Consider the following 144179-nt stretch of genomic DNA (forward strand, 5'->3'; position numbering starts at 1 on the left):
ATATTCGGCGCAAAAATTCATATTATGGCAAAAATCTATATTCGGGGCAAAAATCCAATTCGAGATCCATATTCTGGCCAAAAATCCAATTTCAAATGCATATTTAGGTCAAAAAATCATGATTTTAGATATAATTTCGTAATTGAATCCATATCCGAGCAAAAAACCATAATGAACTTCTTAAAACGTGTAAAATGATGGACGGATCGGGTTATACGATCCAAAATGAAGTAATTTGATTCATTATCCATGACTGTCCAAATTGTTTGTACATAGTCATCAAACAACGGACATTTAGAACATAGTATCTGAGTACGGTCCAAACAAATGTTGGACTTGGGACAGTTGTTACGGAACGATGTTCTGTTCCATCTTTTTTGTTCATTTTATCCAACCCTGAACAAACCATCAAACATATACTCACATGAATATAATTTATTTTTTATTCCTCAAAAAAAAAAAGGGGGGGGCTTGAATCGGCTTGTATTATACATAGATTGTATTTATATTTTTTTATTAGTCTAAATGACAACACCGTATTTATACTTTAGGCTAAATGACAACACCTTTTTTTCTTTTGTTTTTGTTGTCTTAGGAGACAGACAGTGTATCCTTAACTGCCATATTAATGTAGTTGGTCATTATATTAATTTTATCACCCCTTTGCAATTAGGGATGCAAATGGGTCAGATCCAGGATGGAGGTTTTTCAATTTTTGACTGTTTTGGATCTAATCCTGATCTAACCCATGTCCGACTCATCATGTATTTAGTTGTACCGGATCTGATCCGTTTGCATCCCTACTTGGAAGTTGGGGGGGGGTCCAAAGGCTGGTGAAGGTCATATTCCAGTAGCAAGGTCAGAACCTGCTCCCGACACTTCCAAGGCAATGCCTCCTGATAAGAGGTTGGGATTAGGTGATATTGAAAATCATATCCACCACACAACCAAAATGCCCTCAATACAGTACAGCCCAAAGGGGCTCTTTCATGGTGGTACTCGTGTGGTGGATATTGAAAAAATCACCAGTGATGCTGATTTTCAATATCACCAGATTCCCAACCCTATTGATACCAATGCTACTCTTACCTCTCACTACCTTCTCCTTTCTTAGGAAGGGAAGAAATGTCATATCGTGCTGTGTCCCTAGACAACCGTGTCTCTGTCAATATAGTAAAATAAATGAAGGAAATAACTTGAATCAACAATAATTTTGGATAGTGCCGAGAATTGCCCTTTTCATGAGGAGAATTGCCCTTTCATGAGGAAAAAATCGTTCAATTCTGATACTACATAGGTAGCTTTTTTTGTTTAAAAACCAATGGTCTAAATTTTTTTAATAGTATGTAAAGTTTAAAAAATCAAATTTTTTTTTTTTTATCAAAAAACATGTATCAACAAATACCGTTTCCTAGCAAATCGACCAAGCCCAACACGATTAGCAAAAAGCAACCTAAAAACACCCGCTCATTACCACACACACATATTATTGAGGGCGTGTTTACTGCCCAGAATCTGGCGGGGGGGACCTTGCTACTTTTTTCCCCTCATTTTTGGGGGAAACTGCCCCCCCTAAAGTGTAGAAAGAGTGGGGGAAAGTTTACTCATGTTTGATGGGTGTGTGGGCCCCTATTGAAGACAGCGAGTAAGTTTTCCCGGTGGAACGAACTTCACCCCATTTTCAAACACGCCCTGAAGGTACGTGGTTTTTTGAAACTTTTTTTTTATAAATCAAACCCAACAGATATTATCTATATGGTATGTCTAGTGAAAAACTGTTTTGGATCATGTGTTTGTAATGCATAAGTAGTTTATGACTCAAAAGGTCTAGTTTTAACATTAAAATAAAAATAAAAATTTGAAAAGTGTGATTGCTAGCAAATCAAATCAAATCATGATAGACACATCTGCATGGTTAGATTGAGCAGGTGCAGCTTATAAATGATTTTCAATTCAATGGTACAGTATCTTCAACAGCAGCAAGTATTTGTCATATATGTGTGTTGTGTGAATGCTTATGTGTTAATCCAAATTTATACGACTAATATTAACAGAAGCAACATTATCCGCTTGACTAAAACACTCATAAAAGCCATGGCAATTTGAAAATATAAAAAATTATTTATTTAAGTAAAAAAAAATCAACTTAAATTTTCAAATAAAATTATAAAATTACTCTTTATTAATTTTTTGTTTGGAAAAATGTGTATTTTTTTTGTTTTTGCTTATCTTACTTAAATTTTCAAATAAAATTACTCTAGAGGGAAGAGGGACATGCACCTGCGAGTTTCGAGCTTGTGAATTTATTTCAGCTTGGTAACTTTTACGAGTCATCCCTATACCAGATGAGTGGTGCTCTCGTCCTTATTTTTATGCAGTTTAGGGTAGGACAGAGTAAGTTTCAAAATATTCTCTCGTGTCCTTTCTTGCTTTAATCAATTTTAGAAATGCATCTAATTTTCGTGAAATATGCACACGCGGGCTTCATTTCTAAAGTGTGAGTACCTAGATGATCCCCCCTAGTTTTTGGACTGCAAAGAAATAGACGGCGAACCATTAAAAGGTGGAAGCGAATCAGGTCATGCTGAACATGAACATGAGCAAAACCAGCATGACCTGATCTGATCTGCTTCCTTGAAAGGTTAGTCATCATGGCAATTAATGACACAATTTTCCAACCAAAATTTATTGCAATGCCCATGTGGGCTCAACTAAGAGTTCTATCATTTGAGTCATAATGAAAATGTCCAACAGGCAAAAAGCAAATTAATGCATGACCATTTATTGTTTGAACTTAGACTGGAAATTTCATCTTATCTATCCAAGTTCCGCATTGATAAAAGTGGGCTGTTGATCAAGAAAATCAAGATATCTGCTATAGTGCCATTAATGAAGTTAATCCAATATGCCACTTGACCCTCATGAAAAGAATAGGAAGCCAAGAGTTTGTCGGATTACATGTGCCTTTTCACCATAAAAGTATGCTCAGCTCGCTACCATAAAACTGCACCATCAAATTCACCAAGGGTAGAGGTACGATGCCCATGGGAGATGATAACGTGGCCACCATAAACATCATGGTCCCTTATTCTACTCGCATGGAAGAGAGAGAGGAATTGGTTCTTTCTAACCATTTTATAAAAATTAGAGCCCACCATGTATTCAACATGATCCATTTGATAAAGAGTACGTTTTCATGAGCTTTAATATTTATAAAAAAAAGTTGAGCCAATATTGATTTTTGAATCCTTATAAAAACCTGCTGGCATGTCATAATTGGATTATGCAAGCAATGATTCTACTAAACAAACTATGTAAATCACATTTGTAATGACATATTCTAAAAAAAACACAGAAAAAATGAAAAAAAAATTGCGACCATCCTAACAGTTTGTATATATATATATATATATATATATATATATATATATATATATATATATATATATATATATATATTACGAATCAAAATCCTATGGACTACAATATAGAGTAGATTTTTTTGAGTTTTTTTTCCTTCATTAATCAAAATCCTATGGACCCAGAAACTTTTATTGCGAGGGGGGGAGAGCAAACATAAACAAAAAAAAAATCTTAGGGAGGCTAGAATTATTTTTTTTATTTTTATAATTTTTTTTTTTTGGGGGGGGGGGGGGGCGGGGGGGCAGAATTTTTTTTTACCTATGTTGGGAGTAAAGGCTCCAATATAAGTTTTTAATTCTTGGGGGGGCCAGGCCCCAGAGTCCTAATGTAGGTCCGTCTCTGCATACACACACACACACTCTCAAAGTCGACGCCTCTCTCTCTCTCGTGAACCCTAACCCAATTTTAGGGTTAGGGTTTGCTATTTTTGGTAGATTTTAGGGGCTTTTGCATTTTACTCTTTATTTTTGCAATTGATTGAGTGAACACATGTGAAATCCAATGTTTTTTTGTTCGGGTTCGTGTTTGCATATGATTTTTAAGGTTTTTGTGTTTGTTAAAATGTGTGTGTTAGTTCTTGATGAAGTTTGTATTTATCTCATATTTGATGCATTGTCTAGGCACGAGCTGATATTAGCTTAAATCTAACAAATTTTTTTTTATCATGGAGTTGAAGGGTTGAACCTATTTGCTTGGACTGCATTCTCGTGGTTTTAGTTGCTTCAATCATAATGTTATGTCTGTTATCATATTCAAATTTTTTCTTTCAGGTTCCTATAGAACAGAAGCTACCTTCATTGTGTCTTCTAGATAGCATTTGTAAAAGACATTGGTGGCGACTACAGGTTTTCGTTTTTTTCTTACATTATGAAGGCATCTAACATGAGCATTGACTTGAATTGCATTGGCTTGTCATGACTCATGTAGAGTTTATACATTTGACATGTCTTATACATGCAGATAGATAAAAGCAGTCCTCAGAATAGTGTGCAAAGCAGTTCTTTTGAAGAGGAAAGGTTGGAGAGGAAGACTACAGGAAGCCCAAAAGGATGGTTTGGAGCTTCTTCAAAATTCCATGTGTGAAGTTTTCTTGGCCTGGTCTTCTCAAAAATTTTAATGAACTCTGTGGCATAGGAACCTGATGCCTATTTCTGTAACTTATGTCAGGACTAGTCATGTAGCTTTAATAAGCTTTTATTGTGTGTGTTTGATTGTTTTTCTTACTGTTCAGGGCAAACAACATCATGGAGACGTTGCTTCAAATGTACAAGCCTATGGGAGAATGCCTTTATTTTTCACACAAACAAGATACCCATAATATTTATCTTCAGGTATTCTTCACAAATTTTAGTACAGACTACTGCTTAATCCTTTATTTTTTTAGTGATAGTGAAATAACTTCCCATTGTTGTTGTCTGACAGTTGCTTCAAGACATCACCAAACGTCTGCTGCCAACCAAGGTGCTAAGTGGACTTACCTTGAACTTGGCTCCTTATATTGTTAACCAAGTTTTCAATCACATAGGTTTTCAAAAGTTCAATTGTGTGGATTTCAAGTTGGCATATTTAGAGCCTTGTGTTTGCCTGGATTCATGAGTGCCCTAGAGAATTGTCAATTCTCATAAGAAGCAGCTCACACTTTTATACTCATAGGTGAGTTTGTCTAGGTGTACTGAAACGCACACCCTAACCTTAAGACCTACAAACTCATTAAGACCTATTAGCTCAACCATCACATTAGTTACAGCTCATAAGCACACATCAGTAATGGGTTCACATAAATATGCTCAATACTTGTCATTCATAAGTTTATTTTTCATTGAACCTAGGCATGTGGGATCTCCAGCGCTCTAGGTTGGGTATCTTTAGACGATGACTTAATTGGCTTAATTCTCATTCTCCTCGATGTTTTACTGATGACATCTCTCGAAAGGCCTTTCTTAAATGAGTTTGCTAAGTTTTGACATAATTTCATATATTTCAATAATATAATATTATCATCAATCGTTTGTCTTATAAAATTGTGTTTTAGACTAATATGTCTAGACTTTCTATTGTATTTCATATTACCCGTTTTATATATAGCTGATTGGCTATCACAAAATATTGAAATAGCTAGTATGGGTTTCTCACCTAGTGGAATATCCACTAGCATATTTTTAAGTCATTCAGCTTCTCTACAAGCAGATGCCAAAACCATAAACTCATATTCCATTATAAAATGAGTTATACAGGTTTGTTTTTTAGACACCCATGCAACTGCTCTTCCACCAATGGTAAAAAGCCCACTCGTAGATTTGGAATTTTTAAATTCAGTGTTATAACTTGCATCGCTATACCCTTCAATAATAGCAGAAAAGTCGATATAGTGGATTTAGTAGTCTAAAGTATGCTTAAGATATCTAATAATCATGTTCATAGCATTCCAATGTTGATGTCCAAGATTATTAGTATATCTACATACATTGCTCATTGCATAGGCTATATAAGGTCTTGTGCAATTCATTACATACATAAGACTACCTACAACACTAGCATATTTTAATTGTTGAACACTTATACCATCATTAGGAGTCAATTTCATATTTTGATCATATGGAGTGCATGCAGGTGAACAATCAATATATCCATACTTTGTAAGAATTTTTTCAATATAATGTGATTGACATAATGCAATGACATTATTATTTTTCATAATTTTGATTCCTAAAATAACATTTGCAACACCCAAATCTTTCATACAAAATATGAAAGATAAAAATCTTTTTGTTTGGTTTACGTATTCACAATTAGAACCCAAAATAAGTATATCATCAACATATGAACAAATAATAATAATAGAATTATAATATATTTTACTGTAAACACACTTATCAGCATCATGTATTTTGAAACCATTATTTACCAGAAAACTATCAAATTTTGTATGCCATTACTTAGGGGCTTATTTTAATTCATATAAGGATTCAAGTTTGCAAACTTTGTGTTTTTGTCCTAGCACTACAAAACCTTCAAGTTGCTCCATATATATCTCTTCATCTAATTTTTCATTCAAAAAGGTTGTTTTCGCGTTCATTTGATGGATTTCAAGCTTATATATGGCAACCATGATAATCAAAATTCTAATAGTAGATATTCTAGTTACAGAAACAAAAATATCAAAATAATCAATACCTCAATAGTTTTGCAACCAACAAGTAAATCCACTAATTTTCAAACATTATTAGACATAATTAAGTCAATTTCATTATTTATAGTTTCTATCCAAAAGGCAGCATCTTGAGAAGACATTGCCTCTTGAAAAGACACAGTATCATTCTCAATTAGAAATGTATAAAAGTCAGAACCAAAATTAGTTGGTTTTCTAATGTGTTTATTGTGCCTAACTTCATTTTCAACATTATAATCATTAGAATATTCAATCATGTTATTAACCGAATGTTCATCAACTACAATACGACTACCATCAAGAAGTGAATCAAAAACATTTTTATGTTCTATGAAAGATGCATCTCTAGATTCAACAATAACATCATTAGCAATATCCAGAAATCTATATGCTTTACTATGTTCAGCATATCCAACAAATGCACATTTGAATGCTTTAGGTCTAACCTTCTTTCTTTTATTTTATGGAATTTTAACATATGTTAAACAACCCCAAACACGAAAATAACTAAGATTAGGTTTCTTACCAAAACACAATTCATAAGGTGATTTATCAGGTTTGGAATAAGGAACTCGGTTTAGGATATAGCAAGTAATAAGTAGAGCCTCTCCCCACAAGTTGGAATGTAAACCCGTATTAATAGATATTACATAAATCATTTTTACAACTGTTTTATTTTTTCTTTCTGCTACACCATTTTGTTGAGGAGTTTTAGGGGTAGAGGTTTGATGGATAATGCCATTATCTCTACAGAATTTATCAAATTCTTCACCTAAGTATTCACCTCCTCTATCTGTTCTTAAATTTACAATTTTGGTTTTAAACCTATTTTGTACTTCAGCAAGATAAAAAATGATTTTGGAAAAAACTTCAGATTTATGTTTCATCAAATAAACATAACAGAATTTTGAGTAGTCATCTATAAAGGTAATGAAATACCTATTGCCACCACGACTCATAACATTATCCATCGTGCACACATCTGAATACACTAATTCAAGTCATTTATAATTCTTTTTTACACTAAAAAATGGGAGTCTAGTTAGCTTATTTTGAATGCATGTGATGTAAAGCATCCGGATCATCAATTCATTGCAGATGAGTTGGATCCAAATATAATTCACTAGACCCGATCCGAGATGCAATACCTTATAGATCTAATGACATGCAGGACTATCTGAGTCCAATTGGATCTCCGAGAACCAAAATCCATTTTGATTATCATATTTTATTTTCTGAGAATTTTGCTTTTATCTTTCTCAAAAATTGTATTTTTATTTTCGATTCTATTTTATCAAATTAAGAATCATATTGGATATTTCTTTTTTTATTTTTTATTTTTTTAGGTGCTAGATTTTACGGATCTGGATAGTTCTAGTGTCCTGTAGGATCTTTTTGTGGCACTAGAGGGTGTACGAGGTTACAGGGTAGTTTTTTTTTAGTCAAAATAATTTTCAAACTCTCTTTTGTGTGAGTCCATTTAATAGTGTTGTTTGGATCTTGCCCAAGAACCAAACCAAAGTAGAACCCTATGTGGCGCCACCTTTAGTGGATATTTTTAGTTTTCGTTTGAATTCCAACTTTGACTCTTAATCAAAACTGTCAGACTGGTCACCGGTTTGTTTCAGGTGTCCTGTCCATTTGTCTCAGATATCCTGTCGTAACTCAACTATCACAGATCCAAATTCTGTGTTTTCATATCTGTTGGAAAGGTGTGCCTGTTGCGCAACTTTCTCATATGTATTTCTTTTGTTGAAACAGACTGCTTAGTCCTCAAATCATAGAGTGTTTGAGTCCTATTCGGACTCACCTGTTATAACTTTAACTTCCACGCATGGAGATCCAATTGGATCTCGGATTGTGGATTGACTTCTACGTCGAGTATGTCATCAGCATGTCTCACACTTACGATTATGTCTATTTTAACATGACAAGGAAGCAGACCAAAATTATTTATCTTATGAATGCAACGAGAATTAATGTCTTAATCGTGAATGTCAAAGAAAATATGAGTCGACCATATAAATAGAAGTAACAGATTCATTTATGCTCATTTTGAACATACCACTAGTGGCAAACTCTTTTCCTACAAAGATTTTTTCTTTGGTCACAGTTACAATCTCAGACTCAATAACAATTTTGAAACTATTTCGTGATAGTAAATTTGCAGAGATTAAATTTTTTTGAACTTCTGGAGCATAGTGGACATTCTCAAGTGTTAGGACTTTCCCGGAGGTGAACTTAATTTTCATACTCTCTTTTTCCAACACTTTAGTTGAGGAAGAGTTTCTCATAAAGATATTACATCCCTCGCCACTACTTCATACAACTTAAACAAGTTCCTGTCGTTTGCCAGATAAACAATGCTTCCAGTATCGAGGTACCAGTCTTTATTCGCAACCACCATGAAGGTTTCAAAGATTACAACAATAAGCCTCTCCTCTGACTCATTTGGCTTGGGACCAGTCATCTTCCATTCTCTGCATTCTCTAGGAAAACAGTCAAACTTGCCACAAACATAGCAACTAATTTTCTTTTTATCAGTTAGTTTTTTTCCTTTCATGAAATTCTTTTTGTTTTCATGATTTTTCCACCCTTGTTACTAATAATATTCATTTTAGGATAACCCTCTTTAGGACTCGAATTCTTTTTGTCATGAAGACGAGTCTCCTCCTCAATTTGGATGTCCTTAAGAAAACCATATAAAGTGATTTTCTCATTTTTATGTTTTAGGTGATTCTTATATTCTTTTCAGGAATCAGCTAGTTTCCCCATGATGACAATAACTTGAAAGTCATCATCAAGATACATACCTTCTCCCTTGATACTATAGGCCAATATTTGCATCTCATGAATTTGAGAAAGTATATATCACCAACAATAGAAAAATTAACATATTGGTCTACGATAAACCTTTTATTACCAGTGTCTTTTGCATTGTACTTGATCTTCAGAGCATTCCATAATTCTCTAGCCGACTTCAAAGGAGAATTCAAGTCAAAGAGAGAATCGGCTAAAGTGTTTAGGATATGCCTTTTGCTTCAGTAGTTGTCTGTGTGCCACTTCTCTCGCTCTTTCTTTTATTCTTCTGCCTCAACTTCTCCAGCAGCAACAGTAGGACAAGGCTTTTTGAGGACATAGCCGATGTGCAGATCGGACAACAAAAAAGAGACCTTCGATTGCCGCTGCTTGAAGTTTGACTCATCAAATTGATCAAGTTTCTCAAGCTCACGGCTAAGTAGATTGATGGAATTGGATGTCGAACCAGAGGCTATGTTGAAGTACTAAAATTGTTGAAACAATAAGTGACCAAAAACAAGATTTAAGAAAATCAAGATCCCAAGCCTAAAGGAACGTTCTTAAGATCGCTATCTTTAGAACTTTAATCGCCCCACTTCGAGAATTCTGAAGATGAGAAAAGGGAATTCTTACGACTGAGTTTCCTGGATACAACTAGGCTTGAACCTCAAGAGTGTCACTGCTTCGCAAGATAAGGTGACATTTCCCATACTTGAACTTGGCAAGCCAAATTGAGAACAAAAGAATAAAAAGAAAAAGCTTGAGAATAAAAAATTTTGATAATCCAAAAGACAAAAATATGAAGAAATTTATAGACTTTAGGAAGGCCAAAATATTTTGTGATAAATGAGATTAAAGGTCATAAATCTGACGGTTTGAAAATAGGATGAAAATGACCCTGAACGGCCACCCGCCTTTGATTAATGATCAAGGACCTCCAAAACCGTCCAATAGTCACAATGTCACATAAACGCTATATAAATGCATTTTAAAGTCTTTCAAATGACTAGACCTTTTGAAAACAAAAAGTCAAAAAATGGCTTGGTCAAAGCGGACCTCAGCACCTCATATGTGCCTCACACCGCTATGAGCGTGCGAAGTGCAAAGTATGCCATCAAAATGCCACATTGTGCCTCATGCACCCTTGCACACACAGGCATTGCGTGTGTGTGCGCAAACAGCGCGTCCGTTCCTATGCAAAGTGCAACAATGTCTGCAAGTCACCCTAACATACAAGGTTTACCAAAGTAAAGAATAGAGAACCAACTCTCTATTTAAACCACCAGAAAAATTTCTCCCTCTTAGATATGGGACTAAACATTTTCAAAGCACTTTTGGTGGGAAAATTAAATCACCAAAACTTTACAAATATGCTATATTTTGAAACTTTTTTCTAACAGAACTTTGGATGTGAAAGTGCTTTGGTGACACCATCAACTACTTGATCATTTGTAGAACAGTGTTTCAAGATAATTATATCTTCGGCAACAACATTTTGAATGAAATGATAGCGGAGCTCGATGTACTTGATTCTGTCATAAAAAACATGATTTTTTATCATTACTATTGTAGCCAAGTTGTTGAAATAAATTTTTATTGCAAACACTTTAGATTGTTTCACATCTTCTAGAATCCTTCTCATCCATATAGCTTGACAAGCTGATGCAGAAGTTGTAATATACTCAGCTTCATATGACGATAATGTTGTGGAAGACTATTTCTTTGAGCTTCATGATATAGCACCTGAACCAAGATGGAAAACATACCCGCTTGTGTTTTTTTTGTCGTCTACAAAATCAACCCAGTCACTATCAGTAAAACCAACCAATTAAAAGTAAGAACTAATTTATACCAAATTCTATAGTTGTTGGTTAGACGAATGTAGTGAAGAATATGCTTGGTTGCTCCAAGATGATGCTTTGAAGTATCATGCATGAATCTTGAAACCAAGCTAACAGATAACATGATATCGGGACGAGATAGAGTTAAATACATTAACCCACCAACAATGCCTCTGAACAATCTTGGATCTATGCGTTGTGCCATTATTTGATGACAATTTATCATTCGTGTTCATTAGAGTAGAACTCTCCGTGCAATTTGACATAATGTGTCTTTTAAGAAGATCAAGTGCATATTTCTCTTGAGAGATAAAAATATCATCAATTGTTTGATGTATTTGAAGTCCAAGTAATGCAAAAGCCCCAGATCAATCATGTCAAAGTTTTACATCATATAGTTCTTGATTTTTTCAATGAGAAGATTTGAAGAACTAGTGTATATAATATCATTCATATAAACACAAATAAAGAGAACATCTTTACCTTCCACTTTGACATATAACATAGACTCATTTTCACTTCAATGAAAATCATTTTATTGAAAATATGAATCAAGCCTCTCATACCACATTCTTGGTGCATGCTTAAGACTATAGAGTACTTTCTTCAACTTGTAAACTTTCTCTTCTTTTCTATCAACAACAAATTCTTGTGGTTGCTCAACATATACATCTTCTTCTAAAAAACTATTTAAGAAGGCCAACTTGATATCAAATTGAAAAACTTGTCATTTCATTTGAGCTGCTAATGCCAATACAAGTCTACTAGACTCAATTCGAGCAACAGGAGAGAAAGTTTCAAAGAAATTTATATCAAGTTTTTGTTCATACCCCTTCACAACTAACCTCGCTTTGAATTTGTTCACACTTCCATCGGAGTTGCACTTCACCTTGTAGACTCATTTCGCATATATTGCATCTTTTCAGGTGGCAAGTCTACAAGCTCCCATGTATTATTCTTCTTAATAGCTACAATCTCTTCTCTCATAGATTCTTCTCACTTTTATCTTCCACTAGCCTCTTCATAACATGTAGGCTCTATAACCATAAGAGCAAAATTGCTTGATTAATAAATTTCACATAAGGATCGTACTTTCTGGGGAAGAGTGTTGTTGTTAGGTTTATTCAAATCATTGGATGATGTCCTTCGAGTTGAAGAGGAAGGAGATGAAAACTTAGGGGATGGCATATTCTCATTTGATATAATAGACTTAAGTTCATCCCCCAAAAATATTAAATGTTGACCTGATTCTCCTTTTCAATCCCAATAACTATTTTCATCAAAAACATTTCTTTAAATTATCAGCTTTTTATTAGTAGGATTAAATAATCGATAACTCTTTGTTTCATTAATGTACCCAACAAATATATATTTTTCACTTTTCTTATCCATTTTGGCACGATAATCAGAATGAATCAAGGCATAAGCAACAGAATCAAAGATTCTCATAAAGCTTACATCAGGTTTCTGTTTCCACCAAGCTTCATACAAAGTCTTGTTGTACACTACCTTAATTGGTGATATATTTAGAAAATGAACTGGCGTCGCTACTACTTGAGCTCAAAAATTATTTGGGAGTCTCTTCTCACTTAGCATACTTCGAGCTATTTTTATAATTGTTTGATTTTTTCGCTTGGCAACATCATTTTTTCGATGTTTTTCTTATAATCAATTGCCTGCAAATATCACTTTTCTTGTAAAAAGAACCAAAACTCATTAGATAAAAATTCACCTCCTCTATCAGTGCAAAGAGTTTTTATAACATGCCCACTTTCTTTTTCAACAAGGGCTTTAAATTCCTGAAATTTTTCAAATGCCTCTGACTTTTGAACAAGAAAGAACACCCAGCTCATTTGAGAAAAATCATCAATAAATAATAGAAAATATTTACTATTGTTCAAAGATAGAGTTTGTATCAATCTATATATGTCAGCATTAACCAGTTCAAGAGGATTTTTGGCTCTCCAAGCTTTTTCAATAGAAAATGATCATTTATGCTACTTGCCATAAATACAACCTTTACATAATTATTAACAAAAACAATAGACGGCAAACCACATACCATCCATTTTTTACTCAACAACTTCAAACCAGTGAAGTGCAAATGACCATAACATAGATGCTATAACCAAGAGTCATTCTTTACATTAGTAGCAAAAAGACACTCATCAAGATGTAAGATATCAGGATAGAATATCTTGTTGTCAGTCATGTGAATCTTATTGAGGATGCATTTCAGTCTAAGGTGGAGATTTTTTATCAAGAGAAAATTAGCAAAAAATTCTCTAATAAAAAGTATGCAAGCAGAGGCAAAGGAAGAACTAGCTATCATGGTTGTGGTCATAGTTAAGGACAAGGGAGATCCTACACCATGCAATAAAAATCAGATAGTGGTGAAAAATGAGATAAACAACAAAGTCACAAAAGGAAACAATGCATGTTTTGTAAAAAGATGGGTCATACTGAGCTGTTGAGATAAAAGCAATGCAAAAGGCAAACTTTGTCAAAGAAAAACAAGATAAAGGTAAGTTATTTCTCATTTGCTTAAATCCAAATAAAAGTACTGGTGATGTGTGGTTTCTAGATAGTAGATGTAATAACCACATGACAGGCAAACAGGGTTCGTTCTGCCACATGGGTGAATTAGTGAAGTTGCAAGTTAGGCTTAGAAATGACAAGCATGTAAAAATTGAAGGCAAAGGTACAATAGCAGTTAAGACTAAATCAAGTGGTGAAAAAAATTGGTAACATTTATTATATTCATGGATTAGCTTATAACTTGCTTAGTGTGGGTCAATTGATTCAAAAAGGTTATTCGATCATATTTTATAATAATATATGTAAATTTAGTAGAAGATCTAATATTCCTTATAAATTGATATGCTCATTCTTACTTTATGAGCCATCAATGAACCCATTAGTTCATTAAGAGAGTAAATTAATAAGTCTTTAGATTTCTTGATAGTAGTGACAATATGATCAATTTTTAAAGGTAAACTCCTCAAAACTTTTTCGATAATCTTTTGATCAGTAATATTCTCTCCAAAAGATCACATTTGAATAATAATAATAGAAATTTTAGAGAAAAAATCTTGTAAAAACTCACTACCTTTTATAAGCAGTCTCGAATTCTCTACGTAAAGTTTGAAGTTTCATCGTGGTTACCTTCTTGCCATCATGAAATTCTTACATTAATATGTCTCATGCTTCTTTGGTTTTTGTGGCATTGGCAATTCAAGAAAAAATAAAATTTATAGTTGCTTGTTACAACACAAGCACAACCTTGGAGTTTCTTTTCCAAATCTCCTTTGCATCTGCCAGTTTCTCTCTTGCTTTAGAACTCTTTATTCCTACATAACCAGTCTCTACTAGATCCCAAAGATCTTGTGAGATAAAGAATGTTCACATTTTTATACTCCAAAAATCAGAATTTTCACCACTAAAAATAAAAATCAGAGATTGTGAGAGGTTGAGTGTGTTCATACCATTCGACATCATAAACCACAAAATGATTACCTCTCTGCACCACTTGAAGATCTTTCACTTCAACTACGGCCTTTACTGCCATAATGCTACACCCAACTTCACCTTAACTAGGCTCTGATACCAAAATTGTTGAAAAAAGGAAAGGAACACAAGCTCTAACACACGCGCATATATACAAGAAAACTTATTGAAAATTTCTTTAATGCATCAACAAAAGAGCAAAGGAAAATAATAAAAAAACAAAGGACACAACTCTCACAATCAAAGACATGTTGACACACACATCTAATGCACTTTTATAGGCACTCGCACACACCACTAACCCATGGAACTAGTTTTTTAAAATACTCTCATTTACTTATTTATATTTTATGTCATTGTTGTGCAACCGGTAAATGAGATACATTTCTCTCAGGGCATATTCAACTTCAACTACAAGATAAGCCTTTATCAAGTATTTTCTTGGTATATCTTAAATTCTTATTAATGTATAGCAAGTGAATAATATTTTGTTGTGTTTTCACATTTACTTGAGTGTTTGTGATTTTGAACATTTTGTCCGTAATAGTTGTCATAGGTACTAACATGTTGTTTTATTTTTTTTATGGCAGGAAAGTTGACTGGTTGATTAATTCACTATTAAGTGATTCCATTGGGCTAGTGATGAGAAAGATTTCAACCAATCATATAAATGATTGGGCAACTTAAACTTTTGTTTCTCTTAATAAATATTAAAAGCTACTATATACTTTCATTTGACTATGTAATTAGAATTGTTTGAATTGTTATTGTTTGAGTTGTAACACCCCAAAATTTTTATCTTGAAAATCATGTAAATTATTTTTTTTTGAAATAGTTTTATAAATTACAGCAAAAATCCGAACAGGACAAAAGCTTTGGCATATTATATATTGATCACATCATTTTCAAATACACTTTGAATTTAAAATTGAATATCCATAAATAATTAAATGTTCATTACACTTTAAATTAAATAATAACATAGTCCTTTCAATTTAAATGAATATCAGAGTCTTGAGCACTTGTAAATGCTCACAATTCAAAACAAGCCTAAAAATGAGAAAGGCCCAACTCAGTCCCCGTCGCAACCTCCTGCCATCACATAGTTGTCTATTCACTACCTAAAAACATTAAATAATAATAAGGTCAAACAATTAAGTCCTCAGTAGGGTAGAGCTATTCAATACACATAAATTAAAACACGCATGTAAAAGATTAATCTGATACTAACACGTTCAAATAATAATTAACCACACTAAGGATACATACGTGCATTACTATACAGGACTTTCAATTACTCTTTTACATAATTTTTTCGATCAAAGACAAACACTTAACCATAAGCATGTAAATATGCATGAGCAGTTAAAAATGCATGCACTTACCATTGCAGAATTTGAATTATATGCATGAGTGGCTTTAACATCTTTAATTAAGTTTTCTTTTTAAATGATGCATGATATGTCCAACTAAATGCGCATTCACTTTATGTTTCAGTTTTTATCCCTGTGGGTATAAACACAGGCAGTAACCTAGATCAGGGTCATGGCGCAGACAGTGTTTTTAAATAATTATGGCTTTGGCCTGGCCGAGCACCATTTACCATTGTTGGGTGAGAGACAACAAAAGCAAGAGAATCTTTCAACACCACCATCCAGATGCATCAGACTTTACTCATGAGATTTTATTCCTTCATGCTACAATCTAATGTAGAGGGTTCTCCAATCTTCGTGATTAGGGAAGAGCAACCTTTCATGCTCAAATGTGGTATCCATGAAGCCAGACTAGTACCACTTACCCTCTTCTTGTAAGTATCAATATTTAGTATTACATGTTTAATTCTTTAGTCTATTGATTCTATGCAACATTTCATTCAGTCATATTTATACAATTTGACCCCTTTAGGGCCCATGAATGCACATGCCTCAAATACGAGACAACACTTATGTGTCAATGCATTTCTTTAACTTTACATTCATTTATCAACATGTAGCAGTCATACCAAATTAAGCATCCACATTCATTTACAATACATGTTCATTTCATACAGTTCAAAAGTAAGTGGCGATAAAGCCAAATTCATGCATAACCATTTCATTCAATCGTTGCATAATCATTTCATTCAATAGTGCATAATTATTTTATTCAATTCATGCCCCATGTTAAGCACTCAATCCCTACATAACAATTGTTTTAATAGTAGATATGCAGCATTGTATGATTTGAAAAAATATATTTGATAGCCACATAGGGATCACATGTATTCACTAACCGAGTCTTTAGCCGATTCAGAACCTGTCAGACTTCAATTCTATCCGACTGTTACAACTGTCATAGATAAGAGCATAGTCGTCGGATATAGCTAAAATATTACAAATTGTATATAATTTTGTCAGCTTTCTAATGCCATAAACCATTCATAAACATTTATTCAGATGAGGGAGATACAACTGGTTTAGAGCATGCCTATACTTTTTTGTTCTGACTGTCATGGTTTAGTGCTCAATCCGAGAATAAAGCTCAAAATTTTACAGATTGTGTAAAATTTTGTTAGCTTTCCAACACAATAAACCTTCCATAAAAACTCCTCTGGACGAGAGAGATACGAACGATTTATCAGTCGGGTGTCAGGCCAAAAATATGTAATAACGGATAATATGCATTCGGGTGAGCAAAAATAGGCCACCCGAATTCATATTTCTATTTTTTTTCACATGAACTCATTAAATAAAATCTTTAAAATATTAGCATATAGTTTTTACATAATCTATCATGGACAAATCTCATTTACGCAATAGAAAATTGATTTGTTTTCCCAAACCCTATTTCCTCAAAAATATTTTTGATATTTTCATAATTTTAAGCATAGAGATACATATTTTTCATGACAAAATAACAAAAAACATACTGCATGCATATGAACACGATATCATAAATTCTAACTAAGATTTATGCAAGAAAATAATAGATTTTTACCCTACTTTAATTAAAACATGATTTTTGTTTTTGAAATCTCACAATATATAACATGCATCAATTTATTCATTTCTTTTTCAAGTAGAATGTTTTCTCGAGGAGATGAACTAATTTTATGTTGGGAAAGTTAGATTAAACCCTTCTTCACTAATCCGAATCAGATTTTACGAAAGTTTTTCTTTTTGATAACTCAATAATTTGAATCCAAGAAAAAACAATTTTTAACAAAAATGATTTTTTGAGAGGGGTTTTCTTCTGAAAACCCTCTCTATTTTAATTTCGACAAATCCAACACCAATTTTATGCATGGGGTTTTATTAAAAATTAGAATAAACTCATGCCTACGAGTTCTGATTTATGTGTAGAGAATAGAACCCCCTACCTTTTGCGCGAAAACACTCCTTTCGATAAAAAAAGTGATCCTCCCAAGTGAACCGACCGACCGTCTACTTCGTGTGGTGGCTACACTTAAATGCTAAACCTGTTCCACCAACGTACGTAGGTTCACCTCTTGGTTGCATAAGAGAAAAACCAAAAAGGAGACAGAAGAAAAGAAGAAGAGGAAAGAAGAAGCAAGAGGGAGAAGAATGAGAGAATAGGGAGCAAACAATGAGAAAGGAGGTGTGAGCCCTTCCTTTTTTATAACCCATGACGATTAGGTCAAGGGATGGGCTAATCTCAGCCCTTGATCTAATCTCAAATCTTTTTTCCTTTCTTTTCATTCTATAGTTTCCTTTTCTCTTTTACTAATTTTCTTTTTTTTCTCTATATACTAGACTTAGGTTCGTTTTATTTCATGTATAATATATAGTATATATTGTTTACTACATAAAATATGCTAATATGGGCTGGTGGACACCCCCATAGGGGGTTTCAACCTTCCCATATTGCTTAGGGTCAAGCTTGATTGCTTGGCAAGCAAGTTTAACCTTGTCAAGCTTTTTTTTTCTTTTCCTTTCCCCTATTCTACCTTCCTTCCTTCTAAATGTCCAGCCCTCCCATTCTAGAAAGGTTTAGGATGGGATGCCTCCCCAACCCCGTCTTGAGAGGCCTTCCTTAATAATTAAGCAAGTTTTGACTTTGGGTTAAAAATTTGGTTTTTGGTAACTTTTAAAAACCTTTGAATTTAAAGCTTTAACTTCATTTTTTTTTAAGTCAACAAAGATGCTACATAGGATGGGATGGCGGGCCCACCTATGGTCATCTACCATTTTATTCAGTTTAGTTGAATTAAATTTTTTATTATATTTTAATTGTTTTCCTAATTAACTTTATTTATTATTTTGGATTTCAATTGTTTTAAAATTATAATTTAAGTTTTAAATGGAATAACTCTAAATGCAACCTAAATTATTTTCAAATGTATGTGAACTTCTTCTAAACCACAATTCATCTTGCTCATTTAAATTTGTTTCCTAAGAAGGCTATTTTCTCATAAATAAATTTCAAATTTTGATTTTCACTAGGATTGATAGGACCCATTGGCATTTTGAATGTATTTTATTTTATTTATAAGTATTAATCTAAGACCTAGTCTATTGTATAACACAAATAACCATTATCAAATTATCATATATATAGACATTCACGAAAATTTATGAAAATTTATGAAAATTTATCAAAAAATCACGGGCATTACATGAGTGATTCCATTTGCATTGTTATTGTTTGAATTTTGTTGAATGCAATGTTTGAATTGTTATTGTTCGAGTGATTTCATTTGCATTGTTATTATTTGAATTTTGTTGAATGTAACATTTGAATTGTTATTGTTTGAGTGACTCTATTTGCATTGTTAGTGTTGAATTTTGTTGCGGTGTTATTGTTTTATATGCAAATACTATAAAAAATAAATTAAAACTAATATAAAAAATTATTTTTTTAGGTTTAAGGCCTATAACAATGGCATTCTTATGGCATCTTTATAGGTCTTAAACCCATCGTAGCCTATAATGGCAACTATGAGGTCACTAATATAGGCTAGGCTATCATGGTGGCATTCCTGTGTCATTGTTATAAGTCTTAAATCTATTATAGCCTATATAACGGTGACTATGAGGTCGTCATTATAGGATATAATAGCAACTCCATGCTTTCCGTTATAGGCTATAACAAAATTTAATTCTCATTGTTATCTCATATAAGTGTGACTATGAAGTCACCGTTAAAGGCTAGTCGTCGTTATAGGGTTATCACCGTTGTAGGCTAAGTCGCCGCTATTGGGATGTATTCTTTAACGGCAGCTTATAATTATTACCATTATTACTCATCAAAGGCCAAAAGTGGATGGCCACTTTTGTCGCGATTATAATTCTATAACGGCGACAAAGAGAGCAATAGTGGTGTCTTTCGTCGCCGCTATTGACCCTCATCCTTGCAGTATCTTGAAAAATCATTTACTATCAAAAGATAGTTTTCTCATATACAAAAGGATTCAAAATATCCTTTGACCTACGAACATCATTTATTATTAAGTAAATGATCTAATTATTTTGATTACACATAAATAAGTTGTAAGAAATTTATTGAAGAGTGTATATTAGATAATTAGTGAAATACTTGAGCAAGCGTGAGTATTCAATAAGAGAATCAAAAACATTTTTAAAGAATATCCAACATTGAGAAAAAGTATAATTAAGATTAAAAGAAAATTACAAACTTGGTAATTTGACCAACAAATTTTAAAAATATTTTAAAAAAGTTTTTATCAATTTTCTTTAAAAAAAAATCATAAGATCGGATTAGTGTTTTGAATTCTCAATGAGCAATTATACATAGGCTATGGGTTTGACGGTAATATTATTATTTTTAATAGGCCTAAATGGGATATTGAATTTCGGAAGGATTATTCTAAAAATGTTTTGTATGAAAAGACTTATAAAATTATCTTTTATTTAGGGGTTAAACTATAATATGAATATCTCATATCTACCGTTCAAGTAAATGGTAAATACCAAAGTACAATGAACCTAATCTAGATAAGCTTAAAAGAGAGATAACATAAGGCAACTTGTAGTTATTCCCTCTCTAAATCTAGGTGGGTTAGAAAGCCATATTAATAATAGTGGTTGAGGGAAGAAAGGTACTTCCCAAGATTACCATAATTCCTTGGAACTATTAAAAAGGCTCGCGAGGAACATTAGAAGAAGACAAAGTGCTCCATTTCAGGTACATTTTCATTACTTATTTAGGATATATGATTTATAATATGCAAAAATAATAATTTTTGGGGCTTGTGAGATACCCACCATTATTCTTTTTGTTTTTCTGCTTTTGGGGTTTATTTTTAAACCCTAATGCTTACACAAACATTGTCAAGATATTCAAAATATCACGATAGAAGAAATTCTGATGCATGATAAAATCTCTTAGAAGATTGCATTGAATTAAAAATGTTATTATTAACCAATCTAAAAATATCAAGATATTTGAAAATAGGGACTAATGTCACTTATGTAAAGGAATGACAAACTATCCCTCATAATCACTTTCTGTGGTGTAACTATAACGTGCTCTTAGTGCTTGAATTAAGGTAATCAAGGTTTCCAATTTGTACATTATGTTGTTGATTTGCAACAAAGGGATCGGTGGAATCATGAAAATAGGAAAAGGAGTCTACATCAACCAAATCTTTCTAAATTTTTATTTGGCATTCTTTACAGAGAGGATATAATTGTGGAATCCTTCTCCTTCTCTCACGGTGCTATCGAACAAGTGGATTCCTCCACATCCATTTTCTCTTGGATTCCCTCCAAGTCTTCCTCACTTTGTACCTACTTTTTGTTTTTGTTTTTTTATGACCGGAACCCTCACTGAGAATCGGGTCACTTAATGGGTCTGCCCCTTTGCGAGGTAACCCGATTCACCGGCACCCAAGCTCTTACGGAGCCCTATGATGTGTTTTTTTAGTGCTTTGTGCTTTAATAACACCTACGTTAATGGGTCTTCAATAACAGAGAATCTTGATAAATAAAACACTTATCGTCCAATTTTTTATTTTTTTTTTTATCAAATTCCACCAACCTTATGTATACAATAATAAATAACCCTGTGAGGTTTGAACCCAAGACCCTTGGGTTATGTTACTATGACACAACCATGCCAGTAGTTGATATGCTAATGTCCTTGGTTTCTTCAAGTTGTAAAAAGAAAGAAAAGACTGCATTGCCCTTGTTTTCAATGTATGTTACTATACAATTATAGTTTCATGGCTTCATGTATGTATGAATGGCAGTAGGGAGATCCATAAATCCTAAATGAAAATGATTGATGATAATAGAATATACCTTGTCTTAGGAAACTGCTGTTGTGTCTGGAGAGAGTCTACAACATAAAGGGTTCAAAAGCTACTCACTCATAAATGAATCGATACTCCGTATTGAATAGGGTTTTTAGCAAGTCGGTCCCTGCCTTATATAGCCAATTTGCAAAATACTCTCTACCTTATGCCATTTTGCAAAGGCCCCTGTCTTACAGCTAATTTGCAAAATAATCCCTGCCTTTAGCCATTTTGAAAATCGGTCCCTGCCTCCTTTTCATTAACCCTTGAAGATCAGTCATTAGCTTTCCTGACCCTAACTGTTAAAAGGACAGGCAAATTGATGGTTTTGTGCTTATAAGAGGGCGAATTTGTAAAATGTAAATAATGTAGGCACTAATTTGTAAAAAGTTAATACACCAACACCTATATGCATTTTGGTAAAAAAAGTTAACCACCGGGCGTCAAACTAACAGCTATTGACCGAAGAACCAGTTGGTTAATCTTTTTCTTTTTTTGAAAAGCAAACTGGGGCCAGAATAACAGCCGCCCCACGTGACAGAGGGATTCGATCCTGAGCTTTCAGTTTGACACATGACAACCCCCCGCTTACCACCTCTCTCTGTGGTGCCAGTTCGTAATAACTGTGGACTGATTTGCAAAATGGCATAAGAAGAAGGCAGGGACTATTATTTTGCCAATAAACTAAAAAGGCAGGGACAAAAAAATAAACCTATAGAATATCGTATGACCATTGAGCCTATAACGACCACATCACGACAAGGGAAGCAGATCAGGTCATGCTGAAAATTAGCTTTTTTGCTAATGCTGACATCGTGGCCATCCGATTTGCATTTTAAAAAGCTCAAAAGTCAACAAAACCACGTGGCATTCATCCAAAATGCAAACAGACGGTCACGATGTCCGCATGAGCAAAAACGCTCATTTTCAGCATGACCTAATCTGCTTCAGTCTTTTTGTGTACAATATGAATTAGGCCCCAGTACAGTGACAAAAGTTTAAAACAGCAAAATATAGTTTTTCAAAAACTCGCAAGAAATTGAAAAAAAAAATCATAAATCTCGCTTCTTTTTTTTGGCAAAATATCGGCAATAAAAAATAATAATTTTTTGAAGAAAATATTAATAAAAATTATTTTAAAATAAAAAACACACAGTTTTTTCATGATAAATAGCCGTTTAAAACATAAATATCATGTTTAAATTGCAGTATTTATGTTTTTTAATAAATCTCACGATATTTTCAAAATCTCACGAGAAATTGCCGTTTTAAACTTTCAGGCAATTTCTCGCCATATTTATCACTATGGGCCCCAGTACCAACTATGGATTATTACACAGCCATCTGAATGCAATTCAAATACTCGCTGGAGACATAAAATAACATTTTAATCAGCTTATGTCATCTCATGATGCTTTTTTTTTTTTTTCTAAACAAAACAACGAGCGCATTTTAGTTACTTCAAGTCAATGATTCTAAGAGCAAGGGTGTCTTTAAAGCATCAATTATAAAAGAAGGCAGCAGAATGTAATAACCAAAACGTGAGGCAGCTTTCTAATTTTTATAAATAGCTGATAACTTTGAAGGGTTTTTTTTTTTGTGGGGGTGTGTGGAAATTACGCTATTTTTTTAAGTTTATAAGAGAGAGACGTTGGAGGGCGTTCCCCACTTGGATGGAGTTGCGCGCATATCGGAGGTCCGGCCGTTGCAGCAATCTCTCTCTCTCTCTCTCTCTCTCTCTCTCTCTCTCTCTCTCTCTCTCTCTCTCTCTCTCTCTCTCTCTCTCAATGGGCAAAAGACTGTTTCAAAGGTGTGGAGTGTGCGGAGTGTCCCTCGCTGCCCTTCGACGCAATTGCAGGGGGGCGTTAGTCCGCCACCGCGTCACCAATCAGCATATACATATACTCCCTTTCTCTCTCTACCCATATTGCCTCTCAAAGGTACACACCCACCTTCTCTCTCTCTCTCTCTCTCTCTCTCTCTCTCTCTCTCTCTCGGTTGCTTTTGTTTTGGCTTTGTCTCTGCTTTTTTCATTTGAATCTCGTCTGTGCTGATTAGTTATGCCAATTTATTTTGTTTTTAATTGTTTATCTTTTCTTGAACTTTTGATTAAATAGTTTCAAGTTTAGCTGAGGACTCATAGGTAATTCGCTAGTTGCTGTAGGTTTATTTATTTTTTAGTTTAATTATACATTGATATGTTAGATAATTTTTTAATTTATGCAGATTTTTTGTGTTCATTTTAGATTTTATGTATATATGTAACGAATTCTTATGTTTCTTAAGAAGTACAATTAATTCTTATGATGTGTTTCCTTTGTTGAGTGAAATGCAGGAGGGTTTCCTTTGTTCATTGCATGAGCTTTTCAGTATCCTGTTCTTCTCCTTCTTATAAGAGTGAACTTACCTGGAGCAACCATGAGTGAAATCCAAATGTCAGGACCTCTTGACAGATTCGCTAGGCCTGGTACCTATCCTTTGCTGTTGTCTTACATTCTTTTGGCTTTGAAATCTTTGAAAGAATTGAAGTATTAGTTGCTGTTGCTGTTGCTGTTATATCATTGTTTAACACCATTGATATGTTTTTCTATCTATTGCTGAGTTCTTGTAACTGTATGTTGATGGGCAGTAACATTAATTCCTTCAGTAGAATCATGGGTCTGGCAGAATCTTAGTGCTTTTCTGCCACAAACTACAGCGATGCCTTTACGCATTTGGATTTCCAGGTCCTCCAAGTCGCAATTTGGAGGGAAAGCAAGTCTAGAGAAAAAGTGAAATTCACGTGCCTTAACTGCTCGTGGTTAGAAAATCCCATTGTAGGCCTGAAGAATTGTTTTGATTTGACGATAGCTCTAAAATGAAATGTTTGCACCTGTTTTTGGTTGATAATAAATTACTGTTAGTTGTGTATTTGCTACGATTTTTAGGATTGTATCTCAGGTATGAGAATATGCTTTTTTTCTTATGACGAGTAACCCACCAGGATTGAGCCCTAATTGGCCTCACCCTATAGCGGTAAAACCCAGTAGCGTGGACCAGCACCATGATGTTGCTCCATACCTGTCGTGAGTTTGATCCCAGGGGGGAATCGTGATGTCCAGGGGCCTCTGGACATCCCAATGGTTGCCCTAACCAACTAGGTGACCCTGCAGGGGCTGAGGACATGCTTTTTTTTATCAAGCATATGGTTGTTAGAGGATCAACCAGTAAAGAGTTGTTATGGATGAAATTTCAAGTTAACTTTTTTTAGCATAAAAGCCTCGTGATACATAAAACTGTTATTGAGTTCCAAGCAAATGGGAATCACCTATTTTTCCTTTTATCCAATAAATACATGGTTTTGGGAAGTATCAATTTGTTTACAAACATGCCTGGTTGTCTGAGCTTGTAAGTTGAAGGACTATGTTTTCCTGCTTTAATTTTGACATCAATGGCATATGCATCTCCATGATGCTCATGGAAATTTTTACTTGATTGGTGTTATATTTGTCATATCTCCAAATATTCAGATGTTGAGAACTCAGAAGATGAAAGGAAGACTAGGATTGGATCTCTGAAAAAGAAAGCAATCAATGCCTCTACCAAGTTCAAACATTCTTTGACGAAAAGGGGTAGGAGAAGCAGTAGAGTTGCCTCTGTTTCCATTGAAGATGTACGTGATTTGGAAGAGTTGCAGGCTGTTGATGCATTGCGCCAAGCACTTATACTGGAAGAGCTATTACCCTCAAGGCACGATGATTATCATATGCTGCTAAGGTGAAATCTCTTTCTTCTTTTGTCAACTTATGAGCTGGGAAGGTGTTTAAACTTTGTGATATACATAATTATCACTTTGTTGATATAATACACACGCAAATAAATAAATAAATATATATATATATATATGGCAAAACATTTGGTATTGTTTCCATTATGTCATATTTCCTCTGGAAGTCATAGGTGCAGGTTGTTTTGATTTAATTGGACCTCATAGATGTGTTCAGCATGTTCCAAATAGTAGGAATCGGGTTTTGAATCATGTTTTTAGGATGAAAAAACACAATTTTATTTGTAGGCAACTGACTTTTGAAGCCTTATGAGAACATGAGTTTGTGTTGTAATCAGGCAATTCAAAAGCCAATTCCCTCGAAGAAAAGCATGTAGATCACATCTGTAAGGTTAATTTCATGAAAAAGCAACCAAAAAATGAAAAAAAAAGGAGGTGTTTGTACCTCACACCGCCATGACCAAATGTTATATGTATAGGGAAGGGGGGACTGTCCAACCAAATGAAGGTCCAAAATCTACAACCAACGACAATTGGACGGCTCCCCTTCTCCAATGCTTGAGCGCATCTCATCAATCGGACCTCATATATTTATTCTTTATAATTTATTTAGTAATAAATATGCCTTATACGAAGACTTTATGACATATAAACATGTTTTTCGAAACGTGAAAAATCGATGGCTCACAATGCATTTAAAATTTACAATACAAAGTATTGTTGGCAGTTGATTTTTAGCACTTTCAAAAACACATCTAAACATAGAAAATTCATAATCCAAAACATGTCACTCACATAATGAATGATAAAAATCCAATATGTTAATTGATATATGAAAAACTTGATTGTTAGAGAAGGATGCCATTGATTATCATCGGTTGTAGATTTTGGACCAATGGTATCAGTATTTGGTGCGTATCGGCCGATACGCATTGTATCGGCAGAAAATTGATATGCATCACCCCTAAATTGGCTATTTTAATAAATATAAAAAAACTTAAAAATAATATTTTATTATTTTAATGGTTTTAACCAATGTTGTACATATCATACTGTATCGTACGTACGTATCATTACTATTTAGAATATCGATAAGATACACACTCATATCACGATACGAGTGCATATCATAGTTTTATCTTATGTATCGTACGATATGAAGTGCATCATACGATACAGGGTCAACACTCTTAAAAATGACCAAATCGTAATTTTTCAGTTTGGGTTTTAAAGACCTCTTGAGATCCGACTTCCTCATTTGTGTAAAAGCCATTAGACAGGTATTTATGCACTCTAGACTCATGAGAGCGATTTGAGAGCCGATTCGTGCATAAGGGAAAGGGATTTTGCGGCTTGCTAAAGTAAAAATCCATTTTCACCATTTTTCACACAAAGGAAGTGGGTTAAGGTAAAAAAACTTTATTATCAGTAAAATTAAAAAGTATCCTCTGAAAAAAATTGTCTCGCTGGACGCTGCCAACTTACCGCAAATTTGAATACGCATAAATTAGATATTTATATCAAGGTTGAAATCAGGCTCCACACTCCTCCAACAAAGATGGCATCAAATGATCCGACATAGCAATGAGATACTCAAGTAATCAGTGAAAATTGATTGAAAATAGAATGCAATTATTGCCATAATATTTTTGTTTATATAATATGAAAGTATGAGTCTTGTGGCACGTTTTTAATTGCAAGATATTTAATATTTTGCATTGTTCTTGTGAGATATGCATGCAATATTATCTATGATTTTATATTAGTTGATGTTTGATGATATCTTATACAGCTCATAGAGACATAAATGCTTCATATGTGATTTTATGGTAGTATTTTGTGTAATTCGTTATTGTTTCATGCTATGTCACATGGGTGAGGGTGCGGGTGCGGGTGCAGGTGTGACATGGGTGCGGCGCAATTTCAAAAATTTTGGACACGGGGAATCGAAGTATACGCTTTGATGGATGTGTGGAAATACAATAAAAGATAAGATTCGAAACGAGGAGATACGTAAGAAGGTAGGCGTTGCATCCATTGAAAATAAGATGAGAGAAAATCATTTACGGTGGTTTGGACATATTCGGTGAAGGCTTAATGATGCTCCAATTAGAAGGATGGACAAATGAAAAAATATATTAGTTAAAAGAGGTCGAGGTAGGCCTAAGAAGACTTGGATGGAGATGATAGGAAAGGATATGAATGCTTTGAACCTCACCGAGGACATGGCATTGGATAGAAATGATTGGAGGAGAAGGATTCATGTGGACCCAGAATGATTTTCTTTTTTTGGTTCATATTGCCGACCCCAATTGTTTTGGGATGAAGGCGTAGTTGTTGTTGTTGTTGTATGTGTGTGTATTTAAAGTGTCGTAGATCCATAGAGCTGGACAAATCTGCCATGTACCAAACATGCGCATCTGGTCCAGATCTAGTGCACTAATACCTTGAAAAAAAAAAGAGTACGATCTACACACACACACACACACACACATATATATATATATATATATATATATATATATATATATATATATTCATATTTATATTCCAGAATAAAATTTGAAAAGGAAAATACATTAATTCCATGTGTATCTTAGAGTAAATATTCAGATTTACTCTTTTCTCTTGGGTTTTTTTCTAAAACCTTGCATAGAAAACCGATCAATGCTCTTTTTCCCATTCAAATCAAAAGAACGAACCCGTACCTTATCTTTGAAGATTGCAAAAGCCGGAGGATCAACCAATATTTGGAGAAGAAGGCCTCTTCTTCTTCCTTCTTCCTTCTTCCTTCTTCTTTCTTCTCCTTCTCTTTTCCTCTCTTTTTCTTTCTTTTCCTTCTTCCTCTTTTTTTTTGAAGTATTTATAGAGAATAGTGGGGTGACGCCTCCAGCCCCTTCTAGAGTGGATGGAGAGAGTACTCTCCTATTTGGGAGTCTCTTTCCCACTTACTTTCCAATTTTGTTAGAACTCTTTCTTTTTTACTTTTTTCCAATTTTATTTCCTTAAGAAGTCTTTTTTCTTTTTTTAATACTCTTCTCACTCTTATCTGTTAACAATTTAGGGACTCTTTTAGGGAGTCTAATTTTAGCTAACCAAAACTGAAATTCGGAATTAATTTTAATTTAAAAATAAATTAATTAATTATTAATAATTAAATATCCAAAAACTTTCAGAGGGTACCTTATCCCTCTAGGAGTCTTTTTAACTCTAGTTAACTTCAATTTAAATATAAAAAATGAATTTAAAACTGAATTCTTATTGGGTATGGATCTGAATCCGAATCCAAGATCCAAATCCATACCCAAACTTCAATTGAATCCTGGGTTGGATCAATTCCTAATTAATATGAGTCTTGAACAGAGTCCAGATCCATATTAATTTGGATCAAATGCATTGGATTCAGTCCGATCCAAATCCGGACCCGGCCCATCGAGGCGGTCCTTTTTTGAAAAATTGCGATTTTCGGGCCAACCGTACCCCGAATTTAAAAAAGTAAAATATCATTATACGCAAATTTTCAAAATGCATCCAACGATATATAACTCGAATTTCGTCTCTGAAATTCGTCTGAATATAACCCAAATTTCGCTTGAATTTAAAAGTTGAAAATAAAACTCTTTATCACCTTTCGATTGGCTCATCTAGACCTTGTCAATGAGACCTAGGCCAAGCCCAGACTCAAGGAACATCGGCCTAATATCGAGGTTCTACCGATTTTTCTTCTATACTTAACCAAATTTTCGAAAATCTCAATTTTAACTAAATGTGAAAATGCACGATATTACATTTCCTTCATGGCATTTTCAGTGACTAGGTTCCTCCTTAACCTAGAAATTTGTTGTTTTCATGAACTTTTGTTAGTTGTACCCTTTTGCTTTTTAGTTAGTTAATACTACTTTGTAATGAATCAGTAGTCTTTCTTTTTTCACTTAGAAAGCTAGATTAAACTAACAGCATTTCCTCCTTGAGGTACTTGAATTTTGAAATTTTCTGAGGCTATTTGGCTATAACCTTTCATCAAATGAAGAACTTATGTTGTCTTGAGATGAAGAGGTAGAATTCTGAAATATGAGGCCTAGATAATGATTAATGAAGTTCTACAGTAGAGCAAGAATGTGACAAGCCACATACTAATCTAAGTTGTGCATCTCTTTCATCTTACCATATTGGCAAGGAAAAATCTCATTCTCTGGAAAATATTGGCAAGGAAAAATCTCGTGCTATTTCCAAATATCTTGTTTTCTTGGGAAAATCTTTGGCAAATATTGGTATAAAAATATGAATAATATAAAAACAGTGAGAAAAATGTGTCATATTAAATATCCTAAACAAAACATGATATGTACATGACATTTTGAAAATAACAATTTTTTTGGCATAATATCAGTTTTTGAAAATATCATGATAAAATTGTAATATTTCAAATTATCAATGATAATGTGAGCATGGCATTAATAATATCTAAATACCACATTCATGCTGTTGCAATTGGTGCTGAAAATGTGTAAGCTTTTTTCTGACCCTCTATTTAATGAGGCATTTGATAAGGATATTGGCAAACTCTGAATCCATCATAATAGCTTCTTAAATGTTGAACTTGAATATGCATTTCACTAGCACCCGCACCAAACATGGGTGTGATGCTTGCACACGGGCTTCTATAGTGTCTGGTGCGGTCAACCTCACCGGAATCCATTTGTCTGAAACTGGACTCAGTTAACCCAAACCAAGTCCAGTTTTATCTATATTATATACATAAATATGTACACACACAATATATATATGCTAATCTAAGCTGTGCATCTCTTTCATCTTACCATAGTCGCAAATCTCATTCTCTAGAAAATATTGGCAAGGAAAAATCTCGTGATATTTCCAAATATCTTGTTTTCCTGGGAAAATCTTTGGCAAATAAATATCAATAAAAATATGAATAATATAAAAGAGTGCAAAAAATGTGTGTCATATTAAATATCCTAAACAAAACACGATATGTATATGACATTTTGAAAATAACAAATTTTTTGGCATAATATCAGTTTTTTAAAATATCATGATAAAATTGTAATATTTCCAATTGTCAATGATAATGTGAGTATGGCATTAATCTAAATACCACATTCATGTTGTTGCAATTGGTGCTGAAAATGTCTAAGCTTTTTTCTGGCCCTCTATTTAATGAGGCATTTGATAAGGATATTGGCAAACTCTGAGTCCATCATAATAGCTTCAGCAATGTTGAACTTGAATATGCATTTCACTAGCACCCGCACCAAACATGGGTGCGACGCTTGCACATGGGCTTCTATAGTGTCAGGTGCGGTCCATTTGGCAAACTCTGAGTCCATCATAATTGCTTCATCAATGTTGAACTTGAATATGCATTTCACTAGTACCCGCACCAAACATGGGTGCGACGCTTGCACACGGGCTTCTATAGTGTCAGGTGCGGTCCATTTGTCTGAAACTGGACTCAGTTAACCCAAACCAAGTTCAGTTTTATCTATATTATATACATAAATATGTACACACACACACACAATATATATATATATATATATATATATATATATATATATATATATATATATATATATATATATATATATATATATATATATATATATATATATATATATATATATATATATCTGCATCCCTGCACCCAAGTTTTTTGAAACTGCTGTGGCACCCTTTACACCCGCACTTATGTGACATAGCTCAATACACAGTATTTGGAGTGAAATGGTTGTTGAAAAATCATGTACGTTAACATTGTATTGCATGTGTCCATGCATTTCTCTTATTTATGCATCTATATGTTTTATGTAACGAGTATACATAAAACTTGCAAAACTCTAGATGGTATATTGTTGGATTTGTTCTTTTCACCTATTCTAATTACATTGTGTAATTATCTCTTCTATACAACAGAACTATGAGTAGCTTTATATATTCATAATAATGCCTCAACTTTTGTATCTAAATGCTCAAGCTGGGTTTTATGATAATAGTTGGTCTCATTTTATGTTAGTATATTGATGTGATGCTGCAGGTTTTTGAAAGCAAGAAAATTTGATATTGAGAAAACCAAACAAATGTGGGCTGATATGATTCAGTGGAGGAAGGAATTTGGTGCTGACACAATTTTGGAGGTAATCCTGGTCATCTGCTGATCAAGATTGTTACATTCTTTTTGGATATTTCTCTATATGATATGTTTTTTGATGTTCAGATGGATGTTTTTGCTTAGATTAATGTCATCTTCTGGAAATCAGTTTCGATATACTGCATCACTGAACTAAGGGATGTCATAGCAGTATATCAGTATTTCTGTTGGTCATACATGCTTGTTGTTTCTTCAAGTGTTGATAGTGTTTACTTACATTCTGTACGATATGGATTTCTTTATCTACCAGTGCAATACTTAGTTCTTATTATCTACTATGTGCCAATATTCAGGTTAAGCAACTTATACGTATTATCATGCACCTATATTAAGGTTTATTTTAGAATTAAAAAGTTCACCATCAAATGTTGAAACCACATGAAGACGGTGTGTAATGTTGCACTTAGGGGTATGTATGTGGTGAAAGAATTGAAATTTTGCGAATATGAATTCAGCACCCATCCATGTGATGGTACGTTCATGGTGCTTTCAGCAATCTTTACCCATGAACGTGACTCATTAGAATGTTTCTTTTTTTATGGAAAACAACATATATTTGGACAAGGATGGATTTCTTGCATATTTTGGAACTCAGAATCTTCCTTCCCTAGCAAAGTTGTTTTGGAGCCTCTCCTTTATTAGAATCTAAGGAAATAGGCTGTTTAGGTTTGGGAGCACAAATTTGTGGCTTCTTTTGCATATGCATGTAGCATTATGCATCTTTATCAGGCTATTGCAAATTGTCCTTTTTTAATCGTCAATATTTTCATTTAATTAGTTGATTGTTTACATATCTGATAGGATTTTGATTTCAAAGAAGTTGATGAGGTCCAGAAATACTATCCACAAGGTCATCATGGGGTTGATAAGGAAGGCAGGCCTGTTTATATAGAGCAACTGGGGAAGGTTGATCCTAACAAGTTGATGCAAGCAACAAATATAGAGCGTTATGTAAAGTATCATGTGCAGGAGTTTGAGAAAATCTTTGCCTTGAAATTCCCTGCTTGCTCCATAGCAGCAAAAAGGCACATTGACTCAAGCACAACAATCCTGGATGTACAGGGCGTGGTACTCTCTCTCTCTCTCTCTCTCTCTCTCTCTCTCTCTCTCTCTCTCTCTCTCTCTCTCTCTCTCTCTCTCTCTCTCTCTCTCTCTCTCTCTCTCTCTCTCTCTCTATCTATCTATCTATCTATATATATATATATACATATATATATATATATATATATACATATATATATATATATATATGTATGTGTAATTTATAGTATGCTTGCCTCGTACGTAAGCCACATGCTTGTCCTTCAGGGTCTTAAAAATTTCAGTAAGGCTGCAAGAGACCTTGTAATGCGTATCCAGAAAATCGATGGTGATAACTACCCTGAGGTATTATTCTTTTCTTGCTCAGGTTCTTGGTTCTTATGGGAGGGAATATGGTTTCTTGTTATTAGTTATGATACCTGTTATTTCACTGAACACCTTGGTGCTACATTGCAGACATTGTGCCGCATGTTCATCATAAATGCAGGTTCTGGATTCAGACTTCTTTGGAATACTGTGAAGACTTTCCTTGATCCCAAAACCACCTCAAAAATCCATGTATGCACAAAACTACATTCTTAAGCATTGCAGACATGATGCTTTTATTGTTTGTAGACTTATAGTTTATCTATCTTTGTTTCTTTTCAGGTCCTCGGAAACAAGTACCAGGACAAGTTGCTTGAAGTAATCGATTCCAGGTAACATTAAAATTGCTGACTTTTGTCTTTTGGAGTGAATCAGTAATCACAAGCACCTCTATGATTCATGCATGGTTGTTTTGATATTTTTATATAATAAATTTAAGAACAAACCACACATCTGAATTCTCCTTATGTGTTATTTACCTTCATTAAACTATTTGAAGAACATGATATTTAAATCCTATCTTCAAAAGGGAGGTTTATCATTTATTTACTTGCCATTCATTTAAAGCTACAGGTCGGCCTCTTAATCAATTCCTGAATTTCAAAGTTTTGTATTGAAAATCATGTCATTCTTGTCTTTGTACTCTTTGCTTACATGTCTATTTCCTTCGGTTTATACTAGTCAATTGCCAGAATTTCTGGGAGGCACCTGCACATGTGCAGATGATGGTGGCTGCCTTAATTCAGATAAAGGCCCATGGAAAGATCCTGAAATAATGAAGGTTATGTTTTGTTTTCATTTACCCAAATTTCAAAAATTGAGCAGTACCCCATTTTAACTCTATCTTATACTCATTAAATTCTTATTTTCTGAATTTTATTGCAGATGGTTCATAATGGAGAAGCTAAATGTGCCAGAAAACTTGTGACTGTTTCAGGCAGTGATGAGAAGACTATTTCTCAAACAGATATAGTGTACCCAAAGGTTTTCAATCTTCAGCAATTGCTTACCTTTCTTTACTCTGTGTTTTTCTGTTGTATTGGGTGTCTTTATCATGTATTATATTTTGTATTTTGTTATCTTTACTGATATTTATTCATTTTCTTCTTATCACTACAAGGGTTTCGATTCTTTTTCTGGAGAGCCATTGTTTGAAGCTGAGGACATGAAATCTCCAAGGGTTGGAAGGGAGTTTATAGAACATCCTCTTTTGTCTCCTGTCCAGGAAGAAGTAAGCTGTTCATACTTCCTGATACGTAAACTGGACATTTATGTATCTGTTATTCTTCTGGTGTAAAAGTGACGGAATCCAAATTACTTTTTTCCACCTTGCTTGTTTGCAACTGGTAGTAGTATTCTTGGAGTTAAAAATCTTAGTATTCAATAGCCCATCAGAGGAATCAGTAAAGAGGTTCCTATGGCTGAAATTTACAGTTTACATTACCCGCAATTCCCAATTACTAAAGGCATGATTTATTTCAAAGCATTATCTTCCATATATAATAATCATGCAGGTTTAACATGGTTGTCATTATTGTCATATTTTGTCACATCTACTTGGATTCTCTTTAAGTTTGATTTCTCCTTATCTCTGGGATTTGTGTTCAATATCAGTTTCCCCTTATCTCTGGCGTTTGTGTTCATTATCAGCAAGAAGTATCAAACTTTGGGCGTTTGTTGGTGGAATTTGAGCCATGGGAATAATTGTCCTTTATTATGCATGGACTGCTTATTTTAGAAATCTGAAGTTTTATTTTTTTACACCTTGGATCATTGTGCATGGGAGATGGAAAAAGGAACTGCCATAGTTGGTGAGTGAATGATATATCAATCTGTGGAGCTGCCACTCTGGGAACTTGATCTCCTGTCCAATGAGCAACCACAACGCTACTCCCTGCCAACGCGGGCGCGATGGATGACACATGCATCAAAGTCTGTAAAAAGACTTTTTAAGGGTGGTTTCCACCTGCCACTAAAAGCATTTTAACCTAAATCACACGGACTCGGCTAAAAGGTCGACGCACCCGCGTCACCCGTACCCGACACGGGTGCGGCTTCGGACACGGGGTGGACACGGTTAACTAAGTGTCGGTCTCGATCAACGCACTAGGGCAGAGTCCGTCCACATTTTGGACTCGGTCAACTTTGACCGAGTCTATTTTTGTCCATTTATTTTAGTAAGTTTGTGTTGTTACTTCAATAAAATTACTTTTTTATTTTTGCTTTAAAATTTACAATCTTATTATTGTTATATGTATATATTTTTTAAAAAAAATATATATATATATAGCCGTGTCCCCGTGTCCAAAATTTTTGAAATTGCTCTGCACCCGTGTCACACCCGCACCCATGTGACATAGATTTTAACATGCACACCATGATCCAGGGCCGCCCATCATGCGCGATGCGTGGCCCTGGTGTGTTGGAAGCTACCTCTTTCTCTCTCTTGATATATATATATATATATATATATATATATATATATATATATATATATTTAGTGCCATTTTTTTCTCATCTAGAATGCAATCTCCACATTGGGTGCATCATTGCTGAATTGTACCATTCAGCTGTTTTTGTAGATGTTTAATATCAGATAGTTGCTACAATTTTCACTTAGTGGATGAGATCCACACCATTAAGAAGTTGAAGCTTGACAGTAACAAATTGATATGTGCGGCTTAGAATGCACAAGGAGCTGACAAAGAGAACTGAATACCTTCAAGTTCCAACCTGACAGAAGGACCTTGCTCTCACTATCATAACAACGCACATTCTAACCTTATGAAATCTTTGACAAACGTATCTGAGATTAGTATCAAGATTTAAATAGCAGACCTCTCTCTCTCTCTCTCTCTCTCTCTCTCTCTCTCTCTCTCTCTCTCTTTGTGTGTTGCAGCATGAAAATGTAAGTGCAAGCAACTATGTTTACCAAATGAGATCCTTTCAAGACATTTTCCATCCTTTTGAAACATGCAACGCCCTTCTCTTTAATCTACACTGGTTCCTTGTTGAGTTTAATACCAGCAATTTTCTCTGTGTAAAGCTGTAGTGTTTACCCACTTCCAGGCCCTTATTTCTTCTCCCATTTTTTCCGTAAATATCGGAAGCCAATTTTAGCATATCCGTCTTCTTTCCACAGCCAAAATCTTATTAATTTTATCTTTTATAGGTGGAGGTTTTTGAATCTATGAAAAATCGAAGTATTTTCCATCATTTCAAAACATGCAGTTTTTTTTCAATTTATGTATTTGGTGCTCTTTCTGCTCTGAGTTTCTATTAAAAATTCTTCAGGCACACATCGGGAATGGAAATTTCCAGAAAACTTATGAAGAGTCTAATTGCACCCCAATGGTTGATAAGGCTGTTGATTGTAGTTGGGAAAAAGAAGTTCCAGACGTGAAGCCTTCATCTCAAAGTCCTGCAATTTCTAGAGGTACACAAGCCTATGCTGGATGGATTTTATACTTATTGCAGGATAATACAGTGATTCAATTAATCTAAACTGGACAAAAAATGGCATGTATATATGTATCTATCTATTTAAATACATACATGCCCATATACATGTAATGCACGCAAAAGCATTGTACACACAAATATATACATACATACATATGCACTGGTTATGGTGTGCACTAATGTAGAGTCAGGTCAACAGCATTTCTATTAATCTGACATCATAGATGTGTTCAGCATAGTCTGTTTGCCAGGGTTCACATCTTGGATTGTGTTTTTTTCGAAGTAAAATCATGATTTTTGAATCATCAATTTTGGTACATTGTGAGCTGCTGATTTTTGAAGCCCTTGAAAAATCCTTCTTGCTTCAATCACATGATCCCAAACCTGTTTTTCACTAAACAAAACATGTAGATTGTTAAAGAAGAAGCAGGCTCCACAAGGAAGAAGATGAGAAGAGGCTTCAAGAGTCATTAAGTGAGAAAAGAAGAAGGTTGCACCATATAAGGGGTACGCCCCTTCTACTACACTACAAGACAAAAATCATTGGCTTAAAGCTACTTTTATATGGACAAAAATACCCCTGAAAAGAATGCAATGTACAAGTAATACATAAAGAAGGGTAGCGCAATAATAGTGATGCACATATTATACACAACACAACCCTTAACATAGATAACATCTGTAAAACTTTTTTGACCATCTGATCAATTAGTTGGATAATCAATGTGGCACAAGTGTACACCTACTTATATATGGGAAAATATGTGGTGATTCTGTACCATGATGATACCTTACTGTGGTACACTACACATTCTTGTTTGCGTAGATCTAGCCACCAAATGGTAAATCTAACCATACAAATGTGTTTAGCATGATTTATTTAGTATCTTAGAAGGTTTTATCTTGTTTACTACACCATAGGATTCAATTTTTGAGATGGTGAAAATTGTTCACAATTCATGAAAGTATGGGTGGTTTTAAATTGGTAATTGGTATAAAACATCATATTTGAGTCAACTTTAATACATGAAAATAATAAATAGTATATGCTAAGCATAATCCAATGACTAGATTTGGTTTTGGAGCTTAGATCTATGTAAGTCAAGCATGTACCACTGTAAGCTATGGTCACCCTATATATATATGAGAGAGAGAGAAGTTGGTGTTCCCAAAGTTTTGGTGCACCTCGGCACCCCCGTATGACCCAGGGTAACGAACATCTCCCTCTCTATCTAAACTCATGGTGTGTTAGGGATAGTTTGTTTGCTAGGAATCATACATTGGATCATGCCTTTAGAAACAAAATATGATTTTTCAAGTTGTAAAATTTAGGTGCATTGAGAGATTGATTTTGATGCCCTTGAAAATCTTTCTTACACATCACAATGATATGATCCAAAACACATTCTTCATTAGAAAACTATGTAGAACATATATATTGGTACTTTTGACAATATACTCATTTTATTGGATAGTCTATGGCAGGGGTACATGAGCAATCCAACTTCTTTATATATATGTGTGCGTACAAACTCAAGCCCAGGCTATTTTATGTTACTTTCTGGACCATCTGTGGTGGTTTAAACTTTCTGGACTATCTGGATCACATAACTTACTATTCAGGCTTGGCTGTGAATATTCGTCTACTATTGTCTGGTTGTTCGGTCTTAATTTTGCACTGTCATAAAGGTTATTGAAAAATAGTATACTGTTTCATCATGTTCTTAGTATATCGGATGTTTTGTGCCAACCTGCGATGGAATTTTTATAGGTCTGTTTTACAGTACAATCTGTATTGTGCACATTTCTGGAAAAATAAAATAATCAATATTATGGCGGCAATATTGAGTGCCTGTTTAATTTAGTCGTACCTAAAGTATTAATACCAAAAGTTACAGAAGTTGGATTGCCCCCATATGTTCACTTGAATTTTGACTTGCTAAATTTGCTTTATCATGGGCCATTGACCTAATCTTAGTGAAACTAACTAAAGCTGACATTGGTACTACCTAAACTCTCTCTCATGCTTGTTTTCTCCAGAAGGAATCAGCACACAGATACTTTCTGGGGTTATGTCCCTTGTTGTGGGTGCTATTACTGTTGTTCGTTTTACACGTGCAAAGCCAAAGAAGCTCACTGAAGCAGCACTGGATTATGGTACTCCTGCTCTCCGTGCTGATTCATCAATGAGAGATGGAGCTTGTCGTTCTTTGCCAACACCTGCTATTTCTTCTGCTGAATATGCATCCATTGTGAAACATCTAAGTGGCTTGGAAGAAAAGGTTAGCAGTGCTTGTATGAAGCACACAGAGATGCCACCTGATAAGGAGGAACTTCTGAATGCTTCACTAAACCGTGTCAGTGCTCTGGAAGATGAACTCATGGAAACTAAGAAGGTAATCATATGATACCTTGAGGAGAGTTTATGAGAGAGGTTCCTGTTCCACTGGTAGCATTCTTTTCTTTGTGCATACTCGTCTTTAGAGCTTAAAATAGGTGAGGTCAGGTTCAGACTTCAGATCAACCATCCTAGTGCGACCAGAGGGTGAGATCTGGATTTGGGTTGGACTAGATAAGATCTTGTGTTCTCTTATCCTAATTCAAACTCTAGGATCACGGACCTGCCTTGTCAACCAGGATGATGGTGTAGTTAGGGACTGCTCCCCTTTCTCATGCAATTTCTGCCTTGCCAAGGGTGTGGCACACATGCTCGGTCGAAGGCCTAAGCCAAAACTTGAACACATCCATCCTATTTATGTCTTAGCCAGCAGGATACAGGATCCATATATGTGTGTGTGTGTGATAAATCTACTACGGTGCTACACACCCTTATTTGTATGGATCTGACTGTGTATATGGGTCTAGCCCCAATTTATTCGTTATGTCAATAGGTTCTCCAATATACCATAAGATATCATTTTCAAGATGGTGAAAATTCAATTGCTCACAATTCATGAAGATGATGATGATTTAAAACTGGCCAGAAACATCATGCTGGAGTCAACTTTTAACACATGAAAATAATAACTACAAAAATATGATCAAGATTACTATATATAAATCAAGAGTATACCACCATAGGTTATGGTGGTTTAGTACCACAAAAAAGCACCCTATGCACACATGCTCACACACTTCATATTTGTGTCATGGTTTTGAAAGGCTACAAGTGAGGCTTTAGAGGCTTATGCCTTCTATGCCTCATGGTTTTACCTGCCTCAAATGCTTAAGGCTCTTTGGTTGGTATAGAGGCTTATGCCTCCTACTTAAGGAAACTTAAGGCCCATGTTGAGGCTGAGATTCTCTACCAAAAGGCTTAAACCTCTCAAAATCTAGCTTCTAATTGAGAGTCTTGTGTAATCTAGTTTCTTTTAAGGTTATTTTACGTGAAAACAAAGTCCTTTATGAAATAAAAGATCCTGGTATAAACTTAAATTCAAGAGGATAGAAGGAAAACTTTATACAGAGCTTAAAATAAGAAAATAGATTTACATTTTATTTGAATGGGGTTTCCCCTCAAAAAATATCTAAAAAAAAACTGTTGCAATCGTTGATAACTCTCATTGTATAAGAACATCGGCTACATAAGTACAATGCACCAACTAAAGTAGAAAAGCAAATAAGCAAAGGATAATCATAATATTATCTATTTCATATCAAGTGGGAAAGCTTAGAATTTCTTACCCAAATCATCATGATTAAACACAATTACAAAACTATGTATCTATTTAGCTTTATGACCTTATATGGTTTAAAAAATTAAAAAATGAATTTTGAAAAAAGAATAAAAAGGTGTAGATTCATGCAAAAGGTTCCCTTTCCCCAACATCAGAAAAAAATAAATGCAAAAGGGTGAATGAATGGTAAATAACAAAAAAAATTCTCCAAGCTCTTACAGTGTTAATCTCATTCTCATTCTTGACCACTTCAAATATTTAGGTAAAAGTTCTTAAATTTGAATAATAATGTATACTACTATTGAATCATTATGTACATGATGAATTCAAACAATGCAGTTTTCTACTAGCATTTGCTTTTAAAAATATTAATGAATGGGAGTCTAATAATGTTTATGTGAACATTTGTAGTTATTTTACTTATTTATGTTTTATAAGTAAAAAATGTTTTCTAATATTTTCTAAAACTTTTTATATTTGTAGACTTTATGCCTTAAGAGAGATTGAGGCTTACGCTTCGGTATGCCTACAGGCTTTGCACCTTATTAAATGCTTCACTACACCTCACACCTTTAAAAACCTCACTTTGCATACATTTTCAGTTTCTAGCACATTTCTTGTTGTAGTAATTGCATCAGATTCTTTCCAACACCTGTATCCTAGAATAACTTTATACACTTTACTGTCCATCTTAGAACACTCATAAATATATATCTTTTCATGTTTGTGTTTATGCATGCTGTAGGCTTTACAAGAAGCTCTTGTGCGACAAGGAGAGCTACTTGCATATTTTGAGAAGAAAAAGAAAAAGAGCTCAAGGGTATGCTTCTACTGTGCTTTCCATATCGATTGCCAGAACTTGTCTTTCCAATTGATGAACATTCTCTATTCTTGTAATGTGGTCCTTTGGTTTTATCTTGTCTATAGAGAACTGTGTTCTAAAAGCAGTTAACCAATGATGAGTCACTGAATCATTAGTATGTTGCCAGTGAGTATTTCCTTTAAAACTGCTGACAGTCTTCTGCGATGAGAGTAAGCATCTAGTAGTAGAAAAGCATAAAAGAGAAAAAGCTTGAACATCATATTAAGTGAATATTTAGGGTTTGTTCTGAACAACCTGTGCCATTTTGTACGTGGAAGTAGCATGCCAAGGTTTTTTTCTAATCCAATTTACATGAGAAAAGTACTACTAGTTCTTTTCCTTTTCTTTTCTTTCTGCTACTTGACTGTCCATGTAGGTGCAATCAAAACATGTACTCTTAACTATTGAATTTGCCCCAAAGGGGGTTGGCATAGTGGGATTGGGCCTTGGCTATCATACAGGTGGTCAACGTTCGAAACCTGTGGGTGTTACCTCCTTGCATAAGCTGAAGGCCAGAATAGGCCCTGGGGGCAACGGTCCTAGCCATGGAGTTTTCTACCCCTGGGGTCGATCTATGATCCACCTGTTACTAGGCTGTGGGTTACTCCATGTAACTAATAAAAAAAATATTGAATTTTGAAAATTTTCTGTTTCAAAGACTTTATTTTGTCTCGTACTCTATAATAACATCAGACTTTTTGAAATGTTTTCCTTTCACAGAAACCATTCTGCTGGTAAGTTACAGTTCAGAAGAAATTCAATTGTTTTCAGCTGACATACATGGAAGGGCGGTTGTGGGAGAGGAATGCAAGCATCGTGCTGCCAGGAAAAGTGGTGTAGTGCACCCTAGATGGCGATAGTTCAGTAGCTGAAAGCATCACTTTGGGTTCTTGTAGCGCTCTTAATTCCCTTGTAAAAACAACCAACTCACCCACCCGTTGTACATTCAAAACCCTGAACAAGGTTCATGCTTGTACATTTGATTGTTTATATATCTCAATGTAAGTCACACTGCTCAGCTTTTTCTCCTTCCATACTGTCATCCTCTTTGCCGGCAGCAGAACTTTACAATCAAATGCGCATTCCTTTTGTATATAATTGCTAACAAGATTTAGAACTTCGCATTTGCAGTTAAAATTGCAATCATTTGAACCTTGTTTCTAATTGCTTATCAGCAGATTAATAGCCAATTACATTACAGCTACGATCCAAACTTTGAATCAGTATTATGACTGCCTTCACTTTTCGGTTAATGCCAGAGTAAACCCTATAATTTTGCACAACCTGCAGCTGGGAATTGCAATGATTTGACATTTAGGTTCTGTACGGTTGTAGCCAAATACATTGCAGCTACGACCCAAACTTGAATCAGTATTATGAGTGCCTTCACTTTTCGGTTAATGCCAAAGTACACCCTATAATTTTGCACAACCTGCAGCGGGAATTGCAATGCTTTGACATTTGGGTTCTGTACGGTTGTAGATCACCAAGGGGGTGTTTGTGTGTCACAGAGAAAGCCCCCTTTACCTTTCCGTTGTAAAGGGGGCTTTTTCTGTGAGGCCCACACCAGAAAGGTGTGGCACACACAAACACGAGAAAGAGCTTGTGCGCAGAAAGCTCCCCACCTGACCCAAAGTTTCCATGTTGTAACCCCATTTACAGCCGAACGCCCCCCAAGCCTTGCTTTACTAACATACTTTCTCCATCCTCTTTCACTCGTAATCATGTTTATCTTCTGTGAAAAGTATTTAGTCTTCTGTAACCCCTCAAGCTCGATCAATCAATGACTAGTTGATCTCGTTCTTTTTGCACTTGAAAGCTGCGAATCTAAACATGTTCTATAGGGAATGAATGAACGAGCTTTGCACCAAAAGGTCATAATAATGAATTGTGATTGAAAGACTGCGACTCTCCACGAAGACTGAAAGGATTATGCCAACTCTTGTAGTTGGTGGTGGTTTCGTCATAATGTTTGAGGCGTACGAATTGATTTGATATACCACTTTCCAGCCTAAGGAAAGGCTCCTCATAAACCAAACCTGAGTCCCCAAGTTGGCCACAAGCCAATGCCATAACTTTCCAATTTCCCTCCTTATTCAAGAGCCCTTGTGATGCAAGGGATCAAATAGAAGAATCTGTTTTCAGACTGCAAGATCAAAAACATAAACTGCAGGAGAGCAGGCACCAGGAACTGATCTGATCCACATCAAAGTCCGGTCAGCATCCACCGAAGCTTCAGTTTTCTTGAACGGCAGCTATCGCTACAAATGATTACATGGAGAATGTATTTTCTACTCCATGCGATGTACAATTCAAACGTGCCTTCAAATACCTAAGGACATGTTTTCAGATGTGTCCAATTAGATGAAAAACAAATCCAAGTTCGGCAGCAACGTGATTGGATCTGCTTTCACTCATCTGGAAAGAAGCGAGTACCACAAGGGATAGGCCTGTGACGTGCACATACGCAAGATGGATGCTCGACATAAGTGAACATTTACATGCATCCACGCGAGTTCGTTCTGCACGAGCATGAAGCACCAGGGTCGAAGGCAAAGCAGAAGAAATCAACATGTTCAGCATAGAACAGCACCAATGGAATACGACCAGTGAAATTGTGGGATATAATCCTTTTGTGTACCCAATAACGTGCATTATACGGGCAACAGTTAGACGGGAAAAGATCGAGAAGCATGGTGCACAAGCTTGAAGGGGGCATTGAATAAGAAACTTTACATGAGACTACAAAGCTCTCAGTGCTTCCGTGTATCTTCCGGTATAAGCAGACAATATTTACAATCAATACATACAGATGTCATGCGGCATCACAAAAATGATCAATCCTGATCAAATATTGCTCATATTACATGAAACAACAATTTTCCCTATCAAAATCATATCCGGTATTAATGTTAAAAGGCGCTCTGGACAGGCTAGCATCATACCATGAACAAGTACCTCAAGTCTTCCACTGTAAGCCGAGTTGCAAAGCTGCCTGTTTGGTCCTCTGCAAATGCAGAGGCCACCATTTTCCTTTTTTCCTCCTGCAAATCAATTCAGACAAATTTCAATATACAAGCAGAAAAAAATTGAGACACTACTGAAGAAAGGTTAACATTATACATTTTCTGGGTGCACTATATGCGTTAACTACTTCAATGCTTAGGCACATAAATGTCATGTTATAAATACATAGGGCTTAGGCTCTAGCGAGATTAAGGTACCTATTTTTCTACATTGGAATTTCATAAATGCCATCTATGAAACCTGGCAGAGGACCAAGAATACCCTACAACTACAAGAATTTAGAACCCATAGATGGGCAACAATTTGGAGCTGCAACTACCTTGTGAAAGTTCTGGTGTACCTAGAGACCCTAGTTTCCACTTAGATTTGTACTTGTGATCAACTACACACGGTAAATAGCAAATGGGATTATGTGGGAATGGATAAAGATGATTCTATTGCATTTTTTAAGAAAATTCTCAGCGCAAAAAAACCTTTATTGAGAAAAGTAAGCTTAAAACAACAAAAGAATCATTTCAGCAGGACAAAAAGAAACGGAAGAATATTTTAGATACATAAGACAACAGTTTTATCGAGTGAACATTCCACCATATTGGCATGATCCAAATAAAAAAACTTATGGTAGAATCTACAATTCTTTATTCATAACATGCCACAATACCTTATCCCAACAGTTTCGTCATCATCATCAAGTAGTTCCATCTATACAAAGATGGCAATTTTTCCTGTTTCTCCATTCATTGAGGTGTAGCGCTGTCTGGTCATTGTATCTGTTTTGTACCAGCAATTGGGATGCAGGACATGTCCCGCTTCACTGTGCCACTCTCGTTAGGCTACTATTTGCTTGGCTCATTTGCCATGCATCCTATTAGGGTGGTTAGGACCTAATATCAAAACCATCTGTGGTAAGACTATTTTATTCTCTTCTAGTTGCTAATCTTAGTGAAGGGATTTTAGACCATAACACAGTCTCGTGCTCTTGTGCTCCTTCCTTGGCAAAATTGGGATCTTATGTGTGATACCCTTGCAATCGTAAGTGCTTCCTGCATGTCAGGGTTTGCTTACATTGACATAAGCGGAGTTCGTTCATTCCCTAGATGCATCAGATATCCTAGATAGCAGCTATGTGTTAGTCACTTTGGATCATGTGATTATAACATACATACTATGTCACATGGGTGCGGGTGTGGGTGCGGCGCGATTTTAAAATTTTTGGACACGGAGACTCGGCTATATATATATATATATATATATATATATATATATATATATTTAAAAAAAAAAAGTGCAAAGACACAACACAGTCACAGCCTGTGACTGTGTGCACAACACAGTCCACTGTGCACAGCGCCCCACCCCCCCACCCCACCCCCCAAGAAATTATTTTTTTTTTATTCTGTAGCCCAGAAAATTTTAAAAAAAAAATCCAAAAAATGGACCAAAATGACCCTGGGTGCGTTGACCGCACCCAGGGTCAGGTTGACCGAGTCCGAGCCGCACCCGTGTCGGTGCGTGTCGACGCGGGTGCGTCGACCTTGGAGCAGAGTCCGTGTGACATAGCATACATGTATGTTTTTTAAGACCTTGAAAAATCAATGGCTCACAATGTGTCAAAATTTCATGCCTTAAAAAATCCTATTTTCTGTCCAAAAAACATGATCCAAAGCAGGATTCCTATCAAATAAACTATGTTGAGTACATCCATAAGGTTTAATTGAGAAGATACAACCCACAACCATGATTTCTAGTATGTGAGTAGGTACTCCCGGTGCACCCTAGCATTACTCTTTATATATATTTTTTATTTCTTTATTATAGAAAGAGGGGAATTAGCATATATGAATTGTGTACAAACTGGCAGTTTTTTAGATTTTTGGAAAATTATTTACATACTTGGTTATGTAGGAATTGGCCCATTGGATTGTCTGATTACAACTTGTAAGCAGGTTTTTTTAGGGAAAGCAAATCAACATCCCAAAATTTTTGTAAATTTAAGGCTGAGAGTATCATGATTTTTCATCAAAAAGACATAGTCCAAGTGTTGATTCCTAGAAAGTGGACCATGCCGAACACATCTGCAGAGTCAGATTAAAAAAGTGTCAGAAATGCCCAGTTCAGACCTATGGTGGTTTGTACCACAGTTACCGGAAACTTCTTAGGCTATGTCACATGGGTGCGACACGGGTGCGGTGCAATTTTAAAAATTTTGGACACGGGGACTCGGCTATATATATATATATATATAAGAATAAATTAATAATAAGATTATAAATTTTAAAGCAAAAATAAAAAAGTAATTCTTAACAACACAAACTTATTAAAATATAACACATAAAGAAGCTTGTGAGTGTGATAAACAACAAAACTTATCATATATACTTTTTGGGATTTCTTATCATCATAAAGCTTGGCCAGACCAAAATCAGAAATTTTTGGATTAAGCTCAGCATCAAGCAAAATATTACTTGCTTTGACATCTCTGTGCACAACTTTTATCCTTGATTCTTCATGAAGATAAGCAAGTACTCGAGCTGTTCCCAAACAGATGCTGAATCGAGTAGACCAATCAAGGTTTAGCATTATTTTTCCTGCAAGAGTGCACAGCATTCCTTTAGGCAGATAAGGGACACAAAACTTGATTTGTTCAATTGAGATGATGAAATGAGATGGTTATATTTGACTAAGCAGTCATCCTAGCTTGCAAGATACGGTCCATCGATAGCTGGCGTAGAACATAATATTAATGATAGTAAATGTGTCATCTACCATTCCTGACCATGTTCAGCACTTGACATATGAGGGTGGTTATGCCTTTAAGCTAGTTCACACACATAATAGTTGATGAGTGTAAAACCAAAAAAAAAAAAAATGATCGGACCCGGGTCGGGTCCCGGACCGGGTTACGGGTTACCCCCCCCCCCCCCCCCCCCTCGTGCTTTTATAAAGCAACAGAAGGCGGTTAGGGTTTTCTCATTCGAGAAAACCCTCCCCACCTCTGCCGCCTGCCCTCTCTCCTCTCCTGTCCGACCACCACCGCCCCCGCTCTGGCAGCTTCACTGGAGCCCTCGCCTTTCTCTTCCCTTGCTCGTACCCCCTCTGTCACCCTCCTCCTCCCTGTGTCCGGCAGACACACCCGACGACCCCCAGGCAGCCCCGACCAGTATCTCCTCCTTCCTCTTCCACGGATTCTCCTCGCCAGCAACATTCGTTGGAGCCACGTCGCCGCAACCTTCTCAGGTGACCTCTCCCCCTCTCCATGTCTTCTTCTTCCTCTGTCATCTTCTTCTTCTCCTTCCCTCATCCTCTTCTGTTTGCCGGCGGCCTCACTCCCCTTTGGTAAATCCTGACACCCACCTCGTCTCCCGGCTCGCCGGAGACGCCGACAGGTCACCAACCTCCTGCCTCCCCTCTCCCAGGTGCGTTGACTGAGTCTATAAAGTGGACGGACTCGGCCCAAGTGCGTTGACCGAGTCTGCCCCGTGTCCGAAGCCGCACCCTTGTCGGGGCGTGTCGACACGGGTGAGTCGACCCCCTAGCCGAGTCCGTGTGACAGTTCTTAGGTAAGTGAGAAGCGTGTTTTTCTGAAAAATTGCTTCAGAAACGTGATACTCCACGCTTCTGAAACTTCATGACAATCCCTATTCCCCCACCTTCTTCTATGCTTCTCACATGCATGGTCTATGCTTCCTATATATTTTTCTCACGTTTCTTTTCATATTTTTCATGTATTTCCTCTCTCTCTTCCACTAACTTCCCATGTACTTTCTCTAAATTAGTAACCATCATTGTTAGATTTTAGCAAACATTTGACTCTTTACTGAAAATCATGAAATATAAAAATAATCAATTTTGTTTTAGTTTTTATTTGCTTCTTGTTTGATTCATATTCAGTTACCATATTGCTTCATTTTTTATTCTTATTTCGTTTTCAAATTGATATTCGCTTCCCGCTTCTTATAAATTTTAAAATGCCTCGCTTCTCGCTTCTCGCTTCTCGCTTCTGCTTCCCGTATTGTTTCCTGCTTTCATTTCCTAGTTTGGCAACCTTGGTTTGTACCAATTTACATATTAGTAGCATTCAATTTAATGAAATGATCAAAACACACTTAGACGCAATGCATTTTTCGAAATACATAGTTACTTTTAAAAATAAAGTCTTTTGCTTTAAAAACATACCAAAAGTCAAGCACAAATTTTAGGTAAACTTTATTACCTTAAAAAATAAAAAATGTAATGAGTAGCTCCTAAACAGTCTTATCTCCTAAATCATTTTAAACAGCTTCAAAGAACAAAGTTTCTGGTGTTTGCTTAATCCAAACTCTTAAACATATTGTCTATAGCTTACTTAGTAGAAAGCATGTATTAGATTAGGCATTTTTTTGTGTTTAGATGCATATTTAGAGAGCCCAAAAATCGATGGCTCATATTGCACCAAAACATGGAAAAATAAAAATTAAGGTTTCTCATCGAATTGATTTGATCCAAAGCATGGCTTCTAGTGAATAAGCAATGATGAATGCATCTATAGATAAGATTAAGCGAAAAACTCATGAAAATATGTCTTTAAGAAGAGTTTAGGTTGGTTGAGGACCAGTGTTGAATTTAAAATTTAGGAAGGGTCAAGCTTTTGTTAAAATGTAAACTGCAATATATATATATATATATATATATATATATATATATATATATATATATATATATATATATATATATATATATATATATTATTATATTATTATATTTTCTTTTATTATTTTCTTTTTCTATTTTTTTATTTTCTTTTTTAGCATCTAGTTCAATAGAAACTAGATATTTTGATCCATTCAAGTTCCTGTTGGAACTTGACTGTGCAAGTAGCTGTTGGACTGTAGTCCAACAGCTACAATAAATGCTGTTGGACTATAGTCCAACAGCTATAATAATAAATGTTGTTGGACTGTAGTCCAACAGCTATATTAAGAGACGTTGGAATCCAACGTCTCTTTTTGGAGAGCTCAAAATGAGCTCTCCTCTATCTCCCATTTTTTTGTATATATAGGGGTGAACCCCTTCAATGTAAAGAACGATGCTTCTTAAGCATTTTGTTCATGAATAAAGTATTATTTATTTTTCAAGTGTTCTTCCCTTTATACCCTTTCAAGGGTCATGCTTGTAGTGTCTCCAATAGACACTTGTTTGTGAGTTATTTGTGCATTTGTTGAAGACCACCATTTTATTACATGGTATCAGAGCTACGAAATCCTTAGATCTTGAAGTGCTTCCGCCTCGATTTCCGTGCCACATTTACAAAAAGTGTTTCATCACCTTGTTCTTGGCTCAAGAAGATTTGTTTGAAGAAAGGCGAACTTGTGCTACAAAAAAAATTGGTTTTGTATCCTCTCTTATTCCTTTGTCTACTCTTTTTCTTTTCTTTTTATTTTTCTCTCTTTCCTCCTATTTATTCCTCTCTTACCCTTGTAAAAGATGGATGACAATGATAAGATCACCATCATTCCTATGAAGCTAAATGATACTAACTATGTAATGTGGGCTTCGATTATGAAGCACCACATTTGGGGAAAAGGTTTATGGGGTATAGTGGATGGTTCTGATTTGGAACCTAAACTATCTCTTACCAAGAAAGAGGGTGACAAAGAGGTTCCTCTAACGGAAGAAGAGAAGAGTAAGGCGTTAGCCACTTATGAAAAGAAATGGAAAGAATGGAGGATAGGGCATGCAAAAATTATGTTATGGCTCATCAATAGCATTGACATTAAAAAATGCTCTAGTCTAGCTAAGTTTGAGCATGCCGATAAGGCTTGGGAATACCTCAAAAACATGTATTCCCTTAAAGATATTGCACATGTATGCAATTTACAAGATAAAGTTCGGACAATGACTCAAAAAGATAAAACTATTCAAGAATATTATAATGAGTTGTCCGAACTTTGGGAAGAGTTGGCTCTTCTTGAGCCCAAATGGCATTGTGCCGAAGACATCGAGCTTCGCCAAAAGCAACTCGATATGGAACATTTCTATCAATTTGTGAATGGTCTAAGGCCGGAGTTTGAATCCACCAAATCGGCCCTTTTACATCATGGAAAAATTCTTTCTATTGTTGATACTATAGAAGAGCTCACTATGGAGGAAAATAGACTTAGAAAAAGTACTCCAAAAGTTGATGATGACTCCGTTTTAGCTGTATCTAGACCGGGGAATCATACTCGTACTTACAAGCCGCCTCATTTTGGAAGGCAAAACGACGACTTTGATAAAAGAAAAGTTATTTGTCATCATTGTCATGAACCGGGGCACTATAGGCGTCAATGTTCAAAGTTAAAAAGAAGAGAAGAAAAAAGAGTTGCATCTGTTGAATCTGAGTCAAAAGATCAATATGCACCTGTGTCTATGGCTCAACTGATGGAAATCCTTCAACCTTTTCTCAAAGGGGTATCCTCCTCAACCGAAGCCTCAACTGGAGCGGCAGTTGCATCTTTCTCCGGTCCAGATAACTTTCCTTAGCTTTTAGATTCTGGTGCTTCTTTTCATATGACCCCAAATGTTAATAGTCTATCCGAATGTCTTAAAAATGACTCAAGTGTGTCAAAGGTTTTTACAGCCGATGGCACATCTCTCGAAGTAAAAGGAATAGGATGTTTTGAAAATCTTCAAAAATCCAAAAGATTTTTTATCCCAGAAGTTAGATATATTCCTAAACTTAATTTGAATCTCTTATCTGTCTCGCAAATATCTGATTATGGATGTAATATCTCTTTCTCTTCTCATGGTTGTTGGGTACAGGATCGCCAGTCAGGGAAGCTGATTGGGGAAGGCCATAGAGAAGGAGGACTTTATTACATGGACTTTTTGGAATTACCCAAGAATGCATTTTGTTATAATATTCAGAAATTAGAATTGGATTTATGGCACAAAAGGCTTGGCCATCCTCATATGTCTAAAATTCAATATTTTCCAAGTTTGGAAAAAATTTGTAATTCTGAAATTTTTTCTTGTAAAGACTGCATTCTTGGCAAAATGAAAAGGTTACCATTTCTTAGTAGAACTTTTGTTTCCTCACGACCACTTGAGTTAATACATTCGGATGTTTGGGGCCCCGCACCAGTTATTTCCAAAGGTGGTTATAGATATTATGTCATTTTTGTTGATGACTTTTCTAGACATACTTGGATTTATTTTCTTAAACATAAATCTGATGTCTTTGCTAACTTCCAAATATTTCATAAAATGGTTAAAAATAAGTTTCAAAATGATATTTTTGTTTTTCGCACTGATTCAGGGAGAGAATTTATGTCCAACGAATTCAAAGACTATCTCAATTTACATGGTATTACACATCAAAGATCATGTCCACACACTCCACAACAGAATGGTCTAGCCGAACGCAAACATCGGCACATTATGGAAACTACTAGGACATTGCTAATTGCAAATCAAGTTCCAAAAAATTTTTGGGCTGAAGCGGTCCTAACTGTCACCTACCTCATTAATAGGATGCCATCTTCATCATTAAATAATACAACTCCAATAGAAAAGCTTGTTAATTTAACTCCAGATTATTCTAGATTAAGAGTCTTTGGATGCAAATGTTTTGTTTTCACCAACAGAAATGATAAACTCTCTCCTCGTGCAATCCCATGTGCCTTTTTAGGATATGCTGATAATCAAAAAGGCTACAGGTGTTTCGATTTTCAAAATGACAAATTATATGTGTCAAGAAATGTATCTTTTTTGGAAAAAGAAAGCTTCTTTGAATTTTAAAAATCTAAGGATGTCACTGAATAATCGTTTTTAATTGATCCAACTTCAAAATCCAATGAATGTGATGTTGGATGTGACCTTGACAATGATCAAAGTCCTATTGTTGTTGAAAATGATGATAATGAAGAGCAAATCCATAGGGATGTTAGTCTACAATATTCAAGACGTAGAGAGCAAAATCTTCCATGTGCATTACAAAAATACTCTGAAGTCCCACCTAGAAGAACGTCTAGAATCTCTAAACCTCCAGAAAAATTTGTGTCTTATGAATCTTTTTCACCCACGTATAGGGTCGCCATTACATTAATACAATCATATGTTGAACCATCATCCTATTCTCAAGCAAAAAATCATATAGAATGGATAGAAGCCATGAAAATAGAATTGGATGCACTAGAAAAGGCCAATACTTGGATAATACAAGATATTCCTCCGGGTAAGAAACCTATAGGTTGTAGGTGGGTATACAAAGTCAAAACCAAAAGTGATGGGACCCTGGAAAGATATAAGGCCCGTTTAGTAGCAAAAGGATATGCCCAAGAGTATGGCATCGATTATGAAGAAACATTTGCTCCTGTGGCCCGTATGATCACTGTTAGAACTTTAATAGCCTTGGCCTCCATTAGAACATGGTCTATCTTTCAATCAGATGTCAAAAATGCTTTCCTGAATGGGAATCTCGTTGAAGAAGTATACATGGAAGCCCCACCTGGTATTAGTATCCCTAAGGGTAAAGCTCTTCGTCTAGAAAAAGCTCTTTATGGTCTTAAACAGGCTCCAAAAGCCTGGTATGACCGATTTAGTCATGTTATGCTTGATATTGGTTTTCAACCTTGTTTAACTGACACTGCTTTGTTTGTTAAGAAATCTGATGCAGGCATCATTATTCTTCTTCTCTATGTGGACGATATGATCATCACCGGAGGCGACAAACAGGGAGTTGCAAATATCAAATCTCTTCTTAAAACTCACTTTGAAATGACTGACTTAGGTTTATTAAGATATTTTTTAGGCATTGAAGTTGCTTATTCCCCTCGGGGGTATTTGATATCTCAATCTAAATTTGCTCTTGATATCGTTTCCAGGTCTGGAATTACAGATGATAAGAAAGTAGACACTCCAGAAGTTGTCAATGTTAAAATGAAAATTGATGATGGAGAACTTCTTGATGATCCTACTCCTTATAGACAACTTGTTGGAGCTCTTTCTTATCTTTCCATTACTAGGCCAGATATAACTCATGCGGTTCATACAGTCAGTCAGTTTCAGCATGCTCCCACCTCCGTGCACATGGGAGCAATTTTGCGTATTATTAGATACTTAAAATCCTCTCTTTCACGAGGACTTTTCTTGTCTGCTTCATCTTCATTAAATTTAATTGCATATACTGATGCTGACTGGGGAGGTGATCCCAATAATAGACACTCAACTACTGGTTTTTGTGTGTTCCTAGGTGAAACCTTAATTTCGTGGAGGTGCAAGAAGCAGCAGAAAGTCTCTCTTTCCTCCACCGAAGCTGAATACAGAGCCATGGAAACCACCACTATGGAGGTTGTTTGGCTCAGACGATTGCTAGCGGATATGAGAGCTAAAGCAACGCAAGCTTCAAAGATGTGTTGTGACAACAAAAGTGCGATCTACATTGCAAGCAACCGGACATTCCATGAGCGCACTAAACACATTGAGATGGACTGTCACTATGTCAGAGAGGAATACTTACATGGAACCATTGATCTGCCATATGTTACATAAGAATATCAATTAGCAGACTTCTTCACCAAGCCTCTCGCTGCTCCCAGATTTCACTTCCTCTTAGACAAACTTTCGCTCATTGTACCGTAAGTTTGAATGGGAGTGTTAAAATGTAAACTGCAATATATATATATATATATATATATATATATATTATTTAATATTATTATATTTTCTTTTTCTATTTTTTTATTTTATTTTTTAGCATCTAGTTCAATAGAAACTAGATATTTTGATCCATTCAAGTTCCTGTTGGAACTTGACTGTGCAAGTAGCTGTTGGACTGTAGTCCAACAGCTACAATAAATGCTGTTGGACTATAGTCCAACAGCTATAATAATAAATGTTGTTGGACTGTAGTCCAACAGCTATATTAAGAGACGTTGGAATCCAACGTCTCTTTTTGGAGAGCTCAAAATGAGCTCTCCTCTCTCTCCCATTGTTTTGTATATATAGGGGTGAACCCCTTCAATGTAAATTACCATGCTTCTTAAGCATTTTGTTCATGAATAAAGTATTATTTATTTTTCAAGTATTCTTCCCTTTATACCCTTTCAAGGGTCATGCTTGTAGTGTCTCCAATAGACACTTGTTTGTGAGTTATTTGTGCATTTGTTGAAGACCACCATTTCATTACAGCTTTGAGATTCATAATCAATCTCAAACTTTGATTTTGAACTTGAAGATAAAAGATAAACTTGGTTTTGAATTTGAAGATGAATCAGAAATTTCAAAGTTAATTTGAACTTTGAATTTGATTGGAGTTTTGAAAACAAAATGAATTTGGAATTTCAAAGTCAGTTTGAACTTTGAAATCTGATTTGAATTGGAATTTTTATAAAATGGATTTGAAATCTCAAAGTTAAATTGGACTTTGAGAATGAAATAGAATTGAAAAATGAAAAGATGAATTTGGATTTTACAAGAATTGAAGATTGATTGAAGAAGATATTAACATCACTTGGAGTTTTTTTTTAAAAAGGGAATTTTGAAAATATGATGCAGTTCTATCCTAAATGATGAATGAATTTAAAGAATTTTGAAATTGGATTTTGAAAATCATATTTCATTCTTTACATGAATTGAAATAAGATTGAAAATATAATACATCATTGACTATGATCATTGAATGTATTATATAATGATCTATATTTAAATTCAGGTGAAGAATAAAACATATTTTTGTGCTTTTACAGAGTTTAAAATGAAATTAACTCTCAATATACCCTGACTATGGCCATTGGTATATATCTTGAGCCAATTTTAAGTTAAACTCTAATAAAAGAAGGAAATATTTGAAAATATGATGATTTTTGAAGAGGATCCAGTGTGGATCCAATGTTATTTTATAAAAGATAAAAATCTTAAGTTTTGTTTACATCCTGACTATGGCCATTGATGTAAATCATCAACTTAGGATTAATTTACCTCTTACGAAATGGTGCACGTGCCATTCGTGTTTTCACCATTGTGAGATTTTGAAAAATAAAGGCAAAAAGCATGAAAATAAGCAAGTTATGATATTTACAATGTTCATTCATTCTATCTAAAAGCTGGGAAGATAAATTCTCATTTAAGATCTAACTTATTACAGTCTCAAATTGAAATTATAAAATTCCTGACAGGAGGTTTAAATCCTTCATGATTTCCCTGCAAAATGAATTAACCTAATGCAAGATGCAAGATATAGAAATAAATGAGGAATTCCATACTGATGTGCATATTCTTGTATTTAATAAAGCAAGTGGGTGGGATTTCCTAAGTGTGATGTATGAACTTAGTGAGAAGATGCAACATATATACTTAGAGACAATGCTTAGTCCTAATGAGAAATGCATGTATAATGATATATTAGACATGGGCAAGACTGAATGGATATTCAACTAGGCATATATAGTACATAGGCTGAACCGGATATGTATATATAACACACAAACTTGGGCTGACTGTATATGCAACCTGAAATATATGTAATGCTGGACTGTAGAGTGTACAGGTGTTGTGGAGTGTGGTTGTAGGAGATTGCCCCTATGCATGCGTTAAGTGCTGGGACTTGTGAAACAGGTTCAGAGCTCTTATGGCATATAGTTGAAATACTCCTTTTAATCGGGACTCCTGCTTTCTTATGCCCTTACCTTAGTACCTTCAATAGACTTTTCTATTGTGCAACTTTTCACGCTGATTCATTGGTTTGGGAACAACAGAATTTACCTTCAGCTGCAACTATCATACCCTGACCTGAAGAATTTAAGCTTCTGGTTTGACCGCAGCCTTTCTTAAAAGGAGACAGAACAGGACTAGATGACTGATTTTCCTTTAAGGCATTTTGTCAGACTTCCAGTGACAAGACCATTACTCTCTCAGCAAGTCATTGGAGGATGAGTTTTTGAGTGAGGTCATACCTTTTCTGTGTTGTATCCCAACACCTCCAGCTCAATTCAAACTTTTTTCCTTTACAGAATGTTCACATATATGGCAGTTGAATCATATTTATCGTAAAACCAATTCCCTAAACGTAACTGGCATGCAGTAGATATGTTCATATTCCTTGCACTGACTATCACCACACTTACCGCAAAGGTTTTACTTTCAGGAATCCCGGGCAACTGTCGATGTTGTTAGGGTAAAAGCAGAGGGCAATGACATGAGAGAAGATTTACCTGAAGATATTCTGGCCATACAACATCAACTTAAATTGCATGTGGACTGGTGACTTCTGAGATGCCTCAAAGAACATTTTTGTGACACTTGTATTGGAGGATGAGCACATATCCCATCAATCATATGACGGCGAGAGGCATTGTCAACAATCTCAAAGCACACTTTGGAGATGCATTAGCTTCAAATACTTTAGCCTGCAAAGGTAAATCGTTAATTTCATGTCGTAACCTTATCTTGGCTATCAGCATTATGCTTGTGTTATCATCAGATGAAGAAAAGCATGCTTGCTCATTGGAAGTTTTTAGAACCTTTCCAGAACTGTCTTCAAAATCATTATTGTCCTTTGTTTCGATATGAATACTTTGCAAACGAGTGCCCACCTTCTCAAAGATGTCCCCATTATGGATCCTGCAGGAGATATGCCACTAGATGCTGATACAGGAGACTTAGGAGATATGCCTGAAAATTTTTTTATATATATATTTTTTTGTTGGGAATCGATCGATTCCCTGATAAGTTTCTGTTATATCCAAATCATTATTCGCAGACATGCAGATTTCCTGTTAGCTATCAGCCATTTGGTCCTTGCATACTTAGCCCTGACCTGAGAGGACTATCCCTCAGCCCCTTTTAAATCATACAAACCTCAACCATAAAACCTTAACGTCTTTCTCAGAAACTAATGATAAGTATCATTGTTTTTCAAAACCTGAAAGGGGCTAGGCTTAATGGAGTGAACCATGTCTACTGTAAGATTGACAAATGTATTGCTGTAGACATATGTGTGAAATTGTTCGGACATACATCTGGGGGAATGGATGTTGGAGTGAGAATTACTGGGTTTAAATGCTGGAAATGGGGAAGGGCATAACTATACCGGACCCAGTTTTTACAGGGATTTATCAGCCATACGTGGCGTTGCAATTGCAACATAGGCTGCAAAATGTCAAGATTTATCATGGAACCTCCTCTAAAACACCAAAAGAAATTTTGCACTGGGGTCATATAGCAGTAGATAAGATAGTCCTATCGCAGCATGTTTGATAGTGAGGAAAGGAGTCAATACCACGGCAGACATTGTGCTCGCTGCAGTCATCAAGACAGAGAGCACCACATTTCCATTGCAACATAATTAGATAGGGCCATGATGCATCCGTCTGCTTTATAAAGTATGATAGTGAATAGTTGTATTTCACAAGTCATGTTAAATATGTAACAATATTGCTAGTTGTTCCTCCAGGACAGCATGCAAGCAATATCAGACCAGCAGCAAAAAAAAAAATGGGAAGGCAACCGAAGAAGCCTGCTAATGGCAGCACCTGAGAATGGCATCACCTTATCAATGATGACCAAATTTCCCAACCCACAAAACATCCAGGCTCTGTTCCACAGAATTCATCCATCAAGAATTGGTATCTGAATTTATCGGAGGAATATCCCTTGCCAACTATTTCAAAAACATACATAAGTATATTTTCTTTAGCCTTCTACACCATTGACTGTCTAGGATAGGCATGCACCACTATCTTCTTGAAAAACTCATAGGCTTCCCCTCAGAGCTGGATCTTATACACAAAATTGAGGCAGATCTAGCAAAACTGACAGCACCATTGTATTCCTAACTGCAGACAACAATTCACGGGTTTCTCATTAACACCCTTTTGCTTACATAACAGAGCTTTTTCCCTATGTTGAATCCCATAATGTCCAGATTAGATGTTTTTCTTTATTGCCTGAAGAACATCTAACGAACACGCCATCAAGCAAACAATCCAGATCTCCGATGGGTGCGGTGCCTGAACTCAATGATCTATTGAACTGATTCTCCCCTCAAATCCAGGACCTTCATTAGGATACAATAACTTCCAGGACTCTATTTGCTCTGAATAAGATTCTTTAACTTCTTGGAATCAAGAGGGCATGATCCAGCAAACTTTCCTTGTTTTGTGCCAGAGTGCTGGTGTTTATCAATACTGAGAAGTGCATCAAGTCATCTTCTCGTTTTGATTCAGCCTTAGCAGATGGAAGCATCAACTAATCTGATTCCTCAGTGAGTGCTTATGATATCTATCCGATAGGTTAGGATAACGTGGAGCATCTGGTGAATATCATTTCACAAGATGCCTATTCAAACTGCTAATCGAGTATACAGGGGATGGCGTTGCAGGGGTATAACAGAAGGTGCTAGGCAATTAGTGACACCATATGGGTATTGAGCAAATAAACACATGCTGGTGAAAATATATATTGATCTCTGCTACCCACTCTTGGCCGATCGGCCTTTTTGCTCCATGCATAGACGATTTGATTCAATCGAGCTATGGATTCAGAGGAGGATTTTGGGTCATTGCAGAGAAGGAGATGCCATTACGATGCAGAATTCTATTATGCAGGGTGCGTATGGTATGTATGAGGGGCTAATGACAAACCACGAGGGAGGAACACATCTAAACAACATAACGCCTACTTAAACTTATCTAAACTGAGAAAAATCGAAATGAATTTGCAGGAAAAACAAAGAGAAAACATTATAATCTAAGGATTATAACACAAACAGGAACTCAAAACCTAGGAAAATCAGATTGAGATTCAAAAAGAATTATATAACCTTACTAAATCTGATAGCATGATTAGAATAAGAACAAAATGAATTACAAAACAAAAGAGAATGTCGAATTCGGTATACTTCCTCTTATTTTTGCACAGGTGTAGTTGATGTTGCACAGGCAACTCAACGTTATCCATAGTGCCTTGATGGGGACCAAACGAAAAGAAAATGAAAGAAATTATAAGAAATTTTGAAAGAGAAAGAAGGGTAGCTACTCACCTGTGGCTACGTAGAAGAAAGGGGGAGTTCTCCTTTGCTCTCTTTGGTCGAGCTCCCTGTAGCTGTAGAGATTCTGAAGTAGGAAGGAGAAGAATGATGCTTTCTTGTGGGTTTTCCTTCAGAATATCAAATGCAGGGGAAGAGGGGAAACTTTGTGAGAAAGAAAGAAAGGGCGATGGAGGGATGAAAGCCGATGTTAATGAGATTAAGTGGATGGGAATGGGTGCCCTCTTCCTCCTGTGTGCTCCTCTTTTAAAGAGGAAGAGGAGAGTTCGATCGGGAGTTTTGGTTGAAGATGGAAGGTTGAGAGAAGAAGTTGTTGAAGATGGAGGGTAGAAATGAGAGGGAGGAGTGCGCGGGAGATGGCCGTTGTAGATTTTTCCCCTTTTCAAAAGAAGGGTCCCTTTTAAGAAAAATTTTCATAAAAATGGTTTAAAATGAGGTTTTTGGCAAAATTCAACTTTTTCAAGTTTTAAAACCATTTGCTTTCCTCAATTTTTTGGATTTTTGTATCGTTTTTCCATTTTTTTTATTTTTGTAATAAAAAACTAAGATTTTATGAAAAACAAAGTTTAAACACTAAATTTTTGTATTTTTTTTCTAAGAAATATTTACAAAAATGTTTTTCCGAGAATTTTAGGCCATTTTGGGGAAAATGCTTCAGAAGAATGGGTTTGGACCCAAGTTTTGAGAAAATGTTTCGAGTTTTGAAACTCGAATCGAGAAATACAACGTGATGGATCTAAACGGATGTCGGAGGGACTGTCTGAGCTATTTAAAAACTATTTTTGGTATTTTCTATAATTTTAATTTTAAAAGTCGGACAATGAGACTCAAATTTGGATCTGGATAATGGATCCGGATCCGAAATCAATTTAAACATATAAAATGAATTTAATTTCAGTAAAACTTGAGAAATGAACTGGAATTTAGATTTAAAAATGACTCAATTGCTCAGAAGATGATATCAGGGGCAAAAAGGGAATATTTAAAAAGATTTTGAAAAATTTGGGGTGTTTACATCTCTCCTTCAAGCTTAATGGCAAGAATTACATGATGTGGGCATCCGCAATGGAGAATAATCTCCAGGGAAAAAAACTTTGAGGTTAAGTAATGGGTTTTATTCCTGAACCTCAACTAAAACTCACCAAGATAGAAGGAGATCAAGAGAAGGCTCTTGAGGGAGATGTCCGCCTCAAGGCCATTGAAGAACATCAAAAAAAGGTGGAAGATTGGGAGAGCAATCATGCAAAGATTCTTGCATGGTTCATGAACAATGTAAAACTCAAGGTACGTACTAACATTGCCAAATTTCGTAAAGCCAGTGAGGCTTAGTTCTTTATGAAGGGTACGTATACCCAAAAAGATCTTGCAAGAGCATATTTTTTGCAAAAAAAGTGAGAACTACCAAACAAGGTGATTTAAGCATTCAAGATTACTATAGTACTTTAAATCCTCTATGGGATGAATTAGCACTTTCAGAGCCTAAGTGGGTTGCCATTGAGGATGTGGAACTTAAGCAAAAACAAATGGAACAAAAAAGGTTTTTTCAATTTCTATTTGGGCTTCATCCCGAGTTTAAGCAAGTTAGATCATCCTTTTTACATAGATCTACTCTCCCTCCTTTGAAGGATGCTATTGCTGAAATTATTCAAGAAGAAACTCGGCTTAGCATGAGTAAGAGTGTTGATGAGGTCTTAGCAGTGTCTAAACCCGACAACAATGTTAAAACATATAAACCTCCACATTTTGGGAGACAAGGTAACTATACCAACAATAATAACTATGGTGGAGGTAGAAAGATGATTGTGTGTCATCGTTGCTATGAGCCGGGTCACATTAAACCCGCTTGCCCAAAATTGAATGAAACTTTCAAGCCTAAGGTTGCTTTCGTTGAAGAATCAACTACCAAAAAGGAAGATGAAGGCGAGTGGAGATCTTAAAGATACACTTGGACAAATTTGCATGGCTCTTTAACAAATTCTCAAAGCTACCTCCTCTACATTGGGAGTCGTCATTGCCTCTACATCACTGATCGGTACGTATTCTTGGATATTAGATTCGGGTGCATCTTTTCATATGACTCCCCATGAAAATGCTTTAACCAATGTATGCACCAATTCAAAATTATCTTGTGTCTCTACGATCGATGGAACTTTTTTAAAAATAAAAGGTATAGGAACACTAGATCCCAAAAATTCTGAATTTTTTTTGTCCCAAAGGTTAGAGTTGTTCCAAAACTAAACTTAAATCTTTTTTCAGTCTCTCAAATTATCAACTATGGATGTAAAATATCTTTCTCATCTAATGGGTGCTTTGTGCATCTCAAGTCCGGAAAGCGGATTGGGCAAGGCCATAGGAAGGGAGACCTTTACTTTATGAATTATTTCATTGTTCCTTCAAACTCATTTTGTACATATGTCCAAGACAAGAGCATTGAAACTTGACATAAAAGACTTGGACATTCAAGCTACTCAGAAATGTATCTTTTTCCTTTTGAAAACAAATTTTGTAAAAGAAAAAGATATGAATTTCAAATATTGTATTCTTGGGAAAATGAAATCTATTCCATTTCCAACTAGAACCTTTGTTTCAACAAGACCTTTTGAATTGGTGCACTCAAATGTATGGGGTCCATCTCCAGTTATGTTTAAGGGAGGTTATTCATATTATGTAGCATTCATTGATGACTTTATTAGGCATGTATGGATTTATTTTCTTAATTTTAAATCGAAGGTTTTCTCCTTCTTTAAAGAATTTTGCATAAAAGCTAAAAATCAATTTCAAAGCCATATGTCTATTCTTAGATCTGATTCGGGTGGAGAATATCTATCTAATGATTTCCAAAATTACCTAAAGATAAATGAAATTTGTCATCAAAGATCGTGTCCTAAAACACCTAAGCAAAATGGGCTAGCGAAAAGAAAACATAGACATATTGTAGAAATCGCTAGAACATTACTTATTTCTAAAAATATCCCCAAACATTTTTGGGCCAAAGTTGTTTTAACCTCAACTTATTTAATAAATTGTATTCATCATCCACTTTGAAAAAAATCTCTCCTTATGAAACACTTCTTAACATGACACCTGACTTCAATCGCTTATGTGTTTTTGGTTGCAAATGCTTTGTACTTTTACACAAAAGAGATAAGTTATCTAAAAGCAATTGAGTGTGTTTTTCTTGGATACGGTGAACATCAAAAAAGATATAGATGCTTTGATTTCAAAAATAACAAACTTTATGTTTCCAAAGATGTGACATTCTTGGAAGATGAAAATGGTTTTGAAAGTCTTGATAAGAAAGATGAAATTGATTATATGTTTTTATATGATCTTTCTCCAACGAAAGATATGCATTCTAGTGATGATTCATTGAATTATTTTGAAATAATTGATGGCACACATCATAAAACCTTTAATATTGAAACATCACCAAGTAGTGATAACATCATTGATAAAAACCTTCAAGTTTATACTCGGCGTGAGCAAAATAAACCTATTTAGACGATCTAATAGAGAATTCATTTCACCTAATAGGTTTGTGTCCTATGAAACACTAACACCTAATTATAGGACTTGCTTAATAACTTTACACTCCCATTATGAGCCCGCACATTATAATCAAGCCAAAAATATACCACATTGGATTGAAGTCATGAATGTAGAACTAGATGCTCTTAAGAAAGCTAACACTTGGGACATAGTTAAACTTCCTCCCAACAAGAAACTTATTGGATGCCGGTAGGTTTTTAAAGTTAAAACTAAAAGTGATGAAACTTTAAAACAATATAAAGCAAGATTAGTAGCTAAATGATACTCACAAGAATATGGTATTGACTATGAGAAAACCCTTGCACTCGTGGCTAGAATGACTAGTGTTAGAACCCTAATTGTTATGGCGTCAACTAATAAATGGCCTATATATCAATTGGATGTTAAAAATATCTTCCTTAATGGAAGGCTAAATGAAGAAGTCTATATGGATCCTCTGCCGGGATTTAACATTGAACAGGAAAAAACTCTTAAACTTTTAAAAGCATTGTATGGTTTTAAGCAGGCCCCCAAGGCTTGGTATGATAGATTTAGTGATGTCAAGACTAGTTTGGGTTTTCGTTCATGTTATACTGACACTGCACTCTTTGTGAAAAATGCAGAAATTAGTATTGTTATTTTTCTACTCTACGTAGATGATATGATTATAAAAGGGAATTATCAAATTGATGTTTGTAATGTTAATGTTAAAAATATATTAAAAGATAATTTTGATATGTCTGACTTAAGATTCTTAAGATATTTTTTAGGAATTAAAGTTGCAAACTCTCCCCGAGGATATATACTTTCTCAAATGAAACTTGCTGCAGATATATGTACTAAATCTGAAATTTCATATGATAAGATGGTGGAAACTCCTGAAGTGATCAATGCTAAATTAAGACTGGAGGATGGGACTCTTCTACAAGATCTCACACCCTACAGACAACTCATTGGCTCTCTCACCTATATGTCTATTATCAGACTAGATATTGCTCATGTCGTTCACTTTGCTAGTCAGTTTCAACATGCTCCTACAACTGTTCACATGTGTGTGATTGCTAAGAATCATCAGATACATCAAAAATACCATCACTAAAGGGTTATTTCTATCCTCATCCTCATCGTTAAATTTAATTGCTTATACTTGTTAAATTATGTACTGAAATCTTGTAATCTTATATATTTTATATATATAAAGGATGATACATATATAATATATATGGATATGCATCTATCCATTTATATATATAAAATATATATTTCCTTATTTTCGTCATAGGGGTAATTTAGTCTTTTGTGTAACACCACAATACAATAAATACAAAGAGTGCACAAAGGAGAACACTCACAAGTGCACGAAGGCACGGATACACATGCACAATCAGCATGAAACAAAATGAACTTCAATTCATAAGTTCCCAAGAGGGGCTTTACAATATTGCATATGCACTCACAAAAAAGAATATGTTTACAAGGGCCACCAAGGCCTATTTATAATGCAAAAAGAAGCCACAGGTGCAGCTCAATATGACTGTTGGAGCTGCACCCAACGGTCACATTTGTGACTGTTGGGGCAGCTCCAGCAGCTATATGGAGCTGTCCCTTTCACAACAGTCAAAAAGAAAAAAAAGTGTAAAAAGCAAAAGTAAATAAAAAAAAAAGAAAAAGTAAAAATGTCAGCTCATTAGGGTGGCTGACACCTATTGAGTAAAAGGATTGAAATACCCCTGATGGGTATTTCAGTTTACAGTTAAAAGAGACATAATATTTTAACACCTACAACTGTTCACATGTGTGTGATTGCTAAGAATCATCAGATACATCAAAAATACCATCACTAAAGGGTTATTTCTATCCTCATCCTCATCGTTAAATTTAATTGCTTATACTTGTTAAATTATGTACTGAAATCTTGTAATCTTATATATTTTATATATATAAAGGATGATACATATATAATATATATGGATATGCATCTATCCATTTATATATATAAAATATATATTTTCTTATTTTCGTCATAGGGGTAATTTAGTCTTTTTCACCTTTTACGCACATTCATTTTCTTGAATATGATTGTAATTTGCTTTTTCTTTTCTTTCTTTTTTATTTTTCCTTTTTGTATTTTCCCAAAAGCCACCTTGGGGGCCCACTCAAATAGACGTTGGGCCCCTCCAACAGTCACATTTGTGACCGTTGGGGGGGCTCCAACGTCTATGAGTGGAGCCCCTTCAAGGCTCCTTTTTGGGTTTTATAAATAGGGGTTCTCCCCTTGTAATTCTTAAGGCTTTGGGTCAAAGCCCAAGTGATTAATAAAGTTTTCTTATTCTTTTTATGCCTTTGTGAGATTTAGTGGGTTGTGCTTTTGTGCACAAGTGTTCTAAGAGTTCTTATTGTGCATGAGTGCACGTGTTTATCATCAAGAATCTATGTCACAGGGATTCAGCTAGCAGGGTGCCGCACCCGCGTCGACGCGACTCGACGCGGGTGCGGGTGCGGTCAAATGATCCTGGGTGCGTTGACCGCACCCAGGATCATTTTAAGTCCATTTTTTTTAAAAAAAAAAATTGCCCTATCACCTATGCTGCGAATTTTTTTTTTAAAAAAAAACTATTGACAGCAGCTGTCTGTCAGCTGTTGTCTGTCAGCTGTGACAACAGCTGTCAGCTGCTATTCTTTTTTTAAAAAAGCAGCTCTGTCAGCTGGCTGACAGCAGCTGACAGACAGCTGCTCTATTTTTTTTTAAAAAAAAGCAGCAGACAGCTGCTTTTAAAAAAAATAGATTCGTAAGGGAGGGGAATCCCGATCCCATATATATATATATATATATTGACATTTTTGCCCCTGCCGCACCCCCGCACCCGGGTTTTTTGGAAGTGCCGAATCCCCGCACCCGCACCCGCACCCGCACCCGCACCCGCACCCATGTGACATAGTCAAGAATATTAAGGTCTTGATCATAGTATCTTATTGAAGATACTTTTGCAATACTGATGCTGATTGGGGAGGCAACCCTAATGATACAATTTCAACAAATGGTTCTTGTGTAACGACCCCAATTCATACCCTTTGAAATTGCGAAATATTTTTTTTCTAAGAGTTGTGGAAACTTTCCCAGAGATCTGGGGTCCTCACAGTTCCACTTCTTATTGGATAGCCCAACCACCACAAACGAAGTTGCAATCATCATCCATAAGAACCAAACCAATTCCTTTATTTATGAGTAAGAGTAAATTTTAAAGACAAGATTTTATCCAACTGAAAATAAAGCGACAACTGAAAAGAAGCAAGAAGAATTTAAGAAAGAGCCACTCTGTCCTCTGTTGAAGCCGACAAGCCCAAGTATGACTCTCATCCATCCCCAGTAGTCAGTCCAGCCTCACTGTTCACCATGTCCTGTGAAAAACCAACAAAGTAGAATGTCAGAACTGAAATTCTGAGCACAATTACTTCTAAAGAAACCAGGTGAGAGAAAGAACATGGATAAGATTTCATGCAATGATTTGAGTGAGTGCAGATATAAAATTTACAGCATTCAAATATCCATAACTACCAATAATTGCATATGCTCACCAGTCAAGAATAGTAAACAGTACCATATATCAGGAACTAAATAATCAAACCTTGCAGCATGATTTCACGAAGTAAATCATATGCTACCACCAAATTATGTCATGATATCAAGAATCATTCAAACATGCATGATTTAATGCATAACAAAAAAATGCATGATTATGTGCAATGCATGATTTCTTCTGTTATCTTTCATTTAAGTTTCATCTTTCCATATGCATGTCCTATTAAATGCACGCATCTTTAAGTTCCTCTTTTTAATTACCGTGGCTCGTGGATACACCAAACGGGTACAATCCCCGAGGTCAAGTAGGTTCCCAGGGTAGCTTAACACACAATTTGTATTTTATTACCGGGTTCCAACTTAGCCCTCGACCGATATCAGGAAACGGCACCATCCATCAGAACATTAGACCTCCACATCTAATGTCGGGGACACAAGGGACACCCCACGCCCACAAGTGTCACTTCCTTGGTACCATAAACAACAGCTCTGTCAAACACACCACTCCCGGGTAAAGTGGCGGACTCTCCCTAAAACCGTGGCCAGGAGAAAGAACCTCAATATCGGGTTCAGGGGACCAAATTACAGCACACAGAGTTTTTGTATCCTCACAGTCTCCCCAAGACCGGATATCCAAGATTCTCATACTCCAGATGAGATATCCCAGAATGTATATTACACTGTTCTTATTCTTTTTTATTTAAGTCAATTATTTAAGTTTACAACACCATATGCAAAAGTAAAGTGAAAAACCCGCATCCTCCCTCATGGGGACCCATTCGAGACTTCAGCCCGTATAAACCACTAGAACAGTGTAGTAATGTGCCAAACCATCTTATGTGGCTCAAGTGATGCAGTTAAAACATATGTGAAAGCAAACCAAACCCACGGCTCTCCAAGCCGATGATGGTCCAATTAGGCCATCGGTGCACCACATAATAAAACCAAATTAGTGTTGCATTCGTAACACTAGGCCAATAGTGCCAAAAGCATGTGCACTTATGCAATCATACACCCAAACATACGCATGTCATAATTCATTCATATGCATTTTCAATATGTGTGTGTTACCTATATCACATACGGGTATTAACCAATCCATGGTTTCTTTAAGTGTATAAGTGTACATGTACCATTTCACATATAAATCAAGCATACATGTTCAAGAAGACTTACTAATAATTGAATCATGCTCACACTCATGCGTACCATAATCATAACAATCAAGTGAAAGCATAAACCTCCACGGCAAGTGTTTCCATACAATCCAATACACAAGCTTTTAAATAACACATGGACTCTAGACAAAAATATAATGTTCAGCTAGAGACGTCCAAGCAAGATATGTTACATATATAATTCCAGTTTTATGTATCCATCCTCCCTAAACAGTGTAACATGAGCACTATTATACACAACTGAAAATTTTCAGGTTATGTTTCAATGATCCCACGCTGCATCTTACAAATTTTAAGCTTAACCACACTCAAGAACCAGCTTGAGCTACTTTAGAACAACTCAATTTACTTCAATTCATCAATTGCACATTCTCAGACCAAAACTCAATTCAACATAAACTTTCAGAACACAGACTGATGAAACTCAATAATGTTCATAGAACACAGCATGCCTAAACCAAAATTTAACATAAACCAGCCCCTGTGGATTTAACACACATACAGCATGTCTAAACCAAAATTTAACATACACCAAGATATTCAACTGACCCATTAATGATTAATAACAAGTATAACTAGTTAGTCATGCTTCATTTTATTCATTTAATGTCAATAAATTGCCTAACAAAAAAATACTAATGAACCCATGCTCTAATGATAACAATTGTGCCCAGTTTACCGAATATGAATGGGGAACTGTACAAAAGAGTGGAGGTCGGCTATGTGTACCTAATAATTCTGTCCTCCTATTTGGCACATCACAGTATGACATTGCAAGACAAAATTTGAAATAGATTTCTGAGGCTTGATAACTCCAAATGAAAACAGCAAGAGCAAAACAAATCATTCTTCACATGCAACAGGTTACAGATTCTTTTCTGGTATAACTATGCCATGAAGACATTAGTTTAGTAATAAAAAAGCACAGGTAAAAAGAATAAAGGAAGCAAGAGTGTGAAAGGACAATATGATTTCCAGCTCAACTCAAGTGAAAACTCCATTCTGACAGGTCACGGTCTAACTATCAGTCCAGTGAAATTTCAGTACAAGAATACAAGGCAAAATACGCAGGCCAATATACACAGTTTTAAGTCTTAAACCGAACACACGTTGAGCTGTGTAATGGTATTCCAACATGGGTTCACATAGACCCATTACTTGCTGAAACCACAATCAACTTGAACCCCCACGACTATGGATCTTATACCCTGACGTAAATCCCTTCCCAGAATATGGATCCTAACCAAGAACCTGAATCCGACCAACTTTTGAAAGTTACTGACATACCCGCGTCAATGGGGTTTGATCTGGTGCTTTTATCTCAGCACCCTCTCAACCACCCTGTTGGCCATGTGGTCGACCACCCCAGTGAAAATCCCAAATCATCTTAATGTCTAAACTAAAGTGTAAATGAAGCGATTTCTTTTATTCAACTAAACAGTATCAAATCGCTTTTAACACAAGAATACTTCAGCATTATCACAAGAACTATCATCTTAGGACTGAATGACTAACGGCCCTTTGAACAAAAGTGTAACAGCCTCATCATAACAATAATAAAATCGATAATGCCATAGCTTCTCTTGAGCCGCCCCATTTTCCATAAATCCAACAAAAACAAAAGAAAACACCCCTCATTAGGAAAGATCCCCAAACCCCCAAATCACAAATTTGGGGTTTTAGGTTTAGGGTTGATATAAACCCCAAATCCTACCCTCAAACCCCCACCTGGAATCGAACCCATGTTCGATTCCTCACTCGAAATCCAAGAAGCACCGTACCTTATTTTGCTGGTTTTCCGGCGATCGGAGGCTGCAATCGTGTGGGTAGGGTCGGCTGGTGTTGCTCCTTGCTGCTGCCTTGACAGGGAGCTCGCTGGAGGTCGACGATGGTGGATGTGGGTTGCCGCAGCTCGCCGGCGACCTCTTTTCCTCCGACGCGCGCACACAGACAGAGAGAGACGTGGAGAGATGGGGGAAGAGAGAAACGAGGGAAGAGAGAGAGACGAGTGAAGAGGGCCCCCTCTCCACTCCCTTTTATCGGCCAAGACCCTCCTCTACCGAGATGCAGGGGTCGGTTACGCCTTGCGTAACTGTAAGATCGCGTGTTTTCGGACCTTAGTCAATTCATGAAAACTTTGAAATTTGGCTAAGTCTAGTAAGAAAATCGTTTGAGGCTCGAGTTTTAGACCGAGGCTTAGAGTTTGGGTTTGACCCAAGTCTCATCAACAAGGTCTAGACAAGCCAATCGAAGTGTGGCAAAGAGTTTTATTTCCAACCTTTAAATTCAAGCGAAATTCGAGCGAAATTCGGGTTATTTTCCGGCGAAATCGGAATTTGATATTCATGTAATATATCATTGGATGCGCCTCGAAATTCTGAGCGCAATGGTATTTTACTTTTTCAAATCTGAGTTCCGGTTGGCCCAGAAATCACGTTTTTCTAAAATTTTAGAAATTTGTTGAAACGGATCCGAAATTGGATCGGATTGAATCCAAGGTGTAGGATCCAAATTTTTATGGATTTGGGTCCTAGTTAGGTCCTACAAAAATCTAGAGTTGATATAAGTCTTAATCCAAATTTGTGTATGAGTATGGGTTTGGATCTTGGATCCGAATCCGATCCAAAATCCAAGATCAACATTTTTATGACTTTAAATTCAGCTGGGAGCTTTAAATTTGGGGTTATTAGCATATAAAAAGTCTCTATGGTCAACATGACCAATTTTGGGAACCTTTGAATATCTAATAATAGGTAAATTCAAAAAAATAAATTTATTAATTTAATTAATATTATTAATTTCGGGAGTTGGGTTAAGAGGGTTTAGGGTTAACCCTCTTCCCTAAATTAAAAAGGCTATAAAGGTTTTCATACCTTTTAGGATAAGAAGGTCAAAAAGTCAACCAAATGTTAATAAGTAAAGGAGTCCAAAAATCTGGAAACTCCCTAAAGTGAGAGACCCAAATCTGGAAACTCTCTAAAGAGTTTCCAGCTACTAATAAGAGAAGGAAGGGGGGGGGGGGGGCAGCCCTTTCTCTTTCATTTGGCTGAAGAGAAGAAAACAGGAAAAAGAGGGGAGAGAAGAAGAAGAGAGAGAGAGAGAGAGGGGAGAAAGAAAGGAAGAGTGAAGGAGGTAGAAGAAGAAGGTTGGAGGCATCGGAGCTCAGCCCAAACGCCTTCCATAGCCTCTATTCTTTTTTTCCCAAAAAGGTACGGGTACTCCTTCTTGAAACGAATGAGAAATAGAATAAAGATTGGATTTTTCATGCATCTCTTTATGGAAATCCATAGAGGAACAGTGGACCCTCGATTTCCACAGTTACCCATTCATATATGTTGTATTTTTATTGTTTCAGAAAAATATTTAAACAAACAAAAAGAGGTAGATGATAGATTTATTAAACAGTTTGTTTGTAGCCTGTATGTTGACGTTTTGACAACATACACAGGCCCAAACTGGGCCTGTGTACATGCTGTTGGACCCAGCCGACAGGGTCGGCTGGGCTGGGTATTTTCTTTTAAAAAAAGAAAAAAAAATCAGTTTTTGCGTGATCAGTTGTGCTGTTGTTTTTGACAGCATACACAGGTCCAAACTGGACCTGTGTACATGCTGTTGGACCCAGCCGACAGGGTCGGCTGGGGCTGGGTGTTTTCCCCTTTAAAGAAAAAAAAAACACATATGAATTAATTCTGTAGGCAGTTTTGCAAAATCTTTTGCATGCTGTTGTTTTTGAAAGCATACACAGGCCCACACTGGACCTGTGTATACGCTGTTGAGCCCAACCAGCAAGGTCGGTTGGACTGGGCATGGATGTATATATATATATATATATGCATTAATCAAAAATCACTTTTTTTCGTAACATGGATGCTGTTGTTCTTTTTGACAGCATACACAGGCCCCTGTGTACATGTTGTTGGACCCAGCCGACCCTGTCGGCTGGGCTGGGCATTGTCCTTTCAAACAAAAAAAAATAAAAATTTTGAAATCTGTTTTGTTTTAAGTTTCGGCTGTTGGATTGGCTGGCTGGCAGCCAGCCGAGTGGCACTCGGCTGACTGCCAGCTGCTGGCCGAACCGACAGGCCCAGCCAAGTGCTTGGTTGGGTATGTGGTTGGTTTTGGCAGGGCTGGGGCAGGCCCAGTCGACCCAGTCAGTGGGTGCTGGCCTGGGCCTTGGCTTTGAGAAAAAAATTATATATACCATATACAGAAAATTTTTTGTATAGGTGGATCTTCCTGACAGCATACACAGGCCCAAACTGGGCCTGTGAATATTCTGTCAAACCCAGCCGACCCTGGGTTTGATCTTTTCACATATATGTATATATATATATGTATATATATATATATGTATATATGAACAGGGAAGTTAACATATGGCTCCCCTTTTGTGGTATGTTTCCGGGCAGCAACCCAGCTGACAGGGTCGGCTGGGCTGGGCTGTTAAATACAGAATTTCTCTCATATTGGAAATGGTATCATGTTAGTAACAGAAGTGTGTTGGCATATGAAAACAGGGCCTGGTTGTGTGATTAGTAAAGTTTAGAATTTTAATCTCTTGATGCATGGTAAACTTTGAGAATGAGTCATGTACCTGAAATTTTGATTTCCATATATGTTAGGAGTTGAAGTGGTTCATATGTCCATATGTCTGTTGGAACATGCTTAAACATTATTCCATGATAAAGTTTGATTTGAGTGCTTACATATTGATGGACTTGACGTGTGTTGTTGCATATACATAAATACATGAATGCTCCTTTGTTCATCTCAATACAATTCATGGTTATAAGCATATGTGGCAATGATTGCATAAAGATGCATGCATACGCATACCATGCATACGCACAAAAAAAGGGGCATAACGTGGGTTGTTCAATTTGCATATAGGAATGTCATATTTCATGTTCATTATCAATGGATTAAATTGGTACATATATGACTATACCTTGCAGGCATGTTGATACCACTGCATACATATGATTATGATCCTTACATTAGTGCTTCGGTGATCATAATGAATCATCGAGGGTTTGGTAAACCCGAGCTGTAGAATTGTTTTCCCTTATTCATTTCAATGCATCGCAAAGATCATGTTTTATTAATATCTCAGTTTTATTGCACTGTTTTATATGTTTCCACAGGCCGGAATCCTGTGATGGCTCTCGCGAGATAGAGGCGAGCTTTTATCTTTCTTTTTGCATATGCTGTTGCAAAACTTAAGAAATTAATTTTTAATAAAAAAAATAATAAAGCACAGTGTAATATACCTTCTGGGATCACTCATCTGGAGAATGGGGATCTTAGAAATCCGGTCTTGGGGAGACTGTGAGCATACAAAACTCCGTGTGCTTAATTTGGTCCTCTGAACCCGATATTGAGGTTCCTTCTCCTGGCCACGGTTTTAGGGAGAGTCTGACACTTTACCTGTGGGTGGTGTGTTTTGACACAACTGTTGTTTTTGGTACCAAGGAAGTGGCACTTGTGGGCGTGGGGTGTCCCTTGTGTCCCCGACATTAGATGTGGAGGTCTAATGTTCCGAAGGTGATTCGGTCGAGGGCTAAGTTGGAACCCAGTAATAAAATACAAATTGTGTGCTAAGCTAGCCTGGGAACCTAACTTGACCTCGGGGTTTGTACCCGTTTGGTGTATCCGCGGGCAACGGTAATTAAAAAGAGAAACTTAAAATTGGATGCATTTAATAGGGCATGTGTAAGGAAACAAAAGACTTAAATGGAAGATAATAAAATGATTCATGCATTGCACAAAAGACATGCATTTTCCTGTTATGCATTAGATCATGCATACTTTAATGGTTCCCTTAATCATTACATGATGGTAAGTGTTGAATGTTTATTTCTTGTTGCATGCTGAAGTTTTAGTACATGCTATTGCTTTACTGTCTTTGCATGCTTAGCATTATGATTGTTGCATGAATAAATCTCCCAAATGCTATAAACGGTCTTGCATGTATTTCCTTCAATTATAGCATGATATCTCATCTTAACTCTTTATCTCACTTGCTTCATTAAGGAGTAGTTGTGCTCAGGATTTCGATTCTGACACCCTACTTCATTGGTTTTTCGCAGGAACAGGTGATCAGTGAAGTTGACAGCTACTGCGAGGGCGCGGGAGTCACAATGAGTTTTGACAGTTTCCTTTGTGGACAGAGTGGCTCTTTATTTTGGTTTTTCAGTCTAGTGTTCTTGTTATTTGCTTATTGTCATCAGTAGTTACATTACTTTCTGTTGAGTCAAACACTTTATTTTTTAGATTAATTCTTAATTCATGAATAAAGGTATTGGTTAGTTTATGGATGTTAATTGCAAGTTCCTTTATGGGTTATGGCTATCCAGTTGGAATGGGAATTGTGAGGACCCCAGGTCTCTGGGAAGTTTTCCGCACTGTTTTAAAAAAAAAAAAACCGCATTTTCAAAGGGGATGATTTGTGGTCGTTACAGTAACCCCCCCCCCTTTCCCCCTTTCTTGGTTCTGTTAGGGTTTTATCGGGCAACCCTCCCCCCTTTTAAAATGAACTCGGGTCCGGGTCCGATCCCGTGACCCGCGATACCAAATCCAGTCTACAATTGGATCCGGGTCACCAAACGCTAGTGGATCCTCAGTTGGATCCTTGCGGGTCCAACTGTGGGTCCAACCGTTGTTTATTTATTTGCTTTTTCCTTATAATTAATATTAATTATTTATTTAATTTGAATTTCACATTATAATATAATTTAACCCCCATCAATATGGATCCACAAGTTGGATCCAAGTGTGGATCCTCGAGTTCGCTTAATATATATATATATATATACATATATATGTATATATATATATATGTATATATATATATACATATATATGTATATATATATGTATATGTATATTTCTATTTTATTACTAATATTAATATTATTTTAATATAACGGAATTATTTAAGCATAAATACCCCTTTATGGGTCTTGGATCCGAAACTAGATCTCAGGCCCAAATCACCCATATATCATAATATATTTAAAATAAATGCCTAAAATTATGGTTATTACATTTTGTGTCTTTTTAGGAGATTCGCTGATTGCCTGGAGATACAAGAAGCAGCAGAAAGTTTTGTTATCATCTATTGAAGTCGAATACCGGTCTATTACAACTATCACTATGGAACTCATTTGGTTACGAAGCCTTCTCAAAGATATGGGTGTAGTCATCACCGGTCCTTCGAAGATATGCTACGATAACAAAAGTGCAATTTACATTGCCAACAATCACACCTTCCATGAGCGCACCAAACATATAGAGATAGACTGCCACTATGTACGTGATGAATATCTGAGAGGAACGGTTACCCTGCCATATGTCACATCAGAGTATCAGTTGGCGGACTTCTTCACTAAAGCTCTTTCTACTCCCCGTTTTAATTTTATTTTTGGCAAACTTTCGGTCATCTCCCCGTAAAGTTTGAGGGGGTGTTAAAATATATGTATGAACATATATATATATACAATACTGGATAGGGTATTTTGGTCATTTTACATAGTTGTTGCTAGAAACAACTATTTTAATAGATAGTTTATTTTTATCTTTTTTCTTTTTTCTTTTTTCTTTTTTCTTTTTTCTTTTTTCTTTTTTCTTTTTTCTTTTTTCTTTTTTCTTTTCTTTTTTTATTTAAATGTTTTTGTACATGCATTGGGGGCCCCACAGAGAGTCATTTGGGGCTCCCAACAACACCACGTGGGAGCCCCCAATGGCTCCCCTTTTCCTTTTTCATTTGTGTATAAATAGGAGCTTCCCCCTTTGTATTTTTTAAGCTTGTGAGCTCTCATTCAATAAAATTCTTAAATTTTTATGTGTGTAGCCTTTTAAAGGCTTTTTGTATTGCCCCTTAGTGGACTTTTTTACTATCTTTCTCTTGTGCCTTTGTGTTTGTCCATTATTGGACATTGTGAATGTATTAGCATTTTTTTATTACATTTCCGCATACTTGGTCTCTCTCTCTCTCTGACATCTCTCTCTCAGACATCCACTTCCACCACTACCATTCTGTGTACTTTTTGTTTTTCCACGATTCAGCACATAAAAAATAAAGTGAAAGAACATTTAACAAACTACCCCCCCCCCTCCCCCGCCTCTTCTCTCACTCAAGGTTTAAAAAGAGCAATTATCAATCCCCTAACCCTTACCCTCTCTCTCCCTCTCTCAATCATGTCCACCACTAGCTCTCTCTCTCTCTCATTGAGAGAATGGAGGTTCAAAGTGTTTGCAAGTAGGGCAAAGCCTTCTAAGCACCATGGTTTCTTGGACCAAAGTTTGACAAAACTATGAGCATAGGTTTTGTTAAGACATTGTAATGTATCCCTTTATTATACTGTTCGGGTTTGGATCAGATGTAGATCCAGGATCCAAATATGTTGTGTAATATTGTTTATTATTAAGGGTTGTTTAGTCTTTTGTAGCCCTAATTAGGTTCTAACATAAATAGTCTCTGAATACATGTTTAACGTGATTTTTGCCTTGGTTATGTACCTAAGGAAAGAATTTCAAAGTCTCAAGAAGGGATCTTCAACCATTATGGAATATTTGAACAAAGTGAAAGAGATCATTGATCAATTAGCCTTGGTTGGGGAGGTTGTTTCTGATCGTGACAGTTCAACAGACTCTAACTGGCTTGGAGCAAGAACATCATGTTAGCTCCACTACATTGCAGTGCTTTCCGATTCTCTCATCGTTCGAAGATCTCAGACCACGACTACTTCAGTATGAAATGAATCTCAAGAATGCTGCAGGAGACTCTAGATTGTCACAAGATTCTCACGAGGTGTTATTTATGGGGGTAAATAGAAGAAGAGGGAGAGGAGGCAAATGATGAGGTCGTGGCCGTGGAAGAGCTGGCAACCAGGAAGGCAAAGGTATTTTACTTTCTCCTAATGCTCCAAATTCAAATTATGTTAACATTGGGGGCAGATGAGTTTCAGTTTGCTTTATATGCAGAAAGCTTGGGCATGTGAAAGCTAATTGTTATCACAAAAATGATTTGTCCTATAATACCGAAGAGAGCTTTACTTATCATAAAGGGCATACGATTAGAGAAAATGTGAATCAATTACATATTGGAGGAGAGAAAAACTTGGGTGATTTGAATGCATTAATTGCTACAATAAACTCCTTAAATCTGAAGTAGAACGATTAAGGAGTTTGGTATGTTAATTCTAAAGCAGCTAGTCACATCACTAAAGATGCAGGTAAACTTTCTAAACCAGTTACATATTCTGGAAAGGGCAATGTTGTCACAGGAGACGGTGCCAAACACCCCATCAATATGTTAGAAATGTTTTTATCCTCTTCTCTGAGTCTAAATCTATCAAACTTCTTGATGTTCTTTGTGCACCCAATATCAAAAAAAACCTTGTTTCTGCTTCCAAACTTGTTGATGATATTAATTTGTGCATTGTTTTCACTCCTGTGTACATGAAGGATCTTCGGATGGAGACAACGTACGCTGAAGAGGAGCGACGTGAAAACATGTACGTCTTTAAGGAAAACCCACTGTAAAAGTGTCTCTTCTTCCTCAACATGAGTTCCTGAGAAGTCTTTTGCTTATGCAGTCAGCCTTGTCAATAATGTCAATCTTTGGCACAGTAGGTTGGGTCATTGTAGCCACAAATTTATTGAACACCTTGTCTCTAGCAAGTTGATTCTAGAGACAAGTTTGAGTCATGACTTAAATAAAGTGTTGTGTTCCAGTTGTCAAGTTTGCATAAGTTGTGTAATTCCTTTTCGTTCTATGAATAAAAGAGCTTCAAAACGTTTTGAAATTGTGTATTCTGATGTTTGGGGTCCTACTCCAAAAAATTCATTCTCTGAAAGTAGATATTATATTATATTTATCAATGATTATTCTCGTTATTCGTAGATATTTTTCATCAAACAAAAGTCTGAAGTTTTTTATATTTTTCGCAAGTTTCATGCCTATGTCAAAAATCAGTTTTCCTCAAATATTCTTAATTTCAAAGTGATGGGGCCGGGGAGTATTTTCTAATGATTTCATTTAATTTCTGCAACTAAATAGAATTGTTCGAAGGGTGACTTGTCATCGCACCCCTCAACAAAATGGGCTTGCAGAGCGAAAACATCGTCATGTTGTAGAAAGTGCCCTCACTATGATACATGTCAGTAGTCTACCAATGGGATTGTGGACAGAAGATTTTCATTCTGCAGTTTATGTTATAAATCGCCTTCCTATGGAAGTGTTGAACAGAAAATCTCTATATTTCATGCTTTATGGCAAACATTCTGATTATACACATTTGAAGTCCTTTGGTTGCATTTGTTATGTTCATATTGATAAAACTCAACGAAATAAATTTGGGAATAAAGCCAGTGTTTGCAGATTTGTTGGATATGCAGATGATTATAAAGGATATCGATGTTATGAGATTGTCACTAAAACCATTTGTATCTCATCAAATGTCATATTTTGTGAGAATTGTTTTCAGCATGATGATAGCGCAAATATGCTTCAAGACAGGCAATCAAAGATTGAATACTATCCACCTTGGCTGAGTGCAGAGTTATTCCCACATGCAGAAAAGGAGGATATAGTTTCTGTTGAACTAGATGAGACAGGAACGGATGACAAAGACGAGACAAATGAGCAAGCACACAACAAATTCCGAGAGGGATAGGTCTATACCAGCGGTATGAGATCTTGCTTTATGCCCCAAGTACTAGGACAGAAAAGACCCATAGGTACAGATGAGAACTCCATGACTTTGAGAAGGTCGGGACGAATACGTCATCCTATAGAGAAGTGGGTTAGTTATGAAAATTTTAGTGCGGATCATCAAGCATTTCTTACAGCCATAGAATCTCAAGAAAAACCCAAACATTTTTATTAAGCATATCAACATAAAAGATGGGTTGATGCAATTAACGAAGAAATGGAAGCTTTGCATAAATGTCAAACATGAGAAATAGTTAGAAGACCTTTTGAATAAGAATGTGGTTGGGTCCAAATGGGTTTATAAAATAAAATATAGACCTGCCAGTAGTGTAGAGAGATACAAAGCACGACTTGTAGCAAAAAGATTTGCTCAAGAGCATGAATTGGATTATGACGAAACATTCAGTCACGTGATAAAAATAGGTATCATTCGCATTATTATGTCTCTAGCTTTTGATTATGGTTGGACATTGAATCAGATGGATGTTAAAAAAACACCCTTCTCCATGATAACCTAAAAAAAGAAGTGTACATGGATCAACGAGAAGGGTACACTCAAGATGATCCAAATGCTTAAGTATGTAGATTACAAAAATTCATTTATGGATTGAAAGTTTTTCTCAAGAAATTCAAAGGCATGGATTTGTTCGTTTATATCTTGATTATTCCTTATTCATCTACAAAAGAGAAGGCAGAATAACACTTCTTCTTATATATGTTGATGATATGATAATCACAAGGAGTTCAGAAGAACATATTCAAAGGACCAAAGGACTACTTAGCAGTAAATTCCAAATGAAAGATCTTAGAAAATTAAAGTATTTCCTTAAGATTGAAGTTGACAGGCAAAAGGAGATGTTAACAATGACTCAAGATAAATATACCATTGATTTGCTTGCTAAGAGTGAAATGAGGAATTGCAAACCATTGGCCACGCCATCTCCCATTCACCAAAAGAGATGGAGATATATATGAGAATGCCACCAACTATCGGAGCATAGTTGGTATGCTTCAATATTTGACTTTTACCAGGTCATATATAGTTTATGTTGTCAATCAAGTATCTCAGTTCATGCACGAACCAAGGACTGTTCATATGGAGGCGGTTAAGAGGATCTTGCGGTATTTGAAGGGCACAATAGGAGATGGTTTGGCGTATGAGAAGAGAAGACAAAATCATGATATACTAATGTTGATAGCATATTCATATGCAGATTGGGCTGGAGACCCCAACGAAAGGAGGTCAGTGACAGGTTATTGTGTGTTTCTTAGGGGAAACCTAGTCTCGTGGAGCAGTAAAAAGCAAAGGGTTGTTGCAAGGTCAAGCACAGAAGCAGAATATTGTGTGATGGCTTCCGTCACATCCGAATTAAAGTGAATTAGGCATCTTTTGGTTGAACTAAGAGAACTTTTACCAAAATCCATTTTATTATGTGACAATCAGAATGCAATAAAGATCTCAATGAATTCTATACATCATGGAAGAACAAAACATATTGAGATAGATCAACACTTTATCAGGCAAAAGATTGAAGATCAAGAACTAGAAGTTGTTAAGATTAATATAATATATGTATATATATGTATATATACGTATATATATTGTTTAATATATATATATATATATATAATATATAATGATATATATTATATATTTTTTTAATATATAATATATATACATATAGGAGAAGTCAAACTAGCTTTGACTTACTCCCAACAACTAGAATTCTAGCCTTTAGGAGCTCTCTCTCCCATTTGAGAGCTTTCTCCCTCTTTTCTTCTTCTCTTTTCTTCTCTATAAATATGGGAGGGTGTGTGCCTTTGTAAGGTGAGAGAGTGATTGGTAGTATTAGGGTTTTTCATTATTTTTAGTTGAGTGCATTGTAGTTAGGCTTAAATGTAATTTTATTTTTATATTTCTTTTAATGTCCATTATGAATAAAATTATCTTTTTACATTTTGATATGTGTCTTTCAATTCTTAAGTTTTTTATAATGTTTTTGAGTCTTGGAGATCATCTTGGAGTGCATTGGAATCCGCACCATTTCGTGACATGGTATCAGAGCAATGCATCGATCTTGGAAAGAATTCGTATTGGTAAATGAAATGGATTCAAACATTTTGCATTCCGGTATATATCTTTGGCCTCTTGTCTTTTATATGTATGGTAAGTTTTAAAAGAAAGTTATGTTAAAAATAAATATTTTTTGTGAAGTATATAAAAAATTGTGATGCTTTGATGTCTTAGACTATGGATATGTGTAGTGTAAAACTATATTTTGCATATGCTTCTCCACACTCATTTCATTTGATCAAAAATATTTATTTTTGTATTGTTCCTTATTCTGTATCTTGTCGGATTTGTGATTGTGTTCATTTAAAATACCTCTTTTTTTGTCCCCTTTGTGGGTATTGTGAGTATGTTTCTTAGAGAACACCTTTGTAGTTATCCACTCAAGTTGAATATGTGGTTTCTTATAATATTATGTGTTTTAGAAAAATACTAAAAATTATATTTTTTGACATATGTATGAGCTATCTTTGAAATTTTATGATGTGATCAAGCATAATCCTTTATCGTGATCTATTTTTAATAAGGTTTATTTAATGTGTTATTGAAAGGCATAAACTTGACTTGTTATCATATAAAATGTGTTTATCTTTTGAGATTTCTCTCTTGCATATTGATATTCTTGAGAATCTCCAATTTGATTGTCTTCAGTTGCTTTTAAACTCTCTTAAATAAAGTTTTTCTATTTTTTACTTGTTGTATTGCCTTTTTTTAAGGCTTGGCTATTGTCTCATTGTAGACTTTGTATTTGTATTTTCTTTGTGCCACCGTGCTTGATTAATGCTTATTACATTTTTAGATTATATTTTCGCATACTTTATTATATCGCTTCATAATAGACTTATGATTTAGTTTTAACTTCTTAAGTCATATGTGTTTTATCTCTTTAATGAGATTTATTAATCCTTTGTATAAGATTTGCTTAGAGCACTTGGTTCTCATTGGCAGACTTATGATCTTTTGTGAGATTCTCAAACTTCATAAATCCACCACCTCTATAAAGAGTGCCTATATTGGGCATGACTCGTTATTTACTTATTCAAGATTATGAAAATTGACATAAGACATCTTGTATTACATATAATTGCATCAATTGACCTTGTCGTGCATATGATTGAACTATATTCATTAAAATTTTACATCTACTGTTATTATGATTTGATTTGATACTTTATTTCTCAAATCAATTCTTATATATGAACTCACTTATTTGAAAATTGGTTATTGCATCCTTATGGCACTTGTGTTGTTTATCACAAACTTTTATATGATGCATCATTCTTCTTGGCCTTGTTATTGTTGAATCAGAGATGTTTGTTGAGGTGAGTTGTGTGGACCTCGTTTTATGTCATTTTATATTGTCAACTTATAGTTTGACTCTATCTAACAGTTATGTGATCTTTGATTGTGGGTGTGTTGAATCACTCATTTGTTTTTTGACATTGTCTTTATTATGGATGATTATAATTATGTGTATCTGAGATGACTATCTATTTTTTTGAAACCATGGTGTTTCAAAATATGTTTAAAATTATTTTTTGATAGCATTAGTGTGTTTCCATTACAAGCCTTATTACCTCGGGTGTCTTCTTCTTTGTTTTATGCCTCTTATCTAAGTGTCATTATACGTAGACAAGAGATGTTTATATTCACACCTTCGTGTGATTTTAGCCCATTGTTGGCATTATACTCTTGATCTAGTCGTTGATACATTTGTTTTTTAGTGTCATTATATGTAGACAAGAGATGTTTATTCACACCTTCGTGTGTGATTTTTGCCCTTCATTGGCATTATGTGTTTGTTCTAGTCACTGATACACTCATTTCAAGTGTCATTATACATGGGCAAGAGATGTTTATTTACACATTCATGTGTATTTTTTATCCCTTCGTTGGCATTATATTCTTGTTCTAGTCGTTGATACACTTGGTTTTAAGTGTCATTATATGTAGACAAAAGATGTTTTTACACACCTTCGTGTGTGTGTGTCTTTGGCCCTTTAGTGGCATGATATTTATGTTCTTGTTCTAATCGTTGATACACTTGATATTTGAGGTTTGGAGGCCTAGGAGGTGATTGCTTGTGATGGTTAAACCAATGTTCTAATTTGCAAAATTCATTCAGATTTTTGAGATTTTTTAAATCTATTCATAATTTGTCTAACCTCATTTTCTCTTTTATAAAAAATGGTTGTTAAAATACTTTCATGCATTTTGCATTGTAAATGCTTTAGTTGCATGAGTTATCCAATGATTAATTGTCTTGCATAAAACCAAATTGTTGTTCACTAAAGGACCGACGACAATAAAAAGATTTTGGTTTCTTAAAGGCAAGATGAGCATGATACAAATGCATGCTCACCTTGAGGGAGGTTGTTAAGACGTTTTAATGTATCCATTTATTATACTGTTCAGGTTTAGATCAGATGTAGATCCAAGATCCAAATATATTGTGTAATATTGTTTTATTATTAAGGGTTCTTTAGTCTTTTGTAGCCCTAATTAGGTTGTAATATAAAGTCTCTGAATACATGTTTAACGTGATTTTTACGGTTGCAATTTTTGCCTCTTTGCCTTTCTCCCTCTCTCATTTTCACACAGCGTCGAATCACTGCAGATCTGATATTGTTTGATGTTCTACCAGGTTTTCCATATGGTAAGAAATTGTAACATTTGTTATATACCAAAGAAGTGCATGCTTATGATGCAGTCCATTTTTCAATAATACATCCATTTTTCAATAATACAGGCTATATTTTTTGGTAAGTTTTCAAAGAACTGGCTTTCAGTCTCATGAAGCACATAAGCATACACACAGTTTACTTTTAATTTTATTATTGTCAAACTACATTGTTTAGCATGCATAAACTTTTTCATCTCTTTATGGTTGAAACATATTGCATTTTTTATATTAAAGTGGCTTACATTTACGTAGTTAGTGTTGTTCTCAGTCAAAACACACTCTTTTTTTACATTACAGTCAAATTCTTTCTTCCGTTTTTGCTGTTTGTGTTTCTGTTTCTCTTTTAAGTAACAGGGTTGCCACTTGTCATCTGAAATCAAATTTCTTTCTATTATTCAAAATAATTATTCAAAAGAAGACGGGTTCTCATTTTATCTTGCAAACCATTTGGTAATCTGGCCATTCTTGTATGTAAAAGGATTGAGATGGTTGGAAAAGCCAAACTTTTAATGGTATCCTTGGTTTCATACATCATCTGAAAGATGATAGGAGGCAGGCAATTTTCTCAAAAATAGTCAGAAAATGGTACTTATGAAACTAAGGATGCAAATGAGTCTAGTACGGGCTAGGCCCTGTCATCCAAATCTAAATCCAAAGTTTAAGCAAAAGCCAAGAAGTTTGAGTCTTAATCTAGACCAGATCTGCTGTATTAGACTTGAACCAGGGTAATATTATATGGTGATATTAGATTCAATTAAAAAATATCGATAAGAATAGTTTTACATGTAAACGTTGCAAAAAGATCAAATTATCCACCAAAAAAAGTGGATCTGAACATGTAAAAAAAATGCAAGTCGAACTACAATCTCAATATATTTTTTAATATTATCTTAAGACATATCCTTAAAAATAATGTACTGGATTTGGATCAAAGGTACACCAAAAACCAAACCATTAGCACCCTATTTGAATTCGAGTACTTTTAAGTTTTAACCATGGTCATCTCTCTCCTTACTAATATAGGAAGTAATTGAGTTTTTAAACATGAAATTAATTCTAAATATTGTAGTTCTGGAGAGGTTCTCTGTTGAGTAGCCTAGCCAGCGATTGGTATTTACATGTTGTGAAGTGTCTTGCTCCACACAAACACTACATAGAGTTAGGAGTTAGTCTCTCTCTCTCACACACACACAGTTTGGTGCAGAGCACCTGCACATTACTAGTCTAGTAGAAAACACCACTTTTTTCACATTTTTCCATTTTTTTTGTAGATTTAACCTTATAGATGTGATCTATATAGTTTTCTTAGTTGAAAATAGATTTTGGATCATGCTTTTGCAATATGTAAGTTGGTTTTCCAAGGGATTCCAAAATCAATGGCCCACAATATACCAAAATTTCATGACAAAAAAAATCATAATTTTAGATAGAGAAAAGATTATCCACAGCATGATGCCTAGAAAACAAACCATGCTGAACACATCTATGAGGTCAAATTGAGTGGATACAACTTGAACTCATGATTTTCCAACTAGATTGTACATACAGTATATAGTAGCAAATATATATCCATATGTGCATGCATTATGCATGCATGTATATATTTATATACATACATATAGAAAGGGTAAATATTTGGTATTAATGATGGTAATGGAAGATGGAAATCACAGGTGCAAGTTATATCGACTGAATCTGACCACGTAGATGTGTTCCACATGGTTTATTTGCTAAGGATCAGTCCTTGGATTCCGTTTTTCTCATGTAAAGATATAATTTTTTGTGTAATACAAATATATGCACACATATATGTATAAATGTATGCATATATAGGGTTAATAATTGGTAATGGCACCATTAGGAAATGCCATATCTGGAATTCCTAGTTGCAAGTTTTATTGACTCAATCCAACCTCACAGATGTGTTCAGCATGGATTTTTGCTAGCAATTGCATATTGGAATGTGTTTGTTAGACAAAAAAACATGACATTTTTAGTAGTGAAAATCTGGTAAATTGTAGGCTGTTGTTTTTGAAGCCGTTGAAAAACCTGCTGATCCATCATGGTCAGATAATCCAAAAAATAATTTCTTCTAAATAAATCATGCCCTGTAAGTTCAGATTCATTGAAAAAGGAAGAGAAGCAGAGAATAAAATAAAAAAGAACCTATGTGACATTATGTAATGGCATCAAGACCAAATATGAAACATAGATATGTGTGTGCATATATACCTCTTATGAAATCTGTCTGTGGTGTATGTGTGTGTATGTGTGCATGTTTACACCTCTTTATGAAATCTCCTTACTTTTAGCACCTCTCAAGCTGTCACTACCTGAACCACGACAATGAGATATAGTGTTTGCTTGTATCTTTCCTTCCTTGTGCTGCAACTTTGCAAGGGCATTTAGGCATTTTTACCTTCTTATATTGTTTTTCCCTTTAATTATTTGTTAACAGCAACTTTTATCCTTCACCTTTTGGCTCTTGTATATGCACTCAGTACATACATTTTGATGTTCTTCTGAAAGTAAGAGAACTATCTAATTAATTCATCAAAAGCTTGCAAGATAATAGAAATAACATCTTTTTCTATAATTTAGCATTCCAATGACTAATATTTTAACTGACCTCGAGTCTTGAGGCAGTAATCATATTTACACTATTTGGAGAAACATTTGTGTCTATTTTGGCATATGTTATATTTAATATTACTTTTTCTAATTTGGTGAAAATGTTTTGTGCAAGGAGCCTTATTCATCTCTGTTTCTTCCATGCAACAATAGCCACAAATAAACACATCTTAAGTCTTAACTATTGGAAGAAGCCTGTAACCCAGCCTCACAAAGTTAGATTCATTATGGAAATATCACTCAAGGAGCTTAAGTCTCAAACTCCAGGCAGAGTGATGTGATGCTGTGATGGAACATAGTGGAGTTCTTGCTAAAGACGAAAATTTAGGCAACTGAAGGAACCCTCATGGTGTATAGGTGATAATTCTCATTTTGGCTACTGTTTTATCAAGCCTCTATGATAAATTAAATGTTATCACCACATTAAGCCAGTAACTGCATAAGGTGCGATGCTTAAAAATTGTGCTCAACAGTTGAGTAGCTATATACTGATATCCCATAAGTGCTCTAATATCCTTCTTATGGGCTGATCAGCACTGCTCAAAAATTTTCAAGTGAAAGCATCCACACAAATTGATATGCTCTGTTTCCACAAAATTGAAAGAAACTTCTTAAGCTTACATCAACAAATACAGCTCTGGTTCCTCTCAGAGGAAAACATAGGGAAACAGGGAATAAAAACAGAACAAAAAACCCGTCGCCATTCAATGCATTCATCTAGCATTAAAATCCATGAGATCATATGACATGTATGCATGAGATGTCATGCCCAAAAATTTTTCCATCCTGTATACTGTAAGTGCTAAAAGGGACAATGACGAACTGATCAGTGCTTCTGGATACTTTAGACAAGTAAGCTTATTTGATTTGTCCATGGAATAGAATTAACAAACTTCTTAAGCGCACAGCAACAAATACAGCTACAGTTCTTCATCAGAGTAACTAAATTACAAAGCAATATCTGCAAATTATGGTATTAGAATCCATACGGGCATATGATATATATACAGCTGCCCACTAGACAGAGCTATTAACAGATCGAATCAGAATTAGGTTATGCCAACCCTGGTCCACAACTATATTTGGTAGTTAACTTCTAATTTCATTTTAAGCATTGTTAGGCAAGACAAGGGTAAGTACATACCCGATCAGATTGCTTTTTGTAATACCCGACCAGATTGCTTTTTGTAATCCAAAATTCAATATTTACCACATTTTAATGTATATTCAGGGTTGACCCAACCCGACCCTAATGCACCTACCATTTTTGTATGGTCATGTTCTGTCCATAATACTGCTTCACTAATAATGGCCAACAAAGTCTTGCTCTAATCTGAGAGGCCTAAGTTTAAATCACCTTGCTCTCCTGATAGGGTTTTAAACTTTGAATTGTTAGTCTTGAACCCAGATCCTTTCTTTTATATCAATCTCATTTTCCTTTCCCAAATCTAATAACTTCGATCCTGGTTGGTCAGGCACCAGACTGCAGATCAGAACCCTTGATAGTTTACACTTGCTGAACAAAAGAAATTTCTCTGCATACTTCAGCATTAACCGTGAACAGCAATAAACATTGAGAAAAAACAATCAAATATAACATCACGAAGATGAAAGGCAAGCTTAAGTCAAATATTGGCAAAATGTACACCAAATGTGTCTTCAAAAAAGTACCTTTTGTTCGGCGCAGCATTATCGTCCTCAATACAGCTTGAAGCTTCTTATATCCATTGCTAGCATTCCTAGATATGGGATGCTTTATTGCAGAACAAAAAGAATTGTAGACAGAATATGGATCATATTTTAGGAATCTAAAGTAACTGTAGAGGTCATCAATTGCATTTTGTATAGGTGTTCCAGATAAGCACCACCTTCTCTTAGCTCGAAGACCACAACAGGCTCTTGCGACCTGTGTTTTATAGTTTTTTATAGTTTGAGATTCATCCAGCACCACTCTGAACCACCGTACCCTTGCAAGTGGACTAATCTCATGATCAACTGAAGAACCATCAAGGCATTTCTTGTTCTTTTTTATTTTCTTACTTTTATGTTCAGTCTTTTTTGATTTTTTGCTGTTAGAGAAGTCTGAAGACAACCCATATTTTTCTTGGGTTCCTTGATCCCCATCATCTTCATCAAACAGAGGCTGCTTTGGAACTTCCATACTTACAATAGAGTATGTTGTAAGGATCGCATCATACTTGGCAAGCTCAAAAGGGTCTTTCGTACGATTGGTTCCGTAATATACTAGGAACAAAAGTTTAGCATCATCTGCAACTTTGTCACTCAGTTCCTGGGCCCACTGGTGAAGAACACTTGCAGGGCATACCACCAAAGTACCAGCAGCTGGCCTTCCTTTCTGGACAGAAGCCATCCCAATGTTATCTGTGGTCTGATTTTGATTGTCAGAATCTTTGTGTTGTTCATTTCTGGCAACCTCAGCAGCACTGTCAACATCTTCATCTAAATTCAACGCCTCCCTTTTGACATGTTCGATCGAATCAGAGATAAACTTAGAATGCTGACTTCTCTGCATCAGTATAAGGGCAATAATTGATACTGTCTTACCAAGTCCCTGTATGATAACAACCTAAGTTAGCTAACAGAGTGGAAGATAGAGATCAGCAGTTAGAATCATGTAGAATGTGCAAAATAAACAAGCAACTCATCCAATAACCTGATCATCTGCAAGAATCCCCCCTGAGCAATGGAAACTACGAGTTTCCTGATGGACCATCCATGCCAAAGCAATCTTCTGTAAAAGGAAATTTATGCAGAACAAATTTTTCAAAAGAACCATCAACCAAGGCACTGGTTAACACTTGTTAAGAAAAGCATACAGACCTGGTGTCTTAGAAGAGGAACAGATAAAAGACCGTCAGGTAAGTTCGCTTCGTGTTTTGGTTGAGCAAGACCCTGCCGAGAAATGTAACCGATAAGGTGCCATTTTTTTTATGCACTAAAGCACTAGACAGGATAGCTGTTGTATATGTGTGTGCATACATGTGTATATATGTATGTGTGAACGCATGTCTTTTTGTTTCATGCTGCGTGTGTGTAGAAGCATTTTCTAGAGGTTTCACAAGATGTTGAAGTGCCATCTTGGTTCATTCTGTTAGCTTTCTCAAAACTCACCACAAAGTGGGTGGCATGGCGAGCAAGTCTTTTACCAAAAGAAGGTTAAACTACTCATATTGAATCTAAATCTGGATTTACAGTAGAAGGGTTCTCATATGTCTCTCAGCCTCGATAAAAATATGGTAGCAAAGGAGATTTTCTTACTGAAGCACCTAGCCTAGCATAAGTGACCAAAAAAATTTCTGGATCAGCATGTAATTTGGGGAGTTTACCTATTAAGGTCTCAGAACTTACAATCCCTATATGGTTGTGTAAAGGATAAAGATCCTGATAGTTTCAAGTAGGTATGCAAATGGGTTAGAGCTCTAGCCTGGGTCTGACCCAGATCCCATGTTATTATGTATCTGAACCTGGATCAGATCCAAAGTAAATATGGTTGTGTCTATTCAGATCCATGCCAGAATCAGGCAAGGCAGATCCATTTTCACAGAAACACGGACTCTAAACGGATCAGGAAGTTCAGTATGAGACCTGAGACAGACCTAAATCCTGATCCAAACCCACAATTCAAAAATGAATACATTCTCTGGTCAAGCCTCACCTGACCCATATCCAACCCGTTTTCATCCATAGTTTCAAGCCAATCAACAAGAATGTGGACTGTAAATTTTCAATTAGCAAAAGAACCAAAAGGAGCTATGGAGCTTCTTCCTGGCCAAGCCCACATAGAAAAAGATTTGGAAACTGAAGGTTGATATGATTTGTGTTCATCTCCAAAAGGAATGTTCCATTTTGTTAAAACAGTACAGCTACAGCAGGAACTGCCATACAAAATGTGCATTTGAAAGTTAAATCTGCAGCACCAATCATATGTTATTCCATTTTACTAAAACCATATAGCGAAAGCAGGAACTGCCGTACAAAATGTGCATTTGAAAGTTAAATCTGCAGCACCAATCATATGTTATCTCCATAAACTTCAACAAAAAAAATCCACTATATGAAACTGCCATAATAGAATAAAAATAAAAAAATATAAGAAAGAACCAATCAACTGCCAACTTGTTCAGTTCATGTAATCAAAGGACACAGCATCCTGTACTAGTGAACTTAAGTCCATGAAATGAGTGAATGCAACAAGTTCATGAATTAAAACAGGAAGATGGTGGATTAGTGCCTTTGTTATCTACCATAGGGTAAAGGAAAGATTTCCTAATATTACCTCCAATGCAGCTCGAAAAATTATCCTCTCATCAGTTTCGTTTGCCTTTTCTTCGCCAATGCCATGATAATGAGTAGTCTCACCGTAACCAGCTGATAGCGAAGTGCCAGCATGTTTTCCATTTGATAAAGTATCAGGCAGTTGCCTACAACTACTGACATTTTCATAGATCAACACTTTGTCATTGTTCCCTTGTATGTAGTCTGCAAAAGGAGCCTTTTGAACTGCTTCTTTACCACCTACAGGGTGAAAAGACTCATCATTAAGATTAACAAACTGGTTATGACGACTCCTGTAGGAATAATTATGGACATCTGTTGATGCATCACGTTTAGATGTTTGCATTTCAGCAGTTCCATGCACAGTATTTCCATGAGACCTGAGTCCTGACGGAACATTCTGCACCTTTCCCTTTCCTGTAGGATCAAGCTCAAAATAGAGTCCAAGCTGGGCTCCACCATCCCTTAGTTGTGGAACATTCATGGGTCCACTCTGATGTCCTAAATCTGACTCTCTTGTCTTACACTTGTTCCTACCATTTTCTAGAAGTCCAGATGCACCAGAAATAGGATTCCCATGAAAGAGCGATGGGGGTAGGCGTCTACGATCAAGGGCAGTTTCAGAAAAAGGGATACCACCACTTCTTCTAGAAGCTGAATTTTCTCCCATATACAACATTTCATCCACTTCATCTATACCTGCACAGAATATTGACCACCTTATTACAATTTATTGGATTTCCACTGTCATTCTTAGCGATAGAAGATATTTGGTTGCTAGTTATCCCCAGATACCCACAAACAAACATCATCACACTGGTGCAGACCTTCATTATTGTTAACCGGTATAATAACACTCTGAGATGGCAATCCTGCTTCATCAACCTCATCAGCACTTCTGCTAATGTTAACAGACCTTGGTTCCCAATGGGACGCCCCACCAACAGCAGGCCTTCGAGGCAATGCTTTAGAATCTGCATGGTCGAAGAAACAAAGTTTAGTGCACGACAACATGCTTATGCTTTTACATTATATTCTTGCAATATTCTCCTGTCAAACAAAAAAAACAAGGAAAAAAAGGAGCAGGTGCTCATACTTGACTTAGGGACAGTGGTCGATGACCATGCAGGAAGCTTTCTTCGATCTGTTTGACCAACTGCTTCATCCTCACTATCAGACAAAGTAAGATCTACAACATCCATGGAAGTCGAAAGCTGGCTGGATTCTTTCTTAAGAAATCTATGATGAGGACTCCAATTTGATTTACCTTTCTGCAAATGGTGATTGTTAAAACTGCTAGAAATCAGAACATTAATCAGATATTTCAATCATCTGTAGATAATATAATAACAAAAGCTAGCAGTAAAACATCAACTCACCCAGATCACCCAGCACGAGCATGCTTGAGTTGTATAATTTGCCAGTAGGGGTGGGCATCAGGCCAGCCCAGCCCAAGCCCGTTTAAAGCTCAGCCTGTTGGGTTTTAAGTGTGGCTTGGCCCATTGGCCCAATGGGCCAATGTTTAGCAGGTCAGTCCAGCCCGGCCCAAACCCATTTGTAGGTTATTTTCAAACAAAGTTCATAAATTAATTCCTAGAATACCAAAAAAAGTGAATTAAATGAAAAAAAAAACATAAAATTCAGAATTCCACATCTAATAATATTCAAAGTATCCAAATGAAAAGCTCATAGCAAAATATTTCATCCATGGCATAGCATTTGAACAAATAAATCAACAACAATTTTCCAAAATAACATAAAGCATGATCTTGAATTCTAGTCGTCCTATGCAACACAGCATGGTTTCTTCAATCCACTGATATGGTTTAACCCATTATGCAGCATAACCTACAAAAAAAAAAAAAAAAGCAAAAATATTTAAAAATGATTGCAGTTATTCTAATTAGAATTACAAACCACAACAAATTTACCAACTTTCACTAAAAGTCTGAATCAATATCATCATCCAACTCTTTTGGTGAATCCATAACCAAACTTGATGATGGAGGAGTTGCAGTTTGCACGGTGAAGGTGATAAAAAGATGGAGAAAAAATGCCAAAAAAACATAATTCTTAAATAAACCATCATTCCCATAAAATTATTTTCTATTTCCCATAAAATTAGTGCAACTAATAAGGTAAATACTAATAATTAACAACTTCCCATGTACCCAACTAATTGTCTTTCTAATTTCCATAAAATTAATGCAACTAATTAAGTAAAATAGTAAATAGCAATAGTTACCAAGTTACTATGCAACTACCTAATTTCTTTCTTTGCCCCAAGGGGGTTTGGCGCAGTGGGGTGGGGCCTTGGCCACTCGGCGGGTGGTCAAGGTTTTATTCCCATGGGCGTCTACTCTCTGCGCAAGCCCATAGGCCCCGGGGGCAGGGTCCTAGAGTCGGAGTTTTAGGCCACCGGTATGATGACAGTAGGTATGGAAGGCTGAGCCAGAGCGACCAGGTCTTCGTGCCGGGTGCTGTTTCTTCGAGGTATAAATCCAAAAAGAACTACCTAAATTTTTTAATTTTCATATTACTATAAAATTAAGTAAATAGCTTGGCCCGTCGGGTTTTTTTTGGCCCGGTAGGGCCTAAAAACTTGACTCAAACCCTGCCCATGGCAGGCCCGGTCGGCTTGGCCCATCGGGCCGCCCGGGGGTTTGCCCACCCCTACCCGCCATATTACCATCAGTACGGACGACAACCCTAGAACTCAAATTCCACGATAAGAAAAAAACTGACAAAATATTATCCAATTTCCACTGAAATTCAAAGACACGCCTAAATCACTCAAAACAACAAAAGCCGTATAAAATTTCACGTATTAACAATCAGTTAACAGAAACAACGAAGAAAAGAAGGAATCTCGGAGGGGAATAGAAACAAACTCACAGGAAGATAACTGAAACATGGATCCAGATCTTCTCGTCGGGATGAGAAGGCGGGACGATCGCTCCTTCAAGCATTCGCCTCGAATTCTTCTCTCGATGAGATTGCAGAAAGGAAAACTAAGGAAGCAAGAAGATACGAAAAAAAAAAAACCTAACAAACGAAAATAAACATAGCTCTGAAAGAGGAGGGAAAGGGGAAGGAGCATGAAAGGCTACGGTCTCCGGACCGACGTCTCGTCGCCGCTCAAACCCTTTAAATAGGTGGGCAGCTTTCGGGACGTGCCGACGTGGCGTTACCGGGAAAACGTACGCGAGAAGCCAGAAACGGATTGTTCCCGGTTCGAGACTGGGATATTCCGGAGTCGATATCGAATAGGCGCTACTCTCAACCTTTCTTGCCCGATTCCACCTGAACTCTGCGACGAATCGTGGAGCCTTTGGAAGGATCGCTTTTTCTTTCTTCGGTCACGTACGTTTGGATGTCTCATCATGGTACGAAACGGGAAGGACAGAATCTTTCGTCGCGCTCCCGAACGGGAGAACATTTTTACGTCTTTTTGTATACTTTTCCTTCCCCAGATGAAAAAATTATCGGGTAGTTTGCTGATACAGACCCACATTTTACTTAGAAATCTTATGGCAGATGGCACTTTTTCTGATTTTTTTTTTTAATAGTGTTGAGTTTTTCTGACCATGGTCAATAGGAGGCCTTTCATTCGTGAACAATGCTCGATAAGGACTCTATGCTGTCTAGCATTTAGAATACTATTATCCATGTGTCCAGCGTTTGACTCATCTTCGCGGACCCTGGAACACAATTGTTTAAACTTTGTGTATTTTGATGAAAAAATTATGTTCTAAGCATTTAAAAAGAAAATTTAGATTTAACATGCAATTCAAATATCTAAAACATAACTAAAAATACAAAACTCCTAAAATCCGAAGCATGACAACAACAACAACAAATCGAATTTAGAATCATTCAATCAACAAATTGCAAAAATAAAAATTAAAATATAAAACCTTTGAAATCTAAAGCATATTTGATTAAAAAAAAAGATTTAGCATCATTCACTCAATAAGTTGCAAAATAGGGATTCAAATACAAATCTCCTAATCTCTAAGGCATATATATATATATATGGAAAAAAAATTAACATCATTAACTCACTAAGTTATAAAAATGATAATTAAATTATAAAACCGCTAAAATCCAAAGCATATAAAAAAATCAAATTTGGCATCATTCATTCAATAAATTATAAAAATAGATATCAAAATACAACACCCTCAAAATCTAAAGCATATTGAGAAAATGTGAATTCAACATTATTTACTCAATAAATTATAAAAATAAAGATTAAAATACAAAACTCCTAAAATATAAAACATATCCAAGAAAAAAATCAAATTTAGCATCATTTACTCGGTAAATTACAAACTTAAGGATTAAAATACAAAACTCTTAAAATTTAAATTATGTTCAAAAAAATTTGTATTTAGCATCATTCACTTAATAAATTATAAAAATAAATATTTAAATATAAAAACTCCTAAAATCTAAAGTGTATCTAAAAAAAAATAGATTTAGTATCATTCACTCAATAAATTGCAAAAATGGTGATTCGAATACAAAAAGGCTTCAAAATCTAAAGTGTATCCCCAAAAAATCAAATTTAGCATCATCCACTTAATAAATTACATAAATAAAGATTAAAATACAAAACCCTTAAAATATAAAGCATATCGAAGAAAAAAAACAGATTTAGCAAATCCTAACCCCAAAATCGGGTTGGGGTTCACTCAATAGCAGAGAAAGAGAAAGCTCCTTTTGGTGGTGCTAGAGAAGAAGATATCGAAGAGGAACATTGGTGAGGACACCACGTTGGAGAGGTGTGTGGTGGGAGAGAGAGAGAGAGATCCTTTGGTGGTTCCAGAGAGGAGGATGCCGAAGATGAACGTTGGTGAGGACGGCACGCCGAAGAGGTGTGTGTGTGTGTGTGTGGGGGGGGGGGGGGGGGGGGGGCTTCTTGTTTTTAAGGGGGTGTACCTTTCGGAAGCCCTTACTCCTTGGGTGGAGGCGAAATGATGATGGACACCCCCAAGTGCCAATATTGTATGTGCGAGAAGTTGTCTTGTCGTCCAATCCATTTGGTGTTTGCGTGAGTGTGTGGGCTCCACACTTTATGGGGATAGCAGACAATGTAGTAGGCACTATCAAAAGAACCCTTAGTGTAAGGATAAGATAATAATTTTAGAAAGAGGGTATTTTTCACTACAAGAAAACTCCAATTAGCGATGGGTTTTTTCATCGCCCATTCGCAACGGATTAGCGAGAGAAAAATATCTATCACTAACATTCAAATTATTTATGGAATTAGCGACGAAAATTATTCCATCGCGCATCCGTCGCTAACTAGCGACGGCTTAGCGACGTACAAATTCTGTCTCAAACTCCGTCGCAAATTAGCGATGGCTCAGCAACAAAAAATTCATGTCACTACTCTGTCGCACATTCACGACGACGTATGCGACAAACTTTGACCATTGCTAATCCGTCGCTAAATTTCCCGTAAATCCCTAATTTGAGCCCCTTTTCCCTTTCTTTTTTTTGTTGCCGACCGTCGAGCTCTCATCGCTCACCCTCCCACCCGTCGGCTGCCCATCGCCCTGCGACCTCTCGTCGCCCGCCTGCTGACCTCTCGTCCGACAACCGGAGGTGACCACCTACCCCTCTTCTTCACCTTATTCTTGGGTCTGCCCCCCTCTCTCTTTCGGGTTGTCGGAGGGCCGGCAACCCCTGTCGTGCCCTCCCCTCTCTCTCCTTCGGGTTACCGGAGGGCTGGCAACCTTTACCGTTCCCTCCCCTCTCTCTCTGTTATTGCCGGGAGGCCAGCAGGAGGTCGGTGGCCCCCTGTCGCGTCTCTCGTCCCCTTCACTCTCTTTCGGGTTGCCGAAGGGTCGGCAACCCCTGTTGTGCCCTCCCCTCTCTCTCTTTCGGGTTGTCAGAGGGCCGACAACCCCTGTCGTGCCCTCCCCTCTCTCTCTCTCTGTTGTTGTCGGGAGGCCGACAGGAGGCCGGTGGTTCCTGCCGCATCTCTCGCCCCCTCTCTCTTTTGGGTTTCCGGAGGGTTGGCAACCTGCCATGCCCTCCCCTTTCTCTCTCTCTGTTGTTGTCGAGAAGCCGACAAGAGGCCGGTGGCCCCCCTGCCGCATCTCTCGCCCCCCTCTCTCTCTCTCTCGGGTTGTCGGAGGGTGGGCAACCCCTGTCGTGCCCTCCCCTCTCTATGTGGTTGTTGGGAGGCCGGCAGGAGGTCGCTCGGCCTCCTGTTTTTTTTTTTTTTTGCAAGGGAGGGGCTGAACCCCCTTCCTGTTATTTTTTTCGCCAGGGAGGGGTTGTGCCCCCTCCCTGTCTTACGGGATGAGAGGGAGTGGCCGAGCCCCCTCCCTTTTTTTTTCCAGTGAGGGGCCGAGCCCCCTACCTGTCTTGCGGGATACGAGGAAGGAACTCTGTTCCCTCCCTGTTTCCTCTTTTGCCAGTGAGGGGTTGAACCTCCTCCTTGTATTATTTTGTATATATGTTCTTTGCAGGTACATTATTGAGCTAATTGCGTGATGCTTAGTGCTAAGCATCGCATGCTATAAAAAATGCAATGCAAAAAGAAATAAGAAAAAAATGGAAAGGCAAAAGCAATTCAAATCAGGTAAATACCCGTAGTGAGTAAGTGATGCAAGCTTATCACATGTTATTTAATTTTTTGGATGCAACACTGTTTTGTTCACACACTCACTTAGTTGTTGATATCTAGGACTGTTTTGATGGAGTTTGGAGCTCATGCTGAGCATGATTTTAATAAATGAAAATAGAAGCGTTTTTATTTTTGGAGTACGGATTCCATGCTAGACATTGTAGTAGTTAGCGTAATATTGGACTGTATTTGCTACAGGAAAATGTTTGACATTTTTTTTATATGAATGATTTGGATGTATTGCAATGTTTGATGTGATTGTATCCATGATTGCATGAAGTTACTTTCAATTTGATTATGACTTTCATGTAAAATTGTATCATGAAAACATGTTTTAAATAAATGTATCGTATTATGAATAGTTTGCACATGAAAATATTAAGTTATTAATGCATGCATCATAGTTCTTGTAATTATATGACATTATATGTGTGTGTGTGTGAGTGAGCGTGATATATATCAAATATATAGCATGCATCATATATTGCATGATAAATTTAATATTTTCTTTATCATAGCATTCTAATGATTCTCTTTTAATTGGTTAGGATACTATTTGTAACATCATACGACAAAATAACTGCAAACCGTGAATGGATGCACTGTAGGATAGTTGACAATGAGGTATCGCTTGAATATATGAATGGTGTTGAAAGTTTATTGAATTTGCAATGGCAAGTGTCAGTACAATGGATTCCACAGGTCGGATTAGGTGTCCCTGCAAGATTTGTAAGAACAATCGATTTGTAGAACCTCATGGTGTTAGACATCACCTATAGAAGAAGGGTTTTATGAGTGATTATCAGAATTGGATGTTTCATGGTGAAGAATTTAAGAATAATTTTGACGCACAGATGGATGTGGTGCATGATGATCCATATATGGATTTGATATTTGATGTCGCAGGAACAGAACTGGGTTCTGCTATAGGTCCTAGTGATGTAACAACTATGGTAGAGGAAAAAGCACCAAACAATGCAGCTAGTAGATTTTATGATTTACTTAAAGATGCTGATGAGCCACTTTATAATGGTTGTGAGAGTCACACTATCTTGTCTGCAGTTCTTCAACTACTGAATTTGAAATCTGAGTATAATTTGAGTCAATTAGGTTTTGACCGTTTGTTCTCTATTGTGAAGAGTATGTTGCCCAAAGATGAGAAATTGCCATAAAATTTCTGTCATGTGAAGGTTATGGTCAACACTCTAGGTATGAGGTATCAAAAGATAGATGCTTGTCTAAATCACTGCATGTTGTATTTCAAAGATCAGAAAAATAGCAGATCATGCCCGTCATGTGGCCATCCTCGGTTCAAGCCAAAGACAATAGGCAATGGTAGCATGAGATCAAAAGAAGTTTCATACAAGTCGCTCCGCTACTTTTCTATCACCCCTAGATTTCAACGATTGTATATGTCTTCGAGGACAGCTAAACACATGAGATGACATGCAAATAAAGTTCAACATGATAAAGACAAGATCACGCATCCTGTTGACGGGGAAGCTTGGAAACACTTTGATCGTACTCATCAGAACTTCGCAATGGAAGTTAGAAATGTTAAGCTCGGTTTATGTACACATGGATTTATTCCATTTGGGGGTAGATCAACTCCATACTCATGTTGGTCAGTATTTGTAACTCCATACAACCTTCCACTAAGTTTGTGTATGAAGCGTCAAAATCTTTTCTTATCTCTATTGATCCTTGGTCTGACCTCACCTGGCCAAAATTTTGATGTATATTTAAAGCCATTGATTTATGAACTAAAAGTATTGTGGGTTGACGGTGTTATCACGTACGATGCCCAAAAAAAATTAGATTTCAATATGAAGTTCGTTGTTCTATGGACAATCAGTGACTTCCCTGCATATGGTATGTTATCTGGGTTGAGCACACATAGGAGGTTGACATGTCCGTACTGCATGGAGGATATAAAATCTTTTAGATTGATGCATGGAAGGAAGTCGTGTTGGTTTGAGTGTCATCGTCAATTTCTACCCAGCGACCATCCGTTCTGACGACAAAAGAATGTGTTTCGAGCAGGCACAACTGAAATGGAAGGTTCACTCACAAGATTGTCTGGCATAGAGATTTTAAGAAGATTGTGATACTTTACAGATGTATTAACAGATGTCCGTAGTCCGACGCTCTTCCTTGGATTTGGGAAGGAACACAATTGGACAAAGAAATGTATATTTTGGGAACTATCATATTAGCCGACCTTATTGATATGACATAATTTGGATATGATGCATGTGGAGAAAAATGTGTTTGATAATATGTTTAATACAATAATGAATGTTAAAGGGAAAACGAAAGATAATCTAAAGGCTCGTATGGATTTAAAAATAATATATAAAAGAACAGAATTAAAACTCAAAGAGTATAATGGCAAAGTACTGAAACCAAAAGCAAGGTACGTGCTTGAACCAGATCAAATAAAACAGATATGTCAATAGTTGAATCAGTTGAGATTTTCAGATTGATACGTCTCTAACATTGCTCGGGCTGTGAAGATCGATGAGGGACAATTATATGGGTCGAAGAGCCATGATTATCATATCTTTATGCAACAATTGATACCCCTAACATTCCATGACATGTTAGACAAACCTATGTGGGGGGTATTATCTGAGTTGAGTAGATTTTTTAGAACATTGTGCACATCGAAAGTCATAGTATTTGAGGTAAAGAATCTCTAAGATTCTGTCATCACTACTATTTGTCAGCTAGAGAAGATATTTCCGCCAGCATTTTTCGATGTTATGAAACATTTGATCTTATATTTGCCATATGAACTAAGGGTTGGTGGTCCTGTGCAATATCGGTGGATGTACCCATTTGAAAGATATATGTTTTCTTATATTTGTCTTTTCAATGCTATTGAAAAATTTAATGTAATCCGAGATGTATATTTTTGACAGATGCATATTTGACCTCAAAAAAAATGTTCAAAATAAAGCAAGAGTAGAGGGCTCTATTTGTGAGGCGTACACTTTAGAAAAGATTTAAAATTTCTCATCTATGTACTTTGAACCTCACATTCAAACACGTTACACATGCCCACCTCGTAACGATGATGAAGAATAATTTATTATAGCTGACAAACTGTCGATATTTCAACCACTTGGGCATGCATTTGGCAGTTGCCGATCAAGACTCTTGGCAGATCGATAGCAAGATGCAACACAAATCTATATCCTTTTTAATTGCTCAGCGATCGACCCATACATCGAGTAAGTATATGTAGACGCAGCACAAATCTAAATCCTTTTATGTTCTATACGTGCATACATGGTTCGGTAATATAAGTATTTGTTAAGTGCAGATGATTTGATTTTGGAGTTGCGAAGAGAACTTTCATATCTCACTGATGTAAAAGTACAAAAAGAACGTGAAACTAAGTTTGTAGAATGGTTGAAAGAGTTGGTAAGGACGATGACATAAATTGTCTCCGTGTAAACAACAATAAGTTACTTAATTGGTCATGATCACAATCATTGTTTGTGTTTGTAGGTCCGCCATGGTGATGTTAAAGATCAAAGAATATGTGATTTATAAAATGGTCCGACCAAAGTTGTGCAATGTTACAACGGGTACATCGTAAATGGTTATCGATTACATACAAAATAAGCCAGATAGAAATGAATGGTGGGCAGTTTGCAAGGTGAAGTCCAAACTATACCCTGAGTTTGATCAGTTACAGGAAGACAAGTTAACTGAAGAGAGTGATTACTATCAATCAGATGATATGTATGACTTTTCTTATGGTCATGATGTCGTGCATGGTATGCATGTCATATCTTCATTGGTCGATGAAACATTCATGGAAGAATGTGATCCAAATGATATACCAAGTGGCTAAGCAAACAATGAAGAAGAAGAAGAGGAGGAAGAAGAAGAATATGAAAGTCAAACGAGTGATGAAGAAGAATTCTCGAGCTAGTTTGCAAAATCTTATAATACAAACCTCTATTGCATGACATTTTTTATTCTTTGATTATGTATCTTCGATACGTATAGAGTTATGATTTGAATGTATTGTAACATGTTTGAATGATTTGAATGTATTACAATACTTGATGTGAATGATTTGAATTATTTGAATGTATTGCGATGATTTGAAGGTATTGCAATGTTTGAATGTATTGCATGACATTTTTTATTCTTTGATTATGTATCTTTGATACGTATAGAGTTATGATTTGAATATATTATAACGTGTTTGAATGATTTGAATGTATTGCAATACTTGATATGAATGATTTGAATTATTTAAATGTATTGCATGACATTTTGTGAATGATTTGAATGTATTAAAATGTATTGCAATGATTTGAAGGTATTGCAATATTTGAATGTATTGCATGACATTTTTTATTCTTTGATTATGTATCTTCGATACGTATAGAGTTATGATTTGAATGTATTGTAACGTATTTGAATGATTTGAATGTATTACAATACTTGATATGAATGATTTTTATTATTTGAATGTATTGCATGACATTTTTTTATTTGTTAGAATATGGTTCGTGAAGATTACAGTGGTCGATCACCCAATGGTAGCCAGTCTCAGCCTTCATCTTCACGAGCTGCTTTGATAGGTATATAAGTTTAACTAATTGTATACTTGATTAGTTTAAATATGTATTCTGAGAATTTTTAATGCATTTTTCTACATATGATGTTTCGCCTGTACATGACCCACCTACACCAATTGTTCATACAAGTCACGAGCCAACGCAGGATGCAGGGTCTTCTCAGTCTGACACAAGAAGACTCATCCAAATAGTGTATATCGATAATCGACCGTAAGTATTTTATTTTCACATATTACTTATCTTATAAATATTGTATATTGATAGTTAATGTTTACCAATTCATGTGCAGCACGAGGTTCGAGCCACAAGAAGTAAAACGAGATATTAGGAATTCACTACTTCAACATCTACCAGGACCGGTCGCTCAATAAAAAGAGTACCCGAAGGAGGTGTTGGACAGATTGTGGTCCTCATTCACGGTATACAATCGTTTCTCATAGTTAATGTGTTTCATATTTAATTTTTTGTTATAGTCATGTCTACTAACTTTATAAAAATATTTGTAGGTTTTGAATCGCTTCGCGAATATGATGGAGGAACATGATGCAAGGAAGGTATGACAGAAGGTGGCTGCTAATCGATTTGCAGACATGTTGCACAATATGAAGATTGCAGCAAGAAAAGCATCTAGCGGGATAGATGATCCACTGCAGTGGAAGGGCCATGGACCTCCTACTATCAGATCAGATGTTTGGGATGAAATGTGCGACAAGTGGGTGAGGCATGAATTTCAAAATCGCTCAACGAAGACTGCACAAAATCGAGTGAAAATGTCTGATGCTCATCTACACACAGGTGGATCTAGGACTTTTGGGAGCCACCTGAAGAAAATGGTAACTCATCAATATATATATATATATATATATATATATATATATATATATATATATATATATATATATTGTCAATTTTATAAGTATTGTTGCAAACTTGTTAAATAATTCTTTTATCATTTAACTTCGCAAGAAGCAGAAAAAAGAGGCATTATGCCATACAAGGATGTGTTTGTTGAAACACATAAATGTAAGACCACGGGAGAGTTCGTATCAGAGAAGGCGAGAACGGTAATGATATGTATTTATTGTATTAATAAACATTGTAATATATAAGTTATCATAAACATTGTAATTCTTAATTATTAATTCATACTGTAATCATTACTTTGTAGGAGTCATATGAGCAACAGATGGTAGAGCGATATGACGATGACTCTACTCAGCATCCATCATTTGATCCTACATCATGGGTGACTGCAATAGGTGAACCCAAAAAGGGTCATGTGTTTGGGTTTTGGAGTAATATTAACACCTCACCAGTCGTTGCTTCCTCCAGTCATGGCTCACAGAGTTCTCCAGTCAGCATCAGTTCCAAGCATCCGACTGACCCGCCTAATTTTTGGGATGGTGTACGCCAGCTCGTTAAGGATACAATACGTGATTATTTACATGAAATAATTTCTGATGTTGTTTGTAATGAGTTGTGCAGTTTTTTTCGGGACAGGGAAACTTCGTCTGCAGGTGTCTCTCAGGTATGAAAGTTTCATGCGATTTGTTGCATGTCGTTAGATTTCATGTTACTTTGATTGCCTTAACTTAGGTGCATTGCATATAATTTATTTCATTATATTTTGTTTATCAATACTAACATTTTCTTTTCTCTTGTAGGTTGCTGAAGATAATTAGCATAAAGGAGCTGAAGGGATAGATCGAGACAATGAAGAAGATGACGCACAGAATCTTGGCGATGATTAGATTCATGTGTTGAATTTATTGTACCTTCTTGTTGTTTCAAAAATGTAAATGTTCACTTGTAAATAATTAGAACTTGGCGAAAATTACAATGGATCGATAAATAGTTTTAGTTTTTTTTATATGTATTTTTTTGTGTATTTTATTTTTTTATACACAAGAAATATAAATGATATCACGAGAATTTTTTCTTGATATTTATGTTTTAAACTTTTTTAATTTTTTTTCTTGTTTGCGACGAATAATTTCCGCCGCTATTTACTATCGGCGTCCAATTAAGCGACGGATTAGAGACGAATATTAATCCGTCGCAAACATGAATCGGTTAACGTGTTTGCGACAGAATAAAATTCGTCGCTACGTCCGTCGCTACAATAGCGATGGAATTAGCGACGAATTTTAATCCATCGTAAAACCAAAATCTCTGTATATTGACGACGACCTTGCAACGAATCATGGCATTTGCTAATTCATCGTAAATTAGCGATGGAATTTGTGACCAATAGTTTCTGTCGCTAATTAGCGACTATAATTTTTTGATGGAAGTTATCTGTCGCTACGCCAACGCTAATTTGTCGCTAAACTGTTTAGCGATGGATTGGTGTCGGCTTAACGATGAATTTAGGTCATAGCTAATCCTCAGATTTCTTGTAGTGTTTTATGCAATGTTGTTGTGACCGCTAATAGCCACACATCTCGAGAAATGCCAAGATGGTTGGTTGTCAGCACTACATATAATGGAAACACATTTAGAAAACGTTAGAACAATTTTGTTTGAGGGATGATGGCTCAACTTAGGTTCTATATGGGTACGTTTGATATGCAGGCACTGGTACAACCTGGTCCCTGCCCTAGTGGTGTCCCATGTTTGACATGCCTACCGCGTATCATCCAACACAAACAGTCCCACACGACGTGATATAACACGTTAGAGCGGGATGCTCCAATCCCACCAGTGAGTACCAAACAATCACCGTGTGTTCTACCTACACGACGTTTGTTGTACCAAACACCACGTAAGGTAGGTTAAAGCGTGTCGTTATTTGACCAATGTCATAAAAAATCTAAGATTATATTAGGAATTTTAAAAAAAGTGGTACTTGGCATGAGACTTTAAAAAAAAGTGGGTCTTTCTTAGAAAATTATCAAAATTTATCCATTTAGATAGTTAGCTTTTCCCATCAAAACATGCTTGCTGGTTTTAACGGAGATTTTCATAGCTTGATTTACTCATAAAAAATCTTATTATTATTTTTTAATTCCATTGTATGAATGTGATGTAGATGCTTGATTTTATTGAAAAAAACTCTTAGATCATTAGATTAAGATGTACAAGAAGGATCTTTTAAGGCTTCAAAATCAATGGATCAGAATTTTTGTAAATATTCAAGCATAAAAAATCATATTTATTGATAAAAAAATACATGATCCAACAATAATTCCTAGCAAATGGACCACATCAAATGCATATGAAGGGTTAGAGATGCATAGTTCAAACCAACAAACATATTTTGTTGGTAAACATATTTATGTTTCCTTTATATATATATATATATATATATATATATATATATATATGAGTAATGTGTTCCTTAGGCATCTTTTTTTGTCATTGGGCCCCTTAAAAATCATACTTTTAAGTTTTTTTCTCGTGTTTAACACTAAGTTTTGTTTAGTGGGAACCAACTTTTGGATCGCCCAAATTTGACCTGTATATAGTTTTTTTTGGTGATCCAAAATCAATGGCTATGAGGGTACCAAATTTTTTTTGGCTCATAAAAATATATATTTTATTGAAAAAACATTATCAAAGAGTCGATTCCTACTAAATCGAGCATGCTAAACACATCTAACAATTTGAATTTATCATAAAACACTTAAAACCTATGGGGCAAAATGGGGTAGAACCATTTCTCGTTCTGCTCCATAAGTTATGTGTTTTATGATAGATCTAAACCGTTAGATGTGTTCATCGTGCTAAATTTAATGGGAACCGACTCTTGGATCATGTTTTTTTGATGAAAATATATTTTTTTATGAGCAAAAAAAACTGGTAGCGTCATAGCCATTGATTTTGGATCACCAAAAAAACCTGCATACAGGTCAGATTCTGGCGATCCAAAAGCTGGTTTCCACCATGGTGACAAATATTGTGATATTTATGAAAAATCTTGCAAAAAATTGTGTCATAAACCGTAAACCATAAAAATTTTGTTTTGTGACATTTTCTCGCGATATTGTCATGAGATTTACTAAATCTCACGATAATATCGTGATTTTTTTTATCACAACCCCCCAAGGTCCCCACTTGTTTGCAAAAAAAAAAAACAGCGGCTCTGCCTGTGAGAGCACTGAGAGGCAACAACCGGTGAGCTCGACTGCAACAACCAACAGGTTCATCTCTCTCTCTCTCCACACACGCACACACATTCATATTTGAGGGAAAACTGATCTATTCCTTATAGCCTTCAAGAGGATTTGAGGGAAAACTTTTTTGTTTTCCCCTCAAATCCTCTTGAAGGCTATAAGCAAACCTAAAACTTTTTTGTTTTTTCCTATTACAGTTATTTGGACTTTTTCTCCTTAAAAAGTTTCATGCCATGACCGACCATCTAAAAAACTGCCATTTTGGATCCAGCTTTGTTTGAGTAAAATTCATATTTTGGCAAAACGTGGACTCATGACAATACTTTTTAGACTTCTAAATATTAAGACTTTCAGAAAAGGGTTATCACACTGTTATTCCACTTCTATTTCACTTTACAAAATGTCAGCATTATATATTCCAATAACCAAATGTAGGATGAATTACAGCAAGTGGCCCCTAATTGGCGGACAAAATTAAGTTGGAGCAGGTCGATCAACTTCTCTCAAAAGCTTTTCAATTCTAACATAATACCAATAATTACCTTCTGAATAAGATAAAAAGGTTCATTTTTATTAACAAGTGAAAGGGGAAGAGGTCCACTCCCATGGTTAAACACTATATCAAGGCATTATTTGCTTAAAAGTTTGAATTTATTAAATGAAAAGAGAAAGTATCAATTATCAATCAACTTGATATTACAAAAATTGTTGGACACAACCAACCAACTCTAAAGGCACCAAACGAAAGTTAACACTTTAACTCCTATTTAAAACTATTTTATAGCAATCACTATGTGGCAGTTTCTTGCAGAGGAACATAGGTGTCAACTGAAGGCCATTGAAACAAAATATGAGCTTGGACTATATGATCTTTAGCAAGTTATGAATAAAGAAGACGGTTACATCCATGGAAGGGATCTGTGAAACAGTACACTTCCTATCGAGGTACTTAGGCTCAAATATGAATGATCAAAGATACAATATTTTGAAAGACCCATTATCCCCTGGAGAAGCTATGATACTTATTTGATGCAAATGCTTGATACTTATTTGATGTTTGATACTTTTTAGATATGGTTAGTAGGATTGAAAATATATTTTATACTTTTTTTGCATGTAAAATTAAATTTTGCCGAAAAAAACTCGAGAAATATTCAAATAGTTGAAAATCTCCCGCAAAATTCACTGCCAAGAAATTGCCGTTTTAAACTTTTGTCAGTATGGTTTTCACTAAACAAAACCTTTAGATTACATTTACGGTGTTAGAAGTGAGAAAAAATACTTAGAAGAGTGATTTTTGAAAGGGCTTAACAAGACGTAACAAAAATAGGGCCTAAGGAACGCATTACTCTCTCTCTATCTATATATAGATTTATTTATTTATTTGTACAAGAAAACCCGTATCATTGAACAGGTTAGCATCGAATGAAGTTTTTTAGTGGTGGTTCTTGACCACGTTAAAAACTGTTAAAACGTAAAAAAAATAAAATAAAAAAATTTGCACCGCTGATTGCGCATTAGATCAGCGACAATAAAAAGTGTCTGATTTAAGTGTTTGATGACAGGGGTTAATATAAATATAAATATATATATAGCATAAGACTCAATTCAATTTGGAGAGGCCAACCCTTTGGTCCCTAATCTCAAAAATGTTTCTCACTTTCTTGAAATTCTCGACATGAACCATAGGTTTCCTGGAAACTATCAAAGAGGCCCCTTGTTAATCTTTTTTCTCTTTTGTTTTCCGTATTGTTCTTTTTGGAATTGAAAAACACTCATTCATCCTCATAAAAAGAGAAAATGATGGATATTTTTAATTTTTTGATCAGAAAGGTTATTATTGTAATTTGACTTATGGTTTAACATGAGTTAAATAATAATAAAGGTTAACCTTTATTTGGTAGTTTTCAGGAAATTAGAGGCTCATATCAAAATTAAAAAATGTGAGGACTTTTTTTTTTATAAAATTTAAGGCAAAAAGTTAGCCCCTAAACGGAAAAGCTTCCCTCTTTCTTGTGTGTATGAGAGGGAGAGAGCGGGGTCGCCATTTGAAAGGAGGAAGGAGGGTGGAACAGGTGCAATGTTTTCGTATTGGGACCCATGAAAGGATTTGCATGGTACTTTGCCACGATGATGATTCGATGTTTGTTTTACTCAAGATGGAGAAGGAAAAGATAAGGATGCCATCTTAGTAATATTTTTCACGAAATAAACGGGCATAGGAGTTTTCTTCAAAGGTGACTGGTTGTAGCCACGCCCATTCTCAACTTGTATGATTAATCAATTTTATTGGCTTTTATAATCAGTTGTAGCCTTGCTGCCATAATCATCATGGTTTACCAATATTGGTACTCAAAGAAGAATTGAGTGTTTGTTGTTTTCGAGTTTATTAGAAAAAAAAAAAACTGAACACAATATATAGATTTGCTATGACCATATCGGATCGGGTCAAACTTGAGTTGTTTGAAGCTGTATAATAGTTTCACTTGGTTAGTTGGCATCTTGTTTATATTGTGTCAAATTTGGCTTCAATGCTTCTCAGTGCATTTAAGTTCACACTAGATCCTACATCACAAACATACTGCAGGCTTGAGTTTTTTTCACACCAGATCCTACGTGACATAGACCAGATCCAGTCCACTGACTTTTTGTTCCGAGTTTTTATAAAAAATTGAACAAATCGAACGCATGAGCCTCTCCATGTCACGTAGGAGGGCTCTGCTCTACAGTGTAGAGAGATGCAAGAGCGTGAGGGAGGTGAAGCAGACCCTCTCCCAGCTGGTGACTTGGGGCTTCTCCAGCGACCCTTTGGTCGTCTGCAGGCTGCTGGAATCCTTCTCACATTACCCTTCTGGTGGAGGTATCCGCTACGCGCGTCTACTCTTCAACCATTTGGGCAACCCCACCATCTGCCTGTTCAACGCCATGATCAAATCTCTTCTCTCTATGAGCTCATATGAAGACGCTGCGAAAATCTACAGTCGTATGCTTCGCAAAGGGATGCACCCCGACAACTACACGTTTCCTTGCGTTCTCAAGGCCATCGCCGGGCTTCAAGAACACAATTCAGGCCCAAAGATCCATACCCACATCGTGAAATTGGGATTTGAGTCTGATGTTTACACATGTAACACGTTGATCTCCACTTATGCCTCTTTTGATGGGTGTATCGAATACGCACGCCAGTTGTTCGACGAAATGTCTCAAAGAAGTTTTGTGTCTTGGACGGTCATGATTTCTGGGTATGCTAGGGTGGGCAGGGTTGATGCGGCACGTGTGATCTTCGATGAAGCTGATGGGAAAGATGTGGTGTTATGGGGTGCCATGATTTCGTGTTATGTTCGTAACAATTGCTTCAAGGAAGGTCTACAGCTGTTTCGATTGATGCAGGTATCAGGCATGGAGCCAGATGAAGCTATATTGGTGAGCGTTCTTGTTGCCTGTGCTCAATTGGGTGCGTTGGATTTGGGTAGGTGGGTTCATAGTTACTTGGATAGAAAAGAGATGAAGCTCAGCGTCCGGCTTGCCACTGCACTCTTGGACATGTATGCCAAATGCGGGTGCCTGGATGCTTCTCGAAGGGTTTTTGATAGCACGCCTCAACGAGACGTGGTCTGTTGGAACTCCATGATTATGGCTCTTTCAATGCATGGCGATGCATATGGTGCACTGAAGCTGTTATCGGAGATGGAGATGCATGGGCTATGGCCTGATGACATCACCTTTATTGCTGTTTTAACTGCTTGTAGCCATGTCGGGTTGGTTGATGAATGCCGACGGCAATTCGACCGCATGACCAAGGTTTACGGAATTCAGCCAAAAACAGAACATTACACATCCATGGTGGATGCTCTTGGCCGTGCAGGCTTCGTCGATGAGGCTAGGAGACTGCTAGAAGGCATGCCGGGATGTAACCCTGGTGAAGCATTGGCTTGGAGGGCATTGCTGAGTGCATCTTGGCATCATAGGGACATTGGCTCAGCAGAGTTCGCAGCAGAGCGCCTGTTACAGCTAGAACCTCATAGTGGTGTATATAGTCTTCTCTCAAATATCTACGCTGCTGCTGGAAAATTTGATGATTCCCAGAAAATAAAGAAACTAATGAAGGAGAGTGGGGTTCAGAAAACACCTGGTTGCAGTTCTATTGTGATCAATGGTTTAGTTCATGAGTTTGTTGCTGGTGAGAAAACGCATCCACAGATTGAGGAGATATATATAGCATTGGAGAAGATGAAGAAAGAATTGATGCTGTATGGTTACCAAGCCGACATATCAAGTGTTGCCTTTGATTTGGAAGAGGAGGAGAAGGAACATTCAGTGTATCATCATAGTGAGAAATTGGCCATAGCCTATGGGCTTATGACATTGGAACCTCATGTCCCTATCCGCGTGATGAAAAATCTTCGTGTTTGTAGGGATTGTCATACTGTAACAAAGCTGATTAGCAAGGTATTCAACAGGCAAATCATTGTCAGAGACCGAAATCGATTCCACCACTTCAGTGGTGGATCATGTTCTTGCCTTGATTATTGGTGAAAAAGCTATATGGGGAGTAGGAACTTACCAAAATGTAAGAAACCTCTCATTACTGATCGATTTCCATTCATCTACTGGCAGTGGATACCTGTTGGTGATTGGCTGCCAAAGATTTGTTTCATCACTTGTAAATTAAAAAAGTATGATCATTGGATTTTTTTATTCTTTCAATGTACATTAAATTTAGTCATCATAAAGGCTGATCCTCTTTCTTTGCTTTATTGCTTATCATTCATTTCTGCTGTGATGTTCAAGTATATTCTCACTGTAGTTCGGTTAAGTGCTTGGCTCATTATGGTTTTTATCGGATGAATCTTTTTCTTCCCTTCAATTTGGCGCTGTTGTATAACAATGGTTATACTTTCAAAGAATTGCTTATTGAATTGGCCCGACTTCATGGCACATATAGCCCTTGGCTTCTTTTAACCTGATAGCTAATTTAGTTTCTTTTTCTCAACTATTGTCTCCAGCCCGCTATGTTGACACTTTCTTTCCTTGATGTAAATACCTCTTTGATCCTTTGTAGTATACATAAATGGCCTTTGGCCTAAGGTCTCCCGTGAACTACAATAGTAACGGGTCTCCTATCACTCTCTTTATATAATCTTGAAAAATAAGAGTTTCTTTTTTTCTCTATCTCTCTATGTTGCTCTCTCTCTTGCTCTTTTTGAGATTGTGCGTGCTTTATTGTGATTGTGCACCCTGGTGTGTGGTGTTCGCGTTACTTCCTTGACTCAGAAGGATGACCTGGTTGGAATCACCAGGCGTTGTACAGTGCTTCTAGATAAGCCCGTGACAACTGGTACCAGAGCTTACTCGAGAGCTGGGAGAAGGAAAAAAGAGTATTTGCTGAAACCCTCGTGAGTTGAGTTCGATAATGAATTCGGAGTTGGGAGAACTCCTCAGAAAAGTCCATAAAAAAAAGCGAAGAAGGAAGAATATGCCATATAGGCGACAAAGGTGTCTCGCCTAGAGGAAATAGTCAGCCTTATAGAAAAATGGGCGACCAAAGTCGAGAAAAGAATGACAGAATTGACAAGTGATGTCCGTGATTGTGTCAATGTAGTTGAAAGGGCACAAGATGATTTTGAAAAGTTAGATGGTGATGTGAGGGCTGAGATCGAAGAGCTGAGGGCTACAATTCAAGAATTAACATATCAATTTAGTATATAAGAGGCCAAAGTGCAAGAACTCCGAGAAAGATACAGAGTCTTAGAAAGGCTGTTGGGGAACGAGATTGGTGGTATGGCCAATGCCGAAAATCTTGGAAACAACACACAAGGGGAAAATGCAATGATGATCCATCGCTAACGACCCAAACTGAAGCTAGTCGAGTCGGCAAAGTTTAAAGGTGAAAGAGACACCAGGATCGTGAAAAATTGGTTATGGGATATGGAACAATTTTTTGATCAAGCTGAGATTAACAATGATGTCGATCAAATTCGTACTGCAACTAGGTACTTGATTGAGGGTGCCGCTGTATGGTGGAGGATGCAATATCGAAGCATGAAACACAGATGAATTATGATTGAATCATGAAATAACTTAAAAAAGGAAGTGAGAGGGTATTTTCTTCCACACAATGTCAAGGAGCTTGCCCATGACAAGTTGATGGCCCCGAGGCATACATAAAGCATTAAGAAATATGTAGCTGCATTTTCATCAGTTATGCTCGATATAAAAGATATGTCGGATGAAACTGACGGACCTTGTAGGTGCAATTGCTATAGCTGAACAGATAGTTGAATACCCTAACCATGGGCGACCTCAAGTAAGGCCATTCTGCAGAGACGATCGGGGTAATGCTGCAGGAGGTCATGGAGGAAACCAATATTGATCACCTCCTCGAGACCAGAGAAATCAGCCCCAAGCACGACCTGATGGACTTTTAGAAAATAGATTGGTACCTTTGAACCTCCGGTGTTGGTAATGCAGCAAAAATCATTTTGCACAGGATTGCCCCAACCAAAATCAAGGGAATGCGGGGAGAAGGGCGGCTAATGCTATCGAGATGGAATAAGCACCCGTAGAAGATGGCATCAAAATGGGGGCCTTACAGAGGATGAACGCACTAGAGGGGTCCACCTCTCTAGTGCCCACAGTTAAGGAGGAGTTAATATACTTGGCGGTGACTATCAATGGAAGGGCTACCAACACGATGGTTGATATGGGGCCATGCATAACTTCATTGCCCAAGAGGAAGTTAGAAGACTGGGCTTGCAATGTGATTGAAAAGTCAATCACATGAAGGCTATGAACTCAGCTACGCAACCCATCTTGGGAGTATCCAGGAGCGTACAAGTTGAAGCTGGACAGTGGATAGGCATAATAGACTTCTCGATTGCTCCGTTAAAACATTTCAAAGTAATCTTGGGAATGGAGTTTCTACGGGCGAGTAAGGTCATGCCTATGCCCCACTTGGACGTCGTCAGCTTTATGAGTGATGAGTCTCCTTGCATGATCCCCGCTTCGACACTAAGAACGTCGAACATCTGCATGGTTTCTACTTTGCAGATTAAGAGGGGCCTCCAACGAGGTGATCAAACATTTCTAGTTGCGGTGCGAGAAGGAGCAGAAGGGAAGTCTCTTGAAGATGTATCATCACCTATTGTTACGATATTAGAAGAGTTCCGAGAGATGATGCCCCAGAAGTTGCCAAAAAACTTGTCACCGCGAAGAGAAGTGGATCATCAGATAGAGTTGATGCCAGGTACAAGACCTCCCACAATGGTGCCATACAAAATGGCCCTTCCCGAACTAACAGGACTTAGAAAGTAGCTAGACAAAATGTTGGTTGTTGGAATCATCCGACCGTTAAAGGCCCCCTTTAGAGCTCCTATATTGTTTAGACCAAACATGATGGGTCCAAGAGGTTGTGCGTGGACTATAGGGCACTTGATCATACATATATTTTGCATTTTATTCATCTTATTTTATGCATGATTCATAGAAAAATTGCATTAAAAACCCATTTTTATCGTTACTTTTAAGAAACTACATTGAAATTAAAAATCTCAAAAAATCATGTATTTCAAAGCTTGGCCTGCATTTTTCACTATTTAGTTTTGTTTAGAACTTTTTAATTAGTTTAATTAGTGTAGAAGTGTTTAAGTAGTATTTTAAGTGGTTTAGGAGAGGTAGTTTTATGAAACACATTTTTTCAGAAGTACTATTTGAAAATTTCTAAAAATTAATTGGAGTTTTTAAAAAAATCGTGTAAACTTAATTTTTTAATATAAATAGTTCTTTTTCAGCATGCATAGACATTTTCCCTATTCTGAAAACACGCCCCCCTTGCTCCCTCTCTCTCTCTCTCTCTTTGCTGATTTCTTCGTCTCCCTCTTCTTCTTCTCCTCCTCCTCCTCCTTCTTCTTGCTTCTAGCTCTTCTCATCGTCGACAACATCTTCTTCTTCATTGGGGAGGCGTGCGTGCAGCCCGAGATCAATCACACTCTCTTCTCAACCCATCTGTCGGAAGCAGATTGTCTGATTTGCTTCTTCTCCCTCGTTTCACCGTAGCTTTAGTTTTGCATAGCATAAATCATAGCATTGCATGTAGTTTTAGTTGATCCTTGCATATTTTTCATATTCATGCAATTTAATCTAGTTTAATTTAGTTTTCTCGTATATGGAAAATATAAATATATATATATATATATATATATATATATTTAGTTTGATATAGTTTAGTCGTTTCCTGATTTGTGCAGTGAATAACCTTGATTTAGGTAGATCAATAGTTTTAACATAGGGTTTTCGTATATGTTATTGATTAGTTTTAGATTAGATCTAGTTTAGAATAGTCTGCATCACGTTTTTCATATTCAATTCTTTTTAGATCACGTAAATAAAATTTTCTTATTTTAGCCAATTTAGCTTGTTGCAACATTTTTTTGAAATTTTGTTTTTGGCGTCAAGTAAATCTGAACCTTTGCTATTTAATTTTAATATTAGTTTAGTTTAGTTATTGTTAACTCATGTTCTTAATGTTTTAGTTAATTAGATTAATTATTAAATTAGAGAAAAAGAAAAGAAAAAAAATTGGCAATATAGAGAGTGACGTTTATTTTTTTTTTTGTTCAACCAAGTAACGTGGTTTCTTGATTTCTGCCATCGTTTCTTGATTAGAGAATGCTTTATTTTAATTTTTTTCTTTTGTTTTTAACGTATTGCTTAGATTAGAATTAGAATAAGTTTGGTAGCCGATTTGTGTTTTGAACTACATTCAGCCAAGCCGTGTGATGTTCTTTTAGTTCTTTCTAGATTAAGAGTTATAATTTTGCATAGTTTGGTAGTTAGTTTACTTTTGAATGTCGTACATCAGGTTTTATTAGTTATCATTTTGGCTGTTAGTTTTCCTTCTTGCTTTTAGTTTAGTAATTAGTCTTAATTGATTATAGTTAATCTATTAACAATTTTTGTTAGTTAATTTTCTTGCTTTAGTTCTTGTTAACTTTTATCAATTTGTTGATGCTAGATTAATTAATTAGTTAGGTAGCCATATTCAGCTGATTGCTGTCTTGATCTTTTGGTTTAAGTAGTTTCTTGATTTCATGAAATAGTTAATAGTTAGGTTATTACATGACTTAGTTTCTTGTTAGTTAGTTGGTTTTGCTATTTTGTCATTTAGTGTTAGTTCATTCAAGTTAGTTCATAGTTAGTTACATGTTATTAGTTTACTTTATGTTAGTTAGTTCATGTTTTTTTGTGTGATTTTTATCAAAACTAACATGTGATTTTCATGTAGATTTCTTTCTCTGTTTGGTGTTTTGTGATTTTTGTTTTGCAGGAAAGCGACTGGACGTGCGGTGAGCCCTCAAATCTACCCTCAAAGAGCCCTCTGAGGTCTCTAAAAGGTTCTCTCGAAAGGCCCTTCAGGCCCCTCAAGCCCTCAATCAAACCATGCAAAAGTGCTCAACATAGAAGAAGATCAAGAAGACAAAAGACTCAAGCACTAAAGATTTTTTCCTTTATTTCTAGATTAAGCTTTTATTTTATTTAATTCAATTCAATTTTGGTATGTAATAAAACCATTTATCTTTATTTTTATTTGTTTAAGCCCTCTACAGGGGCAACACTCTCTTGTTTATTTAGTTAATTAATATTTTATTTTCAAGGCAATAAAGAGTACTTTAGCTTTTCTGTGGAATACAAAGTATTTTTCGTTCCCTGAGTTCGACCCAAATTTCATCACTAGTGTGAGTCAGTTTTTATGATTTGATGCACGGTTTGCATAAATGTTTTTATTAAAAATATATTTTTAAAATGCTTTATTAAAAAAGTTGCATCAAATTTTTGGCGTCGTTGCTGAGGAACGATAATTTAAATACGAGTATTCACTTTATTGCCTCTTGTGTGTTCTTGTTTTTCTTGGGATTGTTAGTTTCTTTTCTGCATAATATTTAGGATTACTAGTTTGTTTTTCTTTGTTCATTAACTAGGATTGTTAGTTTGCTTTTGCATTTATGATTTTTAAAACCACATTGCTTGTGAGTCCTAGAGACCAATTTACCTTTCTTGCATGACCCACCTATTAGGTTACCATTAGGAGGTGACCGCGCACGATTGGTATCGTGGTCATAGCTTACTTTTTGCATAATATCTATTGGGTGCAAGTGTGTAGCGTTTGTTTGTTTACTGCTTTCTAGTCTTACTTTTTCTTTACCTGCTTTGTGATTTGTTGTAGTTTGGCCGCTCTGCACGTTAGGTAGTTAGAAAACCTATTTCTTAGGATGGTTGTTGCACTAGTATACCCTCAGGTACATGCAAGGGCGACGCTCGCTTGACCCCGAGCTTGCTGAGTTAGTTAAGGACCCTGAGTCCCTTATTAGGAGAGCCTGCAGACCCGACCCCATGGTTGAGGATCAGCAATTGATCTGTCCTCTCAAGGAGTACTTCGTGCCCAATACTTACACTCCTGCCTCCTGCATCACAAGACCTGATGTGGGAGCAAACTATTTTGAGATCAAGGCCGGTGTCATTCAAATGTTACCATCCTTTTAGGGCCTTGGCAACGAAGACCTGTATCGTCATCTTGATGAGTTCCTGAAGATCTGCTCTACGGTGTAGATCAACAATTTCGAGGATGATGCATTGAGATTGATGTTGTTCCCTTTCTCCCTCAAGAACAAAGCCAAGCATTGACTGAAGGCTCTAGATATGGTTCAGATTACCACTTGGGAACACATACAAAGAGAGTTTCTCAAGAAATATTTCTCAATTGGTAAGACAAACCAATATCGAAAAGCCATCACCAGCTTTCCGTAAATTGACAAAGAAATGTTTCATGAGACATGGGAGAGAGTGAAAGATCTTCTCCGGAAGTGTCCCTACCACCAGGTGCCTCATTGGCAACTTGTGCAATATTTTTATGATGGATTGACTGAGAAAAACCGTCAAATGGTTGATGTTGTCTGTGAGGGGTACTTTCATGCTGAAGAGTGAAGATGAGGTGTGGGCTCTATTTGAGACTCTGAGTGAGAATTCGATGCATTATGATTTGAGAGGGCTACACCTGCCTTTGTTGGAGCCAAGAAGGTTGGTATTTACGAGTTAGGGACAAACCTTGAGTTGCATAACAAGGTTGACCTGCTGACCCAAAAATTGGATCCGTTGTTCTCGAATCCCTCTCCAACCATGCAGGTGTGTGCGTTGTGTGCTAGCCTAGCACACCATGTCTTTGAATGCCCCATGGCGCCACAATATTCTGAATTTGTCCAGGAGCAAGCTCAGATGGTGCAAGGTTTCGCAAAGCTCGCACCCAACCTATTTTCCAATACCTATAACTCAGGTTGGCGTAACCATCCGAATTTCTCGTGGAGAAATCTACAAGTCCAACCCCCCATCCCTTCTCAGAACCAACCCAAGCAAGGCGATTATGCGCCTAATTTTTAGAGACCTAGTTACCCCCAACCCAACCCTCCTATAGTCAGCCTTCGTCTCCAGGTGCCTGCTTCTAGCCAGTCATTCGAGGACAAGATGCTGCAGGCCTTCTCGGACCTCAAGGCGAACTTGAGTTTCCACATACACTCTATTGCGAAACTTGAGACACAAATGATGTTGAGAAACTATATTTTGATGATGCATATGTGATATGATAAATATGATATGCTTTCATGTATGAAACTGAATATGTTATAATATACCTGAATATGATGTGCTATGAATCTAACGTGTATTTGATGCAAGAATCTTTCACTTGAAGATAGTGAAGACTTTATGTTCAAGTACAACATCCTGATGCAATCATACTCATGGATTGAAGAAAAAGCTTGATGAGCCAAAGAGATGCATTAAAGACTATCCAAGATGATCGGCTACTTCAAGATGTCTTTTTTTTCTTCTTTAGAGTCATATGTAAGAGAACCTTCAGAAGCATGCATATTTCATATTAGAGTATATGCTTTAAAATCATACAAAGCCATTCATATACAAAAAAACAAGCTTTCATAAAAAGAACCATTATATATATTATAGTATTTCAAAAAGAAAAATAATCATTGTACTTTCTAAAAGCATTTATGGAAAAAGACAAAAATGATAAGATATACTAGTTCAAAAGATAAGAGCTTTCACATATGAGTTGACGATTTTTCAAAAAGCATTAATTACAAAGAAATGACCATTTGTATTCATTTACTCAAGACATGACGATTTGTATTTGAGAACATTATTTATTACTCAAACATTAATTGTACCTCTAAGCATTTACTCAAGAAAAGAGCATTTGTAAAATAAGTACTACAAAGAGCATTTATTGTACTTTCAAGTATTTACTCAAAATGGCAAATGTTTTTACTCAAATATTTAATATATTACAAATCATTTATGTAAGAAATGATAAATTACAATATAAATCTTTAATGTAGCACAAATCAATTAATTTAGATATGACGACTTGAAAAATCAATCATCACCTTTTATAATACACAAATATTATAATATACAAACCTCTATCATTTTCCAAAAAACATTTATTTAAAAATGACAACTTGTGAAAAAGTAAATAGTACACACATTATTGTATTTCAAAAAGCACATAGTCGTTTCATAAAAGAGAAGATGTCTTTGATAAGACAAGATAACCTTCATAAAAAAAGTACTCATTTGAATAAAGTATTTTCAAATAAACTCGACTCTTCTTTTACTCCTATATATACAAACAAAAAGATGTAAAAAACAAGACACAAAAAATACTTTTTGAGATAACACTCAGAGTTTTGAGAAAGTGAAAAAGAAAGAAAAAGAGAAAAAGATAAAGAAAGCTCTCTGACAAAAATCGAGTGTGTGTTTTAGAAAGAAGAATATTTTGTTCTCCTGTGTAATTATTCTGACTACTTTTGAAAGAGAGAACATTCTAAGAGAATCTTCATACGTGCATTCATACTCTGTATATCATTCTGAAGGTTCCATAGGAAAGTGTTGTAACTTTCTGTTTTCTGCTGTATTCTCTTCTCTGTTGAGAGAAGTTGACCTCTGAGAAAGGGGGTGTTTCCCTTCTCTGTTGAGAGAAGTAAACCTCTGAGGAAGAGAGTGTTTCCCTTCTCTGTTGAGAGAAGTAGACCTCTGAGGAAGATGGTGTTGTATTATTTATCCCGTAACAAGGATTAAATAGTAGAAAGCTCAAGTGTTTTACTTGAGGACTGGACGTAGGTCAGTAACTCGACCGAACCAGTATAAATCCTGTGTTTATTGTGTGGTGCCTATTGTTTTATTTTTAATTATCGATTTGTACTCAAATATCACTATTCACCTCCCCTCTAGTGGTATTTCATTTGGTATCAGAGCAGGTTCTGCTGGTTTCGACATAACAAGTCTTCCGACACAAAAATGGCATCAACCTCTTATGCTCGTGACATTGAAGGTTAATACTCATCTCGCCCTCATTTTTTTAATGGCACTAACTATGGCTACTGAAAATGTAGAATGACCATATTTCTCAAGTATGTAGATTTTGCTGTATGAAAAATTATAGAATCTTCATATTCTTCTCCTACAATAGACTATTCTTCATGGAATGATGAAGAAAGAAAAATGACAAATCTAAATGCTAAAGCCATGAATGCACTATATTGTGTCATAAATCAAAATGAATTTAATAAAATATTTATTTGTGATTCTACCTATGATATTTGGCATTCTTTGGAGGTTATTCATGAGGGAACAAACAAAGTAAAAGAAGCTAAGATCTCATCATTGGTTCAAAAATACCAACTTTTCAAGATGATCAAAGATGAAACCATTACTGAAATGTTCACTAGATTCACCAACATCACAAATGATCTTAAATCACTAGGAGAAAATTATTTTCAGTTCGACAAGATAAAAAAGGTGTTGAGATCACTTACTTCTAATTGGGAGAAAAAGACAACTGCCATTGAAGAAGCCCAACATCTATCCAAACTCACCTTAGACGACTTGATAGGTAACCTTATGGCCTATGAAGTCCATATGAAAGAAAGAAGAGAAGAAGAACAACCTACGAAGAAAAATCTAGCTTTTCCAGCTCTCTCAGAAGATGATGATCCAGAAAAAGATTCTGAAATTGCTCTTCTTACCCGAAGATTTCAAAGATTCATGAGAAAGGACATGTTGTCCAAAAAAATCAAAGAAAAACAAGATCCAAAAGAGGAGATTACGTGCTATCAATGCAAAAAACCAGGTCATGTGAGACGTGACTGTTCTCTTCTAAAAAAAAGATCCAAAGAAGAAAATATGAAGCTATGAAATAACCGATGATATAGTAAAAATTTACGTGAAATATAACCACTTAAAAGGTGATACAAAAAAAATAATAATCACTTTGAATTTTTATAAGAGGTTTTAAGATTTTAGAGAAGTATATTGATACAAGGTCATGAAAGGGAATATATCACATGAATATAATTAATTAAGAATAATAATCAAAGTTATGAGGAATCATGTTTGGAGGTCGGCTAGCTTATCGTATGAGAGGTTGTCACAAAAAGACAAAAGATATAAAAGGTGTAATGAAATGATTGATGTGATCCAAGTCATGATAGCTTGTTACTTAAAGTAAATGGTTCTTATGGATATACGTAAGAGGAGATAGGACAAGAAGTCATTTTGAGAGTGTACTTGAAAGATGACAAGTTGAAAGACATAAAGAATGTGTCATGATGAATGTGTTTCTATGAGTATTGAGAGTATACGAAAATATGAAAACATAGTTTGACTTTGAATAGTAAAACAAACACAAAAAAATCGATAAGAAAAAGCCTTTTAAAATAAGATTTTATCAAAAGCAATAATCTTAATAAGTGTGATTAATTTATAAGTCACTTAGTTTGCATATTCCTAGTTCTCTTCTAATACGTGTGAAGTCTTCATGTTTTAATGGTTTAGTGAATATGTCTGCTAACTGTTGATTAGTGGGTATAAATTCGAGTTTAATAATGTTGTTTAAGACTTGTTCTCTTAAGAAGTGATGTCTTATTTGAATGTGCTTAGTTCGTGAGTGCAAGATAGGATTTTTAGATAGGTTTATAGCACTAGTATTATCACAGAAAATAGTTATTTTTTTAAAATTTAAATCAAAATCTTTTAAGGTTTGTTTCATCCAGATTACTTGTGTACAGGCTAGGCTAGCAGCTATGTATTCGGCTTCAGTAGTTGACAAAGATACACAGTTTTGTTTCTTACTGAACCATGATACAAGAGAGTGCCCTAGCATATGACATGTTCCACTTGTGCTTTTCCTATCAGATTTACTTACAGCAAAGTCAGCATCGTTGTATGAGATTAGATCAAATGTAGAGGATTTTGAATAGAATAATCCAAAATCAACTGTGTCTTTTAAATATCTCATTATTCTTTTTACAGCTTTAAGATGTGATTCTTTTGGATTTGACTGAAATCTAGCACACAAGCAAACACTGAACATAATATCTGGACGGCTAGCAGTTAAATATAGAAGTGATCCTATCATACCTCGGTATACCTTTGTATCAACAGACTTACCATCTTCATCTTTGTCCAAAACAGTAGTAGTGCTCATAGGAGTAGATTTTGAAGCAGTTGAGTTCATGTTGAACCTTTTCAGAAGTTCACGAGCATACTTAGATTGATTGATGAAAACTCCATCCTTGGTTTGCTTAATATGCAGCCCAAGAAAGTAGGTGAGTTCTCCCATCATACTCATTTCAAATTCTTTTTGCATGGACTTAGAAAATTCTTCACAAAGAGTGATGTTAGAAGATCCAAAGATGATATCGTCTACATATATTTGAACAATTAGGGTATGATTATTCACTATTTTAACAAATAATGTAGAGTCTGCTTTGCCTACAGAAAAACCAGTTTTTAACAGAAAGGTTTTAAGTCTATCATACCAAGCACGATGTGCTTGTTTTAAACCATACAAAGCACGTTTGAGTTTAAAAACATGATCTGGATATTATTCATTTTCAAATCCTTGAGGTTGTTTTATATAAACTTCTTCATTTATAAATCCATTCAGAAATGCACTTTTAACATCCATTTGATATAATTTGAAATCCATATAGCTTGCATATGCTAAAAACATTCTAATAGATTCAAGTCTAGCAACAGGAGCAAATGTTTCATCAAAGTCAATACCTTCCTCCTGGTTGTATCCTTGAGCTACTAGTCTGGCCTTGTTTCTTATAACATTACCTGTTTCATCTAGCTTGTTTCTGAAGATCCATCTTGTCCCAATGATCGGATGATTCTTTGGTCTAGGTACAAGATCCCAAACTTCATTCCTTTGGAATTGATTCAGTTCTTCAGTCATGGCTAACATCCAGAACTCATCGATGATGGCTTCATCAATCTTCTTTGGTTCAAGTTGAGAAATGAATGCCATATTTGCAATTCATTCTAACTGAGCTCTAGTCTGAACCCCCTTTGTCAGTTCTCCCAAAATCTGCTTTTGAGGATGATCTTTGATATCGACAAATGTTCTTTGATGATCATCTTCATTAGGCTTAGCTGTGTTATCTAAAAATAAATCTGTACTTTCAACATCATCATCGTTAGTTTGCTTATGAACAGATTGATCAATAGATTCACAGAAACTAACATGCATAGATTCTTCAATAGACTTAGAATGCTTATTGAAAACCCTGTATGCTTTACTATGACTTGAATATCCTAAAAATATGCCTTCAATAGATTTAGCATCAAATTTATCTTGGCTATCTTTTGTGTTTAGGATAAAGCATTTACAACCAAAGACTTTGAAATAGTCTATTCTTGGAGTTCTGTCATAGAATAGTTCATATGGAGTTTTATTTAATAAGGGTCTAATGAGAACTCTATTTGTTATGTAGCATGCAGTATTAACAGCTTCTGCCCAAAAAGATTTAGCAAGATTATTGTGTTGGAGCATAGTTCTAGCAGATTCCTGAAGGGTTCTATTTTTTCTTTCTACTATACTATTTTGAGGTGCAGCTCTAGGAAAGGCAAAGTTATGAGAAATACCATGCAAGTTACAAAAAATTTCAAAAAGATCATTTTCAAATTCTCCTTCATGGTCACTACGGATTTTAACAATAGAACAAGATTTTTCATTTTGTAATTTTTTACATAAAATTTCAAATTGACAAAACGTATCACTTTTGTTTTTCAAAAATATCGCCCAAGTAAATCTTGAGTAGTCATCTACAATGACAAAAATGTATTTATTGTGATTATGACTGGCTACCCTAGAAGGACCAAAAAGATCCAGGTGGAGAAGCTCTAGAGGTCTTTTGCTAGAAATGATAATTTTTAATTTAAAAGATGATTTGAACAGTTTTCCTAATTGACATGCATCACAAAAATAATCCTTTTTAAAAGATATTTTGGGTAACCCACGTACTAACTTATTTTTAGCCAATTTAGACATGTACTTAGAATTTACATGACCCATTCTCATATGCCATAAATGTTGAGAGTCATTATTAGCTATAAGGCAATGTTCTGTGATGTTTTCTAGGTATAGTTCATATATATTATTCTTTCTTATACCTTTCAAGATGATGTTTTCGTTGGTGTCTGCTATGAGGCATGCATCATGATTAAAGCTAACATTATAACCTGTGTCACACATTTGACTGATACTTAGTAGGTTATGTTTTAAGCCTTTAACAAGGAGAACGTCTTTGATAAGAGGTCTATCTATGTTACCAATATTACCAATGCCAATTATCAAACTTTTGTTGTTATCTCCAAAGGTGACGGTTCCTCCTTCTTTATGATGAAGAACAGCAAAAAGGTCTGGATGTCCTGTCATGTGTTTTGAACATCCACTGTCTAGAATCCATCTGTTCTTCTTATTTGGAGCCTGCAAATCATCAAGTAAAATTTCTTTTTGGTACCCAATCGGGTCCCTTTTTGTTAGACCTTGGAACCCATATCCATTTGGATTTGGGTTTGTCTACAACCTTAGAGGAGTTAAAAGAATTATAATACTCCTTATTTGGTTCAGACGAACTTTTCACAAACGTGGTCTTTTGATTCATACAAGAAGGCTTGTTGAAATGAGAGTAGCCAATATCATTCTTGTAGAAAGAGACTTTCTGAGAGGATAAGAGTTTATCCAAGTACTCTTTACCTTTAGTAAACTTGAAAACCGTTTTCATGAGGTTCTCAGTTTTACTTTTTAGCTCTGAAATTTCTACTTGCAGATTTTTAGTTTTGGAGCTAGTAGAAGAGATTTCAGACATAAGCATTAAGTTTTTCTTTTTCAACTAAGAATTTTCACTGTTGAGTTTTTCATTTTTCTGGGAAAGCTCTAGATTTTCAGATTTTAAAGCTTTATTTTTGAAACTCAATTTTCTAGATTCTTTAAATAGTTCTTGAAAAGCATCTAGAAGTTCTTCAACGAAAAAATCAGAGGTTTCACTTACCGAACTTTCGTTTGCCATGAAGCACATATTTGCAGTTTCGGCTTCATCATCACTTGACTCTTCAGTGGTGGATGGTTCTGAATCATCCCATTGAGCATGCATAGCCTTTTTCTTAAAGAACCTCTTCTTTGGTTCCTCGGTCTTGGATTTTCTTTTGAGAAGGGGACAATCACGCCTTAAGTGACCTGGTTTATTACACTGATAGCACATGGGATCTTCCTTAGGATCTTTTCTTTCCTTGTGCCTGTTTGAAGGCCGGTTCCTTCTCATGAAGCGCTGGAATTTTCTGGTAAGTAGCGCAATTTCAGATTCTTTATCTGAGTCTTCATTCTCAGATAGAGCTGAGAAAGCTAGAGTTTTCTTTATTGGTTGCTCTTCTTCCCTTCTTTCTTTCATGTGGACTTCATAGGCCATAAGATTGCCTATTAAGTCGTTCAAAGTAAGCTTAGATAAATCTTGAGCTTCTTCAATAGCTGTAGTCTTCTTCTCCCAATCAGTTATGAGAGATCTCAAGATTTTCTTCACCTTTTCTGTCTGGGAATATGTTACACCCAGAGATTTCAGATCGTTGGTGATGTTTGTGAATCTGGTAAACATCTCTATGATGGGTTCATCTTTGTTCATTTTGAACAACTCATACTTTCTAACAAGAGATGAGATTTTGGCTTCTTTTACTTTGTTGGTTCCTTCATGAATAACCTCCAAAGAATGCCAAATGTCATATGCAGATTCACATATAGATATTCTATTGAATTCGTTCTGATCAATGGCATAATATAAGACATTCATAGCCTTTGCATTTAGGTTTGCCATTTTCTTTTCTTCATCAGACCATAAGTTATAGTCTGCGGATGGAGATGTGTATGGATGCTCAACAATTTTCCATACAGCAAAATCTATGGATTTGAGAAATATAGCCATTCTGCACTTCCAGTATTCATAGTTGAAGCCATTGAAGAAAGGAGGACGAGATGCGTGTTGACCTTCAATATCACGAGCATAAGAGGTAGATGCCATTTGTGCTGGAAGACTTGTTATGTCGAAACCAGCAAACCTGCTCTGATACCAAATGAAATTCCACTAGAGGGGGGGTGAATAGTGAAATACGATAAAGATCGATATAATAAAATAATCAGGCAATAAAGCACAACACATAAAACACAGAATTTATACTGGTTCGGTCAATACCCAGACCTACATCCAGTCCCCAAGCAAACCACTTGAGCTTTTCACTATAACATCTGAGTCACCGGATAAATAGTACAACACCCTCTTCCTCAGAGGTCTTCTTCTCTCAACAGAGAAGGGGCACACCCTCTTCCACAGAGGTCTTCTTCTCTCAATAGAGAAGGACAACACCCTCTTTCTCAGAGGTCTACTTCTTTCAACAAAGAAGGAATACAATGAATAACAGAAAGTTACAATACTTCCTATAGAACCTTCAGAATGATATGAATGCACGAATGAAGGGTTCTCAGAATGTTCTGTTTGTCACTCAGAAGATACTCTTTGTCAAAGAGCTATACTTGACTTTTTCTTTTTTCTTTCTTTTCTTTTTCAAGGCTCTCTTTTCAAATAATGAATAGAATTTTTCTCGTTGTAAGCTCACACATCTATTCCATTCTCTTATTCGAATAGTTTATTTGAGTGTGTTTATATAGCTTTTAAAAAGTAGTCGTTACATTTTGAAATCGTAGCCTTTTTGAAATGTGAAATGTTATGTCATTTCAAAAACATCTTTTAGAGAAATTCGAGAATCCCTTTTTCCATAAAAGTAAAATATAGGGTACACTTAGTCGTTGTAATATTTTAGGTAATACATTTTTTATGTAAAAAGTCTATTTCTTACAATAGTACATTGAACGTTGGATTTGTAGTTTTGTCTTTATTCTAATTAATGATTTGAGGTACATAAGTACTTCTTTACCTGAAATGAGTATAAGTACAATGAGTGCTTTGAGATATTTATTTGTACATAGTCATGTCAAGTGTTTTCTTTATGTTGTGTTTTTCAAAGTCTTCAGAGAGAATGAGGACTACAAGAAAGTCGACATTCTTGAGAAGGATATTAACAAGGATTTCTTACAGGAGGTATTTAATGCTTGTACAAAGAGAATGATGACTTCAAGTAAGTCGACATTCTATGGTTTTGTAAAAAGGTAACTAGAGTCTTTATCAAAAATATTTTATATTTGTTTTCTTTGTATAGCCGATTTTCATGTTTTGTCTTTTACCCATACTTTGAAATTATTTATTTAAAGGAGATAACTAGAGTCTTTTCAAAACATATTATATTTGTTTTCTTTATGTTGTCGATTTCATGTTTTGTCTTTTTTTCATATTAAAAACATTTCTTTAAAGAAGGTAACTAGAGTCTTTTCAAAACATATTATATTTGTTTTCTTTATGTAGCCGATTTCATGTTTTATCTTTTTCCTACATTTCTTTTCATGTTGTCTTGTATATGATATAAGGTATAATTATTACATTTTGAAATCATGTCAAAAATACCTTTTTCATAAATGGTTGTAAGGAGGTACAATTATTAGTTTTCAAAAAGGAGCTTTTTGAAACTATCCTATACTTTTATGATATAGTTTTTATGAATGACTATGTAATATGCAATATGCATGTTCCTGAAGGTTCTGTTACATATGACTCTAAAGAAGAAAAAAATCTTCATCTTGAGGTAGCCGATCTCTTCAGTTGAACTTTAGGAATGCATGGCTTATCAAGCTTTTTCTTCAAGGAGTATGATTGCACTAGTTGTACTTGAACAGGAAGTCTCCATCCTTTTTGGGTGAGATATCCTTGCATCAAATACTCGTTAGATTTATGGCAAAACATATTCAGTCATAATATAACATTTTTCAAGAGGACATATTATCATATCATATAAAATCAAATACGACAGTGTATCATATTATGTGACATCAAAACAGAGTTTCTCAACAAAGACTACGCAATTCTTTGAGAGTAGTTGGAGGTGACATATCAATGATGGCTTTGGCGGGATCTACTTCTATCCCCTTCTTGCTGACCAAGAAGCCTAACAGCTTGCCTGATTCAACTCCGAAGACACACTTCTGAGGGTTGAGTCTTAGCTTGTAAAGAATGAGTCGTTTGAAGACCTGACTTAAAACATTGATATGGTCTTCTTCTTCCTTGGATTTAACTAGGATATCATCAACGTATGCATCTATGGTCTTGTGCATTTGGTCGTGGAATATGGCGACCATTGCGCATTGATAGGTTGCTCTGGCATTCTTGAGCCCAAACGGCATGACTGTATAACAGAAAGTGCCCCATGGCGTGGTGAAGGATGTCTTGGATTGGTCACAAGTGGCCAATTTGATTTGATTATATCTGGAGTATCCATCCATAAAAGAGAACATGGCATGACCGGCCGTGATATCGACCAAGAGATCAATATTTTGGAGCGGATAGTCATATTTTGGAGTAGCCTTATTGAGATCACGAAAGTCGATACAGATTCAAACTTTACCATTCTTCTTGGGAACTGCTACGATATTTGCCAACCAATCCGGATAATCTATTGCTCGAATGAATCCTGCTTTAAGCAAGTCCTCAAGTCCTTCCTTGACCTGCTGCTCGATTCGATGATCCATCTTCCTTAACTTTTGCTTAACTGGTTTCGCATCAAGCTTCAAAATGAGGCGATGTTCCACCAATTTAGGATTTAACCCTGACATATACTCATAAGTCCATGCGAACACTTCTTGATACTGCTTGAGAAAATCGATAAGCTTTTCCTTCTCATTTGTGCTTAGGCTGGTACCGATCTTGAGAATTTTAGGACTATCTTCTGAACCAATATTGATGTCTTCGGTTGGATCCTGAACTAGGGTCGATGACTCATCTTGTTTCTGAATCGCTGCAAATTCTGGCAACTCTGGAAGCAATGAATCAAAATCTGCCATTTCTTCTGGCTGCTTTGTGACCTTACTGGCCTCCGCTCTTGCCCTTGCTCGATAAATCTTTGTAGGTTTTGATGTGATTAAGAATTGATGACTAATCTCCTTATTGATTGGGAAGACATTCTAAAATTTTGAAAAGGAATAACTTTTTAGAAAAAGTTCATTCATTATGGCATAAATTGGATGAAATGAAAAAGGATAAGAACAATGAATTTTGAAGACAAATTGCAGAGGAATAAGCGAAAGATGACATCCAGATAGACGGGAAAATTGATAGCTTTATTGAAGACTTAAAATGAAATAATGACATTTAAAATAAACTGAAATGAGACATTGTCCCTACAAACTGCAGAAATCAAATGAATGAAAAGGAGAAAGACAGATGGTAGAAGCTTTTAATGAATCCCCTTAATGAAGATAGTATTTTTATGAGATCTTTTTCCCATGAATCCCAATCCTGCCATGCGCGGATGATGATCAGGGATCACTGGCTCTAGCCGGCCATCTCCATTCTTGCCCAAGCCTTTGAAAGGCTGGTAACCATGCTTCAGTAACAGGTCAAACCCTTTCTTGGTTCTTACAAACTGCGGGAAAAGAGGATGGTCTTTGAAAGTGTTGTAATCGAGACGACCTCCGATTTTGAAGAAATGTGGCCCTTGCCATCGGACCATCACTGTAGTATGCTTCGCCTCTGACACTGCCTCTAATTTTAATATTTTCAGATTTTCGCTTAGAATAACTTCTTCACTCTCCCTGATGCTAGGAATATCAGCAGTATAGGTCGGTCGAGGAATTATAGGCTGAGGCAGCCTCTCTTCTGGATCTTTCCCCAAAACAGTAGTTATTATGCCGCCTTTAGACCACTTAATGCACTGGTGCAGAGTGGATGGTACAACATTGGCATTATGAATCCACGTTCTCCCCAGTAGAAGATTATACGTTGGCGGCATATTGACAACGTGGAAAAGCACTATGTGAACAAAGTAGTTGATAAATATTTCCAGGAAGATCTTGCCCTTTGCTGTCTGTCCGTGATTATCAAATCCATAAATGGTGATCGGATCCGGCGTGTATTCTTCTTCTTTTATGCTCAGAGCCTTGGCAGTCATTTCAGGGCAAATGTTGAGGCTACTGCCTCCATCTACAAGCACGTGGGGTACAGTCATTCCCCGGGTTCACACCACAATGTATAGAGGATTATTATGAAATGCGTCAGGCTTGGGCAGATCCTCATTTGAGAAAGTTATGGGGGCATTGGTCATGGCCTGATTAACGATCTGGGCCATATCTTCAGGAGTGGTGCCTGGCTTGACCTTGATTTTTTGCAGTAAGTCATCCAGGACTTGCTGATGCTTGGGAGAGGCACGCACCAACTCAAGAATAGGGATATTAGAGAGGGCAGTGATTGGTCTTTTTACTGTATCGACCTTTTCTTCTGATGCTTTCTCTTTTTCTGAAACGGGTTTGATAAAGCCCTTGGGAAATCATGGCATTCTTTTGGCTACCTCTGGAGATACTCTGGTAGGTTCCTTCGAAACTTTTAGCTTGTTGAAGGCGGAGACAAGGTCCATCTTCTGAGAATCGGAGTGGGCCTTATGCAGTACTAATACCTGATGTTGTACATCGATATCGCTGCTAGGGCATTGTTGGATATGATCTTGTGGCTGAAAAGGATGATCATATATCATTGCAGTTGAATGCTGAAAGAAGGACTGATTTAGTATTCCCATTTTCTCATCTTCGGCCCCTTCTACTAACAGATTTTTGTCAATATAATCTTGTATGATGTTTTTGAGAATGAAACAGTTCTCAGTGTCATGTCCCACTGTTCGGTGAAACTTGCAGAATCTGTCCTTCATTTTACCTATAACCACTGGTGGATCAGCTACCCTTGGAAGCTTAATCATGTCATTGCCGAGCATATATTCTAGCACTGTTTCGAGAGATTGATCTAGAGGGGTAAACTTGCGATTATAACTCCATCCTTCGCGCTTTGGCTTTTCTTGAGGTCTCGACCCTTGCTCAAGAGCTTGTTGAGGTTGCCTGTCATACTGAGGAGTCGATTTACCTTTCTGATCACTTTTGTTGGGATTTGACCCTCCTGAACCATAACTATGATCTTTCATATTTCCTTTATTCTGATTTCTACTATTATTGGCAGAATAAGTGAAGTGGGTCTTCTTCTTTGATTCTTGTTGACTGCTGCTTTTGGTGAGCATGAAACCTTCATAAGAGCCATTTTTCATACTCAACTCAAGTCATTCGGCTCGTTCTGTCAATTCTATGAAGGTCTTCGATGGAGAAGTAGAAATTAGTCCCCTCAAGGGTTGCGAGAAGTTACTCAGGATCAAAGATAGTGCGTGTCCCTCTGATATTGGATCACACATCTTGTTACAAGCAGATCTCCACCTATGAATAAAATCCCTGGCTTTCTCATTTTCTTTTTGCTTCAGACTGCAGAGGTGACTGAGAGTCAGGAGGGCCTCAGCATTGAATAAAAAGTGCTCAATAAACAAATTGACCACTTTGTCAAACTCTTTCAGCTCTATAGAGTTAATGTGTTCTGAATACCACTTTGCTGCAATACCCTCCAAACTGTGAGGGAAATAAAGAAATAAGGCTCGGTTGTTCCTCCTGAACCTAGAACATTCTGCGAAGAACAGGGCAAGATGGGCTTTTGGATCACCCGAACCATCAAACTTGATAAATTTCTTAGGGAGATTATCGAGATCATCATCCCCATCCAGTCCGTCATAAAAATCTTCACTTGTGAAGACCCTTTTGCCGTTGTCACAGGCTTGCAGATCTTTAACCATCTTGACCACGTCTTTGAGTTGTGGCTGAGTAGGGTCATTGACAGATTGATTCATGGATTTATAGGCCGACCCCTGCCCTTGGATCGATTTTTTAAATGCTTGTTGAGTTTCATATTCCTCGTCAGTATCATCCACTGATTCTGCCTCATCGGAGGTTTCTTCATGACGACTCTGCTTTTTAGTGATCTTCACATTCTTTTTCACTGTTCGGCCTTTGATCTTTTTCTTATTGTGGGCCTTTCCTGAGCTAGCTCTTGTTTCCTCAGTCAATAATTTACTCAACATTCTCTGGAACAATGAATACATCTGTGGGTCGATGTCATCATTAGCTTGCTGACTTTCATTTCCGGCAGATTGTGAAGAGGTCATTTCTTGTACTGAAGCTGACGGGGAACTGATAAGCTGGACTGGCGTGGTTTTTCTTCCGGACCTCGTCTGAACCATGTAAAGATGCAAGTGCTCTCTGCAAGGCAAAACTGAGGGTTAGCTGCTGAAAACGGTTTTGAGTAAGGAACATTTGTTGAATATCTGGTAGACAATTGGAAGGATGCCCCATTACTAGGAGTTGAGTCATCGCTGGAGTTACGACAATTGCGCTGCTATTCTTTGCAAAATAAACAACTGGAAATATGCCTTGTTACCTAGGTGAGGTCGTCAAACCAAGATAGGATGGAAATTAAAGGAATTCTATTGAAGGGAAAACATGATTTTATTAATAATACACTTGACAAAGGGGAGGGGGACAAACAATTTTCCACCACTCCTGATAATCAGAAGACACTCGAGGACCAGGAAAAATAGTGAGAGTAACAAAAGAATCCCAACCATATCTTGCATAATGGTATGCTCCGGACCACTGATCTGATGTGAGATCGAACTCTGCCAAGATCTCTGATAGTAGACGAATTTCTATGCACTTCTATCTCTAAGAGAACTGCCTGACACACCGCTTTGGATGGTAGTATGCACAGAAGAACGGGCCTAGTAGCCTAAACCGCTTGTCGTATGCATAAGTATATCTGGGAAGTGATTCCTGATAATCAAAATAGTCCCATACAACTTCTTCTTCTTGAAGGTTGTCGATTAAGAACCGGTATCGCGCAACTGGTAGAAGCTTTTCACCATTGTATCTGAATGAACTAGCTCGGGCTGGCACATGCTGGAGGAACCAAGATTGCAATGCATAGGTGTACCCTTCGACTAGAATTGATTCTCCGAGTGTGAAACGGGTCAACCCTTGGTATAGAAAAGCGAGTGCGGCCATGGCTATGGAGAGGCGGCAGGTCTGTCGACTTCCCCATCTTCACAGAAGTTGAACTATCCTGATATCCACGTAATTTCGTCCATTTGGAAAGAGAGCTAATCCCACAGTGCATAAGACCATAACATGCTGGATTCTTTCTCGAGTTGTTCGAGATAAGGAACTGACTTCCACAAATGCCCCATACTGTATGTAGATTTCGAGTAGGTTTACATATTCATTTCCATTCTCTTCCACCAATGGCCAAGACTTGCGTCCTGTCATCCAGGCTAAAGCGTCTCGGGGATCCAGACCCTTGACATTGATCAAAAATTGTTTCTCCAATGGATCTCCATGCTGACCAGCTGGTTCAGGTAATCCCATAATCTCTGAGAATTTGTCCATCAATAAAGTCATTTCCCCCCATGGGAACCAGAAGGTACTAGTGCTCGGATTCCACTGTTCTGCCAGTGTGTGGATCAAATTGTCGTTAACTGTCTGCTTTCCCACTGCAGATGTCAGTTCTAAATCACAATCGCTCAGATGGTTCGGAAACATACAAGAAAAGTTCTTGAGCCATGAATAGTACCACCGGAGAATGAAGGATCCGATGCTGAGGACTCGATGTTCGGGAAGACCTTGTCTCACCTCGTAGGAGATGTGACCCTCAGGAAAGACTGAATCAAGTTGACTGGATGCCATCAGACTGGAAAACATGGAAAATTGGAATAAGACTTGGGAAAATACAGGAATTTTGAAAAGAATGCAGGCAGGATAAAAATAAAGCAGGAAATTTGAGATCCAGAAGGAAGAAAGGATGGAAAATCACCTGGAGTTTTGAAGAAAATAAAAGAGAATTCAAAAGATCGTCCAGGGTTTGAATAAAACAAGAATTTTAGACAGTATATGGAAACAGATGAAAAACAAATTGGGGATTTTTTAAAATCGTCCAGTATTTTAGAAAACTTGTGGTAAATGTAATAAAATGGAATAAAAGAAGCCAACATTCAATCACATCTTGTACAAACAAGTATACACATACAACATTCTCTAAAAGCTGACTCTAGATGCACAAGTTTTGAAATAGTTGTAGGACCTTAATCCTAACTCTAAGGTTCAGATCGACTGTGTCCAATCATGCTATGCCTATATACTCGAGCCGAGGCTCGATGTACGTGACATAAAATCAATTTCTCCAGTTCTAGGTTCAAGTTTTCCAACATCCTTGAGCGCCTGCCGATATACGTTGGACTATGGCCCTTGGTACGTGGCAGGGGGCGTTAGCCCAAATAAGTGGCCCAGTTGTGAGGCTCTGTCCCAAACTATGGTTCTGGAAGAGAGCCCAACAACGTGAAGACCGGGTAGACATAGGTGGGTGGTTTTTGAAAAATGAGCACATGCAAGCAAACAAAGGGCTCTAAGACCTAAAGAGATAGAGATTTTGAAATATTTGAAGAAGCAAACATTGTTTTCAATCAAACCTAGATTGAGGAGGGTTGTATTTCAGACCTAAGTCTATGTGAACATGAATAATTCTCCTCAACATAGTCCTACCAAACCATGCCTAGTCTACATGCAATCCATGTCAGCTGGGTTCAAGTCTAGGCTCCTAGGTTCACATGATAACAGAAACTAAAAGCTGACATTCCATGGAACACGATTTTGACAATTTGAACTAAGTTAAGCACAGAGTTGATCAGGCGAAGACAGGTCCCATCACGGTCGCCAAACCTGTTATCATCGCAAAAATTTACTTTTGCAAGTCAAACTGACCTTTGAAAAAGATTTTGAAAATAACTCGCCTCCGTTTTAAAATGCGAGATAATTCCGAAGAATGGGACTCGCCTGTCGATACAAGGTTCAACCATTTCTGGCGCATTTACCAGGGGTAATTGAACCAATGATCAATTATGTGCTTAGCTTTGCTCAACTTGGCTAAATCGTGTTCTATTTCCTAAATGCACAAAGAATCAGGCATGTGTTATGAATTTTCTGAAAATGCAGATTTGAAAACATGATGTTTGCTTAGAATAGATGAAATACTTGGAAAATTCTTAGAAAAGATAATACTTTGAAAATCGTGAGCCTTGTTGAGAAAATATTTCTAAGGAAAATGAAAATCGATTTATGAAGAACTCTTGAAATTTTGTGAAAATCGATTTTGGGAAAACTTGGATAATTCTACGAAAAGTTTGAATTTTGAACTTTGGAATTGAAGATATTACGATTTGGAATATCATGAGTTTAAATTTGAGAAATACTTGAAATATCCTTTGAAAGCTCAAAGTTTTGAGAAAATCAATTTCTGAGAAAGACTTGAGAAATTTTGAGAAAATTGATTTCTCTGAGTTGGAATTGAAATTTGCAAATGAATGAAATGAATGAATATGGATTTGAAAGGCTTGATTTTGAGGAATTGAGAAAATCCTTTTGTATTTTTGAGAAATGCAGTGCATTTTGAAGTTAGCCTAAGAGTGTAGGCCGAATGTGTCTAATACAAAGATCACAAATCTGGGTCTCATTCGTATTCTAAATATGACCATAAATACGAATTCCACTGAGTTTGTCAACTCCCTAAGAGCTAGTGCATGTGACATTCATTTAGACCATGGTGAATTTATAAAAATGTGCATGAATGAGACATTCATTAGATACTAAAATTTGCAGAATCAAGCTATATGCAATGCAAATCCTAATCTAAGCAGAAATTGAAATTCTTATTCCAAATATTACAACTTTGATATTACATTGAATTTAATAAAGAAAAATAAAGAAAAATCTTCTTCTTGAATGTTCCTGCACAACTAGAAAACTTGTTAGTGAAGATATGTTGGCTTTTCTAGATTTATCCAGTAATATCTGGAAATTACTGGATTTTGCTAGATATAAGCCTTTTTCCATGATTCCCTAAAATAAACATAATGAAATATGAAATAAAATTGAATAAATAATAAAGATAAATAACTTTGAAATTCAAAATTTGAGAAAAAGAGACAAAAATATCACTGAAAACAAGACTATGGCCTTGAAATTAGGGTTTTCAGAAAGATATTTTGTAAAATGCAAGTTTCGAAATTCAAATAAGGATAAATTAAACCAAATATGATATGACATGATTAAAAACATGAAAATTAGGGTTTAGAATTTTGAAATTTACGTCAAATGACCAAAATGCCCCTGATAGCAAGACTATGGCCTTGAAATCAGGGTTTTCTGAAATAAATTTTGGTAAAACCTTTGATTGAGGGTTTTAAATAAAATCAAATAAACACAAAATTGATCATGAAGCATCCTAATATAATTCTAAACATAACTAAACCCTAAAAACATGAACTTATACACGAAAATCAAGAAATATAATGAAAATCATGATTTTAGCAGTGTTTCGGGATCCTGCTGTTTTGCAATTTGATTGATTCAAGCATCAAATGGATTTCAAAATTGATAAAAATCGGCACCTGCACTTTTCATCACCCTAAAATAAGATTGGAATCATAAAAATATATTTTTGACATTATTCCAATTTGAAAATTGCATTAAAACCCTAAAATATGCTATTTTCATTCATGTTCACATACCAATTTCAGTTTTAGACCAGAATCAGGGAACAATCTACCATAGAAATTTCTGAAATTTTACAGAGGTAAACTAGACAGAAACATAAAGAATATCTTTTTTACATATTGGAAAAATCATCTTTGATGAGGGAGAAACCCTTCTGGCAATCTGGACATAAATATAACAAATATGAAATTGATTAAAACAGGTACTTCCGTTTGACAATACATAAACAAATAGCAATATTAATTAAAAATTTCTTAAATTTCAGCAATGAATAGTAAACATAAGAATAATGAACTTCCTTTTTTACAGATCATGAATCAGATCTACGGTTTGACATTTATTATCAATACAAATCGGATTAGGGTTTTTATAAATCATAACGAGTTTTAAAAGAGGATCCGACTTTCTGACAGAGGAAGAATACTAAACAGAAACAAAAAATTATAAAAATTTTACAATAAATATCTGACATCAACACAAAGCTACTACACTTTACGGATCTTGAATCGGATATCGGATGAGAGAAATAATGCATCTGCAAGTTAGGTCTGAAATTAAACAATGATTTTAATCAACAGAAATCCCGATTTGACTTTGTATTTTATTAACAGGGTTCCCGAATTCCAAAACATCTGAAATTTTTACAGTAGTTCACTGACATATCCGTGTAACACATATAAAAAAATCAGTAATTTATAAATAGTATTTTAATACGAACTAACATACTTTCTATCAATCTAAGCTTAAAACACACAGAAATTTAAGAAACCCTAATAAAACATGCTTTAATCAATGAAAACAAAAAAAATACTTAAACAGTAAAACGAAATTAATTTTAATGCTGGCACACATGCAATAACTATTATTATACTAAAAAATAAATAAAACACAGGGAATCCATGGCTGAAATTTATTTTTACCTTTGAAATCACGGATTTAACCCATGTAACGGGTAAATCTCATGTTTTCTTGGTTAAGAACATAAAAAACAACGTAATGAATGATTCTAACAGATTAGAATCCTTGGAAAAAATAGTAAAATAAGGTTAGATCATCTTCTTGGATGGAACTTGAGGTTCTTGAGGTTGAATCCATGGTTTAATCCATGAAAGGGGAGACATTAATGGTAAAATCCATGTTAAAGCATGAAAAAACATTAAATAAAATAAAAAAATATTATGAAAATCTTACCTTGAGGTTGCAGCTGCAATGGATGAAGGAGGAAGGGCTTGAGAGGAGAGAGAGGCTCCAAGAAAATCCAAGAGAAGAGTGGGGGTCGACCCCCCTTGGGCTCCCTTTAAATAGATTTTTTTAGGTTTTAATTAAAGAGTCTTAAAAAAATGGATTTCTAAAGGGGGGGGGGATTTTTAGGGGAGATTACCAAACTACCCCTAACCTAATTAGCTTAATTAACAACTAACCTAAACTCCTAATTAGCTTAGAAAACCTCCAAATGTGGCGCCACCTAATGTGGGCCCACATTTGGATTTTTAAAGCTTTAATTAAACTTTTAAAACTAATAGTTGAAAATCAAAGTTAAAAATGGATTTTCAAAATGGATTTTTTATTCTCCTAAACCTCTAAACTAACTAGGACACTGACTAACCCTAGTCTAGCCCTGACTTCCTCAAATGTGGCGCCACCTCGAGTGGGCTCTACTTGAGTTTTTCAAAAATGATTTTAAAACTTGAAATTGAGAGGTTTTTCAAAAGATATTCAAAAGTAGATTTTGAGATTGGAAATTTTGAAATAGTACAGAGTCTTGACTGAGTCAAAACTCCTCTGGATATGGCACCAACTGAGTGGGCCCCACATCAAAGTTTTGAAAATTTTGAAATAAATACTGAAAATAGCTTTGAAAAGGGGTTAAAATCAACAAATGGAATTCAAACGTTTGAAAATAGAGTTCTAAGCAAACTGGAACTCTGGACTAGAATCCCGAATTTTTAGGACTCTTGAGAATTTAGATTTTAAAAGCCAAATAAAGGAGTTTTAAAAGATTTTATCAGAACTGGTAAAAAAATAAGTCTGAAAACACAGTCAGGGTTAGAGTGCTAACTCAACCGAAACTCTGAAATCGAGTCCTGAATTAACTGGACTCTATAAAATGACCTAATTTTTGGAAAAACAAATGAAAATGAATAAAAATGAAAGTAAAAACAGACTTCAGAACAGACTCCTGACAGGATTAGGACTCTGGGACAGAGTCCTGATCGAACTAGAACTCTAGATTTTTTTTCTGGTATTTTCTGAAAAACAGATGAAAGTTCTTGTGAAAATAGTGAAAATAATGATAAATATTGAAATCAAAACAAAGTTCTAATTCAACTGAGACTCTGGGGACAGAGTCCTAATTGAACTAGGACTCCGATTTTTGGATTTTCTGAGAAAACAAATGAGAGAATTTTGAAACACAGTTAAAAACAGAATAAAATTAAGGTTTTGGTTCAGAGTCCTGATCTGATTAGAACTCTGAGAAAGAGTCCTGATTCGATCAGAACTCTAAGAATTTTTGGTTTTCTGATAAGCTAATGATGAAATTTAAATAGAAATTTTGTAAATCAGTGAAAACGGAGTGAGAAAACAAACTTTGGATAGAGTCCTGATTCGATCAGGACTCTGGGGCAGAGTCCTGATTCTATCAGAACTCTAGGATAAAATCCAAGAATTTTGAAATTTTTTGATAAAAGTGTAATGGTTTTGATAGATGGAAAGATTTTTTTGAAAGATTCTCTCAAAATTGAAATCAGGATCAGAGTCCTGATCCAACTAGGACTCTCTGAACAGAGTCCTGTTTTGACTGAAACTCTGAGTTTTGACTCATTTTGAAAGATTTGGTTAAAAATAGGTAAAAATAGTGACAAAAGACAGAGTCCTAATTCGACTGAAACTCTGAAGAAGAGTCCTAATCCGACTGAGATTCTTGAAGAAGAGTCCTAATCTAACTAGGACTCTGAAATTTTGGCCAAAACGGAAGATTTTGAAAGGTTTTCTCCAAAACAGGTAGAAAATGTAGTAAAAAGTAGAGTTCTGATCCGATTGGGACTCTGGAAAAAGCGGCTTGATCCAACTAGGACTCTAAGATTTTGGTCAAAATGGAGGAAATGGACAAGGGATATGACCATAACTGGTTTAAAATCAAAATAGAGTTTTGAAAATGTTTTAAAAAGATAAAAAGATAAAAAGATAGAGTCCTGATCCAACTGGGACTCTGAAGTTTTTAAAAAATTTGATAAATGAAGGAATCCAAAAGCGACACCACTTAAATGGGTCTCATCTGAGAATTGAAATCAGTTGAAAATTGAGTTTAAAATGAATCCAGATTGTTTTCTGAGGAAAATATTTCAAAATATAAGATCCTAGGGGTTGGCAAAAGACAAAATGTTGATTAAAAACCCAGGTTTTAAAATTGATTTTGAAAGAAAAGTTTTAAAACTCGAATCTGGATTAAATATTTTGAAAACAGAAGTGTCGGATCTCGAAAATGAGATGTAATGACATGCAATGCTATGCAATGCAATGAAATGGTATGTCGAATGCATGCAATGATATGCAATGACATATAAAATGTAAACACTGGATGAGGGTGAAAATTTGGGGTGTTTACAGATGCCCCTCTTTTCTACTAAGCCGATTGGAGGCCGAGCTTAGTGGCAAAGAAAAACACACCAAATTGGGACTATATAAAAAAATGCCCCAGTTAGGAGAATCTGACCGAGTATGAAAGAATTGCTACAATGATAATGACAGATATGGAATGGAGAATAAAGAAGAAGATTCACCTCATCAAAATGAGGCTCAGGCTTGGCCCTTAAACTAGATGGGATGAAAGATACCTCATGGAAGAATGAAATTCAGGCTTAACCCTTAACGTGAAAGGGGACAATACCTTGTAGAAAAACGAGGTTCAGGCTTAACCCTTAACCTGAAAAGGGGACGATACCTCATGGAAAAATGAGGTTCGGGCTTAACCCTTAACCTGAAAGGGGACGATACCTCGTGGAAAAATGAGGCTCAGGCTTAACCCTTAACCTGAAAGGGGACGATACCTCATAAAAAAATGAGGCTCAGGCTTAACCCTTAACCTGAAAGGGGGACGATACCTCATGGAAAAATAAGGTTTAGGCTTAACCCTTAACCTGAAAGGGGATGATACCTCGTTGAAAAACGAGGCTCAGGCTTAACCCTTAACCTGAAAGGGGACGATACCTCATAGAAAAATGAGGCTCAGGCTTAACCCTTAACCTGAAAGGGAACGATAAATAGAATCCTCAAATGAAGAAATCATGATGGGACCTTCGAATTTTGCACAATAAATCCGAGAGGGGTTTGCAAAAGGAAGAAAGGGGATTTGCACAATAAATTGGGTTGTCCCTCTCGAATCTAGCACATCCAGCGAAGAACATGGCTAAGTGTGCCTTAGGATCGCCTGATCTATCAAACTTGATAAACTTCCTAGGGAGATCTCCCAGGTGATCATCACCTTCTAGCCCATTGTAGATATCCTCACTTGTATATACTTTCTTGCCTTTGTCTCTGGCTTGCAAATCCTTGATCATTCTGGTCATTTCCTTCAACTGCTTCTGAACAGGGTCCTCAATTGGCTGAACCATTGTTTTTTTGAGGAATTCTATTTCAGTGATATACTTTTTGGGTTTGGAATAGGCTAAGAAAGGTACTTTTTGCTTATCATCCGAAATCTCTTCTATAGAGTATGATTCTTCTGAAGTGCTATCGATCTGAATTCTCTTTTTGGTGATCTTGATATGCTTTTTGATTGACTTGCCTTTGGTTTTTTTTTTGGTAGGTCTTCTTGGCTTCTTCCTTAGCCCGTTCAGCCAGCATTTTGTTCATTATCTTTTAAAATAGTTTGTACATCGATGGTTCAATGTCATCATCTTTTGGCTGACTCTGCTCTTTTGCTGACATCGGGGAACTCATTTCTCTGTCACTACTCGAACTGTGCTGAGTTTGAACTATTCTCTTTCCTGACCTCATTTGGACCATTCGAAAATGCCAAAATTCTTTGCAGAACAAAGAAGGGTTAGACTGTTGAGGATGATTCAGTAATGAAAGTTTTGGGTAAAGAAAGAGTTAGAGATTTGGTTGATAATTTTTAAGAAGATTATCCCAATACCGGGGATTGGGTCGTCACAAGAATTGTGACCATTACGTTATTATTTTCATAACAACTGAAATGTGCCTTGTTACCTAGGCGAGGTCATCGACCATGATGAAGAAGTATGAAGATTGAATTATTATTTGGAAAGAATACCCCATTACCAGGGATGAGGTCATCACAATGAGTGTGACCATTGCAACTGAAATAAATTTGGTTTAAATTAAATTGTCAATTTTTGATGAGACATTGAGATAGTATCAAAATATGAGAAAAGAAATTTCATTGATGATAAATCAAAGACAAAGAGAGGGTGGACAGACAGTTTGCCACCACTCTTGATAATCAGAAGATACATTGGGTCCCAGAAATATGAAAAGAGTAACAAAAGAATCCCAAGTGTATTTGGCTGCATGGTATGTTTTGGACCACTGGTCTGACCGCAAATCAAATTCTGTCATAATACTCATCGGAAAATGGGTGCTAACATGAGTCTGTCACTGTGAAAACTGTTTGATGCACCTTTTTGGCTTGTAACAGACACAGAAGAATAAACCAAGTAGTTTGTAGCGCTTGCCTCATGCATAGGTGTAGCGATGATCTAATTTTTGCCTGTCGAAATAATCCCAAACGATCTCATCTTGATGCCGCTTCTTCATCAAAGCTCGATATTGGGGAGTAGGCTGTGGTGTTTTGCTATTGAATCTGAATGAGCTAGCTTTTGATGGAATATCTTGAAGAAACCATAATTGTAGATCATAGACGCCTCCTTCTACTAGAGTAGTTTCTCCAAGGGCAAAGCGAGTCAAACTATGGTAGAGAAAGGCTAGGGCAGCCATGTAAATTGAAAGACGACGGGTCTGCTGACTTCTCCATCTCCGCAGGAGTTGAACCACTTTGATATCGATGAAATTTTGGCCATCTTGAAAGAAAGCTAACCCCACTGTGCACAGGATCATGGCATGCTGAATCATTTCTTTGGTTGTTCGGGATAAAGTGTCAATCTCCTCATATGCCATATACTTGCGATAGATCCTAAACAAATTGATGCATCTCGATAAGTGGCCAAGATCTACTTTCGGTTGCGTTGTCTAACGCATCTCGGATATCCAATCCTTTGACATTAATCAGGAATTGTTGTTTGATAGGATCATCTGGCTGACCAGTTGGTTATGGTAATCCCATGATGTTATTAAACTCGTCCATCAGCAGAGTCATCTCTCTCCATGAAAACCAAAATGTGCAGGTACGAGGATTCCATCATTCTGCCATAGCTTGAATCAGATTTCTGTTGACGGTCTGCTTGCCTACTGTTGATGCTAGTTCTAGTCCATAGTTATCCAGGAGGTCCGAGAACATACGCAAAAAAGTTGGTAAACCAAGAATAATACCAATGAGGGAAGAAAGGACAGGTGTGAATGACTCGATGATCCGGAACCCTTGCTTTATCTCGTATGAGATATGGTCTTTGGGAAAGATGGTGTCAAGTGAACTGGATGCCATTGAATAATACTGAGGAAGGAATAAATAAAGGTTAAAATGATGATAAATGCAGAACTTTGAAGAAAATATAAGGGAGAAAAATTGAGATCCAGAGAGGAAGGGAAAGGTATAGGCTTGGAGTTTTGAAAAAAAAGAGTTTTTTTTTTAGAAAAGACTCCTAGGTTTTTGAGAAAACTGATCTGAAGAGGAAATAGACACCTGGGTTTTTAAAAAATAGAGGGGAAGTTTTGAAAGAAATACCCAGGATTTGAGAAAAATAATTCTGAAGATGTAAAGAAATATAAGAAATAAATAAGAAATGCAGAATTATAGCAGAGCTTATACAGACAAGGATGTGCAAACAACATTCCCTAAGAAGATGACTCTAATATATAATATTTAAAGGAGCTTGTAGGACCTTAATCCTAACTCTAAGGTTTAGATCATCTGAATCCAATCAAGATATGCCAATATACCTGAGCCGAAGCTCAAAGTACGTGCCATAAGAAATATCTCTAGTTCTAAGGTAATGATTTTTCAACATCCTTGAGCGTCTGCCGATATACCTTGGACTATGACCCTTAGTACGTGGCAGGGGGGTATTAGCCCTAATAAGTGGCTCAATTGTGAGGCTTTTTTTCGAACTATGGTTCAGTGAGAAATCCCAGCAACGTAAAGACCAGAACAATATAGGTGAGGGATGTTTTTAGAATATGATCAACATGCAAGAAATCAGATGTTTCTAATGCAATGTCCTAAAGAGATAGAATTTTAAAAATCATAAAAAAGTATACACTTGAACACATTGTTTGCATTCAATCCCTGGATTGAGGAGGGTTGTATTTTAGACCTAAGTCTAAGTGAACATGTATAAATCTCCTCAATTTGGTCCTACCAAACCATGCTTAAGCCTATATGCATTATGTCAGTTGGGTCAGAGTCCAGGCTCCTAAGTTTTGCATGAAAATGAAACTGACATTTATGGAATAATGACTTAGACAAAATTTAAATAAGGCAAAGGCATGAATTTGACCAGACGAAGATGAGTCCCATCACGGTCATCAAACCTGTGATCGTTGCAAAAATTTTCCTTCTTTTTTTTCAAGAAAAAGAGAAACACTCTCGCAAGGTCTCACTTGACCTTTTGAAAATAGATTTTGAAATAACTCTCCTTCATTTTTTAGAAATTTGTGGGAAAATGGGGAGACGGGGGCTCGCTTGTTGGTACGAGGTTCAACCGTTCCTGACGCTTTACCACATGTAATTGAACCAAGGATCGAATTTATGTCTTTGCTTTACCTAAATTTGTCTAAGAAATTATTCCAAGTCCTAAATGCACATAGATTCATGCTTGTGCTATGATTTTGAACCTGAAAAAATGCATGCCTTTGAGAATGTTGTTTTGATTTGAAAAATACTTAGATATATTTCAAGAAATGAATTCCCATGTGATTTTTTGAAACTTGATTTGAAAGATTATTTGAAGATAGATTTGAAACAGACTTGAAATGATTTCGAAAATCATTTAGATTTTGAAATTGATTTGATTTTAAAAATAAAATTTTGAACTTTAAAATTAGAACTTGAAAGAGTTGAAATTACAAATGAAATTGGAAGTTCAAAATTGAATTTTGAAATTGAGAATTAAAATTAAAATTAAAATTCAAAGATTGAAATTGAGAATGAATTGAAAATGAAATTGGAAATCGAAAATAGAATTGAGTTTAAGTTTAGAATGAAGAATTGAGTTTGAAAATGGAAATCGAAATTGCAATCTTGAAATGAATTTATTTTGAATTTTGAGAATTAAAAATTGAAATTGAAATTGAAATTGAAATTGAGATTTATTTTGGAACTTGAGTTTATTTTGAAAATTGACATTGAAATTGAAATTGAAATTTAAGGTTTATATTGAAATTGGAATTAAAATTTGAAAATCGATTTTTGGAATCAGAATGGAAAATTGAAATTGAAAGTTAAAGTTATTTTTGAAAAGGAGGATGTTAGAAAGTTCAAAAATTCAAAAACACTTTGAATAAGTTTGAAAATATTTTGAAAATGAATTGGAATAAGCCTGAAATTATCTTTAAAATATTTTGAACTAAAATTGAAAATGTTTTGAAAGTAGTTTGAAAAAACTAAAAAATGATTTGAAAATGACTTAGAATAAAATTGAAAATGTTTTGATAATAAATT

At 36.0% G+C, this 144179-nt stretch overlaps 2 protein-coding genes and 1 pseudogene across 5 annotated transcripts; 2 read left to right on the plus strand and 1 right to left on the minus strand.

Moving 5' to 3' along the window:
- Nucleotides 1-23890: 23890 nt before the first annotated feature.
- LOC149818228 (phosphatidylinositol/phosphatidylcholine transfer protein SFH3-like) lies at nucleotides 23891-42477 on the plus strand. The gene is made up of 15 exons (XM_089985371.1): nucleotides 23891-23934; nucleotides 24330-24461; nucleotides 25504-25750; nucleotides 31819-31918; nucleotides 32734-33000; nucleotides 33241-33318; nucleotides 33430-33531; nucleotides 33622-33671; nucleotides 34021-34120; nucleotides 34225-34323; nucleotides 34460-34570; nucleotides 36634-36775; nucleotides 38842-39197; nucleotides 41224-41298; nucleotides 42061-42477. The coding sequence occupies exons 2-15, from the start codon at nucleotides 24413-24415 to the stop codon at nucleotides 42076-42078; spliced, it is 1794 nt and encodes a 597-aa protein (XP_089841497.1). The 5' UTR covers nucleotides 23891-23934; nucleotides 24330-24412; the 3' UTR covers nucleotides 42079-42477.
- Nucleotides 42478-43884: 1407 nt separating this feature from the next.
- LOC149818229 (helicase-like transcription factor CHR28) lies at nucleotides 43885-93480 on the minus strand. 4 transcript variants are annotated; one of them, XM_089985375.1, is made up of 10 exons: nucleotides 92951-93469; nucleotides 91435-91903; nucleotides 91152-91326; nucleotides 90883-91029; nucleotides 90593-90754; nucleotides 90057-90295; nucleotides 88601-88672; nucleotides 88434-88511; nucleotides 87431-88331; nucleotides 43888-44384 (listed from the first exon to the last, which is right to left on the minus strand). In XM_089985375.1, the coding sequence occupies exons 3-10, from the start codon at nucleotides 91255-91257 to the stop codon at nucleotides 44188-44190; spliced, it is 1902 nt and encodes a 633-aa protein (XP_089841501.1). In that variant the 5' UTR covers nucleotides 91258-91326; nucleotides 91435-91903; nucleotides 92951-93469; the 3' UTR covers nucleotides 43888-44187. The 4 variants fall into 4 exon arrangements, with proteins under 4 accessions (XP_089841498.1, XP_089841499.1, XP_089841501.1 ...); XM_089985372.1 differs by having other exon boundaries at nucleotides 43885-44384; nucleotides 90057-90754; nucleotides 92951-93480; XM_089985373.1 differs by having other exon boundaries at nucleotides 43885-44384; nucleotides 90057-90754; nucleotides 91152-91348; nucleotides 92951-93480.
- A 14625-nt stretch (nucleotides 93481-108105) lies between these two features.
- Nucleotides 108106-109953, plus strand: LOC149818230 (pentatricopeptide repeat-containing protein At5g66520 pseudogene; annotated as a pseudogene).
- The last annotated feature ends 34226 nt before the right edge of the window (nucleotides 109954-144179 follow it).

Source organism: Nuphar pumila, chromosome 13 (assembly GCF_984573655.1).
Source record: "Nuphar pumila chromosome 13, dmNupPumi1.hap1.1, whole genome shotgun sequence".
Taxonomy (NCBI): Eukaryota; Viridiplantae; Streptophyta; class Magnoliopsida; order Nymphaeales; family Nymphaeaceae; genus Nuphar; species Nuphar pumila.

What these genes read in the sequence shown, in the direction of transcription:
- LOC149818228 (XM_089985371.1), top strand. Translation starts at nt 24,413, where the DNA reads ATGAGTGAAATCCAAATGTCAGGACCTCTTGACAGATTCGCTAGGCCT. An exon ending in ATGGTGATAACTACCCTGAG is followed by an intron (nt 33,319 to 33,429) that starts GTATTATTCTTT and finishes GCTACATTGCAG; the next exon opens with ACATTGTGCCGCATGTTCAT. An exon ending in AAGTCCTGCAATTTCTAGAG is followed by an intron (nt 36,776 to 38,841) that starts GTACACAAGCCT and finishes TGTTTTCTCCAG; the next exon opens with AAGGAATCAGCACACAGATA.
- LOC149818229 (XM_089985372.1), bottom strand. Translation starts at nt 91,257, where the DNA reads ATGGATGTTGTAGATCTTACTTTGTCTGATAGTGAGGATGAAGCAGTT. An exon ending in TTCCTCTTCTAAGACACCAG is followed by an intron (nt 88,512 to 88,600) that starts GTCTGTATGCTT and finishes TTCCTTTTACAG; the next exon opens with AAGATTGCTTTGGCATGGAT. An exon ending in GGATTCTTGCAGATGATCAG is followed by an intron (nt 88,332 to 88,433) that starts GTTATTGGATGA and finishes GTTATCATACAG; the next exon opens with GGACTTGGTAAGACAGTATC.